General features: G+C 52.6%; 6 protein-coding genes and 1 pseudogene across 8 annotated transcripts in view; 2 read left to right on the forward strand and 5 right to left on the reverse strand.

Moving 5' to 3' along the window:
* Positions 1 to 5172: 5172 nt before the first annotated feature.
* NKX1-2 (NK1 homeobox 2) lies at positions 5173 to 7797 on the reverse strand. Its single transcript, XM_049764515.1, has 2 exons — positions 7584 to 7797; positions 5173 to 5888 (listed from the first exon to the last, which is right to left on the reverse strand). Exons 1-2 carry the CDS (start codon positions 7795 to 7797, stop codon positions 5173 to 5175), a joined length of 930 nt encoding a protein of 309 aa, XP_049620472.1.
* A 9882-nt stretch (positions 7798 to 17679) lies between these two features.
* Positions 17680 to 39295, forward strand: LHPP (phospholysine phosphohistidine inorganic pyrophosphate phosphatase). The gene is made up of 7 exons (XM_049764519.1): positions 17680 to 17841; positions 23968 to 24155; positions 24714 to 24867; positions 27776 to 27839; positions 28287 to 28379; positions 32874 to 32965; positions 38940 to 39295. The coding sequence occupies exons 1-7, from the start codon at positions 17717 to 17719 to the stop codon at positions 39034 to 39036; spliced, it is 813 nt and encodes a 270-aa protein (XP_049620476.1). The 5' UTR covers positions 17680 to 17716; the 3' UTR covers positions 39037 to 39295.
* Positions 39296 to 40125: 830 nt separating this feature from the next.
* On the reverse strand, positions 40126 to 85176 carry FAM53B (family with sequence similarity 53 member B). Of its 2 annotated transcripts, none has more exons than XM_049764484.1 (5): positions 85158 to 85176; positions 61057 to 61277; positions 58195 to 58249; positions 52319 to 53028; positions 40126 to 40978 (listed from the first exon to the last, which is right to left on the reverse strand). In XM_049764484.1, the coding sequence occupies exons 2-5, from the start codon at positions 61132 to 61134 to the stop codon at positions 40706 to 40708; spliced, it is 1116 nt and encodes a 371-aa protein (XP_049620441.1). In that variant the 5' UTR covers positions 61135 to 61277; positions 85158 to 85176; the 3' UTR covers positions 40126 to 40705. The 2 variants fall into 2 exon arrangements, with proteins under 2 accessions (XP_049620441.1, XP_049620440.1); XM_049764483.1 differs by lacking the exon at positions 85158 to 85176 and adding an exon at positions 84052 to 84176.
* LOC126033480 (translation initiation factor IF-2-like) lies at positions 84156 to 85955 on the reverse strand. The gene is made up of 3 exons (XM_049790452.1): positions 84588 to 85955; positions 84415 to 84465; positions 84156 to 84308 (listed from the first exon to the last, which is right to left on the reverse strand). The coding sequence occupies exons 1-3, from the start codon at positions 85953 to 85955 to the stop codon at positions 84156 to 84158; spliced, it is 1572 nt and encodes a 523-aa protein (XP_049646409.1).
* Positions 85956 to 93401: 7446 nt separating this feature from the next.
* LOC125995288 (uncharacterized) lies at positions 93402 to 93520 on the reverse strand (annotated as a pseudogene).
* A 7716-nt stretch (positions 93521 to 101236) lies between these two features.
* EEF1AKMT2 (EEF1A lysine methyltransferase 2) lies at positions 101237 to 122644 on the reverse strand. Of its 2 annotated transcripts, XM_049764528.1 has the most exons (6): positions 122535 to 122644; positions 120139 to 120204; positions 118993 to 119107; positions 114792 to 114899; positions 108685 to 108901; positions 101237 to 102008 (listed from the first exon to the last, which is right to left on the reverse strand). In XM_049764528.1, the coding sequence occupies exons 1-6, from the start codon at positions 122642 to 122644 to the stop codon at positions 101914 to 101916; spliced, it is 711 nt and encodes a 236-aa protein (XP_049620485.1). In that variant the 3' UTR covers positions 101237 to 101913. The 2 variants fall into 2 exon arrangements, with proteins under 2 accessions (XP_049620485.1, XP_049620486.1); XM_049764529.1 differs by lacking the exons at positions 120139 to 120204; positions 122535 to 122644 and having other exon boundaries at positions 101239 to 102008; positions 118989 to 119045.
* A 4719-nt stretch (positions 122645 to 127363) lies between these two features.
* Positions 127364 to 139671, forward strand: part of ABRAXAS2 (abraxas 2, BRISC complex subunit) — a 24357-nt gene continuing 12049 nt past the window's right edge. Inside the window, exons 1-3 of the mRNA XM_049764488.1 lie at positions 127364 to 127448; positions 131911 to 132001; positions 139191 to 139227. Coding sequence (XP_049620445.1) covers positions 127377 to 127448; positions 131911 to 132001; positions 139191 to 139227 — 200 coding nt within the window. The 5' untranslated portion in view covers positions 127364 to 127376. The remainder of the gene's footprint in view (positions 127449 to 131910; positions 132002 to 139190; positions 139228 to 139671) is intronic.

Here is a 139671-nt window from a genome sequence, read left to right on the forward strand (position 1 = left end):
TAACCCCGTGTTCAAGACACAGCCCTAACTACTGGGCTCACTCTACAAGGACCCGAGTTTATGAAAACACACCATCTCTGCTCTTGCCATTTCTAGCTCCAACCTATGTAAAGAGGCTGCATCAAGCAGCCAATCAGATCACAGATGCAGATGAGAATTTATAAAACAACCAATTAGAAGTCTTGATTACCGGTCCTTCTTTCTTCCTCTGTAGCCCATCCAAACACATTTCTAAAGTGATCATTTGGATGGATTTTGTCCATTTAGAACTGGAAGGAAAATGTATGGCTAGATATAGATGATCCTTATTGATGCTGTGATTTCTGCTTGAATCATTTCAAAGTCAGTAATCTGTTGCCCAGACTTCTTTATTTTTGGCACGTGACCATACCTGGTGGCCCTCAGGAGCTATTCTAGCTCAGTGCTTAGGGTCACTTCAGGCAGAGCTCTATGCAATGCTGGGGATTAAAACCTTCGTCTCCTCAGTACAAAGCATGTGCTCAGCCCTTTAACTGCCTCTCGAGGCTCTTTCACCCAAACTTCTGGGTGGGGGGAATGTTGTAGAGAAAAAAGAGGATATAGACAGTTGGGAAGGGAAAGAGGAGAGGGTAGGAGGAAGGCAAAGGTCCTCTCTCGGGAGAAATAAGTGAGCAGGGTTAGGGTTGCCAACACTGAGTTGGTTCAAAGAGCTGGCGCTCATGCTTTGCTTGGCTCTGCATGCAAAGTTCCAGCCTTGGCCTCAAGATCAAGAGTTACCCTTGAGCACCACCAGGTGTGGCCAAATACAGAACAAAGTGGATAGTGACTTGGAGGAAAGCAGTTGATGCTGGGTGATGAATCTAGTGAAGCCTCACCTATAGACTTAGTCATCCCATACCAAAAAACCATGTGCTGGTAACTAGAGTGCCCACCAGGACCTACCAGCTAGAGAGTTTACTGGGGCACCAAGGTGGACAAGGATGTAAGAGAAGAAAATAAGAGAAATTCCACTTGTATCTTATCATCTTGGTCTTTTTTGGAAGGGTGAAGGAGGATTGGGGCTACCAGGCAATGCTCAGGGATCACTCATGGTGCCGGAAGGACCACATATGATGCCAGGGATCCAAAGTGGGCTCACCGACTTGCAAGGAAAGCACTGACCTCCCTTGAAGATCTCCACTGTGCTATCGCTCTGGCCGTAGAATTCTATTTTAAATATCTGACAGTATTTCTTGAATTTGTGTTAGCTACCTTGACATTTCCAAAGCTAGTTAAAAAGGTGTTTTTGCTTGTTTGTTTAGGGGAACCACACTCAGTGGTCTCTGGGGCTACACCTGGTGTGGGGCTTTGAGAACCATGCAGTGTTGGGGATCAAAACCTGACCTTGGGGCCGGAGAGATAGCAAGGCGTTTGCCTTGCAAGCAGCCGATCTAGGACCTAAAGTGGTTGATTCGAATTCCGGCATCCCATATGATCCCCTGTGCCTGCCAGGAGCTATTTCTGAGCAGACAGCCAGGAGTAACCCCTGAGCACCGCCAGGTGTGGCCCAAAAACCAAAAAAAAAAAAAAAAAAAAAAAAAAAAAAAAAAAAAACCTGACCTCCTGGGGCCAGAGTGATGGTGCAGAGGTAGGGTGTTTGCCTTGTACGCAGCTGACCCAAGACGGACTGCAATTCGATTCCCTGGCATCCTATATGGTCCCCCAAGCCAGGAGCGATCTCTGAGCACAGAGCCAGGAGTAACCCCAGGTGTGGCCCAAAGCTGGGTGGGCATGGGCTTTGCACCCAGTGCACCTGGGTTCAATCCTGGCTTTCCTTATGGTCCCCAGAGCCCACCAGGAGTGATTCCTGTTTGCAAAACAAGGAGTTATCCCTGTGCACAGCTGTGTGGCCCCAAATAGATATTGAGGGCCAGAGCGATAGTACAGTGGGAGGATGTTTGCCTTATACACAGACAGCCCAGGTTCAATCTCTGACATCCCATACAGTTCCCTGATCCCATCAGGCCTGGCCCCTAAGTATAGAGCCAAGAATAAGCCCTGGGGGCAGGAGCAATAGCACAGTGGTTGGATGTTTGCCTTGCACGTGGCCAATTCGGGGTAGATCTGGGTTTGATTTCCGGCATCCCATATGGTCCCCCAAGCCTGCCAGGAGTGATTTCTGAACTCAGAGCCAGGAGTAGCCCCTTAGCGCCACCAAGTGTACCCCCCCCCAAAAAAAAAGAATAAGCCAAGGCCGGAGAGATAGCATGGAGGTAAGGCATTTGCTTTTCATGCAGAAGGTCATTGGTTCGAATCCCGGCATCCCATATGGTCGCCCCGAGCCTGCCAGGAGCGATTTCTGAGCATAGAGCCAGGAGTAACCCCTGAGAGCTGCCGGGTGTGACCCCCCCTAAAATAAAAAAGAATAAGCCCTGAGTATCACCCAGGATGGCCCAAAGACAACAAAGTGGTAGTAGGGGAGCTGTTTCCTCCTTTCAGGAATGCCAGCTGGAGGGAGGAGGGAGAGACAAGTCTACCACTTCTGATTACTGGAAAATCCCATCAACGCCTCCCTAATCAAAAACAGAAATAGTTCACTAATAAACATTACAAAAAGCATTTATTAGACAACACAGCAATAAACAGTGTGGTAGGATTCAGTTGAAAAGTCCCAGAACCTCTGAAAGCCAATTTTCTGTTCCACTCTGCAGAAACCGCACTTCCTGCATGGGCTGCCCACAGCTGTTCACCAGTCCTGTCCTCCATCCCACTATTGCTGCTTGTGGGGTTCTGGTCCCTGAGATTCCAAATCCAGAAACAACTGTTCTTGGCTACCTCTAGGAGTTGGCACCTAATGTGCAATGTGGCTTTTTGGAAAATGCACCAACTATTATAAAGCTATCAACATGTGAAGTGAATACAATTCTGGTCTAACCTTCCATGTCTGCACTTTTTTGTTTTTGTTTCTTGTTTTGGGGCCATATTTGGCAGCACTCAGGGGTTACTCCTGGCTCTGTTTTCAGAAGTTACTCCTGGCAGGTTTGGCAAATCATATGAGATGCTGGGAATCAAACTCAGGTAAACACCCTCCCAGCTGTGCTATTGCTCTGGCCCCAATATCTGCACCTCTGAATCTCATCTAGTATCTATTGTTTTTTCCGAAAGTCCCAAGTGTGGTTGGGGAACATTTCTTTAGACCAGAAAGAAAACAGTTAAATGTTATTCATCATGAAGTAGTGCATGTTGTTAAATCTTGTGAGTCCAAGGAAGGCTTAATGAATTTGGGGAAAAGGTGATTTTTCTATCACCCCTAACCAAAGAACCAAGAGCTTTCAAGGTTAAAAAAAGTATCATTTGCTCCTAGTACACAGATGTTTTGACTTTAATGATAAATAATAGCAAGGTCTATAGTATCCCAAGTAATCAGGTGAGAGGGTTACACTTAAGCTAGGTCTGGGGTTTCAAGATACCTGCCACCAATCGTATTCCATAGAAAAGGAGTTTTCCGGGCCCGGAGAGATAGCACAGCGGCGTTTGCCTTGCAAGCAGCCGATCCAGGACCAAAGGTGGTTGGTTCAAATCCTGGTGTCCCATATGGTTCCCCGTGCCTGCCAGGAACTATTTCTGAGCAGACAGCCAGGAGTAACGCCTGAGCACCGCCGGGTGTGGCCCAAAAACCAAAAACCAAAAAAAAAAAAAAAAAAAAAAGAAAGAAAAGAAAAGGAGTTTTCCAAACAAGGCTGCCCAGACAATTATACAGGAGAACCTTTTTTTTTTTTTTTTTCCTCCTCAAGGAATAAAGCAAAAGCAAAGGCATCTGTAAGAAAGCCAAGGGCCTGGAAAACATGTTCTTTGCACTGTTGACTGTCTTTCTCCTCCCCCTTTCCATTCCTGTTAAGATTTAGCACTTCCCATCTAAGAGTTAGCATGTTATGACAACCTTTGGCCTGGCCTCTGGACCCCAGGAGAGAAACGGGAACCAGAGTTCTTTCCAGATCTTCTTAGCTAATGTTCTAACAATTCGGGTCTTGAGGCTGGTTAAAACAGCTCAGTTCATGGGGACAGAGATATAACACAGCTGTAGGCATTTGCCTTGCACCTGGACGATCAGGAATGAACCTGGGTTCGATCCCCGATATCCCATATGGTACCCCGAGCCTACCAGGAGCCATTTCTGAGCACAGAGCCAGGAGTAAACCCTGAGTGCCGCCATGTACGCCCCCTCCCAAATAAAGCCCAGTTCAAATTAGGCTTTGCTCCAGGGATGTTTACTCACCCTGGAGTAATGTTCAGAATGGCTGGGGGCAGAGTTATGAGCCGAGATTAAGTTTCTATTGGACTTTTTTTTTTTTTTTTTTTTGGTAGTTTTTGGGTCACACCCGGCAGTGCTCAGGGGTTACTCCTGGCTTCATGCTCAGAAATTGCTCCTGGCAGGCACGGGGGACCATATGGGACGCTGGGATTCGAACCGATGACCTCCTGCATGAAAGGCAAACGCCTTACCTCCATGCTATCTCTCCAGCCCCTCTATTGGACTTCTAATAGACTCGCAAGGCTCCAGTTGGGTCAGGACTACTGTCGCGCATTTGGGGGCTTTCGGGGCGGGGGCAGTGACGGCTGCTCTAAGTCTCAGGGTTACAATTCCTAGCAGGAATTTCGGGCAGGAAACTCGGGACCCGTCTCTGGGGAATATTCCTGTGCAGCAGAACAAGGATGGCGCATCTAGACAGATTCCAAACACGCTTTAAGCACTGAACAAACGGGTCTGTGTCTCAGGGACAGCGTGTGCAGACAGACAGAACCAGGTCTCCTCCCCACTCCAAAATTTGCTCGCTCATTTGAGGAGAAATCGCGGGGTTTGGAATGCAAAGAGAGACCAGCTGGGGAAAGGGCAGGTTCCTTTGGATGAATACAAGGAAGATCTTGGAAGGTTTCATCATCCCGGGACTGAGCAGCGGGCCTCTCTCACCTGCCAGCACCCCGCAGAGAGTCCGGAACCCCATGTAGTCGCCAGGGGTTTACTCAGCCGTGTCGGGAACGGCCAGGCCTCGACCCCCCTAAGTGGGCCTGCAGCCAGCGGCTTCCCCCTGCCCTCTGGCGGCGCCGCGAGCCAAGGGGCCGGACAGGACCTTGCAGACACGCGCGCACCAGGAGGGTGAGCGGAATGGAGACTCCGGGAACGCGACCAAGTGGGGGGCCGAGGAGGCTTCGGCTTCATAGATGTGGGGCGTAAAAGGGAGTGAGGTATGAAGGCCCGAGGAAGGGCGCAAAGGGACCCCCGGCCGCCGCCGCCAGCGGGAAGGAGGTGGCGGCCGGAAAGAAAACGTTGGTGGCCGAGAAGGAGGGAAAAGTCTGGAAAGGAATCGAGCCGGCTCCCGGGGGGCCGGGGCTGCCCCCCGCGCCGCCGCCGCCGTTGCTGGGCCCCGCCGCTCCGGTCGCTCCGGCTCCAGATGTGCCGGGCTGGGCAGCGCCGCTCCCCGCCTGCGCTGCGCCCTCGGCGCCCGGGTTCTGCTTCTTCCACTTGGTCCTGCGGTTCTGGAACCAGATTTTGACCTGCGTCTCGGTGAGGCTGAGCGACAGCGCCAGGTTCAGCCGCTCGCACACCGACAGGTAGCGCGTGGCCCGGAATTTGTTCTCCAAGGCCACCAGCTGCTCGTAGGTGAAGGCGGTGCGCGCGCGCCGGGGCTTGGCGCAGCTGGGCTCGGGGCGCCGGCGCCGAGGACGCGGGGAGCCGGGCGAGACCGGGGAGCCCGCGCCGCCCCCGCCGCGGGCCTCCAGGGGCCGCGCCGAGTCCCCCTGAAGGGGCGAGGCCCGGTCCAGCCGCGGCGGCGGTTGCCCCGCGTCCACCGGCTCCTCCAGCTCCTCGTCCGCCTCTTCGGCCTCCGAACCCTCCTGGGGGATGCCCGCGCCCGCGCCTCGCTCCGCAGCATCTGCGGAAGAAGGGGGTGATGATGACCAGTGGCCGAGACCTGCCCGGGTCTGCATCCCCAGCTAGATCTCCCCAGAGGGCGCCGGGGGTCCCCAAACCCGGACCCCGGTGCTGCTTTTCTCCTCCAGCCACGCGCCCGGACAACCTCCGAGCTGGGGCTTCAGCTTCCCCCCTTGCTCTTTGCACATCTGCCTGCGACTAAGCTTCCACGATGTGGAATTTAAACCAAAGGACGAGCCGTACCTGCAGCCAAAACACAAATTACCTTATTGGGCAACGTGTTGTGGGGAGAGGGGAGCCCCCCAGGCAGGAGGCCCGGACCCCTGGATATGACGACATGGAGATGTCAAAACCATTTAGGGCTGCCCAGTCCTTGGCAACCTATTCTGATCTGGGGTGTCCAGCAATTTAAAAGAAAAAATAAGTTCTTCAACATGCCCTCCCCCCTATTTTAAAGTGAACCCCCCCACGTCTCCCCCATCTCTTTTCTCCTGCCGTGTTAATAGAGTTTCAGATTTGTGCGGGGCCGGATCGATAGATGTCATCTATTAAAGGTAAGTTTTAATCGAACAATATTAGGATCAGACGGGGGAAAGGGGGTTTGAAGTCGGTACCTGCAAAGCTGCGGGCTGGAGATATGCAGGCGCCGGTAATAGAATATCGATCAGGGGCCGGGAGAGGGAGCCGGGCCCCTCCGAGGACCCATCCGGACAATTACCAGGCGGACCTCCCGGGCCCAAGCGCAGCCACCAGAGGCGCCCGGAGCCCCCAGACAATCAACAGCCAAGTCGGGGCAGGGGTGGAAGGTGGAGGGGCGGGGGAGGAGGGAATGCAGCTTCTCCCTGACCTGAGTGCGCCCCATCTCCGCTGGCAGTACCTGGGCTGGGATCCAGTTGCCTCCACCCCATACACACACCCCTACCCGCTGCCCTCCCCAGACAGGTGTCTTGCTGAGGTTAGGAGAAAAGACTCTCAAGGGCCTGAGAGATAGCATGGAGGTAAGGCGTTTGCCTTGCATGCAGAAGGACGGTGGTTCGAATCCTGGCATCCCATATGGTCCCCCGAGCCTGCCAGGGGCGATTTCTGAGCCAGGAGGAACCCCTGAGCGCTGCCGGGTGGGGCCCAAAATAAATAATAATAATAATAATAATAATAATAATAATAATAATAATAATAATAATAATAATAATAATAATAAAGAAAAGACTCTCAAACACACCACCGCATCCCACTTCAGACTGTGAGTAGAACCCGGCACATTCCCCTGAACCCCTCTCTGAGACTGTCCAAGACCCTCGAATTCCCCCATAGAGTCAGTCCAGAAAGTGAGGGCGCGATGCTGGGGAAGGGTGCTGTGTACTTGGGGTTCTGAAGTTTCCCACGCAATCCCCCCCAGCCGGTTTCCAGCCCCGGACTTGTGTATAGGGGGCCGTGGATGAATGAATGAATGAATGGATGTATGGGTGAAAAAAAATGAATGAATGAATGAATGGGGAAGGTGGTCGTGCCCGCGAGTCCCCAAAGCAGGGCTCGCGGGCTAAACCCCGGGACGCAGGCCACCCCGCACTTGTGTCCCCGCTCCATCCCCAGGTCCCCGGTCGACCCAGCGCTTTGGCCACGGAGCCTTTTTCCTGGGGGGGCCTCCCTGCACCACCACCGCCACCCCTGGGCGGGGAAGGCTCCCGCAGTTCCTTACCAGAGGCCTCCCGTGGCTGCCCCAAGTCCCCCGAGCTGAGGTCCTGCCCCAATTCCACCTCTGCCGAACTTTTCTTGGCTTCCCGGGGCGCGGGGCGCGCGTCCTGGAGGGCGGCGCGGGTGAATTTCTGCGGGTCCAGGATGTCCAGCACCGAGAAGGAGATCCTATGAGGGGCAGGGGCCGCCTTGGCCCCGCCGCCCTGCCAGGCCAGCATGCCCGCGCCCCAGTCCCGCCGGCCTGCGCTGGGGGCTCCGCGCGCAGCTGGCCAAGCTCGGGGGAGGGTCGCGGCGCCCAAGTGGAGCCCGGGCTGGGGGGCGGGGAGCGAGCCGCGGGGGGCTGCGCGCCGATTGGCACTGGCTGGGCCCTCCCGGCCGCCTACACGTGCGGGGCACGCTTGTAGCCACCCCGAGTGCCCAGCGCTGCCCCCTGGGCCGAGTGTCCCGGGCTGGGGGGCGTCCGGGCGCTCCCCCGGACAGATCTGCCTGCTCTGGGCTCTTCTGCCTACCCAGCCACAGAAACCCGGGTTTGCGGAGGGAAGGAGGGAGGGCAAGCATCTTTCATCCAAGGGGACTCTCTCTCTCTCTCTCTCTCTCTCTCTCTCTCTCTCTCTCTCTCTCTCTCTCTCTCTCTCTCTCACTCACTCACTCTCTCTCTCTCTCTCTCTCTCTCTCTCTCTCTCTCTCCCTCCCTCCCTCTCCCTCCTTTCCTCCCCTTTCTCTATTCCCCCTCCCTTTCTTTCTTCCCTTTCCCCTTCCTTTCCCCGGGGGACACATCCCCTGTCCTCTCGTGGCCCCCTCTTACACCTGGCCAGTGGGTACCCAACTCTGAATTGGAGGACCTGCAGAGGTCAGACCTGCTTCCTTCAAGGCAGTATTCCGAATCCATTAGCAGCCAGTGGAGCCTGGGGCTGCGTTGGAAATCCTGCCACCTCTCCTCACTGTTCTGGGCTTCCATGTGCCCTTAACACTGTTACCTTTATCCTTCATTTGTTTTCTGTTTGGTTTGGGTGGGGGGTAGCACATTCCTCAGTGCTCAGGGCTTATGCATGGATATGCACGCAGAGATCACTTCTGGTGGTGCTCAGGAGGACCCTATCAGATGCTGGAGATCAAACCGGGTCAGCTGCTTGCAAGAGACAAGTGCCCGCCCAGGTGTACTATGGCTCCAACTCCTTTTACCCTCATTTCTTTTTTTTTTGTTTTTGGGGTCACACTGGTGGCACTCACACTCCTGGCTCTGTGCTCAGAAATCGCTCCTAGCAGGCTCGAGGGACTACATGGGATGCCAGGGATTGAACCCCGGTCCATTTGGAGTCATCTGCATGCAAGGCAAATGTCCTACTGCTATGCTAATCGCTCTGGCCCCATGTTACCCTCATTTTTAAAGAGGAGAAAAATGAGTCTCAGGTGGAGAAGTGGAGTCAGAGGATTGTACAGGGTGGGTGAGAGAATACTTGCCTCTTGCATGTGGCCTACCCAGCTGGACCCCCAATTCCCTGCCACCTCACAGACCCCTAAACACTGCTAGGAGTGACCCATTAGAGCAAAGTGTCTGGTGTGGTCCAAACCAACCCCCCACCCAAAATAAACTTAGAATCATTGTTGGTAGGTGAGGGGTTAGATTAGATGCTGGAGCATCTGAGTTTGCAATCCTATTCTTGGGGTGCTGATTCTCAGAATGGAGGGGGAAAGACTTGCTGGCAGCCAGAGCACCAGGGCAGACTGGCTCATGGGACAGGCTGGGCCCTGAAGACCTGAGTCAGAGAGGGGGCTGGAAAGGGGAATGCTGGGGGGAGGTGAATGAAGACCTGGGGGCCCTCAGGGATTCTCCATTTATAAGCCCCAACCCTGACCTCTGAAAGAGCTTCTCAGCACCAAGTAGCATCTTTTTTAAATTTTTGTTTTGCTTTGGTGCCACACTGGCAGTGCTCAGGACTGATTCCTGTCTCTGTACTCCAGAATCACTGTGGACACTCTAAAGTGGATCCTTTTGGGGTCCAGGGACCAAACCCAGGTAGGCTGCGTTCAAGACAAGCAAAATTACCTTCTCTCTCTCTCTCTCTCTCTCTCTCTCTCTCTCTCTCTCTCTCTCTCTCTCTCTCTCTCTCTCTCTCTCTCTCTCTCATCTCTGTCTCTTCTGTCTCCCTCTCTCTCTGTCTCTGTCTCTCTTGCCATCAGGTCATGCCTTTGATCCCCTAGTCCCTCCCCAGCCCCCAGAAGAAAAAACCTGCCTGGCTTTGTGTGAATTCGGGTCAGAGCGCAGGGACCCAGGAGCCAGCCCCCGCCCCCAGCCCCCCCTAAGACTGCCATCCCCCACCACGCCCTCTGCCCTCCGAGCATTCCTGTGCCTTTGTGGCTTGGGAGGCAGAGGCAGAATGAAGCTTTTCACTGGGCGGCCAATTCTGAGGCTTCATCCCAGGACAGAACCACCCCGGACCCGGCGGTTCCTTTTTTCCCCTGCCCCATGGGGTTTCCAAACAACGGCTTGGCAATTAATATTGTCTGAGCAGGTACCAAGAGGAAGGGGAGGAGGAAGGGGAGGAAAAGGGGGAGGAGGAAGGGGAGGAGCACCTTCCATTAAAGGGGGCAGCTAATCCCATCTGCTATTGACCAAAGACTGGGGGGGACCCCCAGTTCCTTGTAGCTTTTCTCATTCAAACCTCCCAGAGGTGCCACTCGGCTTCCCCCACGGACTTTAAAGCCCAACTAGAGTCCTAAAGGGAGATGGATCAGCTCTGAAAGGAAATAGGGGAAGGAAGTCAAGTCTCTGGCAACCTTTGGGACCTCCCACCAAAGGAAACCCCCACCCGATCCCCGACTCATGTGGCCAGGTGGGGTGGCCCAGGTCCCGACTGCTGCCCAGGAAGTGCCCAGAAAGCTCATAGAGTTCTTGATTTTCTTTTTTTTTTTTTGTTTTTTTTTTTGGTTGTTTTTGTTTTTTGTTTTGTTTTGTTTTTTTTTTTTTTGGCCACACCCTGTGACGCTCAAGGGTTACTCCTGGCTATGCGCTCAGAAGTTGCTCCTGGCTTCTTGGGGGACCATATGGGACGCCGGGGGATCGAACCGCGGTCCGTCCTAGGCTAGCGCAGGCAAGGCAGGCACCTTACCTCCAGCGCCACCGCCCGGCCCCGAGTTCTTGATTTTCTGTTTTGTGTTTTTATCTCACTGTGAGCTACAGAGTTTAAAAGTGGTTGTAGTGTTGAGCTAAAGAGTTAAAAGTGGGGGCCGGAGCTGTGGTGCAGCGGTAGGGCATTTGCATTGCACGCGCTAACCTAGGATGGACCTGGCTCTACCCTCCAGTGTCCCATATAGTCCCCCAAGCCAGGAGCGATTTCTGAGTGCATAGCCAGGTGTAACCCTTGGGCGTCACTGGGTATGGTCAAAAAAACAAAAACAAACAAACAAAAATGTTGTTGATGGTTGAGTTAGAGTCATGCCATGAACAACACTCAGACCTTCCCCAGGGCACATTTCTGCCACCAGTGACCCCAATATCCCTCCTACCCAGTGCCCCAAGCTTGCCTTGATGGCAGACACTGTTCTCTCTTCTCTGACTCTGTCTCTGTGTGTGTGTGTGTGTGTGTGTGTGTGTGTGTGTGTGTGTGTGTGTCTCTCTGTCTCTCTCCTGTCTTTTCTCTGCCTTCTATTTTGAGGACATTTTCTTGTTCAGTTTTGATTTTTTTCAGCTTCTTTCTCCTTCACTCTCTCTCTCCTATTGATGTTTCTCCTTTGGGCCTTCTCCCACCCTCCCATGCTTGTTCCTTCATATTTTCAGGCTCCCCAAGATGCTACATTTGTTCTCCTTCAGAAAAATTCTGCCTTGAGGCAGAGTTGATCGGATCCTGACCTGGGACCTGTAAGGACACTTACTTCCCTTATGCTTGGATTATCGTTTTTATTTTTCCTTCTTGTATTCCAATTGTATGGTTCAATAATGCAGAAAGCTGGGTGTGCCTGGCTCTTGGAAGCAGTGTATGTCTCCCCTCACCCCTGAAAAAATGGACTCCCTACCCTCGAGGACACCAGCAGTGAGGTGGGTGGGGGGACTTGGGGAATTACTTTTCTGCCTCCAGCTTTTCGATGATCCGGAGGCATTGGGACCTTTTTCACCTTCTCTTTGGACTCATTCCAGCTTCCCCATCCTGCTCAAGCACCCCAGGTATTCCCGCAGAATAAACACATCCATGCGTCCTGCAAAGCCCCTTCCCTTTCTGGGCACTCTTGATTTGTTTTTCCAGCCCGGGCATTGAAATTCCATCCGAGCGCTGTCTTTAAATTGCTTTGATGCTTGGTGGGTGCCAACCCTGACCTGTCCTGATGGCGAGTGATGTCGGTAACTAGCTCAGGATCAATATTCATCGCGGGTGTCCAGAGCTGATAACACTCTCCAAGACAATGTTCACCCTCACCACAGACAGCTGAGCTATGGAGCCATCAGGGGACACTGTGTTAACTAAGCGGGTCCATTGCTGGGCTATTTTGTGGATTCCCATTTCCAGGGTCTCTGTAAAAAGAAGGCAAAGGCTGTTCCGGGGGTGCTGATGTGAATCAATGATGTTAAGTTTCTCTAGTCCCCCCCTCACCCCCAATGACCTGTAATTTTGCTCCCCTCGACACCTGGGCCATCTGCTACTGACCTCTGAACAGTGCTCTCAAGGGAAGGAATTCATGGTTTGTTTGCTTTTGTTTGGGGACCACACGTGGAGGTGCCAAGTTCTGTGCTTGGGAGATGCTCCAGGTGGTGCTCACAGAATCATCTGGGGAGCAAGGGATGGAACACTGGTGTCTGTTTTCTCTTCTCTTCTCCCTCTCCTCCTCTCCTCTCCCCTCCCCTCCCCTCCCCTCCCCTCTTTGCTCCTCTCCTCCTCTTCTCTTCTCTTCTCCACTCCACTCCCCTCCCTCTCCCTCCCTCTCCCTCCCTCTCCCTTCCTCTCTCTCTCTCCCTTCCTCTCTCTCTCTCCCTCTCTCTCTCTCTCTCTCTCTCTCTCTCTCTCTCTCTCTCTCTCTCCTCTCTCTCTCTCTCTCTCTCTCTCTCCCCTAAAATGTGCTTTTTTTTTCTGCAGAGGAAAGAAACAGCAACATCTTAGATAAAAATCTAAGACTCCTGGAATAAAATGCAACTGCAATTCTGAAATTCCTGACATCTGGGCCAGAGAGATAGTCCAGAGGCTAAGATACCTTGACCTTGATTCAATCTCTGGCATCACAAATGGTCCCTGAACACTGCCTGAGCAGAGCCAGGAGTAAGCCCAGAACACAGCCAGGTATGGTTCAAAGAGCTCTTCCTTCAAAAAAAGGTTTGGGCTAGCCCATGGGGCAGAAACAAGTTCCTGAGGCAGAGCTGGGGACAAAAGGGGGTGAAATCCATTGGGTCATTCGCTGTATGGGCAGCTCCTTTTTTTGGGGTCTCAGCTGGCTTCCTCCATCTCCTTCATCAGATCATAGGAAGCCAGAAGGAGCCACTTTTGGATTTAAACAGGCAATTACCTAAGAGGAAAGGACTCTCCCGGCAAATGTTTTCTTGATCCCCACCTCTTCTTCGACCCCTGAGTTCATTTACAATTAAAGGCCAGCGGTTCCCATTTCCCACAGGGCTTTGAACTCTGGCCTCCAACTACAGCCAGACCTTTATCAAGGCACTTTGGCTGCGATTCGTAAAAGTACCCACAGCAGCTTTCCTAGGCCCTGTCTGCAGAATGTCCATGAGCATCACCGAGTATGGCCTCAAAATCTGAAAAAAAGAAAAACCACATAGATGTTTATAAAGAAATGCAAGTTTATAGAAAAAATCGACATCTGTATCTTAGAATTTGTAGGAAGCATCAGAGATGAACAGGCTAGGAGGGAACTCGGGAACTAGTTGACACTGCAGATGAGAAAATTTTTGTTTGTTTTGGGGAATTTTTTTGTTTTGGGGGATCACACCTGGCATCGCTCAGGGGTTACTTCTGGCTCTACGCTCAGAAATCGCTCCTGGCAGGCTCGGGGGACCATATGGGATGCTGAATTCAAACCACTGTCCTTCTGCATGCAAAGCAAACACCCTACCTCCATGCTATCTCTCTGGCCCCCCAGATGAGAAATTTTGAGAGGTTACAATTGGTGATGCTCAGGACTTATACCTGGCTCTGCACTCAGGAATTACACCTACTCCTGGCAGTGCTTGGAGGATCCTATGGGATGCCAAGAATCAAACCTGGGTCGGTTGCATGCAAGGCAAGTGCCCTACCTGCTATTGCTCCAGCCCCAGATCAGACATTTTTTAGTATTAACTACAACACAGGAATAAATTACTTATGTAAACTACTTATTGTTTAGTAGACACTTGGCTAAAAGTTTTTGCTTATTTTATTATTCTATTGACTTTAACCTCCTACAGGCTCACAAAGCAGGCACTGCAGACATCACTATTATCTGAAACTTAAAAAATAATCCAGTTTTGATCCTGAGAGTGAGTACAGGGCTAAAGTACTTTCATGCAGCCCACTCTGGGTCAATCTCCATCACCTCATAAGAACTTCCCTGTCCCTTGGGCCAGAGTAATAGCACAGCAGTTTTCCTTACATATGACTGACCCAGGTTTGATCCCTGGCATCCCATATGATCCCCTGAGCTTGCCAAAATCCAAAAAACCCACCTCCACCTTAACCAACCTCCTTCCCTGAGAATAATCACCTCCTAGTTACGCTGTACTCTCTCTCCTCTTGGCACCCTTTTTTTTATTTGATTTTATTATTTATTCATTGGCTTCTGGATCATACCTGGCAACACTCAGGCCTTACTCCTGGCTCTGCACTCAGGAATTCCCCCTGGCAGTACTCAGGAATCATAAGGAAGCTAGAGATCAAACCCTGGTCGGGCCATGTGCAAGGCAAATGCCCAGGCCTGACTCCTTTTATAAAATGGAGAACTACCACCCACTTAGTATAAACAGAGCCTGGGAGACCCGGCCAGACCAAGGCCCCAATTCCAGGAAAGTGTCCTAGCTGGGTCCCTCCCACAAACCTTTGCCCAGGTTGCTCAAAAAGTACTTGCGCAGGCTGTTTGGGCCTCACCTCTTGGCCAGGCCACTGGGGGACTCTGTCCACTCAGAGGGAAGCACCTGGTGCACCCCCTTTCCCCCTGCACAACCACAGTGAGCAAACATCCAGGTATATGCATGATTAGGAACACACTGTCCCTCCATGAGTGGGTCCATTTTATGGGGGGACAAGAAAAACATCACAGGATCACAGATTATTGGGTTATTTTATTTTATGCTTTGGGCTGCAGTCAGTGGTACACAGGGCTTACTTCTGGCTCTGCGCTCAGGGATCACTCTGGTGGACTTGAGAAAACTGTATGGGGTGCTGGGGATTGGACCTGAATTGGGTTCTCAGTGTGCCAGGCAAGTGCCCTACCCACTTAGCTAGCTCTTCAGTCCCCTGAATATGTGTTTTACCAGTATCATTCACATACGTCTTAAAATCTGACAATCAGGGCCGGAGAGATAGTATGGAGGTAAGGCATTTGCCTTTCATGCAGAAGGTCATTGGTTCAAATCCCGACATCCCATATGGTCCCCCAAGCCTACCAGGAGGGATTTCTGAGTGTAGAGCAGAAGTAATCCCTGAGCACTTCCGGGTGTGACCGCAAAACAAAAACAAAAGAAAAAAAAATCTGACAATCATCTGGGATCCACTTATTGAGTATGTAGGAGATTCTGGGTTACAGCTCCAAAAAAGAGAGAAACAGAGGCAGAGAGGAAAGTGGAGAAAGTCTGACCTTGATGGAGACTCAGTCTTTTGCTGTCTTCTGGTTTTGTGTTTGGGCCACGAAGGAAGGTGCTCAGGGCCTTCTGGTTCCAGCCCAGGCTTTCGAAACAAAGTGCCAAGGACAAGCCAGATCCAACTTCAACAACCTTCTTTCCTAAGATTCTTGAGGGAGCCAGAGCCATAGTACAGCAGGTAGGGCATCTGCCTTGCAATGGCTGATCGGGGTTCAATCCTAGGCATCCCATACTGTCCCCCAGGGCTGCCAGGAGTGATTTTTGTTTGTTTGTTTGTTTGTTTGTTTTTGGTTTTTGGTCACACCTGCCGATGTTCAGGGTTACTCCTGGCTCTGCGCTCAGAAATCACTCCTGGCAATCTTGGGGGATCATTTGGGATGCCTAGGATTGAACTCGGGTCAGTACCAGGTCAGCTGCAAGCAAGGCAAACACCCTTTTCCTTACCACTGTACTATCGATCCGACCCCAGAAGTGACTTCTGAGCACAGAAGCAGAAGTAATCCTTAAGTGCTGCCATGTGTGGCCCAAGAAAAACAACAACTACAAATCAAATGCTCTTGAAATGCCTTTTCCTTTTTCTGCAGTGTCAGGGATTGAACCCAGAACCTCATATATGCAATGCAAGTGAGCCACTGCTGAACTATCACTCCCACCCCTCTGAGCCCTTGTCTGAGCATTGAGAGGTGCTTCAGCTGTGTCTTTGCTCATGATGGCACCCTAGTAAGACAGAAGTATCCATCACCATGCCCCCCCCAAGACCCCACTAGGTCTGCTCTTGCTTTTCAGGGGTGTCAGATGTGGCCAAACAAAGGGCTCCTGTGGGGACGAGCCTCCTCCTTCTGTCTCTCCATTCTCATCTGCTAGGTCTGTGGCCCAGGAGCTCAGGACAGAAAGCAGAGACATGGCTGCTTGTGCAAAGGTTCAGTCAGGGGTGAGGCAGCTGGGGTCCACAGGAGCAACTCTGAGCACAAAGCCTGGGGTACTTCCTGAGCACTGCAGGGTATGGCCCAAAACCAAACACATCAAATAGCTCAAAGGGTCAGTGCCCATGTTTGCCCTGGCACTACATGGCGCTGTGGCGATCACTACACACACACACACACACACACACACACACACACACACACACACCAGCAACAGCAGGAAGGAGCCCCTGTGAGGAACAATCTAAGCAGGGAGCAGCTGCCAAGCATGGGTTTTGGGAGACGTGAGGGTTGGCCTCCCCAAAACGTAAACCAAACCAGAGAGGTTTAAAATCAAGCCATCAGCAGGGCTGTGTTCCATCTCCAGCTCCTGGGGAACTTGTTTCTCTGTCCTTTCCAGTACCTGGAGGTGCCCCACATTTCTCACTTCGTGGCCCCTTCCAAGTCAGCAGCAGTTTCCTCCTCACACCTCTGCTGGTCTCTGACCCAACCTCTGTCTCTCTATGCTCCCTCCTTCTTTCAAGTTAACACCTGCCCAGCCTGATTGGTACTGCCAGTTCTCATTTTTTTTTTTTTTGCCATTTTTTTTTTGTTTTGTTTTTTTTTTTGGTTTTTTGGGCCACGCCTGGCGGTGCTCAGGGATTACTCCTGGCTGTCTGCTCAGAAATAGCTCCTGGCAGGCACGGGGGACCATATGGGACACCGGGATTCGAACCAACCACCTTTGGTCCTGAATCGGCTGCTTGCAAGGCAAACACCGCTGTGCTATCTCTCCGGGCCCTTTTTTGCCATTTTTACCGATACTTCTAGTTATCTCCATTTGCCCTCTGAAGGTTTCTTTCTTTCTTTCTTTCTTTCTTTCTTTTTTTTTTTTTTTTTTTTTTTTTTTGTGGTTTTTGGGTCACACCCGGCAGTGCTCAGGGGTTATTTCTGGCTCCACGCTCAGAAATTGCTCCTGGCAGGCACAGAGGACCATATGGGGCGCCGGGATTCGAACTGATGACCTCCTGCATGAAAGGCAAACGCCTTACCTCCATGCTATCTCTCCGGCCCCTCTTTTTTTTTTTTTTTTTAAGTTTTGGGGCTACACCCAGAGATGTCCAGGAGTTACTCCTGGCTCTGTGTTCAGAAGTCCATTTAGGGTGATGCTATGGGAAACCAGGGTTTGAAAAGAGCTGGCTATGTACAAATTATGTGCTGCCCTCCCCACTGTACTATCACCCCGACCTCATCGATTATTTCTCAGAGGCTTGTTTTCTGCTTCTGCTGCCATGCGCCCATTGCTTTCCCGGAGGCAGCCAGGGCAGAACCTCCCAGGCCCCAACCAGCCCAGAGGGCCGCCTCTGGGAAAAACTACATTTCCCAGCAGTCCCCGCGTGTCGGCACAACCGCACTTCGCACTAGCGGCTGGGACGCGCGCGCCGGGACGCACTTTAGGGCGCAATGGCCGCGTGGGCAGAGAAGCTAGCTGGGCTGCGCGGGGTGCTGCTGGACATCTCGGGAGTGCTGTACGACGGCGGCGAAGGAGGCGGCACGGCCATCCCCGGCTCGGTCGACGCGGTGGCGAGGTGAGAGGGCCGCGATGGCCGCGAGAGCGCCGGGTGGGGGCGGGACTAGCTGGAGTGCGCCGCCCATGTGTGGCCACGCCTGCCTGACACGCCACACATCCAATGGCACCGCCAGTCTGGGGCTTCCTTCCACTCCAGGCCATGCCCCAGAGATCTGCACCCCTGCACCCGGAGATCAGGACCTCCGCGGGTGGGAACTGCTCTATCAAGCTCTCAAGCCGTTGGTCACTCACCACATGTAGCTGCCCAGCACATGGAAGTGCTCCCAGACGTGCCCCAATGGGAAACCAGTAGCATGCAGGGTCCTTACTGTGTTTTCTTGGGCAGATATAGTGACATGAAGTACAGGCAGTGAATGCCACCTGTTTTGACCACCCAGCATCTGCATATGTATTTTTTTTTTCAGTTCAGGGGATAGAATCCAGACCTCCAGCTTGCAAACCCATAGCACTGCGCCCCTGCAGCCCCCAAACTTGACAACATGGGCCCAGTGAGATGTACAATGGGTAAGGCAGTGTTAAAGGCGCCTGTCTTAAGTTCTGTCCGGGTATCACCTAAGATCTCTCGAGCCCCACCAGGAGGGTCGTTGAGCATAAATCCAGGAGTCAGCCCTTAGGGGGCTTGGTCTCTTTTGGAGGGGTACTGGGGCTGCTCAGGGCTTATTCCTGACTCTGCCCAGATATTCCTCCAGCTAGGACTTAGACTCATACAGGGTGCTGGGGATCAAAACTGGGTCAGCTATGTACAAGGCAAGTGCTCCCCCCCCCCTGCCCCACGAACACACTGTACTATTGTTCTAGTCCCTTATTGCTTTGATTATGTTTTCTAGTCACTCTGGGGCCATGCCCCAGACTTGAAATGAGGACAAGCAGACGGTGATCCCTTATGGCAGTGCTCATGGTGTCAGCACTTGGCCTTATGAGCTGTCTTAAGAAATTGTGATGCCGGGGCCCGGAGAGATAGCACAGTGGCGTTTGCCTTGCAAGTACCCGATCTAGGACCAAAGGTGATTGGTTCAAAACCCGGTGTCCCATATGGTCTCCCATGCCTGCCAGGAGCTTTATTTATTTTATTTATTTTTTTTTTTTTTTTTTGGTTTTTGGGCCACACCCGGCGTTGCTCAGGAGTTACTCCTGACTGGCCAGGAGCTATTTCTGAGCAGACAGCCAGGAGTAACCCCTGAGCACCGCCGGGTGTGACCCAAAAACAAAAAAAAAACAAACAAAAAAAATTGTGATGCCAAAGAGGAACCAATGAAAACAAATAGGCAGGGGCGTGTTCTGGACCAAACGCCTGGCTCTGATGGTGTCATGACTGTGATTGTCATGAGGAGCTCTCATGTCCTGGCCTGAGGACTCAGAGCTCCCATGAGCAGCCTTGTGAGCACAGGGCCCTGGGCTCCCACCCTGTGTCCCCCACCCAGTGAGTGCTGTCCCAGCCACACTCTGAACCTGGTGGGAAAGGAGGGAAGTGAGCTGGTGGAACCAACCTCACATCAGTCTTATCAGTGATAAGCCAGGACCCAAAGGACTGGCCAGTGGCAAGTGGAGGCCCTTAGAAGCTGACCCGTGAGCTGAGGTGGGGGACAAGGGATCCCAAGAGTGGCTCCTCTGCTTTCCAAGCTGTTCAGAAGCTGCTGGGAATCTGCGCCTCTTTTGGACAGTGAAGGGAAAAGGGGGAGGCCAGGTCCCTCCAGGGGCCCTTGATTGGAGCCATCCCAGGCAGTTCAGAGGGAGAGTGCAGTGTTTGGACAGCACAGAGGGCAGCCCAAACATCAGCATATGAAAGGCCACTTTACTACATCCTGTGGGCCACTAAAGGGCGTCAGGAAGGACGGAAGGAGCCTGCAGCTGGCCGGCCCATAAAGCAATTCACCATCCCAGAAGGCTGTGACACCCCCATGCCTTCCCCGCACCACCCCTCCCCCCTCAGAACTCTCCACCCTGACACCCCCAGACCAGCCCTGGTCAGCACCTGCCCTCCTGGGACCCTGGTGACCTGCTTGGTCAGAGCCTGCCTGCCCCAGCACCCTGTGGTCCAGCCCCTACTGTGGAGATTTCAAGAAGATCCCTGTGGCCCAGGGCATGGAGGATTTTCGGCACCTCCTTTCCTGGCTCCCGCTGCTCCCTGGAGCCACTCACCTGCCACCCAGGAGAGGCTGGTTCCACAGTTGGGCCTGGGAGTGGAGCTTAAGGGGAGCAGTAGAGAGGGTCAGCACCTCACCCTCTGGACTGGAAGCTCTGGAGGGCAGCAGGCAGCAGCGGGACTGGCCAAGGTCACCCAGGATGTCCAGCTTCCATCCCGCCCCCTGCTGCCTAGCGTGAGGAGAGGGTGTCCATTATTTTCAGGTGAGCGCCCCGGCAGCTGCCGACAGCCAGCAGATGTGCAAGGTCCAGGGTGATTTGCAAGTGGCAGGTTCATGTGCTGCTCCTGTGATTGCATGGGCCATGGCGACCCACTGTCACCCAGAACATGGTGACTGAAGAGGGGCAGGTCTGAAGAGGGGCAGAGACCTGGTGGGGCAAAGAAAGTGGGGGCCCCAGGAAGGGGTCCAGGAATTGGGAGTCCCTGGGAGAGAGCTATAGGAAGTGGAGGCTTAGAGAGGGGGTTACAAGAAGTGGGGACCCTTGGGAGGGGATTATGGGAAGTAGGGGCCCAGGGAGGAAGCTTCAGGAATTGGGAGCCCCTAGGAAGAGGTTACAGTAAGTGGGGGTCCCAGGGAGGGGCAGCTGTGGGAGTTGTCTGGTCAGAGCACTGCTCTGGTTTTTCAGTGTTGGGGAGACAGGGCAGCAATCCAGATTTAGGGTTCATCTGGACAGGGAATCCCCTTTGTGTCCTCTGGCAGTCACCTGCGCCTTATACCTCTCAGCTTTTTGAGCTCTACCTCGGGTCTCCCCGAGGTAGAAACACGCCTCCTGGTCAGTGCTAAAGCCCAAAGCCGAGCATCCCTGTCCTCTTGCCCTGACCTCGCCTCTGTACCTTCGAGTGCTGCCCGTCCCCCTCCCCACATGGCAAGATCTTAACCCTCAGAGCTAGGGCACTAACTGAACATCGGACCCTACCCCATGTCCTATCAACCAGTCAGCACAGTTCCACAAGGGCCTCAAGGGATAGCACATAGCAAAGCTCTCGCCTTGCACGGGGCTGACCCTGGTTTGATCCCCAGCACTCCCTTGGTCCTCAGAACCCACCATGAGCCAATCCTAAGTCCAGGGTCAGGAGGAAGCCCTCCGGCACTTCTGGGTATTCCTCCAGCCTCACTGAGAAATCAACCCCAACCACCTAACATCCATCTCCAGATGCTGCCTTAAGGTGAGGCCCTCGACATCAGAATTTGGAGGATGGGTCAGGACAATGGCTCTGAGAGCAGAGGTCTCTGTTTTGCATGTGGGAGCCCTGACTCCGTCCCCATGATTGCATGGTCACCCATCCACTACTGGTGTGTCCCCCAAAAAGCCTATTTGGGGGACATAGTCCATAGTATCATTCAGGATCCATCTGTGATGCCCGATTCTCTCACTGTGGTTTGGCGGCCCAGGCCAGGCTCATGGAAATGTGTTGGCATCTCTGCTTGCTGGCATGAAGGCACGGCCATGGCTACTGGGCTGCTTCCGAGCTGTGTGACCTTGTGGGGGTAGTTGGTGGTCTGTATCCCCCTCCCTAAACCCTCACTTTCTTCTGTCTAGAAAAGGCACACTGGTTCTTGCCTCTCCTCACACCTGTGTAGAATAACAGCCCTGGACGGGGCTGGATGATGGTGGGATGGAGGATGAGGTCTTTCTCAACTAGCTCAGACCACTTGTCTGCCACCCTGTTCAGCCGGCGGGTCTGAGTGTTCAGGATAGTGGCGGGTAGAAAACTCACAGGCAGTCAGATTTCAGGAGATATCAGCTTTATTCAGTGGATAAGGCTGAAGAAATCAGTCCCAGAATGACACGCACCCTCCCACCCCCACCTTCCTCAGACCCTTGCTTTTATACACAAGAATCAGGTGAGAGAGCAGAATATCAAGTAAGGAATAATTCAAAATACTGTCACCAGGTCACACCCTAGGGTGGGGCACAAGTATTGATTAGGGTAGGATCAGTAACCCTTGTCACAATTCCTTCTGATTCCTTCCTGGGGCAGGAATCAGAGTCGACAAGGTGGAGTGTGTAGACAGAGGGAAGTGCTCAGGCTTTGTCCAGGACCTCATGGGTTTGATCCCAGGCACTGCCATGCCAACACAGAACAGTGTGCTCAGCCTGGACTTGTTTATGTACAGTGGCTGGTCTGTCAGTAGGAGCTGAGGAGGACGGACAGATGGCCCCACACTCTCAGATCCATCTGTCCTCGCAAAAGTGGGTTTGCTCTGTCAAGTGACTGTCCTATGGGAGCTTCTCCTGGGCTTTGTAAGAATCCCAGCCAAGGGCCCGGAGAGATAGCACAGCGGCGTTTGCCTTGCAAGCAACCAATCCAGGACCAAAGGTGGTTGGTTCGAATCCCGGTGTCCCATAGGGTCCCCCGTGCCTGCCAGGGCCTATTTCTGAGCAGCTAGCCAGGAGTAACCCCTGAGCATCGCCGGGTGTGGCCCAAAAACCAAAAAAAAAAAAAAAAAAAGAATCCCAGCCAAGTCAAGGAGAGGGGAACCCCCCACTGGGCTCCGAACTGGTCTGTTTGCAGGACATCACCCAAAGGCAGTTTTGCAAGAGCAGATGGGAGGCCTTGTTGTCCCTGTCACTCCCATGGCTCACTGTTCTGAGAAGGTCACATCATAATTCATTAGCAGTAATTAGTCCCCCAGCGCCCCTACACTTCTTCTCTCAACTGCCCCATTAACTTGGGTGTGAGCTGCACCTTCCCCGCACCAATCCCGGCGGGCGTCTCTGTCACACTCGGGCCAGGGGGGGGGAAGCTATTAGTTACAATATATTAACTGCCTAATTTCAGAATACAGAAGCTGTCTTTATGAAGGGCAATTAACCACTAAGCATAATTGATAATTCATGGGCCCCTGATTGGGAAAGACAAATAATAACAAAGGAAACGAAGGAAGGGCTGCTCACCTGGGCGGGCCGTGGGCTGTGCCCCAAATTCCACTTCTTGGGGTTCACCAGCCAGTGGAGAATCTGCTTTCACCTCTGCCCCGAGTCTTGGCTCTTTGTTGATCCATTGGGGCTTGGGTGAGGGTGTACCCAGGTGGCCCCTTAGGAAATCAAGGTGTTTAGGATTCCCTGGTCTGTCATCATTTGGGGGTTCAGCCCATTGGCAGGAAGGATCTGTGATGTGTGGAGCCCTCTGCAGAGTCTGGGAGTGCGGGGGGGGGGGGGGCCTGGAGACCCCCCTTGCTGACATCACAAAGGACCCCAGAGAAACACAGTCGAGGTATAAGTGGGTGTTGGGGGAAGTGTTAGTTGGTGTCCTACAGAGAGAGAAGAGAGGAACGGGGTTTGGAGGCCGTCAGAGAGGGAACTCCTGGCTTTCTAGGTGCTCTCAGGAGCAGCAGGGCTGCAAAGGAAGGTCACTGCATGGGGACGGTGATGGTCCCATGTCTGGCTCGTGTGGAGCCACCACTCTGGGGCCACTTTTCCTGGATTGGTTCTGGGCCTCTCTGTCTCTCTGGGGAACAGATCTGGTGTTGCTTTAGTCATCATGCAGGAGTCCTTCCAGACTACACTCTAATAATGACTAGGGTGAGGATAGTGCCTACCTTAGGCAGGTTGGGGGGCTGTCCCAGGAGCGGGGTGCCAGCAGATCAGGTTGGGGGCCCGGGTCCCCATGGAGTCTCAAGGAGAATGGAAGGAGGTGCGGACCCCAGACATGGGTCTCTGCCAGCTCAAAATCAGCAGGGTGGGTGGGGCCGGAGAGATAGCATGGAGGTAAGGCATTTGCCTTGCATGCAGAAGGACAGTGGTTCGAATCCCAACATCCCATATGGTCCCCCGAGCCTGCCAGGAGCTATTTCTGAACGTAGAGCCGGGAGTAACCCCTGAGTGCTGCCAGGTGTGACCCAAAAACCAAAAAAATAAAATAAAATCAGCAGGGTGGCCAGCCCAGCCTGGGACTGTGGCTCAGCTTGGAGCTAAGGGTCTCATCCCGGAATGAGAATCTCGGACCGAAGCTGAGGTTCCAGCCCATCTCCTGCAGGCTGAAGCGTTCGGGATTGAGGGTTCGGTTCTGCACAAATGAGTCCCAGAAGACACGGGGGGCCCAGGTCCAGCTGATGCGGCAACTTGGTTTCGATGTCTCTGAGGAAGAGGTGACAGCACCAGCCCCAGCTGCCTGCCAGCTTCTGCGGGAACAAGGCCTGCGGCCACACCTGCTTGTCCATGAAGGTCAGTTAGTTCTGGGAGCTACAGGTTGTCAGCTGGGCCAGGATCTGCACTTACCTGGACCCCACTTCTGCGGGATCACGTTATATGCTGACAGCTAACTTGCTGACCCTAAAGGGGATGTGGCCACCTCCAACCTTCAATGCTCTGAGGTCCCTAAATCAGGTTTTAGAAGACTCTTGGAGGAAAACTGTGGTGTGTTCCCCAAGTAAGTTTGACCCTTATCTCCTGTAACCCCCAGCACCTCTGATGGCTCTGGGTCTCCCCTGGATTTGAGTAACCTCAGGAATGCCTGAGCTCCCAGCACTGACCAGTATGGCCCCTATAAAAATGTTCTGAGCACCCTTTGTCCAGCTCTCTGGTGTGGGAGAGTCGGAGGCAGGTTGCCAAGGAAGGGGGCTCACAAGCTGGGGCTCTCTCTGCACCTCCTCTTTCTCTCTTCCCCTCCTCTTCCTCCTCCCTCCCTCCCTTCCTCTTCCCCCTCCTTTCTCTAGTTTCTCTCTCCCCCTTTTCCTCCCCCCTCTCCTCCCCACTGTTTCTTCTCTCTCCCCACCCCTCCAGGCATCCGTTCCGAGTTTGATGGCATCGACACATCCAGCCCCAATTGTGTAGTGCTCGGGGATGCGGCTGAGGCCTTCTCCTTCCACAACATGAACATGGCCTTCCGGGTGCTCATGGAGCTGCCCAAGCCCAAGCTCATCGCACTGGGCACAGGGTGAGCCATGGGGGGCCAGCAGAGTGGGCAGTTCTGGACACCCGAGGCCTAGTTGGGCACAGAGGCCAGGGCGTGGCACAGAAGCAGAGCCAGGCAGGCTTAGGAAAAAGGGGGCTTGGGGGCAGATTCAGGGCCTCCTGTCCATCCTGCCCCTTGTGGCTTCTTTGTGTTTCTTTGAAAATTCTCGCTGCGCTGTGCCAAGGAGCAGCCTAGGGCCTTACTACTGCCAGGCAGGCCTGAGCACCTCCCTGCCCAAAGTCCTGGCTGTGCCTTCCCTCCTGGGTAGCTCTAGGGACCAAATGCCCTGCAGGGAGTCAGATGTGTACAAGACAAGTGCCTTAGCCCTCCCTCTGCTCTCTCTGCAGTCCAAATCTTAGCTCTTTGAGGAGGCCAGTCTTAACTATTAAAAAAAATTTGGGGGGCAAGTTTTGGACCACACGCATAGTGCTCAGTGGTTACTCTTGGCTCTGCGCTCAGGAATCACTCCTGGTAGGCTCAGGGGACCCTATGGGATGTTGGGAATTGAACCTGGGTTTGCCGCTATAAAGTAAACACCCTTCCTGCTGTCTATCGCTTTGGACCCTGTCTTTTTTTTTTTTTTTTTTTTTTGGTTTTTGGTTTTTGGTTTTTGGCCCACACCCAGCGGTGCTCAGGGGTTACTCCTGGCTGTCTGCTCAGAAATAGCTCCTGGCAGGCACGGGGGACCATATGGGACACTGGGATTCGAACCAACCACCTTTGGTCCTGGATCGGCTGCTTGCAAGGCAAACGCTGCTGCGCTATCTCTCCGGGCCCTGGACCCTGTCTTAACCCATTTATAGTTACACTTTTTCTCTGTTTTGGGAGGCTCAGGATGTCATGCTCACCAGCACTCGGCTCATCATTGAGACCACACAGGGCTAGTGTGGGGCTCCACTCACCAGTCCTTTGATTCTCTTTTTTACTGGTGTTTTTTGGGGGGGGTTGGGTCACACCCGATGGTGCTCAAGGGTTATCCTGGTTCTGCACTCAGAAATTGCTCCTGGCAGGCTCAGGGGACCATATGGAATGCCAGGAATCAAACTGGGGTCCGTCCTGGGTTGGCCGTGTGCAAGGCAAACGCCCTACCAGCTGTGCTTTCGCTCCGGCCCCATAAACTTCTTTTCCCTTGAAAACTATCTTTAATATGATTCCTAGTGTTCCAGAAGCCTGGCAGTGCCTCAGGTAGATTTGTTAGGGGAGAGCAATATCATAGTGGAGAGGGTGTTTGCCTTGCACACTGCCAACCTGGTTTTAATCTCCAACATCTCATATGGCCCTGAGCCTGCCAGTAGTAACCCCTGAGCACTGACTGTGGACTGAAAATGTGGACTGAAAACCAACCAACCAACCAACCAAACAAAAAGATCTGTTGGTGGGAAATTGAAAGAAGAGACTGGCGGGGTGAGGGTCCCCTCAGTTTGGGGGTCTGACTTCTGCCAGACTGGGGTGCTCATAAACCAGACAAAGGCACTGGGTCCTATCTTCATTCAGGGGCAGTGGTGGTGGCAGGACTGGGGAGGGGGGGGGCGCCCCAGGAGCAGGACAAGGACCTGGATGCTCCATCCTGCCCACCCTGGATAGTAATTTACATTCTCATCTGTTTGGCCTGAGCCTGGGAATAGCCTTTTTCATTTCTCCTGTCAGGCCTCAGTGGGAAATTAAGCTGTTTATGAGGTGGTTCTGGAGGTTAATTGGGCTGCGGGAAAGGTCAAGTGGCCTTGGAAAGAGGTGGCCGGAAGCCTCTGGCTGGTCTCCTCATCTTCCTCTGAGTGGGGCGGCAACTGCTGGCTCCATTGGCCCGGAGAGATAGCACAGCGGCGTTTGCCTTGCAAGCAGCCGATCCAGGACCAAAGGTGGTTGGTTCAAATCCCGGTGTCCCAAATGGTCCCCCGTGCCTGCCAGGAGCTATTTCTGAGCAGACAGCCAGGAGTAACCCCTGAGCACCACTGGGTGTGACCCAAAAAACAAAAAAAAAAAAAAAAAAAAAATTTTAGGCCGGGAAGGTGGCGCTAGAGGTAAGGTGTCTGCCTTGCAAGTGCTAGCCAAGGAACGGACCGCGGTTCGATCCCCCGGCGTCCCATATGGTCCCCCCAAGCCAGGGGCGATTTCTGAGCACATAGCCAGGAGTAACCCCTGAGCGTCAAACGGGTGTGGCCCAAAAACCAAAAAAAAACAAAAAACAAACAAACAAAAAAAAACAACTGCTGGCTCCATCATGCCAGTCAGAAACAAGCGCACCCCCGCCTGTGTTGGGTTGATATGGCCTTGCATTAGCCGCCCCAATATTATCAGCAGACAGGTGACCTCCCTGAGACAGGCTTCTCTCTCCCCAGGCACAGATGGGAGTGACCCGGCTCTGTGCAGTTTCTGCAGCAGGGAGAGAGCACTGAGGCATGATTCTGCCCCTTCACCCCTGACTGAGGGAATGAGGTGCCCGGAGCCTCCCTCTGGGCATCCCTGGGAATCTTTGCCTGGCAGTGCTCTGGCATCAGCTGGTTTGTTTGTTAACCCCAGACTCAAACCAGTGTGGAGAGTCACATCTCAGCCTGTTTGGGAGGGGAAATGTCTTAAGAGGAGACACTTCAGACTCCAGTCTGGACAGTGAGGCCTGTCTTCCGGCTAGAATCGGAGGAGGAGGTGACGTGGGGTGAGCCCTGGGACTGGGGGATCTCATAATCTCCATAGCTTTGGTGGGTGAGTCCTGGCATGGCTTGGCAGGGTCGTGCCCTAGACCTGGTGGGCACAGGACAGGTCCCCCCAAGAACAAGGACCTTCCCCTGCAGCTGACAGTGGGGACCTCTCTAACCAGCTTGGGGCCCCATGCCCAGAGTCAATTCTCAGGGGCACTGAGCTCCATGTACAGCTCACTGTCTGGCCTCACCTGCAGGCGCTACTACAAGGAGACCTCGGGGCTGATGCTGGACGTGGGGGCCTACGTGAAGGCACTCGAGGTACCCACGGGGGTGAAGCGGGAGGATGCAGGGATGTGCCAGTTGGGGCAGAGGAGCCTGTCTGCCCTGCCTTGAACCCTGCACCTCAGGGGTGCTGTCTTTCGCCCTTCTCTTCCTTCTCCACCCCATCCCTGCTCTTCACCCTGCCCCCTTCTGTGGCCTTCTGGGCCCCTCTGGACTCTCCTCTGGCACCCCTGGGTTCTCACTTCAGCGGCTTTGTCTGCCTGAGTTGGGGACAGATGGCAGATGCCCACCTTGCCTCTGAGTACCCAGGAAGGGAAAGTTGGGGGGAACTGGGGTACTCTGGGCAGAGGGCCTGGAGCACCCTGTGAGACTGACCATTGTGCCATCAGGCCTTTGGGACCCCATACCACATGGGGGCTTTTCCCCTGGGCAGTCTACGAACTCCCTCCCTGCAGCCCATGTCACGTCTCCCTTCCTCCCCAGTATGCCTGCGGGATCCAGGCCCATGTGGTGGGGAAACCCTCCCCTGAGTTCTTCAAATTGGCCTTGAGAGAACTGGGGGTCGAAGCCCACCAGGTAAGTGGTCCTGGAGCAGCTTTTCGGGGTTTTGGGGTAGGGAACCCCGGAGTAGATTTGAGGGCTTAGGCAGAATGGAGAAAGGGGCCCGGAGGAGCCAGGGGACTGCGGAAGTGGGGCCCAGGTAGGACAGGGCTCAGGGAAGGGGGGCAGGGGCCAGTGGACTGGGACATAAGGGGCCGGGGTTCTAGTTTCCTGGGGCTCTGTAGGTGGGAGGGCACCATTAGTGTCTTAAATACCCTTTTTTCGGGGCCGGAGAGATAGCACAGTGGCATTTGCCTTGCAAGCAGCCGATCCAGGACCTAAGGTGGTTGGTTCGAATCCCAGCGTGCCATATGGGACGTGCCTGCCAGGGGCGATTTCTGAGCAGATAGCAAGGAGTAACCCCTGAGCACCGCCGAGTGTGGCCCAAAAACAAAACAAACAAACAAAAAAAACCTCTTTTCCACCTTCCCAGAGCAGCTGCCTCGAAGTCAGCCTTAGCATCTGGCCTCCCCCTGGGGCCATCTCCAGCCTTGGCTAATAACTCTCAGGCTGCTACATCTGAGAGTTTCAGTCCTGCCACTCCAGTGCTAGGCTGGGGCAACCTCAGGCTTTCTAAGCCACTTTAGTCAGTAAAGTGATCCCCGTCATTTCCCGGGTAGCTGGGTCACTGCCTCTCCCTGGCCTGCACTCCTGGTTGCCACTCCCCAGTTCTCAGCTTGTCCTGCTCTGCTGTATTCTGAGCCAGCTCTGCACCCATACCCTTGCATGGTCGCATGGCCCGAAATGCCAGCTTGTGGCTCATCCAGGCACACAAATGCCTGGGTCTGGGCAATTTTCTGTGCTGGACATTACACACTTTCAAGTGCTGGCTGCTCCAGCAGGAGGTTTAGGGAGCACTGCAGCTGATGAGCCATCCCCAATCCTAGGAGCCTGGTTCAGAGAGGAAAGCCCAGAGGGCAGACAGGAGGACCTTGAGCTCTCCTGGTACTATTTGAGTCTGTTTCTTTTTTGCTTATTTTGGGAGCCACACCCTGCAATGCTCTAGTCATTCCTGGGGACCAGAGTGATAGCACAGCAGGGAGAGCTTTTTGTCTTGCTTGCAGATGCTGATCCCCAGCATCCCATAGGGTCCCCTGAGCCCGCCAGAAGTGATTCCTGAGTGCAGAGCCGAAGTGAGCCCTCAGCATCTCTGGTCCAAACCAAACAACAACAAAAATAACTCCTGGCAGACTTGGGAGACCCTAAGGGATGCCAAGGATTGAACCCTGGTTGGCTGTGTGCAAGGAAAATGTCCTCCCTGCAGTACTATCACTCCACGAGGGCCTACCCTTGAGCTCACCGGGCCTATGAGGGACCTTCAGAATGATAGAAAATCTGAGACTGGGTGCTCTGGGGAAGCTCACCAACACCAGGCTGCAAGCACAAGAATGCTCCTGGCTGGCGGATTCTCAGAAAGGCCAAGCGTGCTGTGTTTCCCCCAGGAACTGGGTGTAACCCGTCCTCTCCTCTCCTCTCCGGAGGGCCAGGACAGGATGCCTGGCAGGTGGAGCTTCTCATCCGTTGACAGCCCTGTTGACCTCTATCTTCCTGCCAATGATTTTCTAAATCCTAAATGATTTGGCGGTGATTGCTCCTCCTCGCCTGGTTATTGCCCTTCAGCGGCAGCCACGCGGAGTTCCCCAGGGGCTGGTGCCATTTGCTGTGGAGAAACCTCAGCCCCTCCCAGGCTGAGTGGCCTCCGATCCGCCATCGCCCCTTCAGCAGCTGCTGCGCACAGGCCCGCCCTTCTCTCTGGGCCAACTTTCAGGGTTACTTTGTTCTTCCTGATGGGGGATGGGTCTGCACCCACTTACTTCACAGTACACGTGTGTGTATGCATATACAAGCACACCTGCACATGTGTGCAAGCATGTACAAGTATGCATGTGCAAACATACAGCTTTTTTTCCTGCAGCTGGAAGGCAGCCTAGGTCATGCATGGACCGCTCATCCTATGCCCAAAGAATCTTCTAGCACAATGCTCTCAGAGCTTTCAGTCGCCCTGAATAGATTTAGGGTTGTTCCCGAGCGAATGGGCGGAGGCAAAGGGGAAGCTTGTTTGGGCTTGTGCCTCCAGACACTGGCAGCTTCCTAGGGGCACACATTCACCCTTGGGGCTGGAGGGAGTGAGCACTGACTAGTGCCCTCTTTCCAGTGTGTCCTCACTTTTGGGGTGACCCTTGCCTTTCAGACCCAAGCTACAAACCTTACCTCTTCTTTTTTTTGGGGGGGGGACACACCCGGTAGTGCTCAGGGGTTACTCCTGGCCATGCGCTCAGAAATTGCTCCTGACAGGCTCAGGGGACCATATGGGATGCTGGGATTCAAACCACCGTCCTTCTGCATGCAAGGCAAATGTTCTACCTCCATGCCATCTCTCCAGCCCCAAACCTCACCTCTTCTGGAAAGCCTTCCCAGCCTCCCGCTGCCTGTACACATACGTACTCAGCCTTATGTCCCCCCCCCTCATGCTTCCCCGAAGTCCTCTGACTTCATGTTTGGGAGGGTTCCTGTCACGCCTCTGTGCTCTGCCCTGGACTGGGGTGTCTCTCACTGGGCCCAAAACACTGATGTGGAGGCACAGGTGAGCAGTTATCAAGTCTTGGACTCCCACTGCAGCATCACCTTCCTAGCTGGGCTGGACAGCTGGTCTGACACTCGCAGTGTCCAGAAATGGCTTTCCCACCCACTGACGCTGCTCCTGGAAGTATCCAGAGGGGCTGGCTTCATCTGCTGCTTGTGGTCACTCTTTGCTCTTCCAAAAGATCTCCTAGGGACCGTAGCAATAGCACAGGAAGGAGGTTGCTTGCCTTGTATGCAGATAACCCTTATGGATCCCTGAACCTGCCAGGAGTGAGTGCAGAGCCTCAGAGCCAGGAGTAACCCCTGAACCCTGCCAGGTGTGGCCCAAAACAAAAAGTGAACAAACCCAAAATATCTTCTGGGGTACCAGGACAGCTTGCAGCAGAGCTGGCTTCCTCAACCCCTACCCCCACCACTAGTATGAGCACCCCCAGGAGCCTGTTGAGTTGTCTTCCCCAAAAACCTAAGTGTGGGCACCAGTACTTGCTGCCCCAACACTCATCCAAGGAAAGAGGAAAAGCTCTTCTTTCCATTGGGAGCCGAGTTCAAGCCCCAACACCATTACTCTGGCTCACCAAGCCATCTCTCCAGGCCCTACATTTTGGATTTTTTAAAAAGAATTTTTTTTGGGTCACACCCAGCAGCACTCGTAGGTTACTCCTGGCTCTACACTCATAAATCACCCCCCGGCAGGCTCAGGAGACCATATAGGATGCCGGGATTTGAACCAACATCCTTCTGCATGCAAGGTAAACACCTTACAGCTATGCTATCTCTCTGGCCCATTTTTTTTTTCTTGTGGTTTTTGGGTCACACCCGGCAGTGCTCAGGGGTTATTCCTGGCTTCATGCTCAGAAATTGCTCCTGGCAGGCACGGGGGACCATATGGGACGCCAGGATTTGAACTGATGACCTTCTGCATGAAAGGCAAACACCTTACCTCCATGCTATCTCTCCGGCCGCTGGCCCATTTTTTTTTTAATTCTTTGTTTTGTTTTATTTTATTTTGGGCCACACCCAGCAACAGTCAGAGTAACAGTCAGTTGTACCTGGCTCTGTGTTCAGAAATCGCTTCTGGCAGGCTCAGGGGACAATATGGGATGTCAGGGATTGAACTTGGATCCATCCCAGGTCAGCCGCATGCAAGGCAAACTGCTGCTGTGGTATCACTCCAGCCTAATTGGGATTTTTTGAGCCTCCTGGCAGTGCGTCTGGGGCCTCTCCCAGCCAGTTGTACTTTATATCTTGGCTCAGCTCAGGTCTGTCATGCAGGGGGCTCCCAGGACCACCCTGGCAATGCCCAACTGGGCTTTGCAGTGGCCAAGTTTGACCTTGCATCCCTGCTGAATCCCAGCGCTGGGCTTTGATTGACTTCATTTTGGCTCCACACCCAGAAGTGCTTAGGACTGACTCCTGGCTTGGCGCTCAGAGGCTACTCCTGGTGGTGCTCGGGGGACCTTATAGAGTGCTGGTTTAGCTGCATGCAAGGCAGCCGCCCTCCCCGCTGTATGGTTGCTCCACTGCAGCCCTGCTGCAGTTTTGTTCAGATTAACATCTTCACCTCTGCGAGCAAAAATCCTCGAAATCATGGGCTGCAAAGTTTTTTCAGTGATTCGTTTGTTTCACATAACCTAAACATGGCCAAAGGGTGAAAGTCAGCTCAGGTCATAGGGAGGAAGCCCCCCTCCCCAGTGTCTATGCAACCGGTGGGGGGGGTTTCAAGACACCCAGGGCCAGTGTGCCCAGCTACCTGGCCTGGGGGAGCAGCAAGCATCAGGTGGTGCCAGTCTGACTTTTCACTTCAAATCAAGCAACTGGTTGTACCAGGGGTTGGCAGAGCCCAGGTGACTCTCCTACCGTCACTAAGCACCTCTCACCCTGTCCCAGGCCATCATGATTGGAGATGACATCGTGGGTGACGTGGGCGGTGCCCAGCGCTGTGGCATGCGGGCCCTGCAGGTGCGCACGGGCAAGTTCAGGTGAGCCCCAGGCGGGGGCAGGGTGGGGACCCCCGTGGGTTTGTGAGCAGGTGGCTTGGAGACAGTCTGGGGAGACTCTAGGGTCCCTTGGCCATGCCCCCTTTCTACCCACCGTCCTTCAAGAGACAACCCAGAGAACACAGATCTGGGTACTGGAGAAGTGCCAGGCCCTGGCTACGGGTCCTTCTCATTGACACTGACACCATTCATGGACTGAACTCAGTTTTGTGTGGTTTTAGATTGTTTTGGAGGCCACACCCAGCAATACTCAGGAGTTACATCTGGCTCTGCACTCAGGAATCACTCCTAGCAGGCTTTGGGTGACCCTATGGGATGCTGGGAATCGAACCCAGGTTAGCCTCATGCAAGCCCTCCCCGATGTGCTATCACTTCAGCCCCAATACTGTTGTTGGTTTTTTTGTTTCTTTGTTTTGTTTTGTTGGGGGGGGGGGTTTGGGTCACACCCGGCAGCGCTCAGAGGTTACTTCTGGCTCTATGCTCCGAAATCACTCCTGGCAGGCTTGGGGGACCATATGGGATGCCAGGATTCGAACCACTGTCCTGCTTCTAAGGCAATTGCCTTACCACTGTGCTATCTCTCCGGCCCCAATTCTTTAACAGAGACGGGTCCTGTTATCTGTCACCCATTTTGCTCCCAAGCTTTGGTGGTCTTGTCCCTCTTTCCTCCTTTCCTCCTTCCTGTCACAGGGGCTCAAGCAGAGTCCATATCGACACCCAAGTCCTTCCAGCCTGGCACCCTGGCTCCCAGTTTGTCTTTCTTTGTGTTTACCTTTCTAGGTGTGTGTGAGGAGAAAGTCCACCTTGGGGGTGAAGGGAGGGCGGTTCCCTCCTGTGGCCTCTCCCAGAATGCACTGTCCTGATGTTGGTTTTGGTGGGCCTCGTAGCAGGTTTCAGACGGGGAGAGAAAGGGGAATAGTCACCATGTTCTCTGAGCTACCCCTAGAAAGTTCTAGCAGGTTCCTGGCCAGCCTCTCCTGGGTAGTGGGGCCTGAACTGCCTTTTTGTACCTGTAGGTGGCACTCTTGTCGTGTGCAGGTGAGGGCCGCAGGGGTCATCCCAGGGGTCACTGGCCCGCCCTCCAGGCTTTGCTGGGTTTTGTGGAGGCTGGAGGCAGGAGGTATGGGGACTGCTTTGGAGAGGGGGATGGCCCGAGTCCCTGTGGCAGGGAGCACCCGAGCAGACACAGACAGGATCATTTCTGCGGTGAAGGGGTAGAACCAGCAGCTTGGCCTGGTCCCCCAGCACTGCAGGTTGTGGGCCAGGAGACCCCAGAGCCTCGCTGGGTGGCCCAGCACAGTCGCTGTCACCCACATCTGGAGCCCTTGGCTGAGAATCAGCTCGTAGGCCGTCTGAGCACCATTTGGGGAGCTCAAAAAAAAAAAAAAAAAACCAGTTTCTGAGGTTCTGGTGTTGTCCACTGCTCCCCCTTTTCTTTCCTCTGGTACTGTGGGCAGAACCCCGGATCTCACACCTGTAGGTCACATGCTCGAACCCTGATCCACAGAGTCCCATGCTTTCCCTCCTGAGGACAAAATGGGTCAGTCTGTGGTGAAACCTGAGCTTCTGGAACTGGGAGGGGGCAGAGCAACAGCTGAGGAGGAGGCTCTGCGGTGGTGGGGAGGGACCGGATCTCTTAGAAGCCTGGCACCTCCTCCTGGGTGGGAGGAGCTGGATAGCAAACCCTCCTGCCCAGCCAGAAAAAAGCCCACAGACTGATGCACTTTTTATTGGGGGGGGGCACATCTGGTAGTGCTCAAGGCTGACTCCTGACTCTTGTGTTCAGGGATCATCCCTGGCAGTGCTCAGGGGACCCTTGGGATCAAACCTGGGTCAGCCACATGCAGGGTCAACACCCCGCAGTGCTGTCTCTGACCTGCCCAATGCGTCCTTGTAGTGTGAGTGTCCCGTCCCTTCCTCACTCCTGCCAGGACCAGGTTGTGAGGATGTGGAGGGACTTCTTTTGGGGAGGAAGTGGAAGACACACCCTGCAGTGCTCAGGGTCTATTTCAGGCTCTGTGTTCAGGAGTCACCCCTGGAGGTGCCCAAGTCTGAATTGGGGGTCAGCTACATGCCAGGCAAGTGCCTTCCCTGTGGCACCATCTCGCCAGCCCCAGAACCAGTTTTCAAATCCTTGGCTGCTTTTTTTCTGGGGTGTCCACTGGCTCGAATTTTCTCTCAGCCCATACATCCTGGAGAATGGTCTCATATTGGCACTCAGCTCCTTAAAATCACCTTACAGAGAACTTGGGAGTTTGTTCTGGGTTCATTTTGGGGGTGCAGCTCCCAAGCAGTGCTCAGACTTGTGGGGGGTCACTGTCTTGCTGGGGTCGTTCTGGGGATCAAACCTGAGGCACCACCCTGCAAGACCCCTCACCTAGCTTTTTGCTGTTCCCCCAGCCTGCACCCCAGCTGGTGAGTCCTGTGTGTTGGCCTGTGTCTTGCAATTGTCTCACACTGGGGTGTGAGCACATCCTGTTGCTGTGAGCTTGTCCTGTGTTATGAGCCTCCTGGTGCTGTGAGCATCTTTGTAGTGTGATCCTTGGGCTTGTGCTCTGGACTTACTCCTGGCTCTGTGCTCAGAAATTACTCCTGGCAGACTAGTCACAGAGGACCATCAGCAGCATCCAAGAAAAATGCCCTCCCCACTGTGCTGTCACACGACAAGCTTTCTGGAGACCTGGATTGCCTGTGTTGATGAAGTTGCTTTGCAGGTCTGGGGGGTGAAGTTGGGGTTTGGGGGGCCCAGGAGGCCCCCAAGTGGTCATTTCTCCATAGGGCTGCTACGTCTACAGAGAGCTGGTGGCACCACCAGTCCAGTCCAGTGGCGTCCCTGCTGGGGGAATGGGCCCTCTTCCTCGCTGATTTTTAAGTTGGTGTGCAGTATCTACAGTATCAGTCTGATCTCTGAGCAAGGTCAAGTGAAGGTTCTGGCAAACCTGGTGTTAGTCTTTTTGCCCATCTTCATCTACCTTAGTGCCTTGAATGGCCAGATGCCCAGGGTCTAGCCTGAAGAGGGCCCAAGCTTGAACTCACGAACCCCCTCAGGTTAACCTCGGAAAACAGAGTTCTGTGACTCATCCCAGCCCTGACCCACTGTGGGGCTAGTGTGTATTGTTTGACAGCCCCCCACTCATGGCAGGAGCAGCAGCGCTCACCTGTGGGCCTCTGGTTGCTTCCAAGGAGAAATAGTGCAGGTGGTCAAACTTGTCTGGGGCTGAGTCCAATAGGGAGCATGTTGGCCTTTCTTAAGGCTGACTCGGGCTCGATCCCTAGCACCCCATGGGTCCCCTAAGCCCCTACAGGAGTGATCTCTGAGCTCAAAACCAGGAGTCAGTCCTGAGCACTGAGTGTGGCCCAAAAACCAAAAATAAATGCTTGGTGTCTGGGCTGGGCCACAGTGTTGCCCAGATGTGGAGGTTAATCTTTGATGTGGACATTCAGGCAGGGCAGAGGTCACTGGCCCTATGTGGAGAGTGCTCAGGGCTCAGCCCCCCTTTGCTGTAGCTCAGGAATTCCCAATGTTCCCTCTACCCCACTTCCTGTCCAGAGCGGTCTTTCCTGTCTACACAGGCTGGCCCTCCTACGTGGATCCCCACTAGACTGAGCTGAGGTTGAACACCCTGCAGACTCAGGGGTCCCTGGGTACCCCCATGCCTGCTGTGGGCCTGGACTGGCTCCTTTTCTCAGTCGCCAGCAGCAGGCAAGGCCAGCAGCAGGCAAGGCCAGGCCGAGAGCTGCGTGGCTGCCAAACCCGGTTGTTTGACTTGGTGTTCTAGGGCCAAGGCCTTTCAGGAAAGTTCTGTGCTGTTCCTTCAGGGTGGCCAGCTGTGGGTCTCAGGCCTGTTCTCTGTCCGCTGGGATGCAGCTTCTTCCAGAGGTGCTGGGGAACCCTGAGAGGGCCTGAGCTGGCACACAGCTGGGAGGGGCTAGCACCAGTCTCCCGCCAGCAATTCCCCTGTTCATGTGACCACAGCCTTTGACAATGCAGTGGTGCCACAGACACTAGGTTAGGCAGAGCAGGCAGCTTGGCCCAGGGTTCAAGGAATGCTCCCTGCATTTGCTGGTAGGGGTGAGGGGACTCCCAAGGGGATACAGACATGCTCACTGCACCACACACGGGCACACACACACACACATGGGCTCACACATACATGTAAAGACATACACAGACATACATGTAAAGACATAGACACACCTATGTTCACTTCTACCCCTTGTCCCTAGTCTACAAGTCAGCAGCCCCTGTTAGTTTCCTCCTGTGGGGAGCCCAAATTCTGGGGTGACCTGAGGAGAGAAAAAAATCTCTTGGGGGCTGGCAGGGGGGTTGATGTGGCTCCAAGGGGTCCCAACAGAACTCAGGCACTCCAGGACCCTTCAGGAAACAGACTCCTCAGGGTCTGTGGTAGCAGAACAGAGAGCTGGGCAAACCACTCTGCTGTGCCCCTTTCCCCTACCTCCCCCCTTTTCCTATCAGGACTTGGGGGCACCCTGGGAGCAATGAGCCATGTATTGGAGAACATTGGATCGATTATTGGGGTAGAAGCCTCAGGTGCAGCTGGGGGACACTTCCTGTCTGATGCTTAAAGAAAGTGTATTTCTGGGGCCAGAGCAGTGGCGCAAGCAGTCAGGCGTCTACCTTGCCTGTGCTAGCCTACAACAGACTGCAGTTCAATCCCCCCAGTGATCCATATGGTCCCCCAAGCCAGGAGCGATTTCTGAGTGCATAGCCAGGTGTATGAGCGTCACCAGGTATGGCCCAAACCCTTCCAAAAACTGTATTTCTCGGGGCACAGAGGGAGTTTTGGGGCCACAGGTCAGGTCAGTCTCTGGGGTCCTGAGCAGTTTGACAGGGAAGGCCAAGAGGGCTTCTTGGTGGAGGCGCCAAGTCTCCTGCTAAAGGGTCAGTGGGAGAGAGGCTGCAGGGACCCGCCCGGATCCATCCAGGTCACTCTGGACAGACCCACCGCACCTCATTCAGGGCCACTGCATGGGCATTCCGGGCAGGTGCTGGGCTGTTCCCAGATGCCAGCACAGGGTGGGGTGTCTGCACTGCCCACCTTGCCCAGATTCCTCCCAGCCCCATCCTACCCACCAGCAGCCCTGACCTGTCCAGGTCCTACCCATGGCCCCCTGGCAGCCTCAGAAATAGCTGGTGGGAGGTAGGGGACCATTTTTGCTGACAAGGTCATGCCTCCAACAGCCTTGTGTCCTGCTGTGGTGGCTGGGCTGGCTCAGGGGACGCTGTGACACTGCCACAGACCAGATGGCTGTGTTTGTACATGTTTGAGTCTGTATGTGTATTTGTCTGTCTGTATCTGTGCATGTGTCTGTGTGTGCCTGTATGTCTGAGCCTGTATGCTACGCTGGGCCAATTCTGGCGATTCTGCTTTTCCTCCCATTTCCCACAAGCCATGTCCCCCCCATACCTGGAGGCCAGAGGCAGGTGGCATTCCCTGTGCTGATAGAACACACATCATAAGACACAGGCTGCCAACCGCTCACCACAGGGGCCACCCGCTTCACACGCACCAGTGGGCACACGGACACAGCGTATAGGCACTGACAGGCCTGGGTCAGCCTGTGGGTAGGCAAATCCCCAGTGCCTGCCTGATCCTGTGGGGCAGGTAGAACCAGCCAAGGTCTGTTCTTCAGAGGACAGGATGGCAGCCAGAACCCAGGCCAGGAGCTGCCTGTGGCCTGGTCATCCCTATAGAAGACAAGGAGGCCCCAGGGTGCAACCACAGCTCCTCAGTGCAGTGGGGTCGGGCAGAGGCTCGAGTCCAGACCAGGCCCTGGGCTGTCTGCTCGGAAGGGCCAAATAGGCCCTTGCTGGGCACCAGTGTGGCTTCATGGGCCCGAGCCCCAGCTTCCTACAGGGATCTGAGTGGCCTGCGATGATAGAGGGGGCCCAGTTGGCTTCAGCAAGGTTGACTACCCTCTGGGCCCCCTACAGGCCCAGTGATGAGCAGCACCCCGAGGTGACGGCCGACGGTCATGTGGACAACTTGGCAGAGGCCGTGGACCTGCTACTGAAGCACGCAACTTTGTGAGGGGGTTTGGGGCCCCTGTGAGGGTGTTGGGGTCCTGTGTGTGGGTTGGGCAGACCCCTCTGCCCCGATGTGGGGGGCCAGCACCCCTGTCTCCAGACTGCCCCCACTCATCATCTAGACAGGACTCCCCTATCCCCCAGCTGAGGACATCTCCTGGGGAAATCCCCAAGCCAGCGGGGCTGCGCCCCAACACTGACACATGTCTCCCATTTTCCCATGACTGTGAGGCTTCTGCCTAATAAAATGCTCAAGCTCCTGACTTGGACTGGGGGTGTGGACACCTTGGAGATGGGGGACAGCTGCCCAGAGGGTCACCACTTGGCCTCACCCAGAGCCAGGACACCCCAGCCTAGATCTTCCCTCAGGACATATCCTGTGTCTTACTCCTCCACCACATGGCCTGGCACAGAGGGTTGCAGGGCACAGGCCTGGCAGGGCTCCTCATGACCAGCTAGGCTGTAGGACCAATATGTCAGATTCCTGAGACCAGTGACATCGCCCCACAGTGCTCTGCCCAGAGGCTGAGCTGAAAGGGCTAACTTGCATCTGTTGGGTACCATCCTCCCCGACTGTGAACCCGAGTCAGTGGGTGTGAGCTGAAAAACGAGGGTCGAGGTCTGTGCAGCCCCTACACCCTGCGCAGGAGACCATGTCTCGTTGACATTTCCTTTATTTACGTTTTCTGTGTAAAAATTCACAAAAACTCCCCTGCTACAAACATGTGAGAAATAAGGCTTGCTGAGGCCAGCGCCACGCGGAGAGTAAGGCAAAGGGTTTGCAGGAATGTAAATGGGGTCGACTGGCCTGGGGCCCCCACTCCCCGCACCCCTACAGCCATGGCCCTGGGGCCCCGACAAAAGTGAGGCTCCTGCAATGAGGGGGACTGCTGGGGGGAGGCTGGCAAGACTACAATGACCCCTATGCTGGTGTCTACAGGCCACCTCCCTCACTGGTGGTGGTAAAACCTTCGAGAAGGCTTCCAAATGCAGGGAGAGGCAGCCTGTGACCAGCTGCCACCAACTAGGACTTGTCCCTTCTCCGGTCCATATCTGGGGTCTGGGAGCAGCATTTTTGGGCTGCCTTGAGGTGCAAAGAACCCCAGCTTGTGCCACAGAATTTGATGGGGGAACCCCCGAGAAGCTTTGGGGGGGAGGGCACAGGGCTGGGCCCCTGCATATGGCCCTAGAAGGGTGAGAGGCCCAGTACTCAGACCACAGTGCCCTCTGCCCCCATGCAGGGCCAGCCTGGTTCAAGCAAGGCAAACCCAGTTGACCCCTGAGGGCAGGTGAGTGGAACCGCCACCCTTGCTCACCCTGGCACAGGGACCCCCAGAGGGACAGGGGTTAGGGGGTGGTTTTGTGGCCAGCAGATGACTTCCCAGCCCCCATAGGTATGACGGCTTTGGCCGGGCGAGGGCCTTGCGTGTGCCCTTAAGGCCAGTGGTTCTGGGGTGACTAGAAGCGGGAGGGGTGAAGGCACAGTGAGTGACCTGAGCTCGGGGGCCTGACATCCCCCGAGAAGAGGGACTCCAGGGAGCGCCACTCAGGGCTCCCGCCGTGCTGGTGCTGGTAAGACGGGGTGCCCCGCGACGTGGCATAGTGAGGCGGAACCCCCTCCTTCCAAGAAGCTGCCAGGTCTGCGTGGGGTTCGCCTGCAGCCAGCGGGCCCCTCAGTTCTGCTCAATCTGCTCAATGTCCAGCTCCCCATCCAGGGAGCAGGGGCTGCCCCGGACTGCGCTGCCCCGCCAGGCTGGACCCTCCTCCAGAGCAGTGCCATCGGGCTCCTCCCAGCCCAGCTCTTCCCTGCAGACCGGTGGCTCAGGAACGGGGGTCCCGGCTGGTGTCCTGCCCCCAGGGGCCGAGAGGAAGGTGGTCCAGGCACGGGGCCCGCCAATGTCCACGCCCACTCCCAGGCTGCTAAGGCTGCTGAAGGTCTGGCAGTTCTGTAAGGAGAGACATTGGGGGGTGTCAATCAATGCTAGAGCCCCCATCCCTGAGACCCGAGCACTGAGGGTTGGCCAAGGTTAACAGGCCCTACTCCCAGCAACGCCAGATAAGAATTGCAGGGTCCCAGCATTCCCCACAAGCCTCCTGCGGGGCTAGAGAGCCCCTCACTTGAGATCCACAGAGTCAGCTCCAAACCTGTGCTGCCCTCAACTAGGAGCAGCTGAGTCAGAGGCCAGAAGCCCGCTTACCCACATACAGCCACCAGGGGGCTCCACATTGTAGTTAGACCCATTGGACATGGACTTGGGGGGGGGGCGGTCTGTGTCCCTCAGGTATGAAATACTGCTGCCAGGACTCAAGCCTGGGCTCAATAGGGCTGCCACTGGGGACGACCACCTAGGCCTCTGGGGGCCTGAGGTAGCGTCTGGTGGACCCTAAGAGGAGTCCAGAGAGCCCTGCATCAGCCTCAGGCACTAGTCAGCTTCACATTTCCAGAGAAAGAAAATCCTCTTGGGCAGATAAGCAAATAAATCGCTGACCAGCTGAATCATCTCACTCTGCACGAGGCCCAGCTGAAGCACAGACGGGGTGAGCCAAGCCCACTGGCCACCTATGCCCAAACAGCTACCGCATGAGATCCCTCAATTCCAGCCCCAGACAACCTGAGGCTGACTCTGACAAATCCCCAACTTCTTCAGAGACTCAGTTTCCTGGCTACAGAGTTCACAGACATGGGGCTGGAGTTATAGCACAGTGGGTAGGGTGTTTGCCTTGGATGTGACTGACCCAGGTTTGATCCCTGGCATCCCATTTGGTCCCTGAGCCTGCCAGGAGTGATTCCTGAGTGTAGAGCCAGGAATAACCCAAATATCGCCAGGTGTGTCCCAAAAACAAAAAACAATTCACAGACATACTGGGGATAGGGACAGAACAGGAATGGCCGGTGTGTGTGAGGGGCACACTGTGGAGAAAAAACTGTAAGTAGGGATGGGGGTGGGGGGTCAACCTTGGAAAGGCACCAGAGGCACCACATGGTTGCCCTATCCCACAGCTCTAGAAACTACTTGGCAGAACTCAAGTCAAGAATGTCCTCCAGTGGCCAGCGAGGTGGCGCTAGAGATAATGTGTCTGCCTTGCAAGCGCTAGCCAAGGAAGGACCTTGGTTCGATCCCCCAACATCCCATATGATCCCCCCAAGCCAGGGGCAATTTCTGAGCACTTAGCCAGGAGTAACCCCTGAGTATCAAACGGGTGTGGCCCGAAAAACCAAAAAAAATAATAATAATAATGTCCTCCACATGTTATCTGATGCCATAGCAGTGTTCCCCCAGAGGGTAGCCCACTCTGCAAGGACACACAAGCACCATGCCTGGTACAAACCAGGGCCTCTTTGGGGCTCTGTGCCCCACATAGCTGTAGTGGGTTCTGTAGCACTGAGCTGCAAATTCATCACTCATCCAGACTGGCAGGCCCAGAGGAAGACTGGCCCACTCTTGTGGGGCACAGATGGTCTTGGACAACAGCTGGGAGATGGAGGAAAGCCAAGGGCAGCAGGACTGGGCCAGGGCATTATCGGGTTTGGACCTTCAGGGTATGAGCACACAATATAGAGTGAAGGGTGTGTGTGCTCAGAGGGAGGCAGAAGGGGAAAGAAAGGCCAAGGGCCAGAACTTTCCACAGACCCACATCTCCAAGTGAGACGTCCCAGCCCACGCACCCATCCAGTGTGTCTCCACTGAATACACTGTCTCTGGATCCACAGAATAGGGCTCATGCTATGCAGTTTGTCTACAGATTATGCAAAAGTGTGGCTGAAAAGGTCCTTCAGCTCAGGATGTAGGGACAGCAGGACCCCAGGGTGTGGGTGCCACTGACCCACTGAAGGTGTCCAGGGCACAGGGCACGTCCTTTGGGCACAGGTATGCAAACTTAGGATGCATTTCAGCTGGCCCCAGCCCAGGACTATCTGAAGGTCCCATTCATGATTTCCTGTCTTGGGAGAGAACTTTCCTTCTCCCAATAATCCACTATAAATCAAGGTGGGCAAGTGTGGTGGAAACAGGACTGAAGGATTCATCCGTCCCATAGGTCCCAGCTCAGAAAATTCCAGAAACCAGCAGTCTCCAAGCAGTGACCAAGTGTCCCCCAGAGCTTGGACCACAGCGAATCCTGGTCTCTCTCTTCTGGATCCAGGCAGAGACTCTGTCCCCCCAAGAAGTTAATGCCAAATGCTGGCTATGTCCAGAACCCCCTGTGGGTCACTGGCCAGGGACTCCAGCTCCAGGCAAAGCTGAGACCAGACCACACAAATGGGCACATAATACATACATGTACATGGACACACACACACACACCTCCCAGATGGTGCTGGGGTGAACCAGGGACCCCTTCCCACCAGCCCAGTGGCGTGGCCTGTCTGCCGTCTCACTCAGAAGCTGATCTGCTCATGACCAATCTAATCACCCCAAAAGACATGCAGGGCCCCAGAAATAGTCTGAGAGGGTTTCCTGGTTCTTGGTTCTGAGAATAGGATCCCTGAGGCCTTAGCGACTCAGGGCCTGCCCCCGTCATGCACACCGGGTCCATTCCTAAAGAACGCTGTCCCGAGTGTACCCTCCCCAGCAACCTCTCCAAGAAACAGCCTTGGGGACTCCAAGGTGTAGCTTCCCTGACGGTGGCAGGCCGAGCTGGGGGGAGGGGGTTCAGGCGCTGCAGGCCGGACCCTTCCTCCATTGGTGCAGGATCCCCAATCCTGGACGTGCATCGTGGGGACCAGGTTGAGCAGCAGGGTGAAGGGCCGGCCTCAGCGGCCCAGAATCCTGCGGCTGAGAAGGCGGCGGCCAGTGGCCTCGGCCAGCACGTCCCCACATGCCCGGGCAGGACCAGTGGCCACGGTGCCTGCTGGCGGCGGGCGTGGGACATTCCTGGGCCTGATGGTCCCACCCGGAGCGCAGGGCAAGGGATGTGAACTAGCATTTCTGGGCCGGGTGGGCAGAGTCAGGCCTGCGTGGTGGGCGTGGCCAGAGCAGGCCGAGTCTTAGTGACAATCAGTGGGATGGTCCTTCTGGGGCGTGGCCTGAGCAAAGAGCAGGGCCCTTGGTGGGCGGAGTCAAAGTGAGGTGGGCGTGTCAAGGACGTGACTAAACCTGAAAGGGGCAAATAGCGTGGCCTATACCATAGGGGTACCATGGACTGCGGGTGTACCCTGCGTTGTGGACGTGGCCATAGCCTGGGTAGGGCCTCATCAAGGGACAGGTAGGAGCCCGCAGTGGCCCCAGATCCTAAAAAGCCCAGGCAAGGCCTCCCAGGGTCCAAGCCCAGGGCAGGTGCTGGGAGACGGGTCTGAAGGGGCAGCGCAGTGACAGGAGGCCCCACAGACTGCTGGGGCACAGTGATGTCTGCAGATGGAGCAGGTAGGCAGACACACACACACACACACACACACACACACCATCTCAGGTCCCAGGAACCCCAAGTGGAAACCAGTCCAGGGCCCTGTGCAGTCCTTGGTACACACACACACACACACACACCGTCTCAGGTCTCAGGAACCCCAAGCATACACACCATCTCAGGTTCCAGGAACACACACACACACACACACACACACACACACACACACACACACACACACACACACCCCGTCTCAGGTCCCAGGGTGGAAACCAGTCCAGGGCCCTGTGTGGTCCTTGAAACACACACACACAACATTATGCAGCTTATAATGCTACCCAGCACACACACACACACACACACACACACACCCCGTCTCAGGTCCCAGGAACCCCAAGCAGGGCCCAAGGTAGAGAGACCAGTCCAAGGCCCTGTGTGGTCCTTGCTCCCGGTTCCCTCACAAACACGGGCACACATGCACCCATGTCACTCGCAGACATGTGCACACCCATGCTCATACTTCATCCTCGCACCCGCTCATCACACGGGCACACCCATGCTCACACCTCACACGTGCCACACTTCACTTGTACACCTTTACACATGAAATACATGCTCACACATGCAGTACACACCACTCAGGCACACACACAGGTACCCACATCTGACAGACATGCCGCTGCCACCATCATGAGGGCCAAGCTGAAGGCCCAGAGCTGCCAACCTCCAGGGTATGAGGAAGCTGCACTCTTCCGGGGTCACTTCAGCCCGGCCTAATAGCACTGAGGTGGGGAAGGGGAGGTCTCCCAGACACGAAATAGAGGCTCTTGGCAAGGGAGGGATGTGGGGCCTGTAAGTATAGACCAAGGGGCCAGGCCCAGCACCTGAGGGGACAGTGGGAAAGGAAGTGGGTGTGGGCACAAGTACCAACGGAAATGCCTAGAGAGAGCCCGTGAGATAGGCCCCACAGCTCCCCACATTATCTTGCCCCAGCCCCACAGCTCTGGGACACCAGAGCTTCTGAAAAGAAGGGAAGAGGAAGAGGCTCTGTGCTTGGGGACAGCAGTGGCGAAGGCACTGGGCTGGAGGGCAGGGGTCAGGGGAGAGGAAGGCACTGCTGCTAAACAGGGTGCCAGGGCCCCTCAGCTGAGGAGGGAGCTGCTGGGCTGCGGCTTCACAGCTCTGTCTGGGCCGGGCCAGTCCCATGAGAATATCCTGAAATCCAGGTGTCAATCACACCAGTCACTTCTGCCTCCAGGACAAACCCTGACCGATGCTATTTGGACAGGTAAAAATGCAGCCCAGGCTTCCTGGCTCACTCCCCCTACTGCCTGGGGCGCAAAGGGCCAAGCTCTGGGGAGCCCTTGTGGGGAACCACCTCAGGAGGGTAAAGATCCTACCAGGCCTGGGGGGGCTGAAGCCACATCCTGGATTAGTGGAGGATGGCCAGTACAGGGAGCTGAAGGGCCAGGGAGGCAGTGGAGGACCGTCAGGATGAACTGGCTAAGGGTCCCCAGCTACACCTCAGCCCCACAGACACAGGTACCAGGTCCTGAGATATGGGCTTCAGCTAAGGCTGTTGTGCCTGGGGTGAAACCCCTCTCCACGGCAACTTGCATATGTCCACATAGTTGCCAGACACCACCAGCAACCTGACCCCTACGCTGGTACCCTGTGACCAGACACCGCAGGAGGGCAGGAAGCCCAGTTCAGTTTATCCTCCGGCCCCCTGCAGGACACTGCCAGCTGGAACAGCTGCATAAAGCAGCCCCAGGCTGGCTACACCACCTCTGGTGAAAAGGGGTGTGTTCGGGAGCCCCCCACCTTCGTCTCTCCCCCATCCTGTGCCCAAGGCTCCTAAAGCCACCAGCACAACGCAGGACATGTGCATCTTTAGAATCACATATGCACCCTGAGTCCTCAGGCCCAGCCCCTTTTCAGAACCAAGAAGAAGCCCTGAGAAGACAAGTGCTTAGAACCAAGTGCTCCCTGAGAGCGGTGGACGACGCCTGCCCACTGCACACCCATCTGCAGCCCGGCCAAGATCAGGCGGGAAGAAGGCTTGTCACTGACAGATACAGGACACCACAGACGACATTCTCAACCAGGCCACTCTCGACGGGGCCAGGAAAGTCTGTTCTTAGTGACTGAATCATGTCCCAGACAAGTCTAGCTCTACGAGTGAAAGCCAAGGAGACGCAGCAACTTGTATGGGGCCAGACTCGGCACGAAGCTGTGGCCAAGAGTCTCCAACAGGCACAAGCCTGGACACCACCCGGGCACCGGAGGGATGGGAGGCTCCAGCCCTGACGTAGCACCGGGCCTGCCACAGTTTTGAGTACTTTCAGGTCTGGCTTTCCAGGCCAGATGAAAACAAAGGTGATCATGGTGGTGATGGTGGTTGTGATGGTGACGATGATAACAATGATGGTATTATGATGGCTGTGGTGATGGCAATCATGAAGGCAGAGGGGGTGAGGGGGACAGTGAGTGAAATTAAAGGCCTTGGGACCAGAGAGATATCACAGAGGCATGCAGAAGGTCGGTGGTTCAAATCCCAGCATCCCATATGGTCCCCTGAGCCTGCCAGGAGCGATTTCTGAGCATAGAGCCAGGAGTAACCCCTGAGCAATGCCACGTGTGACCCAAAAACCAAAAAAAAAAAAAAAAAAAATTAAAGGCCTTGGGATGATGGAGGTAGAGATGGATGATGGGGTGACAGCAGTCATACTGGCCATGAGGTGTTCTGGGATTCTGCGCCGTGCTTTATGGGGAGTTTTACATCAACCCTAAGTTATTACCTTCCCTATTTCCTGGGAAAATGAGATTCAGAGTTGATGCAGACATGAATTTCAGGGCTCTGGTGTGAGAGGAAAATTGGCCAGACAACCCCACCCCAATGATCAAACTAGTTTTCAAAGAGAGGTGGGTGGGGTGCAGAGTCATGGCCCATAGACTACAGCCCAGAGGAAGGAAGGATCCAGGATCATTTCCATCACTCCTGTTCTGGTCCATCTGGTCCCAGAGACCCATAGGCAGGAGCTGGACATGGCCCCACCAGGCTGAGAAGCCGAAAGATCAATTGGACCCTGGTGTTGAGGAGTCAGGCCAAGTCTGGGGCAGACTACCCCCCTTACAGAGTCTTTACTCCCAACCAGGCAGGGTAGGGTGGGACCTCAGCTGCTTCAGAAGGGTGAGTCCTGGGTGGGCCCGGGCTGCCAGCTGGGGGTCACAGCCAGAGAGGGGGGACATGGGCATTCCCAGCACTAATCCCCGAAAGGAAACGGTGTGCTGGGTGGACACCGGTCACATCAGCTCCCAGGACAGGCTTCACACTGTTCCCAAGTAAAATGAATCAGCAGCTGCCCATGACAGAGTCCACCAGAGCCCAGGACAGGAAAATTCGCGCCTTGGTGTCTCCATGGGTCCCAACCTACTGGCAGTTTCTTGGCAATTCCATGGCTGTCCTGCTTTCTTCTTTCTTTGCCTCCTGTCCTGACTCACCCTACTTGGCAGTTCAGAGCTGACAGTTCAACAACTATCTCAGGAAGTGGGTGAAACATCTCCCCCAGCACCCATGGTACCCACGGGGCACCATGATGAACCTGACAGAGAGGTTTACTCTTCCCTACCTCGCCTTCCTGGTTCAGCCTTTTACCCTCTAAATGTGGAGTCTTCGCCTTCGCAGTGCCTCCTTGTTGTCTGCGGACCCCAACAGCCACTTCTGAGATTTTTGGGGCGCACTGACAGTGAGTGGCTGTGTTCAGAGAATCGTCCCTCACCAACCTGACAGGCTGATCCTACTGAGAGGCCCAGAGCCCGCACTCCAGTCCCAGCTGGCCTATGCATAGGAACCTGACCTATGCCTAGGAATTCACTTGGTTTGTGTATTGAGAAACATCGGTACCTGCACCCTTTCCTCATCCTGCCTGTCTAGGGTCCTTCTGGGAGTAGCCAGGCCCTGGCTCAGCCCCATTCCAGCAATGGCCTCACAAAACCTGCTTTGTTTTTCGGGCCACACCCATCGAACTCTGTGCTCAGAAATCACTCGGGGGAAGAGGGCGCTCAGGGGTCCTATGGAATGCTAAGGATTGAACCCAGGTCAGCCAGAAGTAAGGCAAATGCCCTTCCCACTGTGCTATCACTCCAGTCTATCCATCTGTTTCTTGCTTTTTTTGGTTCTTTTTTTGTTTGTTTGGTTTTTTTTTTTTTTTTTTTTTTTTTTAGTTTTTGGGCCACACCAGCGTTGCTCAGGGGTTACTCCTGAGTGTCTGCTCAGAAATAGCTCCTGGCAGGCACGGGGGACCATATGGGACACCGGGATTCGAACCAACCACCTTTGGTCCTGGATCGGCTGCTTGCAAGGCAAACGCCGCTGTGCTATCTCTCCAGGCCCTGGTTTGTTTTTTTTTTTAGTTTTTGGGTCACACCCGGCGGTGCTCAGGGGTTACTCCTGGCTGTCTGCTCAGAAATAGCTCCTGGCAGGCATGGGGGACCATATGGGACACCGGGATTCGAACCAACCACCTTTGGTCCTGGATCGGCTGCTTGCAAGGCAAACGCCGCTGTGCTATCTCTCCGGGCCCAGTTTGTTTGTTTTTTTTTTTTGTTTTTTTGTTTTTGTTTTTGTTTTTGGGTCACACCCAGCATCGTTCAGGAGTTAATCCTAGCTCTACGCTCAGAAATCTCTCCTGGCAAGCTAGGGGGAACATATAGGATGCCGGGATTCGAACCATTGTCCTTCTGCAAGCAAGGCATGCTATCTCCATGCTTTCTCTCCAGCTCCTATCCACCTGTTTCTTTTTTTTTTTTTTTTTTTTTTTTTTTTTTTTTTTGGTTTTTGGGCCACACCCGGTAACGCTCAGGGGTTACTCCTGGCTATGCGCTCAGAAGTCGCTCCTGGCTTGGGGGACCATATGGGACGCCGGGGGATCGAACCGCGGTCCGTCTCCTAGGCTAGCGCAGGTAAGGCAGGCACCTTACCTCCAGCGCCACCGCCCGGCCCCTATCCACCTGTTTCTTACTGGGCAGAAGAAATTTTGCAAAATTTTTATGTGGTTCTAGGACTTTCTCTCCTGCCTTCTTTGAAAACATCAAACCATCTTTCCTCAAGTCAGTGTCTACCACATCTGCCAGCACCTGGGCTCTGCAGCTCCAACCCAGCTCTAGGGTTCCCCAAAGGGCTGCAGGGGTGTCGCCTCATCGTGGGTGTCTGTGTGGGATGCAAGTCAGAGGAATGTCCCCGTCCCGGTGTGGTGCCTCCAGCCTGGGACATCCTGCCACCCTCTGAATCTGGAGCAGTACACTGGCACCAAGGATCTTGTGAGCAGAGAAAATACCAGTGGGGGCCCCGGAGAGATAGCACAGCGGTGTTTGCCTTGCAAGCAGCCAATCCAGGACCAAAGGTGGTTGGTTCAAATCCCGGTGTCCCATAGGGTCCCCTGTGCCTGCCAGACAACCAGGAGTAACCCCTGAGCACCACCGGGTGTGGCCAAAAAAACAAAAAAAGAAAAAAAAGAAAATACCAGTGGGCAGTGGATATGAACCCGCACATGTGGCTGGATGGGGTCACCCCACTTCCAGCGTGGGACAGAATGAAGAGCTCCGATCCAAGCAGGAAGCTCTCACTCTACGCCTCTCACACCTCTGTGAAGGGGGCGGTGGGCATGGGGGATTCTGAGGTTCAGCAGCACAGGCCCTTGGGGTACCTGGGGCAGGGGGCTTCCCATCACCTTCTTTCTGCTCACAAATGCCCTTGAATCCAGGCTAGAAAATCATCCATTGGCTGCCTCCCGAGTGTCCCTGCTGCGTCCCTCTCCCAGGAGATCACACTGTTGTGGCAACACCGGCTGGGTCTGGGCCCCATGACCTTCCTGGCTGCTTAGGCAACATGGTAGTGGCAACACCTCAGGAGGTTCAAGGGGGAGCCTGTGCTGGAATAGGGGGTTCCTGCCAGGGGTATAAGTCCAGGGGACAGGACAAAGAATGAGGAAGAGAACCAGGCTCTGTCCCTGATCTCTCTGAATGATTCCCTGGTAGACTGCCCAGCCTCACTCCACACATAAGACAGGGGAACCTAAAAGGCATGCCCAAGGGGTGCACAGCTCCCAGACACACCCCCATACCTCGAATCCTGCACTAGGGCACCACTCAGAGATGCCTGGATAGGGCCACTTGGCTCTGAGATACCCACAACCTGGGACCCCAGAAGCTAGCTGCACACATGAGCGGGAGCTGCATGAGTGGAGAAGCCTGACCACTGCAGGCATCCCAAGGAGGAGTAAGAAGAGGAGGAGGAGGAGGAGGAGGAAAGGAGGAAGAGGAAAGGGAGAAGAGGAGGAGGAAGAGGCGGCTTATAGGCATCTTGGAGATAGGCTTGCAGGGCACAGGATAGTGGCTGATCCACCTGGGCCAGCCTCCTAATACTGGCTCTGCCATCTGAGCCACCATGTTCCCTCCCCCTTTTCCTGTGCCCCTCCAGACAAGCTACTGTGCATGGCCACCTCCGCTTCCCTAGCTGCTTCCACAGTGGGCAGATGAGGAGGTGACTGTATTTGAGGCTGAAGCCAGTCGGGCCTAAGCCCAGAGACTTCCAGGCAAAACACAGCTGCCCTGTACAAGACCAGGAGCCTGTGGCGTGAAGAGGCTCCCAACCCCAGCACACAGTGGGGAGAACAGAAGGCTGAACCAAAGAGACTACCATTCAAGGACAGCCCTGCCCAGAGTTATATACTGGGGTATCTCTCAGGACACCTCATACTTCAAAAATCCCAGACCCTGCTCTCCCGGTCTTGCCCGGGACCACAACTCTATGCCCCGGAATCAGGGCCCGCTGGCTCTCATGCTGCCCCCCCCCCCCAGGACCATGTTGAGCTGTGGCCATCCATGAACCCTCCCTCTGTGCTCCCAAAACAGACACATTCCCTGCCCAGCCTCACTGCAGGGAGACAGGATAGGGGGAAGGGGCTTGTCTTATACACAGCTGATTTCCAGTACTGGGCAGGGTCCCTGAGTCCTGCCAGAAATGAGCCCTGAGCACCACTGGGTGTACTCCCAAAATAAGACAAAAATAACTACAGATAAGGAAACCTCCCCCACTGCCCCATGAAAGCAGCCATTCTCCACTGGGAGAAAGGGATGGAGCTAGTCTCTACAGTGATGGGGGAGGCACTGCCCCTTTAGATGGTGCCATGCAGCCCTGGGAGTGGAGGGACGTACCTATGGACAGCACCGGCTCTTGAGCAAACTTGGCAGAAAGTCTGAGCTCGAGCCAGGCGTGTGCCTGCAACAGGAGATACTGACCTAGTTCTGGGACTCACGAGATGAAGGGGAAGTGAGAGGAAAGAGAAGAGGAGGGAACCCCAGTAGAGTCAGGAAAGGGGTTGTGCAGGCAGCACCAAGTATACCCCACCTGCCCAGAATGCCAACATGGGGACCCCATGACTACATGGCCCGAGTGCATGGACCCAAGGAATCACATGACCCCGTATGTGCCAGGCCATGGTCCGCCGACCCACCTGCCCAACCAAGGACAAGTGGCTTAAGTGTCCATGATCTGTGGCCTGAGGACACTCAGTGAAACAGTGACCAGACAGACCCTATTTCCAGACAACTTCTAAGGACATCAGAAAAGATGCCCAACCCCCACACCTTCCAACCGCATCCTATAGACCGGCTGTGGAATCAGTGTGAGTCAAGCAACATCACGCCTGGCTGTGGGCAGCTCGTGACCATCAGGGGATGGGGACGGGTCTGTGGGCAGCTCACAGCCGTTGGGGAGCTGGGCCAGGTCTGGACACTCTTGCAGTCAGCTCTGGCTCCGTACTGGCTCTGGGTCTCAGTGGACAGCGGACAGTGGCCCTTGATGCCAGCCAGGCTGCCTCTTTTTCTCAGGAGAGGAGCCCGAGAAGGCAGAGCATCCCTGGCCCATCCCAAGCTCTTACCTGGGCCATCTTGGCCAGGTCCAGTGACGGCCGCGGCTCCAGCACCTCCTCTGGCCGCCTTCGCTTCACACCCACCTTCCGGTCGTTGAGGACGCAGGGCTGGGAGCGGCTCCGGGCGAGCCCACTGGGACGACGGGCCAGCTCGGGCGTGGATGCGGGAGTACTGCTGGCTGAGGGGGGCCCATCCCCGGAGAAGGAGAAGCGCTCATGGGAGCAGGACAGGGAGCGCTGCAGGTCCAGCCGGGCCCCTCCAGTGAGGCTACAGGGCTGGGGCCGGGATGGTGCTAGGGGGCCAGGGCAGGGTGAGCGGGCATCAGGGCGAGACGGCAGGCTGAAGCTGGAGCTGCGCTGCATGGGAGCCCCTGAGAAGCGCTGCACGCTGCCCCCGCTGTAGCAGCGCCGCTTCTCCACTGGCGTCCACACCCGTGAGCCCAGTGGCCGCCAAGAGCTCCGGCAGCTGGACAGTTCATCTGAGAAGGACAGGGAACGGCATGGACGCTTGCTGGGGGGCGCCACCGGGCCCCCACTAGCGTCACTGAGACTCAGGTCCTGGATGAGATTGGTGACGGCGCAGGCGGCGGCTGCGGCGGCCTCCTGCGTCCACAGGGCCCCAGTCGGGCACCTCTCGGGGAAGCCCTCCCAGAGGCTAGCACCCCGAGGCTCTGTCTGCAGGGGGCACTTCCCGTCCAGGTCTCGCCATCTGCCGTTTTCTGGAGGCAAATGACAAGAGAGAAATCACAGGGCTGGTAGGAGGTGAGCGTATCAGTACCTGAAACCATCCCCGGCCAAGGGTCAAGCCCACTTGGCTAGACACGACCTGTAGGAGACCGGCCAGACAGAGGACCCAGCCCTAAAAAATTCCAGAATGGCTAGAAGGGATACCACGAGACCTGAACATTCAAGACAGGCTGGAAGTGGGGGGGGACCTTCAGCCCTGAATGTTCCAGACCTCCTGGTCTATTCAGGCCCATTCATTGAACAGGATGAGCTGGTACCAAAGATAGTTTCCCACAGACAGCATTTCTGCTGCTCAGAATCCGACCTTGTTCCCTTCCACAAGTCCCTATGTTCTTTTCTAGAAGTTTCCCTGTGAACTGTGTCATGTTGAAGGTTTTTGGGGGCCACACACAGCAGCACTCCAGGCTTACTCCTGACTGTGCTCAAAAATTGCTCCTGGCAGGCTCAGGGAACATATGGGATTTCAGGAACCGAAACTGATTGGCTGTAAGGCAATTGCTCTCCTTGCTGTGCTATTGCTCTGGCCCCAGGATGAGGATCGAATCAAGGATAACAGGCCAGGCCGTTGGCCAATCCCCACTGTCCCCTAGGCTGATCTCAGGAGAGGAAGAAGTTTGGAGGGGCCCAAAGTCATCTTACGGCCCTTTCTGGGGAAGAGTCATGTGGGGCCATGAAGCCAGGGAACACTTGTGCTGGACACAGCAGGACCCCCACTGTGTAGGACCCCACTCTGCAGGTCCCCCACTGTGAACAACCCCACCCTACTCTCCAGAGATACATATGTGGCAGCTCCTGGGCCACTGAGACCCATAACCAGGAACCAGGGCTCCACCAATAGCTGTGGGTCTGTGAGGGACCCAGGACAAAGCTGACTGTTCCTGGGTCCCACTGTCTCTGGCCATCAGAAAGGGCCACGCCCCTCCCCCCAACACACTCAAATGGTTCCTGGGGCAGTCAGGCCCCTGTGGCTGGAGTATAGGGATAAGGGCCCACTTGAGCCATAGCTGCCACCCTGTGTCCAGGACAGCCAGGTGGCCATGGGCCATCCAGGGGGCAGCCTGCCTGCTCTCAACTCATTGTTTTCTATCTTTATCGCTTCCAGGAGTCCCAGAGAAGAAAAGGACAAACAACTGGGCTATGTTTAGGCCCATGTTTTCCTGGGGCCTCAGGGAACAGAGAGAAATGTGCTGGGTCGGGTCATGAACAAAAGAAACAGGAACAGCAGCTCATTTTCAATGGCAAGTTGCCCCAGCGTCCGGCCTCGCAGCAGGCTGCACAAAGGCCTTGGGGGGCTCTAAGGGTGCCGGATACCCCCACGCCTCTGGCAGACTTGCTCCTGCACAAACAGCCATAACTCTCGGAGAGGACAATGGCCATGGTGTGGAGCGTCCTCTGGCCGGGGGTCACTGGAGGGGAGTAAAGGACGTGGGCCAGGCACCGCAGCAGGCACAGACACAGGATCACAATCTCACAGGGAAATGAAGGGACAAGCAAACTGCCTGGTCCAACACTACCAGCAGGCCCCTCGAGTCTGAGTCCATCCTAGACAAGAGACCCTGGCCCCTCATAGACCCACACGGGCTACCCCAGGGGTTCCCAAAGCCTGCAATTGGAACCAGATGCACAGTCCATCTGGTGACATTTAAAATGCAGATTTGCGGGGCCAGAGAGATAGCATAGCAGCATTTGCCTTGCAAGCAGCCGACCCAGGACCTAAGGTGGTTGGTTCGAATCCCGGCGTCCCATATGGTCCCCCGTGCCTGACAGGAGCTATTTCTGAGCAGATAGCCATGAGTAACCCCTGAGCACTGGCGGGGTGGCCCAAAAACCAACTAAATAAATAAATAAATAAATAAATAAATAAATAAATAAATAAATAAATAAAATGCAGAATTGTGGGGCCAGAGAGATAGCATGGAGGTAGGGTATTTGCCTTGCATGCAGAAGGACGGTGGTTCGAATCCGGCATCCCATATGGTCCCCTGAGCCTGCCAGGAGAGGTTTCTGAGCGTAGAGCCAGGAGTAACCCCTGAATGCTGCCGGATGTGACGCAAAAAAACCCCCAAAAAATAAATAAATAAAATGCAGATTTGCAAGACCAATGGGCATGGGGTATGCACAACACTGACGTGCCAGATCGCAGGTGCTGACTCACTGCTTGAGCTCACTGCCTTCCCCACCCTTCGAGCCCAGCATCCCCAGCCCTACCCCTCTCAGTCCTTACGGGGACCAGTGGGAACTTTCTCTGCAGGCTAAGCAGCCTGACCGACTCCAGAGAGAGCAGCCAGGCAGGACAGGGACCAGACTCAAGCAAGGCAGGGGCGGCTCATTCACAGGGGTCTCCAGAAGGCCTGGCAGTGCCTCCTCACTGAAAGACACAACCACATTCCAGCTCCATTTCTAGTGGGGAGCATCCAAGGCTCCACCCCCACAGGCACCAGGATAATGGCCCCCAGGCAGGGAGTGACACTCCCGGCGCCACAGAGGGCAGGCCAGGATGCCATGGGGTCAGCCTGGCATCTTGCAGCACACTCCACACCTCTTCCCACTCATTGTGATTTATTTCAGACACAATTTTGTTTACCACCCAGATATAAGCCAAACAAGAGAAAGGGGCAGGGAACAATAGTGGGTAGAGCATTTGCTTTGCATGCGGCTGACCTGGGTTTGATCCCCTTTATCCTATAGGGTCCCTCGAGCCTACCAGGAGTGATTTCTGAGTGCAGAGCCAGGAGAAACCCTTAAGCACTGCCGGTGTGGCCCCAAAACAAACCAATACAAAATATATACATATATATTTTATTAAATGAGGGAAATGAGGGGCCGGAGTGATAGCATAGCAGTAGGGCATTGACTTGCACACAGATGACCCAGGACAGACTGGGTTCAATTCTCGGCATCCCATATGGTCCCCAAGCCTGCCGGGTGCGATTTCTGAGTGCAAAGCCAGGAGTATCTTATGTGTGCCTCCAGGTATGGCCCTCCCCCCAAAAAAATGAAAAAAGAGGGAAATGAATGTCTTTCCTGCACACTTTAAGGACTGAAGCTGGGTGATCCCCCTTTTCACAAAAATCTCTGGTCAGAGAGAAATGGTTTTAGTGACCCACAAATAGGTGAAGAGCCTAGACCAATGTCTGGTCCATTACTGTCCAGTTTTTGTCCATCTCTGTCCTAAGGCACCTAAAACACTTTCATGCCTGGAGATCACATGCCGCTTTCCAGGCTAACTGTAGTCAAGTCGAAATCTCAGAGCCACCAAATTTTGGGGCTGATCATCAAAATCCAGACAAACCTGGAAGTTTGATCCAGCTCAGGCCACCAAAATATTTTACAAGTAATTTTTTATCTATTGGGGCCGGAGTGATAGCACAGCGGCAGGGCTATCTAGGAAGAATCATGGTTCGATCCCCTGGTATCTCATATGGTCCCCCAAGCCAGGAGCGATTTCTGAGCACATAGCCAGGAGTAACCCCTGAGCATCAAGGGTGTAGCCCCAAAAGCAAAATAAATGAATAAATAAATAATGGATATTGCTTCTGTTCACAGCAGCCTCTGTGATCCCTGCCTAAGAAATAATTTGCATTAATAACAATATAGTGGGGCTGCGGAGACAAGACAGCAGGGAGAGTGATAGTTCAATCTCTGGCATCCCAGTCGGTGTCCACAGCACAGAGCCAGGAGAAAGCCCTCGGCATCATTGTGTGGCCCCAAAAGCAAAATAAAAGCAGAACTAATTTAATTCCGTAACTCCTAGGCTATCTTCGCTTTATGGACTTTTTGGCTTTGGCTTTGGCTTTGAGGCCACATACCAACACTCAAGAATCACTCCTGGTAGTGTTTGGGGGATCCCAAAATTGAACCCAGGTTGGCCTCATGCAAAGCAAACACCCTCCGCCCAGTGTTCTCACTCCAAACCTGAAGGGAGGGTCTCAGAGAAGTAATTAACTCCCAGGACTTGGAGAAAACACCCCTAAGGACAGCACTAGAGGGGCAAGCCCCAAGGGGGGTACTGATGCCTGGGCCTCCCCCCAGGGCAGCTATACCCTAGGCCTTCCTCTCCCCCTAGCATAGAGAAAGAGGGGCAAGGCAGCACTCTGGGCTGAGCTCTTGCACAATGCATAGGGCAGATGCCATACCTGGCCCAGGCAGAATATATGACCCCTTCCGACCCTGAGGGCCAGGTCCCCAACTGGCAGGTGTGGGCAGGGGACAGAGCAGGGTGTTGTTTAAAGCAGGGTCTGGGGGGATTTGAAGGCAGAACTGGGGAGCAGGGCCCAAGGGTCACCACCTGTCCCTCAGGCCTATTCCTCAGGACAGCCACCAAAGAGTCGTTAGATGGAACTGGAGGTCCTGTCACACTGCTCCCACTTTCTCGGAAGAATCAACAATGCCCCTCAAAGCTAGTGACTGACAGAGGCTGTTGGCCTGTCCCTGCACCCCATTGTCTTAGTGTCCCTGTGCAGGTGGACCCCAAGCCTTCCCACGTGCACAAAGTCCAGGGCACCACATGGTGGGTGGGGAGCCACAGTGATCCTGCAATTAGGGAGACTAAGGCAGAACACAGAGTGGGCACCTGGGAGTACCTGTCTGGCACAGGGCAGGTCTGGGGTGGTTTATATCTCAATGCTCAGTACCCAAAAACTGTCTTGGCCCATGTGTCCCCACAGGGGTAGGAGTGACTGGGCAAGGAGAGGGGCCAAGACCCCAGACAGGAATCGAATGAGCTGCTTCCTGCCAGGCCCTGAGCCTGCACCAACATCTCATGCAGATGACCCCATGGAAGGCTCTAGAATGCACGTATCAGCACCCAGAATAGCCCCTTCCCCAGCCTTAAAGTGCTTGCGGAAGAACCAGTACCGAGGGCCCAGCCCAAGAAAAGGGTTTGTGGGGCCTCCAGCCCCACCCCACATGTCCAGGTGGACTTGGCCACTAAGACAAAGGAGAGACACGTGCACCAGGTATGAACTGCAGGTACCCCAGGGCGGGGTTGTGGCAGCGCCCAGACTTATCTCGGACTCTGTCCCAGAGCATCTTCTGCAGAAAAACAAGCCTTGAGTCATTCTACTCCCTGCAGAAAGCTAGTGTGTTCACCCCTTTCCCCCCCACCCTGGGGGGAGGCTGCACCCCGAGGCACTCACCCGCCACTGCACAGGAGAACAGGGTCGGCCCGTGACTCATCTTCTTTGGCGTGTGCTGGAAACAACCAGAAAAGTGATTCGTTCAGGGGCCACCCATCGGGGCTGAGCCACAGTGCTCAGGGAGGGTGCCCACTGCCACCATCTGCTCTGAGGGGCACTGAGAGGGGCAGGGCAGCCTCTAAAGTCATGGGGGTTGTTAGGAGCCCAGGAGCCCAGCAGGTTAACAGGCATGAGAGATATGGGGACGGGGGCAGGTGCTCTCCACAGGGGAGAGGCCCTGGGGGCTGAGTGGGCCCCTGCCTCAGAGCAGCTGAGCAGTGGGATGACCTCCACCCTGGCCCCGGCCCCCCAGGCAGTCTCAGAACCGAAAGAGAAACCCCAGAGGCTGAGCAGGCTCTCTGCACGCTCTGGCTGCTGAACTCAGGCACACTGTTTCCACAACAGCTTCCTGCCACTCTGCATGCCCCACCCTTCACAGGCAAACCCCCCCCAAGCATGCACGCGTGCGCGCACACGCACACACACACACACACGCACACACACACACACACACACACACACACACACACACACACAGCTGCAGGCTTTGGGTGAGAAACAGCCAGAAGCCCCAGCAGAACCTCCAGGCCAGCCACTCGCTCCATAACTGCAGTGCCTAGAGGGGCCCAGGCCCCACTGCGTGATCTAAGAATGGATGAGGAGATGTAGCCAGGCGAGCACAGAGAAAATACTCACACTCATGTATCTACATACATGCCCACATAGAACAAATTCATGCACACACAGATACACAGAACACACTCATTCACACAAACACTCAGATATATTAACTCAAAGAACACACACTTATCACTCATGCATACACAAAGAACACACAGAACATACATACACCCAGACTCATTCACACACACAAAGAACACACACTCATGTACACACAGAATATACTCATTCACACTCACATACACTCACACGCACAACTCTCACACACTCTTTTTCACTCCCGTCAAGGCTGATCTCACAGGGCGAGAGACACTCTCACCCCGGCAACAGGCTCTGGCTTCTGAGGAGCCCAAACACCAACACCAGGGCACAAAGTGGGCAGGAACGTGGCTCTGGCGCCTGGCGGGGAGGGTGGGGCCTCCTGGAGCACCTGGCCCCCCAGATAAGAGGGTGGGAGCACCTGCAACCAACTCCTGGCCCGGCCCCCAGCTGCCTGATTCGGGGACCTTTGCGCCAGACCAGAGCCCGGTGTGCTCGTTCACCTTCTGCTTACAGTGCCCCAGCACCCCACTGCCAAGCTCCCCAAAAGGGCCCCCCTTGGGGATGGAGTAATCGCACTATGGAGAGAGTGCTTGCCTTGCATATGGCTGACCCAGATACAATCCCCAGAATCCCAGAGGGTTCCCAAGCCTGCCAGGAGTAATTTCTGAGCACAGAGCTGAGAGGAACCTCTAAGCACTGCTGGGTATGGCCCAAAATAAATAACAACAAAGCAAAAATATAATAAACAATAAAACACAAAAGTTCCTCCAAAGCCAGGCAGGACCATAGCTTGAGGCTAGCTGCCTCTTTGGGCCTGCCTATCCAGGGCCACTTGGGGACCATCTCGGGGACATCACAGCCACTACCCAGAGAAGCTAACTTTGACAAACAGCCCTGCTCACTTCTCTCCAACCTGATTCTCTGCTGGTGACCAGCTGCAGCCTTGTTCCTTCTCCTGAGCCCAGGTCAGCCGGGAGCTTCTTCGCTTGCATGGCTGCCCCCAGCCCCCACAATGCCAGGGCAGTGAGAACAGCAGGAAGGATTTCCTGGGAGAAGAGGCTGGCAGCAGGGGATCAGCCATGGCAGGGACCAAGGAGGTCCCAGAGAGCCCCAAGTTCCGAGCTCTAACCAGCAGGTCCCACACTGACTTTTTTGGGGTGCGGGGGCCAGTGTGTGGGCCCAAAAGAAAAAGAGCCTCAAGCATGTGCTGGAGGAAACAAGGATTCTTGTGGGCACCAGCCTGGGAGAGCCACACCCTGGGTGCACAGAAAAGGGCAAAGCTGTTTCCGGTCCAGCTGGAGGCCTTGGGGAGCAAAGGCTCCCCCAGCTCTCACTAGGGTCCAGCCTGTGGCGATGAGGCCAGGCCAGACCGTGTCCATGTCCTGCGTGCAGCTGCGGGAGGGGCTGGAAGTGCCGAGGTCAGCGTCTGGGCCGGCGGCCAGGGCAGGGCTCATGTTAGAGCCGGAAAGAAAGAGCGACTGCGAGGGAAGTGGGGTAAAGGGAACTACAGTGCTCGGCCTGAGGCCTGCTCCAGTGGGGCAGTGGGGCTCATCCCAGGTTGGCCATAGGAGGGCAAGAGGCATGGGAGAGGCCCCCAGGCCCTGAGGACCTCCCCTGGCTGCCAACAGGGGCAGGTGGGGCACCAGGCAGGACTCAGCAGGAATGGGGCGATGTCCCCTTTATCTCCAGCCCCCCAACTGAGACTTCTGAGTCAGGAGATAGTGCATGAGCCCTTGCCACACCCGGGCAACTCCAGTCCCGATACAGTGTCCTTCCCCCCTGGGGCAGGGCTGGGCACTGCACTGTTGACCCTGCCACAATGTTCCGGCCTGCACAGGGGTACCAGCCGGGGAGATGCCCTCAAAGACCTATTCTTTCCCTCCTCACATCTAATCAGGCCAATCAAGCTCACCTCCTCCTGCTCTCAGCAGCCCCAGGCTGGTCCTACCCCCCCTCCCAACCCCCAGCACTTGTTCCAAGCCAAGTAGCCCATTCCTGCTAAGTCCTGCCCAGCACTTCACCTGCCTCTCTTGGCAGCCAGAAGCCCACAGGGCCTTGGGGGCTCTCACACGCCAAGAGGGAGTGAAGCCATTTCCGTACCAGCTCAGGGGGAAGGGTCCCGCGTGCCGTGGACCCCGATGCTTGGCTGTCGAGGCTTTTCCTCAGGATCATCACCATGGTCAGGACCTCAGGCGTTGGGCTCCACCCTGGGGTGGCCACAAGCCATCTCAGGGGCACAAAGGCAGAGCCAGCCCCAGGCTCCTCGTGGTTGTCACCCCGGACAGGGCCTCCTGGGACAGGACACGGCACTGGACGGCTCCCTGGAGAGGCGAAGAAAGACAGTAAGGAGCATGGGTGGGGCGCAGGGCACCATGGGACATGCCAAAAAGGTGCATTCTGGGTAGCACCGAGGTCCCCACTGAGGGCTGTAGGATGTCCCCAGAGCCAAGGTAAGTCCATGTCATCTCCATGGGTCACAGTTATGGCAACCTCAATGGCCACCACTATCATCACCTAGCTGGAACCCCAGAAGATCCAAGGCACCCACTATCCTCCCAGAAAGGCGCTCAAATATGCCTGCAGGAAGGAGCCTTTCTGCTGTGTCCCCCAGAATGAACCCAGCACCAGGACACTGGCCAGCCTCCTCATGCTGACAGTAGTGAGGCCCCTTGCAGCTTCTGGCAGGGATGGGATATGTCCCCTCCTTCCCTGGACTCATCTTGCCCAGAGCCAGTTTGAAAAAGTTGACTCTTGCCCTCACACCCCTTTTTTCTGTGGATGCTCCTTCAGAGACAGTAGGGTGTACAGGGAGCTCAAGAGAAGATGGACTAAAGGTGTGACCTGAGAAATGAGGCACCAGAAACAAGCCCTTTGCTTTGGGCTGGGAGACAGCCCTAAATCTGTGACCCTTGTAGAAGGGAACAGCGAGGAATGTGCCAGCGACCATCAGGTTGTAAACCTTATTTTCCTGTTTACTCTGATCGGCTGCAGTGCCCATTATGGGCCAGCTAGCACAAGAGACAGGTGCCCTCTACCAGTCCTTGAAAATAAGCCCCCCCCCAGTACAGAAGCAGGAGCCACCACCTGCTCTGACTCAGCCTCCAAGTGCTCTTTGCTCAGACTTGGCCACAGCATGTCGGCCAGCCTCATGGATACTAGGCACAGCCTCATGAGCCGAGGGGTGCTGGTCACATGGCCCTTGGCTTAAAGCAAGGCTCTATACTTGGGGTGGCCGGGCTGAGCCCCAGATACCGTGGATCTGCACTCTGGCTTCGTCAATCCCTCCTGGGCAGTGACGGGTCTGGTATCTCACTGCAAAGCCTGGCACCACCCCATCCATGAGGGACATTAGGCCCTGTTGAAGGACGATGCACTGCTGTTACTCCGCCTGGAGGATGCTGCAAGTCACTCCTGGTCCTGGGTCCCAGATTCTGAGCAGCTAACATTTGCCCCTAACAACACCCAGCAGGAGTGCCTTGTGGCCCGGGGGAACCCAGGATAGCCATCAGGCTGAGCCTGTTGCCAAAGAAACACAGGGTCCACATGGCAGCTGCCCAAGAGCTCCATCCCTGTTGGAAACCCCTTAGGTGCCCAGGGCTTATGAGGGAGGCAGTAGGCCATGGGGGCCAGAAATATAGCATGGCAGGAACTGGCACATGGCTGACCCAGGTTTGAGCCATGCCAGGTGTAAAGAGAAGAGTTAAGAGAAAGCAATGCCAGTTGTGGTTTCAAATAAATGAAACAAGACTAGGTGCCTAAGTGATAGAATAATGGAGAGGGCATTTGCCTTGCACACGGTTGACCCAAGTTTGATCCCCAATCCAATAGGGTCCCCCAGGCCTTCTAGCAGTGAGCGTAGAGCCAGAAGTAACCCTTGAGCATCACCAGATGTGGCCCAAAAAACAAAGGAAAAAAATCAAGACAGGAATCCTGGGAGGTGGTCAGCAAACAAGGGTGCTGTGAGAGGCAGAGGGGACCCTTGCCCATGGGGTCCCCGAGTCCTCTGCAAAGGGACCCCCAGGGGCCTTCCACAGCTCTGTACAGGACCATGGCAACTGTTTTTACCTGACCATGGGAGGGGACAGGCTAAAACCTGTGTAACAGCCCAAAGAAGGGTGTTCACCACTCAACGGGGGGGGGGGGGGGGCCCTATGCCACAAAGGGACTGGGGACTAATGTTTGGGGTAGAATGAACTTGGCCAGGCACTGGTCTATGAAGAACAGTAAGAGAAGAGGCAGCTGGAGAGAGCAGGGTGGGCTAAGGGCGAGTGGGTAGACGGCTTGGGCACAAGGACCCACTAGGAAGGCTCTGGATAGAGCCCCCTATGCTGCACTGGCTTTTAGGAAAATCTCCACTCAGTGTCCCCCAGAAACCATCACCCTTGTGTACCAGCACAAACAGGAAGTGGCCCTCAACTGCACTTTAAACTCCTGGCACCCCCACCTTGGCAAAGGCTGCTCTCAGCTGAGGGAGACGGACAGGTGCAGCGTGGGGGACCCTGGGGTGGAGTTGTGAGTGTGAGACGGTTTTAAACACTCTCAAAAACCCGTTCAAGCTCGTTAGCTCCAGAAGTGGGGTGAAGCGTGTCCCCCAGGTGGTGACAGCTGCAGGGGCTGGAGTGATCTGGGGCAGGAGGAGGGGAGCACAGTAGGTGATTCCCAGGAGGGTGCTAAGTTTCTTTCCTAAAAGGGGGTTGGGAGGGCCCGGAGAGATAGCACAGCGGCGTTTGCCTTGCAAGCAGCCAATCCAGGACCAAAGGTGGTTGGTTCGAATCCCGGTGTCCCATATGGTCCCCCGTGCCTGCCAGGAGCTATTTCTGAGCAGACAGCCAGGAGTAACCCCTGAGCAATGCCGGGTGTGGCCCAAAAACAAACAAACAAAAAAAAAAAAGGGGGGGGGGTTGGGAGGCCAGAGCAGTTTGGGGCACTCTGGGCAATAGTACAGTCCATCCCAGTGGCGCATTCTGGGGCTCAGTGAGGCAGATCGAGACCAGCAGGGCCTGACCCAATCTGGAGAGCCCTGGGCATGCTTTGATATGTGGCGTGGGCTCAGCCATATTCACCAGGGAATGCCAGACTCTCGCCACTGGTACCAGGTGCAGAGCCCAGCCTGGGGAGGAGCAGAGGCAAGTTCTGGAAGGAAACCAAGGCCCTGCCGTGGCGCAAGGTGACTCAATCCCACAGGGGGACAAGGAGAGTGGTGGGGAAGGTGGCAGCCTTGCCTCGAGCCCAGACCCTGCTCAGACCAGACCACCTGCCACCACACAACACACATTGTTCCTCCCAACCCCAAACCCTGCACCAGAAACACTTGTCATTTTGGTGAATGGGGCAAATTGAGGGGGTGGGTAACACCACGTGGTGCTCAGGGGCTGAACATGGCCCATTAGGGATACAACCCCTGAGCCATCTAGATGGCCCTGACCCAGGTACTTTACACAGAGCAGCTTGTGCCCTATCCAATACCCTCCTCAGCAGACAGAGGAAGGTCCTCTAAAGACACTGCCCCCATATGCCCCTCTCCGTAGGCTCACCTCTTCTCAAACACTCACTCCAAAGACTAAGCCACTCTAAGTTCCTACAGCCTAACAGGGAGGGGCCAGTGTAGACAGGAAAGATGAGCCAGGAAGGAGGGGCCTTGGGCCTGCCTTCACCAAATCTCCAGAGAAGGGCGCAAACACGTCAAGGACACTTAATGACTCCATTTACACAGCACCCTAGAAAGAGCAGACAGACGGGGAGCTACCGGGGACTCGGGGGTGCAGGGGAGGGGCAGAGAGGGGCCGTGCCGTGGGTGGTTCTGAAAGGCTGTGGGAGGTCAGGGGATGGAAATGCCCGTATCTTGCCGGAATCTGTGCCAATTTCCTGCTGGTGAACCCACAGTTTTGCAACTGGCTGCCAGGGGGCAGCCAAGGAAGGCAAGGCAGAGCGGGGTGGGCACAATGGGCAGGTGAGAGACTGGCGGTGGTGTCTGTCAAAGGGCAGTGAGGAAGCTCTGCTCAAGGGAACTTCTCTAGGATCCTTTATCACTTTTTGAGGGCCACACTCGGGGTGTTCAGCTCCTACTCCCAAATCTGTGCTGCCATGGGGGCAAGGAGAACAATGCTCCTGGCAAGTGCTGAGAACTTTGTGCTGCTGGGATGGACCCAGGGCCACCGGCATGGAAGAGCACAAACTCCTGCCCCAAGAGCACTCTCTCCTGAGCTCCTTCATACGCATTTTACTTCCGTTTTGTTTTGTTTTTGTTTCTTTTTGTTTTTTGGGTCAGGGGTTACTCCTGGCTCTACACTCAGAAATCACTCGGGGGGGGGGGGGCAGGCTCGGGGGATCATATGGGCTGCTGGGAATTGAACCGCCCTCTTTCTGCATGCAAGGCAAACGCTCTACCGCCATGCTATCTCTCCGGCCCTACTTCTGTTTTTGTTGGTGGGGACACACCCGGCAGTGCTCAGGGTTTATTTCTAGCAATGATCAGTGGATAAATCATATGTGGCACCTGGAGATGAAAACTGGACCAGGACAAGCCTCGCCTGATGACGCTCCCTCCAGCCCAGACACAGCACAAGCCCACCGGCCCATAATTAGGGGTTGATCTCTGCAGGAGATCAATCAATTACCACATTCAATCAATTTTATTTTGTTTTGTTTGAGCCCCACCCAGAGCTCAGAGCTTACTCCTGACTCTGTACTCAGGAATCACTCCTGGTGGTGCTCAGGGGACCACCTGGGATGCCGGGAATTGAACCTGGGCCAGCTGCATACAAGGCAAATATTCCCCCTGTACTCTCTCTGGCCCCGGTCACTCAGCTTAGTCGGGAAATAAAAGACACAGGCCCAAGCCCGACGCTGTAATGTGGGGGGTGACCCAGTTGCCCCAAGCTTCTTCATGCTCCCAGGGACCCCCTGGCCACCTCATTCTCCCCCACAATACTCTGGGCAAGGCTGGGGCAGAGAGATGCTTGGGGGCACCCAGGGGCAGTCCCAGCCTGAGACCTGGATTCAGTGACAGCCAGACTGAGTCACCAGTGCGCGCACACACACTTCCTGCTCCCAACTCCCACCCTGCAGAGCACCTGCCCACAGCCCCCTCAGGCCAGTGTCTCGCCCTGGTGGTATGCCCTGTTCCCAGGGAGGAGGAAGGATCTAGCCGCCCTTCCCCACATGCCTGAGTGAGGAGAGGCTGGCCTGAGCCAGGCTGCTACTTCCAGCCTCTCTCTCCCTTTCTCTCCTTCCCCCTCCTTCTTCCTCCTTCCCTCCTCCCTCCCTCCCTCCCTCCCTCCCTCCCTCCCTCCCACGCACACTGCCATGCCACCACACATGTGCCATCTCGGACCCACAGTGCACCACAGGGTTCTGGACTTGGCTGTGGGATCTCACACGGGCGCTGCACCCAACTATGCACACAATCAACATGCTAGCCCTGAAGGTGAGGCTGTCCAAAGGGCAGTTTCGGCTTCACAGGGCCTTTCGAGGGAAAAGGCGGAGAGAGGGAGACAGGCCACTTTCCCTTCTGCAGACTTTGAGCCTGTGTTTGCTTCATTCTTGCTCAAGTGACTTTTATAGCCGGCACTCCACCTTCCTCCCCGCACCCAGCAAAGCCTCACAGCGAAGCCCAAACATGCCTGGAAACACTGGCCAAGACTTCTTCTGGGAGTGTAGCAAATCACGCACAGTCACACACAGACATCCAGTCAGTCACACACACTAGCTCAGCCGCACACAGTCGCTCTGTCTCATGGTCATTTAGTCACACAGTCGGTCAGTCACACATTCACACGCATTCACTCGGTTACACAGTCAGTCATACACTCATTCAGTCATGCACTGAATCACACATACTCAGTTACACACATTTATTCAGTCACATAGATATACTCAGTCATACAGTCACACCTCGCACATACCAGTACATTGAGTCACAAGCTCACAGACTCACCTATACCTATACAGTCACACAAATACACATACAGTTAGTCACACATATTGTTACAACCAGTTAGACACTCACAGTATCAACCCTTAATCACACACTCACAGTCCACAGCCAACCATATGGTCACTCACTCACACACACACACACACACACATACACACACACTTATATATACTTGTCACATACACTCACATATTTAACTCACATGGTCACTCATACTCATTTACACACATATACATGTACTGTCAGGCATACTTGGTCAGCTAATGTCACATGGTCCGTCACAGTCCCACACATGAAAAGGAAACAACAGGAAGACAGGCCCCCCACCAACCCAAACTCTGTCTCTCCAGAGACACCCAAACTCATCCCCCAAACATTGCTGGGTTTGGCCAGAAATATTCTCACAGTGCCTGCCATTCAATCAGAGACCTGGTGCAGAAGTTAAGGTACCAAGCTGAGATACACCAATCACACCACGTAATCCCCCGAGCACCATCAGGAGTGATCTACGAGCACAGAGAGAGGACCAAGCCCAGAATACCACTGGGTAAAAGACCAAAAATCAAAATAACAACAACAAAGTGTCTAGATCTCAAGGCTCTGGGATTCTTATGGGAGACACTGGAGGAGCAGCATAAGTGTGGGGCGTTGGCAGAAGAATAGAAGCAGTCAGCTGGGTCAGCTGGGTGTCTCTTCGGGCAAAGGTAGTTCAAGCCCCAAAGTGCCCACTGCTCACATCTCCTAAGACCTGGCCCCCCACATTTGTCCTGAGCTTTCTTTTGGGGCACCACCACAAAGCCACAAGCTTGCTTGGCCTTGCTCCACAAGGCAAGAGACAAGGAGTGTAGACAGAGCACCCTAAAAGGCCTGTTCAGGCAAGATTCCTGCATCCTAGGCACCCGCAGCCCTGGCTCTGACCCATGCAGCTCGCCCAATGCCCAGGATAATGGACCAACTGTCCCCTAGAACCCCCTTGTCCCAGCGCCCCAGCAGTGGCCCCATGCAGCCACGTGCCCAGCATGCGCTCACCTTGTGCTCATGCAGCAATGAAAGCACAAGGGCCACATGCTCCGCTGGCCAGGGCTGGCTCAGGGACAACTGGGGACCAGGCAGCGGAAGGTGTCAGGGCGATGCCACGGGCCCTCATTCAGCCCATGACTGCCGCATTGTCTCGGGCTGAGCAGGGGATGCTGTAAACAAGATGGGTAGGAGCAGCCAGAGCAGGCAGTGCTGGGGGTCTCCAGCCCCTCCAGGAGTCCCACCCCAGCTAAGGGGAAGAGACAGGTTGGGCCCACATGGACACTGCACCTCCCCCATCCGGCGCCAGGCTTGCTTCCCTCTCCAACAAAAAAACACCTCCCCCAAGTACAGATTGAGAACTTGGTGGGAAGGTCTGTGCTGATGAAGTAGCTGAACAGTGGTCCAAGCACTCTTGCAGCAGAGGCTCAGAGGTTCAGGGTTCCTCAGCCCAGGAAGGCCCGGGCACTTCTGGAGTCTTTGAGCATCAGGGTGCAACTGAGTGTGGACTCGCAGGCACATCCTGCCTCCCCTCAAGAGCCTCTTTTTGGGGAGCAGTTTCCTCTTATGGAAACCAATATAAATTCACTGATGCTTTGACTGTGAGGTCCAAACATGAGTTGAGGTACAGGGGAGAATCACAGAAGGCGGATAAGACACCCCGATGCCCACACACTTCTGCCAAACCAGCCGCCAACTTAGTGCCAGCTGCTGGGGTTGAACATCACCAAAGCAAACCAACAGCTGTTCCTGGAAAATTCTGCTGGTCCCACATCAGTAACAACAGGGCTGGGCAGGCAAGCGTCCTCAGAGAGAGGGACAAGGGCACCCCCACCCTAAGAACCGGTGTAGAGAATGGAATTGGTCCATCAGACACATTTGGCCACTAGCCAGTGGGAAATATATACTGAGAACAGCAGTGGACACAGGGAGGTCCTGGCCAGCCGCAGGGACCCCATCACTGACCACAGGTACACAGCTCAGCACCACTGAGAACAAGTTAAAGGTTCTCACAGTGGGGTTCACACAGCGGAGAACCTCAGAGGCAAAGCAAGACTGGGGTGTAGGGAGTGGGGTTTGGGAGTTGAGCCTGGGCAAAGCTGGCTCTGCAAGCAGGAGGTGGTCCACTTCCAGCCTCGGCACCTCACAGTCCCCCTGTCACCCCACTGGGAGTGGGCCCTGAGCACTGCTGGGACGTGCTCCCCAAAGAGATAGAACCAGCAAGAAAAGAAAGAAACCTCAGGCCAACCAAGTGAGAAACTCAGGAAGGAAGTTCAGGTGTCCCAAAAGTCTAAATACCAAGGGGCAGAGAGTATGGTAGGATGCTTGCCTGGAACACGGTTGATCTGAGTTCAATCCAGGCAACCCAGAGCACAGAACCAATTGTAATGCCTAAACACCACTGGAGTGACCCCCAAAAATAATAAAATAAAAATAAAAAGATGCTTGGAGTGTGAGATGAAAAATTTCTTTGCTAAAGGGGTTGAGTGACAGCTGAAAGGGGAGGGTATTTCCTTGCACATGGCTGACCTGGGTTTGATCCTTAACATCCCATAGGGTGCCCCCAAGCACCTCCAGGAGTAATTTCTGAGTGCCGCCGGGTGCTACCCCAAAATAAACCAAAAAGTAAGCTCAAGATTAAGGCACTTGCCTTGCATGCCAAGGTCCAGGAGATGGCTCACAGCTGCTGTACCAGCCTGGCCATTATGGGGCCTTCAGCTCGATCCCTCAGGGCCCTTCATGCAGGGGACCAGCCCAGGCTCTTTGCTGAGTGATTTGGAACTGCAATCGTAGCCCCATGAGGCTGGCCACAGCAAAGGGTGAGAGTCACAGCTGGCAAGAGCCACCTTTTGATAGTGTGTTTGGGCACCCTGAGCTGAGGGGGGCCCACTCAGGCCCACACAGGAAGGTGCAAGCAGACCTGGCCATGGGTGTGTCAGCCAAAATCACAGCAAGGGTGAGAGGGAGGGAGGAGGCATGCACATGGAAGAATGTCCAAAAAACATGCTGCCACCAAGGAAAATGTTTCCTCCCCTTGGCCCATCGAGTCTCATAAACTTAGAAGGCTTGGAAAGCAGCTGAGAATTTTCTCCTACTACCAGCACAAGTTATTTACTGACTACATAGCAGCGAGGCTGGCTGTCAAGAGAATTTAAAGATTAGATCTGTATTAAAGAAAAAAAACTAAGAACCCCAGCATCTGCTAAAATCAGGGCAGCCTTGTGGGATTCAAAACATTATGGGGCCAGTGAGGTGGTGCTAGAGGTAAGGTGTCTGCCTTGCAAGCACTAGCCAAGGAAAGTGACCCCGGTTTGATCCCAGGGCATCCCATATGGTTCTGAGCGCTTAGCCAGGAGTAACCCCTGAGCATCAAACGGGTGTAGCCCGAATAAAAACAAAAAAACAAAAACAAAAGATTAAACTGGGGGAAGTGCTGAGTGACCCTAACGGCAGGTGGAAGTGGGAGGATTGAGCACCAGAATAACCTGGACTGGTGTGAGGGCCCAGAGCAGAAATATCTCCCAGACAGTGTCCTCACAAGTCACAAAGCAGCTCAGGTGGGCACAGAGGCCTATCTCCAAGAAATAGGGGACCAGAGTGATAACTCAGCAGAGAGGGCATTTGCCTTGCATGCGGATGACCCAGATTCGATCCCCAGCATCCCATATGGTTCCCCCCCAGCACTGCCAGGAGTGATTCCTGAGCACAGGACCAGCATTAAAGCCTGAGCACTGCCAGGTATGGCCCCAAAGTAAACAAAAAACTTCCTGAGAGGGGCCAGATAGCCGAAGAGATGGAGGTAAGGTATTTGCCTTGCATTCATCCCCGCATCCCATATGGTCCCCCAGGCCTGCCAGGAGAGATGTCTGAGCATAGAGCCAGGAGGAACCCCTGAGTGCTACCGGGTGTGACTCAATAACACACACACACACACACACACACACACACACACACACACACACACAAATAACAAACTTCCTGAGAAAAGCAACCATCTAACAAATCCAGAAAGACTTTGTGAATAATCCCTTGGTTTTTCAGATGGTAAGAAAAACAAACCTTCACAAAGTTCCATGAGAGTCAAAGAAATCCTAGGGATAGGCCTCTCACACCAATGCCACCAGCTGGACCCGTCTCCGTGCTGGTCTGAAGGACCATGTGGCTGAGCCCAGCCCCCAGTCCCCTGATGTTAGGCAGTGGCACTGGATCACCAGGGCTTGTCCTGAGTCATCTTGGGCCAAGAGAGTCCCAGACAGTGCAGCCTGAAACCCCAAACATACAAGACATGCCAGGAAGCTCCAAAGCCATGCCAATCCTTTCGGGGTGCATTTAACTGGCTCCTGGTTTTCCCATTCCACAGGGAGCTGCAGCAGGATCCTCCCCGGAAGGCCCTTCTTTGTCTCCTCTATGTGCAGGGCAGGGAAAGGAAGGAGAGGAGATTCTGCACTAGAATCTCAGAGCATACGCAAGCCCGGCTGCAGCTGGGCTGGCCGGTTTGGGATGCCTGTTGCCTGCAGCTGGCCGGCTTGACTGAGGTCAGGGCATGCACAGCAGCTGTTTCCTCCATCAATGTTCTGCCTAGAACACAGGATTCTGCTCTGAGGACTTTTAGGCAAGACAGAGAAATGATAGGGGGCTTCCTGTTTCTGGTCTGTAAACAGCCAGAGACAAATGAAGACACCTTGTACAACACACACAGAAGGACCACAAGGGACAAAGAGGCTACATAAACCTCAATCCACACAGCAACCTACTTTTCTGCCCACAGACCATGGTAAAGCTGTGCTCAGGCAGGGCCAGAGTTGGGGTGATAGCACAGTAGGGAGGACATTTGCCTTGCATGTGGCCAAACCGGGTTCAATCCCAACATCTCACCGGGTTCAGCCTGCCAGGAGTATCCATCCCTTAAGCACCATCAGGTGTGGCCCCCAAACCAAACCAAAAGTGTGACTGGGACCCAGTGGATGCAGGAGAGCGCAGTAACAGGATTAGGGAAACCACAAGGCTAGAGGGGAGACAGGCTGTTCCAGCAGATTCTCCTTGACAGAGGGGATTACTTCAACCATCAGCCTAGTATGTGGCCAGCAAAGGAGCAGGCACAGAGAGGTGCTCACTAGATGCCAGCTCCCTAACATGCCCGACGTCAATGGATTTGCCATGAGCTCCAGGAGGCACCTGTGATTCCACCTGATCTGATTACTGCTAGGCAGTCCACTTGCCAGGATGTCAGCCCTTCTCTGGCCACAGAGGTCGGGCAACAGAGCATTCTGGGAGGGTGGGTAGCAGGGCATTGTGGGAAAGCAGGCAGAACTTCTGGGAAGGCCAGCAGCAGAGCATATGGGAGTGGCCAGCAGGAACCAGGACTGTGCAGTCCAGCATGGCCATCCAGACCGTCTCCTCCACTGGTCTAGTGTAGGGTCACATGTGGCAAAGTTGGCAATGGGCGGGGGGAGCAATGTCCAGGAGAGGCCAGACTCAGAACCTGGGCCTCCCCTACAAAGAATATACCAGCCCTTCTTTCCCGTTTTTAAAGCAAGAGGGAGAAAAAAATGATGCATCCTCTTAACCCCAACTTCCTCCTTACCCAGCTACTTCTGGAAACTGTGAGGGCCATATTTCATATGCTTAGGGGTTCTGAGCTTCCAGGCCCTGAGAATTAATCCTTGCACTTTCATGTTGTTGTTGTTGTTGTTGTTTTTAATTTTATTTGGGCCAAAATGATAACACAACGGGGAGGGTATTTGCCTGGCGGATTTGATATCCGGCATCCCATAGGATCCCCTTAGCCTGCCAGGAATAATTTCTGAGGACAGAGCCAGGAGTAACCTCTGAGTGTCACCAGGTATGGCCCAAAACCAATAAATAAATAATTTTGGGGACCAAACCCAGCAGTGCTCAGGGCTTTTCTGTGTTCCAGGGCCATGCCAGGTGGAACATGGGGAACTGTCTGGGGTGTTGGGAACTGAACTTGGGTCAGTTGAGTGCAAGGTCTTCCTAGCTGCACTATGGCTCCAAACCCCAACAGCACCAGACCTACAGAATGGGACATCCATCTGATCACTCATGGGCTCTGGACCACAACAAGCTCACGTGTGGGCCCCTCAGGCTCGGACCTGTCAACTCACGCACACTCTCCCTGCTGGTTGTCCAGATACAGAAGCAGAAGGGCACTGGTGAGCTGGCCCGGATTTCTGAGCAGAACAGAGCACAGCTTGAGGTTGGCCCAGCTCGGAGCTGCATTTGGGGACTGACCGCCTGGGTGACACAGGGAGGAGCACGTGATGGGGAAGCTCTGGTCTTGGCTTCCTCTGACCGCATGGTGGCTGCCAGGCTGAAGGGGCAAAGCAGTTCCTTGTCTAGAACCCACGATGATGACTCTGTCCCTGAAACCAGAATCTCCTCACAGTGGTGGAAAGGAGGTTCTGCCACAGGGCCTAGCTCCTGACAAGCAGAAGGTCAGTCAGGGTGAGTTCCTGGGGGCCCAAGGGGCTGAGCTGATCCTCAGAAACTGGCCTGTGATCTGGAGGGGGGAGGGGTTAGGAGCTTGTCCATCTTTCATCACTACCTCTGAGAGAAAAAATGTTTCAAATACACATTTTTTGGATTCAGAAAGTTTGGTGTTCTTTTCTTTCCCACAGGACTATCAGAATATTACTTCAGGGTATCGTTGACATAGAGTTGCATCCACTGGCAGAACTTTCTGGAATGATGATGATCCTGCCTCAACCTGGGCAGTCCGAGGGCACCATGAAAGTCACATGTTAACCCTGAACACTGGACCCAAGATCAACACAAGAGAAGCGGGAATTCCTGATCTCTCTGGGCGAATCATGCCTCCTTAAATGAGCTGGCAAGAATTAAGAAGGGCTGTAGAGAGAGCACAGTGGGGAAGGTGCTTGCCTTGAACGCATGAGCTGGGTTCAATCCCCAGCATTCCAGAAGCCTGCCTGGGGTGATTCTTGAGTGCAGAGTCAGGAGGAACCCCTGAGTATTGCTGGGTGTGATCCCAAAACAGAACAAAAAGAAATGGAGAGAGCAATTGTCTGCCTCATCAGACAGTGTTGGTGTGGAGAAGCGGCTGCTCAAGGCCATGTCAAGTACATCTCTCCTAGGACTGGAAGGGCAACTAGCAGGGGAGACTTTGTGACCCATCTGGTGTCTGTCACTGCCATTCAGCTTTGCTGCAGCATGAAAACAGCCCCAGATGCCCAGGACAGGAATGGCTGTGGCAAGCTGCCAATAAAACTTTATTTGAGGGCCGGAGAGATAGCATGGAGGTAAGGCGTTTGCCTTTCATGCAGGAGGTCATTGGTTCGAATCCCGGCGCCCCATATGGTCCCCTGTGCCTGCCAGGAGCAATTTCTGAGCCTGGAGCCAGGAATAACCCCTGAGCACTGCCAGGTGTGACCCAAAAACCAAAAAAAAAAAAAAAAAAAAACTTTATTTGAATGAACAGGTGGAGGTCCAGACATGGCCTGGGGCATCCTTGCCACCCTAAGTTAAAGAGCTGTGAACTGGAATCTCAGGGTTCTGGCTGACTGTGGCACCCTGAGCCTCTCACTTAGGATGGGGCAACTACTTCTTCTGCTGGGAGAAATCCAGGGAAAGCAGACGGGGTGGGGCCTGTGGGTGAACAGAAACCCAGGGCAGCAGGGCCCAACATGGGGTGTCCCAGGGGACCCTCCAGAGCCTAGACACACACTGTCCCGATCCATAGGAGAGCAGGAGAGCCCTGGGGTTACTTCAAAGCAACCATGGTACAAAGAGAGGATGGTGAGATAGCACAGGCCAACCCAGATTCAATCCTTGGCATCCCATCTGGTCCTGTAAGCATCATGAAGAGTGAATCCTGAGCATAGAGCCAGGAGTAACCCCAGAGCATTGCCAGGTGTGACCCAGAAAGCCAAAACCAAACAGAAAAGCGGCAGCAGAGATGCAGACGGAACTGGAGTCAGCCCTCAATTACCTTCCTCTGAACACAGGGATGGGGTGGTTCTCACCCTTTGTTCTCTCCCTGTAAGGGATGCAAACTGCCCCCTGAGTTGCCCAGACGAGTGGCATCTCTAGGTAGAAGGGCCGAGGAGACCCACAGTACCCACTGTCTCCACCAGCACACTGCCTGGTTCTGGACCCCTGACTGGAGGGGGTGAAAAAAGCCAGATATCATTGAGCCTGTCAGTCTCATATCAGTGCAGAAAAGTGGCCCCAGGGACTGTTCCCGGGGGCTGTCCCCTGGGCCAAGGGGGGCAGGAACAGGGCTCAGGGTGCCCCCAGAGGTTCTCCCAGGCTGTCCCCAAGCTCTTCCTCCTAGGTGCAGGCATTTGCTTGCTGCCCTGGGAACCCATGAGCAGGGAGGCTGCCAGCCAACGCCAACGCGGGGCACCAGCCACCCTGCCCTGGCTCCTCTCCCGGAACTCCAGGCCAATCAGCCACACCCTGGGGTATTAGAGAACCACCCACGGGGCTCACAAAGCCCCTCACCCAGGCCCACGACTGCCTGCGGTGGCCAGAAATTCCAGGCCAGTGTTTGAGTGCCTGGAGATCTCCTCCATGTCGTGCCAGCACCCACAGGGCAAGCACTCAGGGCTTAGCCCACTGGTAGGTCTCTCCCAAAGCCAAAGGTCCCATTCCCGGGGCAGGAGCACAGCAGGGAGGACGCTACCACCCATGTGCAGGGCCAACCAGGGTTCGATCCCCAGGACCCCCTCTAGTCTCCCAGAGAAGAGCCAGGAGGGAGTCCTAAGAGAAGGTCCTTTCCTTGGGTCTGCCCCCCACCCCACTTAAGTGATGGTTCCCCGAGACCAGAAGGCAGGGGGTTGCAGCAGCTCAGAATGACCTCAGCAACTCAGAGGTTACCCCAAGGTCAAATGGTCCAGGCATAGCCAGACTTCAGGGAAGAGGCCCTTCCTGAGGACCACAGGGAGGCTGGGGAGATGCCCACATCAGGGATCCATCAGGCACCTTCCAGCTGTGCCCATCCTGGCCACTCAGCATGGCCATACCCGAGCACTGCACCCTGGGCCAATGCTCCCCCAACCCAGAGCCTGGCACCCTCCACTCCACTTGGCATTTCTCCCCCACAGTTGCCTCCAAAGGGCCTTAGCGGGATCCCCATGCACTCATGGCTCAGCACACATTCCCCTCCCAGCTTGACCCTGTTGTTCGCTCTTCTCTCATTTCCCCAACTCTTCAGGAACCTTCCCTGCAGCCCTTGCACATATCTGTGCACTCAGGAGATCCCCTCAGTCCCGTGGGGCCAAGTGCCCCAAGGGTTCCACAGCACCAGACAGGCCTGTCCTGGGGTCAGTAAGGCCCAGCGTGTAAGGGGTGGGAGACAAGCTCTGGGATGGGGTCCCCGAATCCAGGGCATGGCCTCAGTCTCCAAACCCATGAACTGAGGGGGAGTCCCAAAGTTGCACAAGGACGCTGCACTAAAGTGGCCCAGGTGGGACCCTGGGAAGACAGGGCTCGGGGGATAGCACACGCGTGCACACACATCCACAGCCTCGGTGTCCTCGGACACACACACACACACACACACACACACACGTCCTAGTGCCTCAAGACACCCTTATACACACAGTTGCACATGATAGTGGCCAAGCGACTCCCCAGGCCCAGGGAGGACTCACGGGGACAGAAGGCAGTGCCTGCCCAGCAGAGCCACAGGGAAGCCCTGGGGAGGCAGGACAGGGCGCGGCAGAGGCAGAGTCTGCAGCTGTGGACAGAGCAACAGGGTCATGGCAACAGGATCCCCTTCGGGCTCCCCAAAGCTCTGTCACCGTGGGTGCAAACTGTCCTAAAGAAGTACCTCAAGCACACGCCTCACCTGCTGACCCGGGTTTCATCCCTGGTGCCCCAAAATCAAAGATTTAACCAAAGATTTCAGCAGCTTCAGCTCAGGATGAGGCTAGAGGAGGGGCCAGAGTGAGAACACAGGGGGAGGACACTTGCCTTATACGTGGCTGACAGGGTTTGATCCCCGTTACCCTGTAGGGTCTCTGAGCCCACCAGGAGTGATCCCAGAGCACCAAGCCAGGAGTGAAGCTTGAGCACTGCTGGGTGTGGCCACCCCCAAAAATAGGCTCATTACAAAGAAAGAGCACACAGCCAGCCACCCGCCCTTCCTTCCCGCAAGTCACTGTAACAGGGCAGAGCTGGGTCCAGCAAGAACCCAGGCTCCGCCCCTTGGCCCCAGGCCCCTGAAACCTGCCCCTCCTCTTCCCCCTCCCCAATGTATGGATGTCTGGGGCTCCACAGTGCTCAGGGGCCTCAGCTGGCTCTAAGTCCCTTGCCCCAGGGCTGACCAGAGCCCAGAGACAAGCACCCCTCTGTGTCCCCCCAAAGAACCTCAGGGAAAACTGAACCCTCCCAAAGGGGGAAGGATTTGAGGAGTGGAGCTTCTCCCAAAGACTCTCACCTCTCACCTCCCCCAAAGCACTGTGGTAGGCACTGGCCACGGGAAGGTGGGGGAGATGCAGAATAAGCACCCTGGCGAGCCTGCGTGCCCCTCAGGATACAAGCTCTGGGGGGGTTGAGAGGCTCCCGGGCCTGGTCCCCAAATAACTCTCTACCCCGGGGCTCAGCAGGGTCTGGATATCTCTTAAACAGCACATGGAGGCTGTGCTCTTCATTCTCTATCTCTTTCCTCTTCTCTCTACAGTCTCTCTACCCCGCTTCTTTCCTCTCTCTTTCTCTCCGTCTCTCCCTCACCTCCCCAGAGCACAGAAGCTGCTGGGGCCAGATGGAACCTCCCGCAGCTCCAGGCCTCAGGCCAAGGCGAATGCCAGAGCCCGGGGAATTCCAGGCGCGGTCCCCTCCCGACTGGGCCTGGTCCCACAGGGCGGCGGGCGGGTGGAGGGGGTCACGCAGGAAAGGTACAGGTACCCTGACTCTAAGCGGCCCCAAAACAGCAACAGCAGTGGATGGCCCTCAGGCCTGGCCCACGGACCAGAGCAGGGGCTGGGACAGAGGATGTGGAGAAAGAATGGTCACCCCGAAGGCTGCACTCCAGCAGCGGGTTCTCAGGGAAAGGCTGAAGGAGCAAGAACACCCAGCCCTAAACACAGCCGGCGCCCACTGAGCCTGGAGGGTCCTCCAGCTGGTCCACTTGTCTCCAGGCCCCATCCTGGCCCTGCAGAGGACTTGGAAAAGCACTGGCCCAGAATGTCCAGGGATTCGGTGGGCAGGTGAGTCGAGGCCTCTGCATCAGCCCAGAGCACCTGCAGAGCTTACCTGGACCCCAGTCTGCAGACTCGGGGAGCTCTGCAGCATACACATGGGTACATGGGACACCCTGGTCAGCGTCACTGGGCTCACCCACTCGGCAAACTGGCCAAACTAAGGCCCGCCCACCCTTCTCCCACCACACAGACCATGCAGTGCCTCCACGGCTCCCAAGGACACGAGGATCAGTATGGGTGCGGGGCCTCAGGTCTGCAGCCTGGGGACAACCAGTTTCCCTGCTTGTCCTTCTTCCCGTCTGTCTGTCCCACATGGCCTTCTCCAGGCAGGGGGCTGTGGGCACACACATGACACTGTGACAGCCATCCGGTCTCTGACCCCAAAGGGCTCCAGAAGGACCCAGGGGGGAGTGAAGGGGAGTACCTGGCTCCCAGTGCCTGAGGCAGAGCCGCCGACCCTGATCCTGGCCAGGGCTGGGAGCCACAGCTGCTCATCAGCGAGACACTGAGTCCCAGGACCTTCCATCATGCAGAGGGTTCCAACACGGGAAATGCAGGGACTGTCCTGGATGTACCCCAGAGCGACCAACAAGTTGGGGAACACAGGAATGTAGCTGGGGTCCTGACCCCCATGGTTCTAATAGGTCACAGAGGTGAGAACCAACCTCAGGTTTCAGACACACAGGATCTCCCCCAAATATTTAGGTGCAAAGGGGCTATAGCTGAGGATCCTCACCCCACTTCCTGTCACCAGCCCAAGTGTGGAGCCCTACCTCTCCTATACAGGAAGATGCACCACTGCTTGAACATGTCTGAGCCTGGAGCAGAGCACCACAGCCCCCCCACCTGGAGTGGGGAGCACCACAGCCCACCCCCATGTGGAGCAGGAGCACTATGGTCGCATTCACCTGGAATGGGGAGCAGCACAGCCCACAACTATAGAGTGGGGAGCACCACGGCTCACCCCCCTGTGGAGTGGGAGCATTGTGGCCCACGCCCCTGATGGAAGAAGCACCACAGCCCAGCCCACCTAGAGTAAGGAGCACCACAGCTCACCCCTACCTGGAGTTGGAGCATCACAGCCCATCCCCCATGTGGAGCAAGGAGCACCAAGGCCCAACCCCTGAAGGGAGGAGTACCACACCCAACTCCCTTGGCATGGGAGTACCATAGCCACACCCCTCCCCACCCAGAGCTAACCAGCATCAATCAGACCCTCTCAGCCCACCTCCTTGACGAAAACCAGTGGCAGATGGGGGAGATGCTGGAGACAAGGTGGGTCCCATGTGCCCAGGACAGTGCTGGGGCCAATTTATTTCCCTGGGACTGCGGGACAGTGTGACATACACATATGGGTCTCCTCATGGCACAGTCCTGGGGCATACAGCAGGTGGAGCTGCCCTTCACTACTAGGAGAAGGATGGCAAAGGCTGGAGGGTATCCCAGCACCCTACCACAAGCAACCCTGAGCACTTCAGGGTGTGGCCCTCAAACCCCCAAACTAGTAAAATAATAGAAGAGAAGCAGGGAAGGAAGGGCCGGGGCAGGACAGCCAAGTGCCTGGGTCCCCATGGGGCTAACAAGGCTGAGCAAAGGGGGGGGGGCCAGAGCGAGAACACAGTGGTAGGGCATTTGCCTTGCACAGAGCCAACCTGGGCCAGACCGGATTCAATCCTTCTCATCCCATTTGGTCCCCTGAACCTGCATTAAAAAATTTCTAAGCACAGAGCCAGGATTAGCATAGAGCGAGCAGCCGAGTGTGGCCCAAACCTCCCCCCCACTAAAAAAAAAAAAAAAAAAAGACTGAGCAAAGCTTCCAGATGCTTCGAGATCCAGCAGGTCCCAGCGCCTCGATGGCACAAAGGCAGCCTGAATAGGGGCATGTGATGCTGTGTGGGGCTTGGGCCAGTTTTGGGGCCTCTCTGATCCTCGGTTCAGCATTGCTGGGGGAATTAGTGAGGCCAGCAAGTGTCCAATGCCATGGGCACTGGGCACCCCCATTCGACCAGCCCAAGAGGAGGGAGAATCCCCATGTCTGTTTGAGGGACAGAGCAGTCAGAATGAGCCTGAGGTCAAAAGGCTATTTACTAACACGCTCAGATCCCAGCTCCCACCACGACAGCTCTACTCTGGGGAGCCGGGGCTTGAGATACCCAGTTGTGTTGTCTGTCTTCTAGTCTGGTATCTTCCCGTGGCTTCCCCTGGAGGCCCCCACAGCAGGAGAGAAGGGGTACCCGCCCTCCTGCAGCCCCTGACGTGATGTGAAATTCTACAAGGTAGACCCTTTGAAATGCAAAATCTGCCCAGTCCTTCAAATGTGTTTTTATTTTCTGGGCTTCCTCGGGCAAGGCTTTCAGACTCACCCATCAGCACTTCCCCTCTCAATCAACCCACATTTAATACAGCAACAAAAAAAGGGGGGCAAAAAAGGAAGGGACATGCAGAAGTGGGGGTCCCGTCCTGAAGATTTTGGCCTCATCACAGGCGGTTGTTCCTAATGCTCCATCTCCCCGCACTTTCTAAAGACATGGGAAGGGGGACAGACCCACTGACCCCACTTCACAGAAGTTAACACAAGGCCTCACCAACACCCCCACGATCTGCCATTCCCAAAGGTCAAATCCTGCTCTGAAGTCCAGTGCACAGTGGGTTTGAATTGATTAAACGTCAAAGGAGGTGTCGGAAAACAAAGTTGTTTGGCTGAGAAAATTACTTGGTCAGAAGCAGGGCGAGGGGTAGGGGGGTGTTTGAATATAGACATTTCGGGGCCATTCATCCTGGGCTTGTAAACAGTGATAAAACACAAATTTTTCTAAACTGAGTCTCCAAGTCCTTTAGTCTTTCTACACCTGAGCTGGGCTCTTTTTTCCAAAGTTCAGATGCCGTGAAATGGTTCCTGGGGTCAGCTAGTACAGTGCAATGCCTGACCTTGGTCCATAATAAAGGTCACTCAGTCATGGGGTGAGAGAGACAGAGACAGACAGAGAGACAGAAAGAGTCACCTCTTCAAGCCCAGCAGGAAACAAACACAGAAATTAATCCCAGAGTCCAGGGTTTTGGAAAGTGTGTTCTCGGGGCAAGTTGAAACAGTGGCTCACCCAGGATGATCAGAGGTTTCCGCAGGGCCCTGTGAGGTGGTGGAGGATGGGGTGGTGACTGGATGAGGCCTGGAGAACAGAGCCCAGCAGAGCCCAGGGGAGCCCAACAGAACCCAGGGGAGCCCAGCAGAGGCCCGAAGAGCCCAGGGAGCCCAGCAGAGCCCAGGAGAGAGAAGCTAGAAGCTAGGTGGAGACCCCGCCGGTCTGGCCATGTGCTTCAAGCTGGCACCAAACCGGTTCTTTCAAGAGAGTCACATTGACAGACCAGACAGCTGCAACGAAGGGCGGGCCCAGGCCACAGGCCACTTGGGAAACACCCTCTTGGGGGGGGGAAAGTGGGGGGGGACTCCCCTGAAGGCCAACATGGGAAAACCGTTGCCCCCGAATTGGGATTGGCGCGTCCTGGCCAGATTCAGGAGCACGTACCCCTGCACATCTGGTCTCCATCTACAACTGAATCTTGTATTATCAGCACATTACATAACAAATTATGCCTGCAGGTTTCTTTTATTACACATCAGAGACGTGTGTGCTGGTGGGAGCAAACCCAGGGAGGCGCCGACCTGGGCAGGGGCAAATTATTTCACCTTTTTTCTTTGAATCATAGCAAGTTTCGCCCCGAAAAAGTTTCCCAACTAGGGAAACTGGGGCCAGAGTGATAGCATAGAAGGGAGGGCATTTGCCTTGCACACGGCTGACCCAGGTTTGAATCCTGGCATCCCATATGGTCCCCTGAGCATGCCAGGAGTGATTTCTGAATGCTGAGCTGGGAGTCACCCCTGAGCGCCACTGGGTATGGCTCCAAAACCAAAAAACCAAACAAACCAACCAGGGAAATTTGGAAAAATCCCACTGGCTGGCTAGCTGAAGGGTCCACTGGGGATGGAAACAGTGAGCTCTGTCTTCAGAGCTCCCCCCAATCCAAGGATATGAAGGCAGGGAACGTTCTCTGAAACTGCAAAGCAAGCCAGCCCACCTCCAAGTGCTCCCAGGAGCACCTGGCCAGGCCCTGCAGGGGAAACAGCTCCGGCCCAGCCTGGTTCTTTCCTCAGTTCCCACCATGGATCAAGGCTTGAGCCCCTGAGTTCACTAGTAAGCCACTGGACTAATTTCTACGGAATGGGGGTGCCCAGACATAAGGGGTCCATAATGAAGAGGGAAAGTCACTGCGGCAGAAATGGGGCATCCCCCAAAGTGTCACAGAATGTAGACAAGTTACCAAGTGACCCTAAGTCTCTTTCCAAGAGGATTTTAGGAGCTTTCCCAAAGCTGCTGATAGGTTCAGGTCAAAGCAGAAGAGAAGAGGTGACTGAAGAGGTGCTCAAAACAAGAGGGGGTGTGGGGGACCACTAGCCCTGCCAGTCTCAGGGAATCCTGCAGACTTGAATCCACTTTATTTAGAGCCTCTCAGGTAGGAATATAGTGGTTCATCTCCTTAGTTGCAGGGCCAGAGAGGGGACATCAGGAAAGGCACTTGTCCTGGTACATAGCTGACCCAGGTTCAATGACTGGCACCTCTAGGAGTGATCCCTGAGCACTGCTGGGTAGATTGCTGGGCAGCGAGCCAAGAGAAAGCCCTGAGCACCACCAAGTGTGGCCCAAACACAAAGCATCCTTTGCCCTAAAATGGCCTTGTTGGAGTGCAGAGACAGCACAGAGTTATAATTCAGGCATGCAGAGGACTCTGATTCGATCCCCCCCGCAGCATTCGATTCCCCCCCAGCATATGGTCCACTGAGAGCATGGACAGTCACATGTAGCCAAGTGTGGACTCCGAGTCCAAAAATTCAAAGTAAATAAAATCACCTTGTTCTGGAGCCAGAGTGATAGCACGGTGGGGAGGGTGTTTGCCTTGAACGCAGCTGACCCAGGTTAGATCCTGGGTATCCCACATGGTCCTCCCACAAACCTGCCAGGAGTGATTTCCGAGAGCAGAGCTAAGAGTGAACCCTGAGCGCTGTTGGGAGTGGCCCAAAATTAAAAAATAAATAAATAAAAATCTCATTTTTCTGGGACTAGTGTGAGAGAACTGTGGGGAGGGCACCCGCATTGCACACAGCAGACTGGGGCTGGATCCTCGGCATCATATATGGTCCTCAGAGCACCTCCAAAAGTGAGGCCTGAGCAACACTGGGTGTAGTCTCCAAACCAAAAACAAAACAAAAAATTCACCTTGTTCTCAGGACAGGGGATCTGGGAGAAGATGCCATCCTTTCTTCAGGCCTCTCCATTTTTGGGATGAGGACAAGGGGCACCCAGTGTCCCCCTAATTGGCATCAATAAGATGGGGACAGCACCCAGCCAGACCCTGGCCAAAGGCAGATGAGGGGTTAAAGGTCACCTATCCCGAGGCCAAAGACCAACTGGGCCCAGAGACAAAAGGCTGTTTGTTCTGTTTCACAGCTAATGGGGGGCCCAACCCAAACCTAGAATTCGGTACACTGGGAGGAATCTACAGTAAATCAAACTCTGGCCAAGTCAGGGGCCGGTGGAACCATCCTCTCTACTAACTCCATCCCTTCCCAAAGAGCAAAACCTGGGGGTGGGGGGGTGCGGCACTTTTTTAACCTAGGGCCCCAAAGCAGCATCATCACCCCCTCCCCTAACCCCTCTGCATTCGGTGGGAACAGCCAGGCGCCCGGGAACTCAGTGTCATTCGCAAGACAGAGCCATAAACAATGCATTCCAGCCTGGCAGCAGTCAATGGGGACCCACTTTCCCCATCCAACAATTCAGCCAACGTCGGTCCCTGTACAGACGCCGGCCAGGCAACCGGGTTCCTGAGAGGCGAGGCGAAGCGAGGCGAGGGGAGGCTCACTTGGAGGGCAGCTGCCCGGAGAGCGGGGCAGGGGGCACTTACCCACATCACCCAGCCCGGACACTGGAAGGTCGGCCAGACTCGGGAGTGTGGCCGGTAGGAGGCACAGTCCCATTCATCAGACGCTGCCAAGGGCAGTTCTTTGTTCACCGCGGGACCGAGAAGTGGTTCGTGACCCAGGCGTGCGGGTGCGGGGAGCCCGGCGGCAGGGACCCCACGGAGAGGGAGAGGACGGCGGCGGCGCGCGCCCCTGGTCCCGCGCCACGCGTATTGTTCCCCCAAGTGTGCGCACTACCGGACTGGGAAGAAACGGAGTGTCGGGGTGGCAGAGTGGGGGTCGTTGCGAGAAAGGGGGGCAGATGCCCGAGCAGCACACGCTGGGGACCTCCCTCGCGGGCGTCCCACCGAGGAAAAACCAAAAGCCAGGAAGCCGCCCCCCGGCTTCCCACGGGCTGGCTGCAAAGCCGAAGTGGCAAAAAAAAAAATGGGGCTCGCCCATGCCAGGGCGGCCCTTCTCGCCATGTGCAAACGCGACTCGGGTGTGGGGCGCCCGCCTCCTCCCTGCGTGCCCACACTACCGGTTCTGCAAGCCCGGGTCGGCTGGGGACCACCGGCCCGCTTCCCCCAGGCACCCCACCACGGTCCCCCCACAATGCAGACGCCCTGTCCGGCGCGGTGCTGCCGCCGCCTTCGCACGCCCCGCATCCCGCTGGACTGGACGCAAACTTCCGCGAACAAAAGAGTTGCCGGGCACCAGTGCGGGAAGTTGGGGAGCTTGGGGAGGGGTGGGGGAATGGGGGTGCGCCGGGGCTCTGGGGCGCACGGGCTTGGAAGAGACCCGAGGCCCTGCGGGAAGTGCAGACTTTTCCCGCAGGGGCCCCGCGTTGCGCGCTGACAAGTCTCCGTGGGGCGCCTGCACCAGGGGCGCCCCGAGAATCCAACCCAGACGAGCCCAGAACGGAAATGATGGAAACCGGCGAGCTAGAAAAATAAAAATAAACCAAGGCAGCCCCAGCCGGGCGGGCGGGCGGGCGCGCCGCACGGAGCGCCGAGGCCGGGGGTGGTGCTGCAGCCGGGAGCTGCGTAGGGGCGCCCCGACCCCCGCGCCCCGCTCCAGCCAGCCAGATCCCGGCCCCGGGGTCGCTTACTGTGGCGCGGCGGGGACGCTCCGGCGCGGGCCGCGCGCAGTCGCCAAGGGATCCCCGGTGGCGGCCGCGGCGCGCGCGTTCCCGGCCGGTGCCGAGCGCTTTGTAGCCGAGCTGCGGGGCCCGGGCGCCCGGCGGCTTCGCTCCCCGGCTCGGCCCTGCGGCCCCCGCGCCCCGGCCGCCCGGCCCGCCGCCGCTGCGTGTGGCCGCTCGGGGCTGTGCGGGCGGCGTCGCGGGCCCCGGAGCGCAGCGCGGCGCGGCGCGGCGCGGCGGCGGCGGCGGCCGAGGGCTCAGTGCGCGCAGCCGCCGGTGGGCGGGGAGTGCGGGGGGCGGCGCCGCCGGCGGGGCTCCCGGCGTCGGCCGAGGGGGGCCCCCGGGCCGGGGAAGCCAAGCGGCCCCCGCGCGCGCGCGCGGCGGCGCCTCGGCCGCGGCCGGCCCCGCTCCCGCAGCCGGAGCCGGAGCCCGAGCCACGCGCGCCCCTCGCCCCGGCCCAGCCGCGTGGCCCCGGGACGCCCCGCTTCCGGGTTGCGGTGTCCAAAGGCACCTCGTGCCGCGGAGGGGGCCGGGCGCCCGGGACGACGCGCCCGGGGTCCGCGCCAAGGTCCCCAACGCGAGCGAGGGCGCACGGAAAGCACTGGGGGTTCTCCGGGGCGCGCGTCTGCTGGAGACGTCTCCACGGGGAGGGTGCGTGCGGGGCCGCGTGTCTCCGCCTGTCACGGGGCGAGGACCGGCTGAGGAGGGTGAGAAGCGCCCCTGGGCGATGCTGGGCAGTGGAGCCAGCCCCCGTGGAAGCTGTGACATTTGCCTTTGTGCCCTGACACCAGGGGGAGGGAAGCCCAGTGCTCTCGTCCACCTTCCTTCCACCCAAGGATGTGCCTTTTTTTTTTTTAATTGGCCTTCTATCCTTCAAGATTTTCTTTAACACAAGTGGGTTTTTTTTCCCCTTTTTGTTTTTCGAGAACTCCCTCGGCCTGTTATTTTTTTTTTTTTCTTTTGGTTCTCCTTTGCCAAGAAACAAAATACCTCATTACCTTACACGATTGTAGTCTCGCCGTTTGAAGGGCTCTATTCATCAATCAGGAAACTTTCTGTCTTCTAAGAACATTTAATTGGTTCTAATCCAGTATTTCAGGCCTAGTATCAAACGTAATGAACAATTAACTTCTGGGAAGCTGGTTGTTGTGTCAAAGCGGGCTGACCTCAATGGTGTCTTCTCAGCACCCTGCACCGTTTTTTGTTTTGTTTTATGCTTTTTTTTTGGGGGGGGGGTTGACCCGTTTGACACTCAGGGGTTACTACTCCTGGCTATGCGCTCAGAAATCGCCCCTGGCTTGGGGGGACCATATGGGATGTCAGGGGATCCAACCGCGGCCCATCCTACTCTAGCACTTGCAAGGCAGACACCTTATCTCTAGCGCCACCTTCCCGGCCCGTTTTATGCTTTTTTTAAGTGGTTTTTTTTGTGTGTGTGTGTGTGTGTTTTTTAAGTGTTTGAGCCATACCTGAGCTTATTCCCGATTCTGCACTCAGGAATCATTCTTTGGTGGTGCTCAGAGATGGCAAGAATCGAACCTAGATCAGCTGTGTGCACAAGACAAGCACCCTACCTGTTGAACTATTGCTTAAGTCCCAATATTACACTCTTCTTTTTCTAAAAAAAAAATCCTGGTGACATCTTGAGCCACACCAAGTCCTGCTGGTATCAGCAGGGGACTGCTAAGGCAGGGGAAGGATGAGTCTGTTCTCTGGAAAAGATGTGGATTTGGCTCATCTAAAGTCATAAGTACTGGGACCTGGATTCGATCCCCCGCATTCCACATGGTCCCCCAAGCATGGCCAGGAATTCCTGAGCATTGAGGATGTGGCCCAAAACAAAAACAAAACAAAAAGTATGACACTTGCATACAGAAAGCAGTGAGGGCACTTGCCACGCATGGGGCGGACCTTGGGTTCAATCTCTGGCATCCCATGTGTTCCCCTGAACATTACCAGGAGTGATCCCTGAGCATCACTGGGTTTGACTCAAAAATAAACACAAAGGCGGGGGGCCCAGAGAGATAGCATGGAGGTAGGGTGTTTGCCTTGCATGTAGAAGGACGGTGGTTTGAATCCCGGCACCCCATATGGTCCCCCGAGCCTGCCAGGAGTGGTTTCTGAGCGTAGAGCCAGGAGTAACCCCTGAGCACTGCTGGGTGTGACCCCCCAAAAAAAACACAAAGGGGCTAGAGAGAGAAGTCAGTGTATAAGAAGCTTGTGTTGAAGTCATGAGTGGTGTAGAGCTCACCCCTAGACTGTGAGTGCACTAAATAAAGCTTGGAAGGGTGAACCAGGGACCCAGGCTCCAAAGTGAACCCAACTGGTGCTCCGCTGAGAAAAATCCAGAGGCCTGAAGCATCTCCTGTCTCCCTCTACAGAGTGTGAACTTGTCTGGGGAGCCCCCAGAGCCTCATGCTGGGAGACAGTCCAGGCTCTTCCTGCAATTACTAGTCCTGCAGGTCAATTCAACTTGCAAACAAGACACAAGGTCCGAGGCCTGGAAACAATTACTGCAACCGACCGTTATTCCTGTTGCTTCCAGGAAGATTTTGGTCTCACAGATTCCAAAGACAGACCATGATTCTCGCAGATCCCATGCTGTAGCCCCTCTGTTCCGACCTACAGTGACCTGCTGGTTCCAAGGCTTGAGGTGGATAGAACGAAAATACCTATGGAGTTGTGCTCACAAAAGTGAACTCGGATTCCCTGGATTGAGGATTCATTGCCATCTCCCCATAAGAACATGTGAAACCCAGGGCAGGACATGTGGGGGTTCTGTGCCATCTCCCCATAAGAACATGTGAAACCCAGGGCAGGACATGGCGGGAGTTCCCTGCCATCTCCCTCTAAGAACATACATGAGCGGCCGGAGCCATAGCACAGCAGTAGGGAGTTTGCCTTGCATGTGGCCAATTCAGAATGAATCTGGTTCAATCCCTGGTGTCCCATATGGTCCCCCAAGCCAGGAGCAATTACTGAGGGCATAGCCAGGAGTAACCCCTGAGCGTCACAGGGTGTGGCCCAAAAACAAACAAAAAAAAACATACATGAAACCCAGGACAATATGAGGATTCCATGCCATTTTCCACCAAAAAGAAAACATGGGTCCAGCCATGGCTACCCTAGCACAGAACTACTGATGGCAGAACACTCCCAGTTCACCAGAAAATGCTGAATTTCAGAGCTAACCTGTCGTCCAGACTCCAGGGTGCAGCATTCCAGGGTGAAGGCTCTTGAGCAACGGGATAATAAGGTACATTTTATTAAGAAAGGGTGGAACCCACGTTAACTTGTACCAACAAGCTGCTAAAGTCTGCACTGAAGCCCAGTGATGCAGGGGAAGAAAGGGCCGGGGCTGACAGGCACCTCGGAGCCTTCTAGTCTGTAGGTGTTTGATTTATTTTTTTGTGTTTGATTTCTGGGCCACACCCGGCGGTGCTCAGGACTAACTCCAGGTTTGTGCTCAGGGATTCTTCCTGGCGGTACTCATGCTGAATAGCGGACATGAAACCTGGGTGTGTAAGGCTAGTGTCCTACTTGCTGTCCTGGCATGTCAGGCCTGGCCAGGCATTTTTGTTTTCTGCCTGGAGAATCTGAGAAATGAGATGGAGCTAAATCAGCTTTGTAGTTAGAGCTAATATTAGTCAGTGCTCCTCTAGATCCCCACCACACTGATGTAAGGGGACGGCAGCCGTGGAGCACTGCTCTGAGAGTGATGTGTTCCTAGGTGGATGACAGTCTGAGGTTCATAAAGAGCAGTGGCATGTGCAGACACCCCGTTGTCATTCACATTTCTCTGTCTGAAAAGACCTTTTCGTAAAAAAGCAGAACCTTTGCCAACGACTAATAATTCAAGATGGGAAGACCAACCCCATCTGAAACCTTTGTAGAAAGAGCTGGTGATGGGGCCAGTGAGGTGGCACTAGAGGTAAGGTGTGTCTGCCTTGCAAGTGCTACCCAAGAAAGGACCGTGGATCCATCCCCTGGCGTCCCATATGGTCCCCCCAAGCCAGGGGCAATTTCTGAGTGCTTAGCCAGGAGTAACCCCTGAGCATCAAAGGGTGTGGCCCAAAAACCAAAAAAAAAGAAAAAAAAAAAAGAAAGAAAGAGTTGGTGACTGCAAACAAGTCTGCAAAACATTTTTTTTTGGCTAAGATGGGTAAGTTGGGGTTGAACATGGTGGGAGTCAAACGTCTGAACTGGACGATTTCTCTTTTTTTGGTTTTTGGGTCACACCCAGCAGTGCTCAGGGGTTACTCCTGGCTCTACGCTCAGAAATCATCACCCCTGGCAGGCATGGGGGACCATATGGGATGCCGGGATTCGAACCAATGACCTTCTGCATGAAAGGCAAACGCTATCTCTCCGGCCCCTGAACTGGCCAATTTCTAAGTTCCGCAATTAACGCATCATTCCTATAGTGAGGGTCCAGCTCCCTCACAATAGCTATACTTCCAAAGCAAGTTTCACCCCGACATTTCTTCTTAAGTTTTATGGCTCCCCATTCTATTTTTCTTATCATTCTTACAGCTATATCCTTTTTTTTTTTTTTTTTTTTTTTTTTAATTCTTGGGCCAAACCCAGCAGCGCCCAAGAGTTACTCTTAGCGCTATACTCAAAAATTATTCCTGGGGATGGACGGAGCCTGGTTCAGTTCCTGGCATCTCATCTCACATGATCCCCGAGCCTTCCCAGAGTGATTTCTGAACACAGAGCTAGTAGTAATCCCTGAGCACTGTCAAATGTGTCAAAAAAAATCCAAAAAATTATTCCTGGAAGTCTCAGGGTACCATATGGGATGCTGGTGATCAAACCCGAGGTGGCTGCATGCAAGTCAAATGCCCACCCTCCCCCCATGCTTCTGCCCCAGATATCTCCTATCTATGTGATAATACACACACACACACACACACACACACACACACACACACACACACACACACACACACGCACACGCACCTTTTATAAACAGTACTTTTTTTTGGGGGGGTGTAGCATGAAATAATTAACGATGGGGCTGGATGGCGATGGATGGAGGCCTTTGTGCTTAGGCCCCAGCCACGTGGCTTCATTTCCCATTCAGCCGGCGGGTTTCAGGCCCAGGTGATCGGCGTAATCAAAACTCACTCACAGGCAGGCATCAGGAACCATTAGCTTTATTCATGCCCTATACACCACATGTGTGTGGCCTATCTCATAACCTTTTAAGCACTAGTTATTGTTGGCCCTGCATCTAAACCTCTTTTAGCCATCTTTCCTTTGGGCTCCATGCTGGTTCAAGACCAGAAACAGAAACCCCAAAGCCAGCGAGCTCAGCAGGGCCGAAAGGGCAAAAAGCCAAAAGGGTTGAATCCCCTTCGTTCCAGGCTCTAACTTTTCCAAGACCCCCAGGAATGGGCCGGGTCTTGCAGGTAAGGTCACACCTAATATCTGGTTCCCAAGACCCCTCCCAGAAATGGGTGGGTCTCAGGTACACTACAGGGGGGGTCACACCCAGTAGCGCTCAGGGGTTACTCATGTCTCTGTGCTCAGAAATTGCTCCTGTCAGGCTCGGGGGACCACATGGGATTCCAAGATTCGAACTACCATCCTTCTGCATGCAAGGCAAACAACCTACCCCTATGCTATCTCTCTGGTCCCTTTAAGGAGTACTTTGATGCTTGAAGATCAAGTTACATTTCTGGATTCAGGAATTAAATAAAATACATTTATTTCACTGAAAAATTCCCCACTCAGTGAATCTAATGATGCTGATATGTAATGAGACGTTCTTTGGGAGTTGGGTTGAGATTTGGTTATCCCAAAGTTCCCAAAAGGGAAAGGGATATTCTATACCCCTATTCAGGGAGTACAGGAGAATATGGTTCATTAACAATTCTCTGCAATAAGTAATCCACACAGATTATTGAGGAAATAGCAGGCAAGAAAATTTACACTGCAAACTGTTCACCCACAAGCCAGTTACTCCAACAAATGGAACCACAAGCCTAGAGAGCAAAGCTCTCCTGTCTTCTATTTATTGAAATCCAAATTCAAACCCTCCCTGAGGGGAGGGGAAAATACCAACAGAAAATGATAGATACAAATGAGAAACAAATGGGAACTATTTCAAAGGCCTCAATTTACTTAATATTTCCCCTTATTAATTATTATTATTATTATTATTATTGTTTTTGGTTTTTGGATCACACCCGTCAGCGCTCAAGGGTTACTCCTTGGCTCTACACTCAAAAATCACTCTTGGCAGGCTCAGGAGACCATATGGGATGTCGGGATTCGAACAACCGTCCTTCTGCATGCAAGGTAAACGCCCTACCTTCATGCTATCTCTCCGGCCCCAATATTTCCCCCTTTTTAATTCTCTAAATAATAATAATAATAATAATAATAATACGGGCCAGAGAGGTGGTGCTAGAGGTAAGGTGTCTACCTTGCAAGCACTAGCCAAGGAAGGACTGCGGTTCAATCCCCCGGCATCCCATATGGTCCCCGCAAGCCAGGGGCAATTTCTGAGCGCTTAGCCAGGAGTAACCCCTGAGCATCAAACAGGTGTGGCCCAAAAAACAAAAACAAAAAAAAAAATAATAATAGAAAGTAAGCAATAGGCACTGAAAAGACAAGGGGAAAAGTACCAAACAAATAGCAATAAATTGCATAAATATATCAAAAAGAAAAATGTAAAGAAAAAAGCTTTAGGCATAATAATAACAGGGTATTTTACCCTAAAACATGAGTCAAGGAACCAACTTCAAGCTCCAGACTAATCACAATCCCCAAAGCACATTATGTAAAGTTCTCATAAGGTCTTCCTTTGTAGACCAGACAAAGTCAGAGTTTATGGATCTGGAAGAATATGAAGATCCATGAAGCAATTGGAAAATCGCACGGAAATTCACAATTAGTTAACTAAGGGAGAAAGGAAGTCTTTTATTTATTTATTTTGGTTTTTGGCCCACACCCGGCTGTGCTCAGGGGTTACTCCTGGCTATCTGCTCAGAAATAGCTCCTGGCAGGCACGGGGGACCATATGGGACACCGGGTTCGAACCAACCACCTTTGGTCCTGGATCGGCTGCTTGGAAGGCAAACGCAGCTGTGCTATCTCTCCGAGAGAAAAGAAGTCTTTACATCCTTAGATGTAAGGAAGTTCACCCAGAAACAAGATGAAGTTTATCATTAGGTCATATTCAGGGCGTCATGTCAAAAGTAAGGGCACAGATTTGAGCCCGATCCTGGAAGATGGTAGATGTAGCCTGAATGTCACCATAGAAAAAAACTGCAGAATCCACCAATGGACCACTGAGCTTCTTGGCACTGAAGAGAAAAGATTTCTCAAGCTCTTCATTCTTATCCAGAATCCATGCAGAATTTCATGATAAATCAGAAAATGAGGTACAAGGTATAGGGGAGTTCGGCCGATTAATTGATTGATGGGAGCTAAATCAAATAACCAAGACTAAATGTTTCAGGTGAAGAACTTTCCTGTTATAAGAAAATATGTGAGGTTCCATCCTTAACAGATAGAAACTCCTATTCTGGACCTAATATTTTTCCGATTTTATGTGCCCATGCAAAAAATATTACCAAAAATATAAAGAAACTAAATAAGTCAAAGAAAGTTTTGAAGGCTGGAGAGAGAACATAGCAGTAAGGTATTTGCCTTGCATACAGAAGGACGGTGGTTTGAATCGTGGCATCTCATATGGTATTCGAAGCCTGCCTGGAGTGATTCCTGAGCATAGAGCCCTGAGTAGCCCCTGAGCACTGCCAGGGGCAAAAACCAAAAAAAAAAAAAAAAAATTACTCAATTTACACAAAACTCTTTTTTTTTTTTTTTTTTTTTTTGTGGTTTTTGGGTCACACCCGGCAGTGCTCAGGGGTTATTCCTGGCTCCAGGCTCAGAAATTGCTCCTGGCAGGCACGGGAGGACCATATATGGGACGCCGGGATTCGAACCGATGACCTCCTGCATGAGAGGCAAACACCTTACCTCCATGCTATCTTCCGGCCCACAAAACTCATTTTTGAAGTGGATTTAGTGAATACTGATTGAAATTTAAGTGCTTCAGATCTAAAAGCATCAACAACAATAAAACAAGCCTTGAAGAAGTCTATGTAACTAGAGTTGGTTACTGTTTTAAGGAAAACTGAAGAATTCAAGAATTAGAACTTATTTATTTACCCCAGCTTTTTTGTTTGTTTGTTTAATTTTATTTTATAGCACCTGGTATTCTGAGGCGTTCTCCCATCCAAGTACAAACCAGGCCCGACCCTGCTTAGCTTTGGATATCAGACGAGATCTGGTGCGTTCAGAATGGTATGGCTGTAGACGACCCCAGCTTTTAAGAAATTCCTTTATAAATCCATTAAGTCTAAAATATTTTACTACAGCTGTGTAAAATATTAGTTAAGAACTGCATTTCTGGGCCCGGAGAGATAGCACAGCGGCGTTTGCCTTGCAAGCAGCCAATCCAGGACCAAAGGTGATTGGTTCGAATCCCGGTGTCCCATATGGTCCCCCGTGCCTGCCAGGAGCTATTTCTGAGCAGACAGCCAGGAGTAACCCCTGAGCACCGCTGGGTGTGACCCAAAAAACAAAAACAAAAACAAAACAAAAAAAAAACCAAAAAAAACACTGCATTTCTGGGGCCGGAGAGATAGCATGGAGGTAGGGCTTTTGCCTTGCGTGCAGAAAGACGGTGGTTCGAATCCCAGCATCCCATAGGTCCCCCGAGCTTGCCAGGAGCAATTTCTGAGTGTAGAGCCAGGAGTAAACCCCTGAGCGCTGCCGGGTGTGACCCCCCCATAAAAAAACAAAACAAAACAAAACAAAACAAAAGAACTGCATTTCTTTTACCTCATGCTCAATAAAAACGTATATATGGGGCCCGGAGAGATAGCACAGCGGCGTTTGCCTTGCAAGCAGCTGATCCAGGACCAAAGGTGGTTGGTTCGAATCCCGGTGTCCCATATGGTCCCCCGTGCCTGCCAGGAGCTATTTCTGAGCAGACAGAAATAGCCCATGGCAGGCAAGGGGAAACATATGGGATGCTGGGAATGAATCAGGGTTCATTCTGGTCAGCTGCCTGCAAGACAAGCGCCCTACAGCTGTGTTATCTCTCTGGCCCTGGGCGTTATTTTTAAATACTTGAGACTTCCTCTTAGTTTTTATGAGGGATACCCCCCAAAAAACACCTGACCGAAACCAGGTTAGTTAACCAGTGTTCACTTCCACTTTCTCATTTAAAGTAGCAAATCCAGCCCACAAGGCTTATGTGCCTAAGGTGCTCACCTTGCCTGTGGCCAACCCTGGTATGATGCCTGAAATGACACATGATCTCAACGGTACTGCCAAAAGTGACTCCTGAGCAGAGAACCAGGAAGGAGAAAGGTTGTGACACCGAAACCCAAATAAAATAAAGAAGGAAAGTTTTGTCTTGACAGCTTATCTAACTTTATCTCTAAAATTTCTTAAAATGATTCAGATTTAAATTCTTTGTGAGACTCTTAAAAAAAAAAGTGACATTTTCTGGTCGACTTTTTATGTGTTTGCTTTTTTTTTTTTGGGGGGGCCACACCCGGTGATACTCAGGGGTTACTCCTGGCTATGTGCTCAGAAATCACTCCTGACTTGGGGGACCATATGGGATGCCAGAGATCGAACCGAGGTCCATCCTAGGCTAGCACGGGCAAGGCAGACGCCTTATTGCTTGCACCAACACTCTAGCCCCTGGTTGGCATTTTTAGAATCATACATTGAGCTATGAAGGCATTGAGATTATCTTCCACCAAGGAGAAAAACATGAAATATAATATTCTGGAATAGGGGCTAGAGCAATAGCACAGTAAGCTTGCTCGTGGCTGACCCAGGTTCGATCTCCAGCATCTCATAGGGTCTCCTGAGTTCACCAGGAGTGATCCTTGAGCAGAGCCTAGGGTAAGCCCTGAGCACTGCTCAGTGTATCCCCAAAACAAAACAAATAAATAAGTATTCTGGAATAGAATCCAGTGTGGAAAACCATAAGCAACTGATTCACTGCCTTTTTATCTACTATCCCACCAGTTCCAGTATAAAAGTCACATGGGGAAGTTGGAAACACCCTTCTTCAGCCCTGTCTGTCCTGTAAAACCACGGAGGGTTTTCCCTGTTGAGACTCTGATGGGGAAGGAGAACCAATGAGTTTCATTCCCCAAGTCAACCAAGGGAGACCTGGATGCTGCCAGACCTCAAGTGTGAAAAGAGCTCTTCTGGGAGGACCAGAGCAATAAGACAGCGGGTCCGGCTTTTGCCTTGCATTCAGCCAACCCAGGTTTGATCCCTGGTATCCCATAGTGAGCCAGCCAGGAATGATTCCCAAACACAGAGCCAGGAGTAGCCCCTGAGCACTGCCAATGCAGCCAAAATAAAAATATATACAAAATTATCTTCTCTTTACAGCCCCACAAGTTCCCTAGTTGGAAATCACTAATTTGTCTTTTACATCCTTACAGTTTTTGGAGCCAGGATGTCCTAAAATCAGCTGGGTACAAAGGATTGACATCTCAGCAGAGCTGTGAGCAGATGGGGGCAGGCCCTACTCAGCTCTACTGAACCCCTTTCAACAGACTTCCCAGCAAATTGGGGGGAAGGGCTAATGCAGGGCTGACCCACTCCCACAGCTGATAATAAAATAATAAAATAATAATAATAATAATAATAATAAACCCTTCCTCAGTTAGGATGCTAATGAAAAATAATAAATCCAGTCAGGGCCCTCTAATTCTTTTTTTTTTTTTTTTTTTTTTTTTGTGGTTTTTGGGTCACACCCGGCAGTGCTCAGGGGTTACTCCTGGCTCCATGCTCAGAAATTGCTCCTGGCAGGCACAGGGGACCATATGGGATGCCGGGATTCGAACCGATGACCTTCTGCATGAAAGGCAAACACCTTACCTCCATGCTATCTCTCCGGCCCCAGGGCCCTCTAATTCAACTCTACTATTTTCCTACCTCCTTCAAAGTGTCTGATTCGCTTTTCTGAAAGTGTCTAGAAGCATGCAAAATAAAGACCGCTCACTAAGGGATTTGTCATTTCCCCAACAAACACAATCTATTTTTAAAAAAACAAGTGGTTAACATTTTCTCTGAGGAAGGGCTACTCTGTGTGTGTGTGTGTGTGTGTGTGTGTTTCCATATCTTCCTTTTAATAAACTAAGAAAGTAATTTGCAAATACTTGAAGGTACCATTGATGTCTCTTTTGTGCTGCCGTATCAGCATGACAAAGGTACATTCTTCCAGCGTCGACACCCCTGTTTTTTTTTGAAGTCCTACTCCATAAAAGCAGAATATCGATACATTCATGTCTGGGAAATTATTCCTATCTTTTTTTCATTCGGTTTGCCGCCCTCTACACTATGGGTTCACATCGTGACAGCTCCGAATTCTCTCCCAGAAGCCCTTTTCATAATGCTTCATCTAAAGCACTGGGTTTTGAAAAGATTTTTCAAAACTCCGTAAGTAGCGACTCAAAACGCTCTTTTTTTTCTGATTACTGGAGCCCATCTTGACATCTAAGCTGGAAATGAATGATCTTTCAACAACACGGCAGGGATTTTGCTAAGGTCATATTCAATCATTCATTAGGCTTCTTACCCTTGCTTTTCAGAGTCCCATTGTCGGGCTCCCTTTATTCAGCATTTATGTCGCCTGTGGGCCGGACTATTTGTCTGCTTAATGTTGAGTTTCATTTCTATGCCCCTAACATAGGAATCCATCAATTGGCCAAAGAATTTCAAACTATTCTTTTACTTTTCTAACAAATTGCATGGTATGGATGAGGAATAAATTAGCATTAATTTTCCTCCATCAACTGTTACGAAAACATGCTTGTGTGCACCCACTTTGAAGGACGTATCTCCGGTGTTGTAGGAAAGAAAGGTTCTTTTGCACTTTTTCCACTCTGTTCCTCGACCTACTGTTGTCCCAGACTCATACTAGGTTCTAGGTCCTTCTTCAGGAGTCCTGCCCCAGATAGGACTCCTACGAGTGTCTGGCACACCACACACAGCCCTCACAAATGGCTGAGTGGTCATTTCTGGAAATGAAAGACACTTTGTCTCGGCTCACTGGAGCACTGCACACAGAGCATTCAAAGCCAGGAGCTTAGAGCCAGAGTCCTGGCAGGAGGAGAGCTGCCCACTGGGAAACAGTTTCTCCTCTCTGAAAATGTTTGTTGCAAGATAATCACACGCAGACACACATAAATATCTACTTTTTGTTTGTTTGTTATGGGGCCACACCTGGCAGTGCTCAAAGGTTACTCCTGGCTCTGTGCTCAGGGACCATTCCTGGTGGTGCTTGGGGGACCCCATGGGATGCTAGAGATCAAACCCAGGTCTGCCACATGCAAAGTAAGTGCCCTCCCCATTGTGCTATCACTTCTACACTTAAATATCTATTTTTGGTTTTGTTTTAATTTTTGTTTTGGAACCACTTCTGGCACTGTACTCAGAAATTACTCCTGGCAAGCTTGTGGGACCATATGGGAAGCCTTGGATTGACCCTGGGTCAGCCATGTCTAAGGCAAATGTATTCCCTGCTATGCTATCACCCCAGCTACTAAATACGTTTTTATTTTTTAATTAAGAAAACATGTAGTAGGGCTAGGTCTGACTTACATCTGTGGAAGTGCCAGTCCCCAAAAACAACTGGAACAGGTGCACATGGCTGGAGAGATAGCATGGAGGTAAGGCGTTTGCCTTTTATGCAGAAGGTCATTGGTTCAAATCCCGGTGTCCCATATGGTCCCCCGAGCCTGCCAGGAGCAATTTCTGAACATAGAGACAGAAGTAACCCCTGAGCACTGCCGAGTGTGACCCAAAAACCAAAAACAAATAAACAAACAAACAAAAAAAAAAACAAGGGACCAGAGTGATAACATAGTGGTAGGGCATTTGCCTTGCACTCAGATGACCTGTGATGGACCAGGGTTTGATCCCCAACATCCCATACAGTTCCTCAAGACTTCCAGGAGTGATTTCTTTTTTTTTTTTTTTTTTTTGTTTTTGGGTCACACCCGGCAGTGCTCAGGGGTTATTCCTGGCTCCAGGCTCAGAAATTGCTCCTGGCAGGCACAGGGGACCATATGGGACGCCGGGATTCGAACCGATGACCTCCTGCATGAAAGGCAAACGCTTTACCTCCATGCTATCTCTCCGGCCCCTCCAGGAGTGATTTCTGAGTGCAGAGCCAAGAGTAACATGAGTGCCACTGAGTGTGGCCCCAAAACCAAAACCAGAACCAAACCAAAACAAATTAAACCAATCAAGTTATAACATACAGGGGCCAGAGCAGTGGCGCAGCAGCAGGGTGTTTGTCTTGCACGCGGCTGACCTAAAACGAACTGTGGCCACATCCCCTGGCGTCCCATATGGTCCCCCAAGCCAGGAGTGATTTCTGAGCGCATAACCAGGAGTAACCCCTGAGCATCACTGGGTGGGGCCCAAAAACAAAATAAATAAAGTTATAACATACAGATATTCTACTTCTTTGCATATGCACTTAAGGAACATTATTTCGGGACCCGGAGATATAGCACAGCGCTTTTGCCTTGCAAGCAGCTGATCCAGGACCAAAGGTGGTTGGTTTGAATCCTGGTGTCCCATATGATCCCCTGTGCCTGCCAGGAGCTATTTCTGAGCAGACAGCCAGGAGTAACCCCTGAGCACCGCCGGGTGTGGCCCAAAAAACAAAAAACAAAACAAAAAAAAAAAGGAACATTATTTCAAAGTCATAAAAGACTTAATTACTAGGACCTAAAGCTGAGGTGACTATTATAACCTATCTGCATGAGTGAGGATCAATAGAGGGAGCCATATGACCCCTGAAATTCCAGGGACCCCTGAAATGCTGAACTCAGTGCCCTGAGATACTCCCCCAAGGCTGTGTGAAAGCAATGGAAAATTGCGTGCATGTCTCGGATGAAGAAAGGCGAGTGGCTGAGAAACCATGTGGAACCTTTGAGGCTGGCAAGGACTTCTGTAAAGGGCTTTTAGTCGAGTTGCCAAGAGTAGGGCTAGGTCTGACTTACATCTGTGGAAGTGCCAGTCCCCAAAAACAACTGGAACAGGTGCACATGGCTGACAACAAAATGTCCCCCCAACTCTGGGATGTGTTCATGGGTCTGACCCACTCAGCAGGCCCCAAAACTCCAATGGCTCAGGCATTGCCTATGCTCAGAAGTGGCCTATTAGGCAGTGGAACTTCAGTAATGGAAGCAACAATGAGGAGCTGGCTTCAGAGAGAGCTCTCGTTTGCATTTCAAACAAGTCTCTGAAGAAGCAGAAACCAAGTGTCCTTTCAAGAAAATAACAACCCCAACTTGTGCAGAGAACAAAAACAGCACTCACTGCCTAGGGCTCCCTGCAAGAGCCATCATCCTTGCAGTTTCTTTCAGATTACAGTCACAGGCCTTAACAAAACTGCTTTATCCATAACCATCTCACTTCGGCAGTTACTGGCCCTGTTTAACGATTTCCACCTTCAGAAGTTGGATCCCCAGAGATGGGCAGGAAGCGATGGGAACCCCCTTTGGCAACCCCCCAGCAATCTCCAGGACTCCTGACCCCCACCCCACCCTGAGTCCTTCATGTCTGAGAAGAATGAGTCCAGGATAATGATGGCACTTTCCAGCAAAGACTCGGCCCATGCTCACCATAAACCCAACTCACTCAAGAGCCGTCTATTTTGTTAGAACTTTCAAACAGTATTCTCACCAAAGTGCCCTAAAAGTACATATGTACGGGCCGGAGCAATAGCACAGCAGTATAGCGTTTGCCTTGCACACTGCTGACCCAGAACAGACCTGGGTTTGATCCCCTGGCGTCCTATATGGTCACCTGAGCCAGGAGCAATTCTTGAGCGCATAGCTAGGAGTAACCCCTGAGCGTCACTCGGTGTGGCCCAAAAACCAAAAAAAAAAAAAAGTTTATATGTACATCATATTGGAAATCAAATAATAGTGATGTGATCAAGTGAAAACCTGGCTCAATAAATTATGAAACAATCTGTGAATATCTTTTTTTATCAGGGAATGATCAGGGACTACTCCTGGCAGGCTCAGGGAACCAAAAGAGAATGCTGGTGATTAAACCCAGGTCGGTCGGCTACGTGCACGGCAAATACCCTCCCCGCTGTGCTATTGCTCCAGCTCCTCCATTAAGTTTTTTTTTTTTTTTTTTGGTTTTTGGGTCACACCCAGCGGTGCTCAGGGGTTACTCCTGGCTGTCTGCTCAGAAATAGCTCCTGGCAGGCACGGGGGACCATATGGGACACTGGGATTCGAACCAATCACCTTTGGTCCTGGATCGGCTGCTTGCAAGGCAAACGCAGCTGTGCTATCTCTCCGGGCCCCCATTAAGTATTTCTTGATTAGCTGATATATTTATCTGATTTCATTACACACAAGAAGACGAGGGAGTTCTCAGGTATAAAAATAAGTTTTTAATAGTCACCGTTCAATCCCAGATAATATTCTTTTTATGTTCCAGATATAATCCAATAAAATGCTAAGAAAATTGATTTTGCTGATCATTCTAGACTTGAAAGAATCTAACCAAGTCTTCACAAGCAGCTGAGTCCGATTCCCCTTCTCCAGGCTCAAGAATAAGGAACGTGGGGCCGGGAAGGTGGCGCTAGAGGTAAGGTGTCTGCCTTACAAGCACTAGCGTAGGATGGACCGCGGTTCAATCCCCTGGCGTCCCATATGGTCCCCCCAAGCCAGGAGCGATTTCTGAGCGCATAGCCAGGAAGAACCCCTGAGCATCAAATGGGTGTGGCCCAAAAACAAACAAAAACGAAACAAAACAAAAAAGAATAAGGAACGTGGGGCCGGAGAGATAGCATGGAGGTAAGGAATTTGCCTTTCATGAAGAAGGACGGTGGTTCGAATCCCAGCATCCCCGTATGGTCCCCCAGCCTGCCAGGAGTGATTTCTGAGTGTGGAGCCAGGAGTGACCCTTGAGCACTGCCGGGTGTGATCCAAAAACAAACAAACAAAAAAAAGAATAAGGAATTTGCTCACTCGCTGTCAATTCATGAGTGGCTCTAACTCTCCAACAGTTACAGGATGTTTTTGTATTTTTTTTTTTTGGTGGGGGAGCAGGATTGGGCCACACCCAGTGACTCTTTGGGGTTACTTCTGACTATATGCCCAGAAATCACTCCTGGCTTAGGGGACCATATGGGACGTTGGAGATCAAACAGATCCGTCCTGGACAGCTGCATGCAAGGCAAATGCCCTACCACTGGGCTATCACTCCAGCCCCTACAGGATGTTGTTTTAAAAAGAAAATGAAAAACACATTTTTCAGTACAAAAGAAAATTTAAATTATTCAGGTTGATTCTAAAACCTGATCAATTAAATGCATATTATTGTTGTTGTTGTTGTTTTTTGGGTCACACGTGGCAGTGCTCAGGGATTAATTCGGGCTCTGTGCTCAGAGGTCATTCCTGGCGGTGTTTGGGTGACCATATGGGAAGCCGAGGATTGAATCCAGATTAGGCCACATGCAAGGCAAGCACCCTCCCCAGTGTGCTATAGCTTCGGTCCCAATTACTATCATAAGACACATCATCTGGTTCAGATGCTGCCTTCTGAGTACTCACTGGGCAGGTGGCACCTGCCACTAGCTGTAGTAGGTCCCTCGTGATAGAGAATGAAACAGGATGAAGTAGCCCAGTGGGTCTCACACTTTCCGGAAAACCAAGGCTGTGACGCTGTTCCCAGATCTGCCCCCAAAACTGAACCTGGGCGTTGGCAGCTCTTCGAAAAGCTCAAATCCTGCCAGACAAAATGAAAATACTTTCATGAGCTCTGCGGTGAGAGAAATTCGATTAATAATGTACATAGAAAACAAACAAACAAACAGAAAAGGGGCCAGAGACATAGCACAGCAATAGGGCATTTGCCTTGCACTAGGGTGTTTGCCTTGCACGTGGCCAACCGTGGATGGACCCAGGTTCAATTCCCGGCATGGTCCCCCAAGTCTGCCAGGAGCGATTTCTGAGCACAGAGCCAGGAGTAACCTAAAAGCCAAAAGCAAAAAAACTAAACAAAAACAAAAACAAATAATGTACATAGAAACCTTTTGAACCAGAATGATTATAGAGCCTGAGATAGTTCAAAGGGTTTTTGTTTGTTTGTTCATTTGTTTGTTTGGGGGCCACACCCAGTGATGCTCAGGCCGACTCTGGGCTCTGTGCTTAGGAATCACTCCTGGAAGTGCATGGGAACCACATGGGATGCTGGGGACTGAACCTGGGTCAACCTGAGTCGGCTGCATGCATGGCAAGTGCTTTCGTCCCTGTGCTCTCTCTGCAGCCCTGGTATGAAGGCTTAAGTTTGTCTTGCAGGGCCAGAGAGATAGCATGGAGGTAGGGCGTTTGACTCGCATGCAGAAGGTCAGTGGTTTGAATCCCGGCATCCCATTATGTCCCCTGAGCCTGCCAGGAGCGATATCTGAGCATGGAGCGATATCTGAGCATAGAGCCAGGAGTAACCCAAGCACTGCCGGGTGTGACCCAAAAACAAAAAAATTTTTTTTGTCTTGCATGAAGCCATCCCTTGCTAGAATCTAGCACCAAGTGGTCCCCCAAGTACTACGGGGTGTGGCGAAAGCCAAAAGCAAAACACAGATTCATTCAAAACTCTCAATTTCTGAGTCAGAGTTATAGTACAGCAGTAGAGTATTTGCCTTGCAATCGGCCAACCCAGGGCAGACCTGGGTTCGATCTCCAGTATTTCATATGGTCCCCTGTGCCTGCCAGAAGCGATTTCTGAGTGCAGTTAGGAGTAACCCCTGAGCACTGCTTGGTGTGGCCCCAAAACAAACAAACAAACAAACAAAAAACAAAAAAACATACTCGAGATTTCTTTTTTTTGGGGGGGGCCACACCCAGCAGTGCTCAGGGGTTACTCCTGGCTGTCTGCTCAGAAATAACTCCTGGCAGGCATGGGGGACCATATGGGACACTGGGATTCAAACCAACCACCTTTGGTCCTGGATAGGCTGCTTGCAAGGCAAACGCCGCTGTGCTATCTCTCCGGGCCCCATACTCGAGATTTCATGTGATGGTTTTTCAATTCCATCACATTTTTATTTTTATTTATTTTATTTTTTTTTATTTTGGGGGTGGTCTTGAGTCACACATGGCGTTGTTCAGGGGTTAATGCTGGCCCGGTGTTCAGAAATCACTCCTGGCAGGCTCGGGAGACCATATGTGATGCCAGAGATAGATAGAACCTGGGTATGTCCCTGGTCAGCAGTGTGCAAGGCAAACTCCCTGCCACTGTGCTATGGCTCTGGCTCCTCCATCAAGTTTTTTAATGCACACCCCACCCCTGGCCCCTTAGGGCTGGACAAGAAACAGACAAGAAATAAGCTGCAGACTCGCTATCTGGTCAGGCTTGCATTCAAATGCCTAGGAACAAATCTCCCTTATCTCTGGGCTTGTTTTTCTCCTATTTTGGGGAAGCCTATGTTCTTTCCTTAGCTCGTAACTTTTCTTTCTCTCCTCTCACATCTTTCTAACAAAATTCAGCTCAATAAAAATTATCTTAAGGGGGCCGGAGAGATAGCATGGAGGTAAGGCGTTTGCCTCTCATGCAGGAGGTCATCGGTTCGAATCCCAGCGTCCCATATATGGTCCTCCCGTGCCTGCCAGGAGCAATTTCTGAGCCTGGAGCCAGGAATAACCCCTGAGCACTGCCGGGTGTGACCCAAAAACCACAAAAAAAAAAAAAAAAAAAATTATCTTAAGAGGGGCACAGCGGTAGGGCATTTGCCTTGCACGCAACCGATTCAGGATGGACAATGGTTTGAATCTCAGCATCCCCATATGGTCCCCTATGCCTGCCAGGAGCGATTTCTGAGCGCAGAGCCAGGAATAGCTCCTGAATGCTGTCGGGTATCACCCAAAAACAATCTTAAGGGACCAGAGTGATAGTCTTGTGGCTGGCCCACGTTTGATACTCAGCATCCCCCACAAAGTCCCCAAAGGAATGATCCCTGAGTGCAGATCAGGAATAATAAACCCTGCGCATTGCCAGGAATGGTCCCCCAAGCCAACCAAACAAAAATCCATAAAACAGTGCATGTCTGAGTCAGAGTTTAGGGACTACTAAGTGCTAGGTATGTGCTCTATCTAATACTTGAACAGGGTCTTCCTGGGCCCCTCTTTCTATCTTTATCGCAAGATAAAGGAGCCTTTGTTATTTTGAATTCAGTAGTTTAAGTGGGCAAGTCTTTTGGATAATAATTTATTAGCCAATGTGGCAAATGATCCTCATTAAAACAAAGAAAGCAAAAATGTGGATAAGTGGGGCCGGAGAGATAGCACAGCAGTGTTTGCCTTGCAAGCAGCCAATCCAGGACCGAAGGTGGCTGGTTCGAATCCCGTCATCCCATATGGTTGGTCCCCCCTGCCTGCCAGGAGCTTTTTCTGAGCAGATAGCCAGGAGGAACCTCTGAGCACCAACAGGTGTGGCCCAAAACAAAACAAACAAACAAAAAAAACCCCAAAAACGTGGAGAAGTAAGGTTACAAGGGTGAACTATGTGGGGTTTGTTTCAGGGCAGATGAATACTTGTTTCAAGTTAGGAAAGAGAAAAGAAACCTTTAAGAAAAACCCAGTTAGGGGCTGGAGAGATAGCATGGAGGTAAGGCATTTGCCTTTCATGCAGAAGGTCATTGGTTCGAATCCCGGTGTCCTACATAGTCCCCTGAGCCTGCCAGGAGTGATTTCTGAGCGTGGAGCCAGGAGTAGCCCCTGAGTACTGCCAGGTGTGACCCAAAAACCCAAAAAAAAAAAAAAAAAAAAAAAAAAAGACCCAGTTAAAAAAAGAAAAAAGAAAAAAAGAAAGACCCAGGGTTTGTGTCTACAAGCCCTGCAGCAGAGAGGCAGCAGGATATATAATGGTCTGCCAGTCTCAGGCTCCAAAAGCACTTCGGAAAGATGCCAGCGGGAAGGCCTTTCCATGCTACCAGAAGAGTCCGAGACCCGGTTTTAAATTCAAAATTTAAATGTAAATAAATTTAAATTCGGGGCCAGAACAATAGCATTGCGGGTAGGGCATTTACCTTGTACACAGCCAACCAGGTTTCAATACCCAACATTCCATATGGTCCCGCAAGCCTGCCAGGAGTAATTTCTGAGCGCAGAGCCAGGAGAAACCTGAGTGCCACTGGGTGTGGCCCAAAAACCAAAACCAAACCAAACCAAACTGAAACAAAACAAAACAAAACTTTAAATTCATTTAGATTCTGTCCTGGTTTCTGAAGTGGTGCCCATGTTCAAGAATCGCCAGGGTCATTCTCGGCCACGAGGCCTCCCAAGCACAAGCTGCACCAGCCAGAGTGAGACTGTTTCTCGTTACCAAAGACAGATGAGTGGGGTTCCAGGCATGAGTAAACCCCTGAAGTTTCAAAGCAGGAGAGGAACTCGCCCTCCATGGTGGAACCTAGAGTGTTTATTAAAACCATTGAGTTCAGGGGCTAGAGCGATAACACAGTGGGGAGGGCGTTTGCCTTACACTCAGACAACCCAGGTTCAATCCCCAGCATCCCATGTGGTCCCCTGAACCTACCAGGAGTGATTTCTGATCACAGAGGCAGGAGTAACCCCTGGCGTCACTGGGTGTGGTTCTAAACCAACCAAACAAAAGAATCTGTCAGTTCTGAAAGAGAGAAGATGATTGATCCCAGATGCCACATAAAGGAGACACATTTAAGATGGATGAGAATAAAAGTAACAGCATGAAATAAAATCAGAAAATACTAGGGGAATTTGAGAATAAAAGTAATGGCATAGGGGCCGGAGAGATAGCATGGAGGTGAGGTGTTTGCCTTTCATGCAGGAGGTCATCGGTTCGAATCCCGGCGTCCCATATGGTACCCCATGCCTGCCAGGAGCAATTTCTGAGCCTGGAGCCAGGAATGGCCCCTGAGCACCGCCGGGTATGACCCAAAACCCACAAAAAAAAAAAAAAAAAAAAAAAAGTAATGGCATAAAATAAAAGACAGTAAATGCTGCGGAATTCCTGCTTCTGGAGGCGGTGGTGAGGAAACCCCAGAGCAATTTCAGCCTGAACCATCTCACTTGTCCATTCTATGACTTGGACATGATCATGCATAAAAGTATCTCCCCTGCAGCCCACTCCAACCCGGATCCCACCACAAAGCAAACAAACCCTCTCCCGTGATGGCTGTGGGATCTAAATTCATTTCAGGAACTCCTAACAACTGAGGTTCAAGCCTCAGTCATAAATGTCATCTTTTATTTGTTTCTTCATATTCCAGCCTAAAACTGTCTCCCACTCCTCTGAAAATCTCAAACTTGGGGCCAAAGGGGATCTTAATATGTTTTTACAAACAGGAGGCCTGGAAATCCCCTGCAGTTCTTGGAGTGATCAGGAACAGGGACTTGGGAACAGGGCACTGGGAGCAACCCCTAAGCACTCGGGGGGGCGGGGGAGGGGGAGAATATATGGGGTGAGGGGAAAGAAGGGTTAAAAAATATTAAAAGGGGCCGGGCGGTGGCGCTGGAGGTAAGGTGCCTGCCTTGCCTGCGCTAGCCTAGGACGGACCGCAGTTCGATCCCCCGGCGTCCCATATGGTCCCCCAAGAAGCCAGGAGCAACTTCTGAGCGCATAGCCAGGAGTAACCCCTGAGCGTCACAGGGTGTGACCCAAAAACCAAAAAAAAAAAAAAAAAAAAATTAAAAACTAAAACTGAGGGGCCAGAGCCATAGCACTGCGGAAGGGCATTTGCCTTGCATGTGGCTGACCCAAGACAGGCCTGGGTTCTATCCCCGGCTTCCCATATAGTCCCCTAAGCCAGGAACGATTTCTGAACGCATAGCCAGGAGTAACCCCTGAGCATCACTGGGTGTGGCCCAAAATCCAAAAACAAAACAAAACAAAGAAAAAAACTAAATCTGAGGGGCTGGAGTGATAGCTCATGCATAGGGCATCTGACTTGCAAGTGGCCAAACCAGCCTGGGTTTGATCCCCAGTATCTCATCTAGTCTCCCAGCACTGCCAGAAGTGATTCCTGAGCAAAGAGCCCAGGAGTAAGTTCTGAATATTACCAGGTGTGATCCCAAAACAAAACCAAAACAATAAATCTGTAAATGAGTCTAAGTAGGTAAAAAAAAATTTTCAGTATAAGTTCTCAGGATATTTCTCCCCATATGTCTTTCTACTGCATATATTAGCAGGTAAAATATCCCTTAAAGCAGCCAGAGAGACAGTAATAGGGTAAAGCACTTGCACTACACACTGCCAACCTGGTTCAGTCCCCAGTAATGCAGATGGCTCCCCACAAGCCATACCAGGACTGATCCCTGACCACAGAGCCAGGAGTAATATCTGGGTAGGACACCACTACCACAACAACAAAGAAGAGGAAGCCAGAACACTTTGAATTCAGAAGCATGTGTGATTTGATTTTTTTTAAATAGCAGATTATTTATCTGATATAGAAAATTTAATTTGTGAATGTTTGTTTGGGCCACACCTGGAGATGCTCAGGGTTACTCCTGCCTCTGCACTCAAGAATCACTCCAGGCAAACATATGTGATGCTATGGATCGAACCTGGGTCATCTGAATGCAAGGCAAACACCCTATCTGCTGTGCTACTGCTCTAGCCCCAAGAATCCAAGAATTAAATTTTTATAGGCTCATAACTTTTCATACTTCCCTGCCAGAATCTCTGAATTTTTGTTTGTTTTGTTTTGTTTTTTGGGTCACACCCGGCGGTGCTCAGGGGTTTCTCCTGGCTGTCTGCTCAGAAATAGCTCCTGGCAGGCACGGGGGACCATATGGGACACTGGGATTCGAACCAACCACCTTTGGTCCTGGATCGGCTGCTTGCGAGGCAAATGCCGCTGTGCTATCTCTGCGGGTCCCAGAATCTCTGAATTTTTTTTTTTTTTTGAATCTCTGAATTTTTAAAAGGACTCTGAGTCTCTGGGGTTGGAGAGATAGAACAGGAAGGATGTTTGCTTGTACGTGACCAACCCAGTTTCAATACCTGGCATCCCATACGGTCCCTGAGTTCAGCCAGGAATGACCTCTGAGTGCCACCACCACCTGGTGTGGACCTAAAACAAAAGTACTACCAAGGTTATTAACAAAGAAGGCATTTTCTTTTTTTTTTTTTTTTTTTTTTTTTTTGTTTTTGGGCCACACCCGGTGACGCTCAGGGGTTACTCCTGGCTATGCGCTCAGAAGTCGCTCCTGGCTTGGGGGACCATATGGGACGCCGGGGGATCGAACCGCGGTCCGTCTCCTAGGCTAGCGCAGGTAAGGCAGGCACCTTACCTCGAGCGCCACCGCCCGGCCCCAAAGAAGGCATTTTCTACAAATAGGAAAGAAAAACACTAATACTAAAGGGAGTAAATCAACACCTCTAACTGCAGACAAGGATACACTGAAACATCCTGTCTTATATTCACCATTGCTGAATTCAGTCAGCAGCTCTTCCTTGGTCCAATTGCACGAGGTTATCAGGAAAAAACCTCCTGTCTGCAGGGCGCAAGCCAGTGAGCTCAGGTACTGCTTCCGCTTCTCCGAAGCATCATCAGGGCTCAGGCTGACAGCATCAAATGTACCTTTGTCGATGCAAATCTGGAAGCCACGCAGACTTGTAGAGAGATTCAAAAAGTCTTCTACCTATTCAAAAAATTCCAATTCCCAAGGAGAAAGGGCAATTAACAAGCAATCTTGACTGGACTAAGTGATAACATACAAAATGCTAAGAATGAAAAGTGCCTATTCATATTCTTCTTCTTGTTCTTCTTCATTTATTTATTTATTTATTTATTTAGGTTTTTGGGCCACACCCAATAACATTCAGGAGTAACTCTTGGCTAAGCACTCAGAAATCACTCCTGGCTCGAGGGATCATAAGGGACACCAAGGATCGAATCCAGGTCTGTCCTGGGTCCAGGTCTGTCCTGGGTCAGCAGTGTGCAAGGCAAACATCCTACCATTGTGCTATCACTCCAGCCCTGACATTCATATTCTTAATACATGTATTTTGAATTTCTTTCTTTCTTTCTTTCTTTCTTTCTTTCTTTCTTTCTTTCTTTCTTTCTTTCTTTCTTTCTTTCTTTCTTTCTTTCTTTCTTTCTCTCTCTCTCTCTTTCTCTCTTTCTTTCTTTCTTTCTCTTTCTTTCTTTCTTTCTTTCTTTCTTTCTTCCTTCCTTTCTTTCTTCTTTCTTTCTTTCTTTCTTCCTTTCTTCCTTTCTTCCTTTCTTCCTTTCTTCCTTCCTTCCTTCCTTCCTTCCTTCCTTCCTTCCTTCCTTCCTTCCTTCCTTCCTTCCTTCCTTCCTTCCTTTCTTCTTTCTTTCTTTCTTTCTTTCTTTCTTTCTTTCTTTCTTTCTTTCTTTCTTTCTCTTTCTTCCTTTCTTCCTTCCTTTCTTTCTCCTTCCTTCCTTCCTTCCTTCCTTCCTTCCTTCCTTCCTTCCTTCCTTCCTTCCTTCCTTCCTTCCTTCCTTCCTTCCTTCCTTCCTTCCTTCCTTCCTTCCTTCCTTTGTCTTGCATGCAAAAGGATGGTAGTTCGAATCCCAGCATCCTATATGGTCCCCCGAGCCTGCCAGGAGCGATTTCTGAGCCTAGAACCAGGGGTGGCCTCTGAGTGCTGCCGGGTGTGACCCAAAACCAAAAAAAAAAAAAAAGTAATTCCTGAGTGCAGAGCCAGGAGTAAGCCCTGAGCATCACCGAGTATGATCCAAAAACCCAAAAGCAAAACCAGAAAAAGAAAAGGGATTTCTATATGAACTCAGTACTTCACAGGGCAAGTAATGGATATAATGAATTGTATAAAACTTAAGAAATTAGGGGCAAAAATTAAAAAAAAAGAAAGAAAGAAATTAGGGGCGTGTGATAGCGCAGTGGTAGGGCGTTTGTCTTGTATGTGGATGACCCAGGACAGACCTGGGTTCGATCCCCAGCATCCCATATGATCCCTCAAGCCAGGAGCAATTTCTGAGCGCCCCACCCCTAAAAAAGCAAAATAAAACAAACAAAAAAAAATGTCTCAAGCCACAATGTTTCAACTAGTAACATAATACACTTTATATTCTGAAAGTGATTCATCAATATGTTTGACAATCTGGTACATTACAAGCTTTTGAAAGAGTGGCCTACATGACCTACATCCACTTCCAAAACATGTATAATGATTTGGGCCCCAAATATAGCTCCTTTGGACATGTGTGGCACTACAGGCTTAGTCCCCATCACAAAAAGGGAAAAGAAATAAGTAAAAACAATGGCGGAAAGAGAAGCCAGAGCAATAGCACAGTGCACTGTAGGGCATTTCTCTCGCATATAGCCATGCTGGGACAAACCTAGGTTCAATCTCTGGTATCCCATGTGGTCCCCTGAGCCTGCCAGGAGTGATTTCTTGTTTTTTTTTTGTTTTTTTTTTTTTTTGGTTTTTGGGCCACACCCGGTAATGCTCAGGGGTTACTCCTGGCTTGGGGGACCATATGGGACACCGGGGGATCGAACCTCGGTCCGTCCAAGGCTAGCGCAGGCAAGGCAGGCACCTTACCTTTAGCGCCACCACCCGGCCCCAATTTCTTTTTTTTTTAAACTTTATTTTTTTAACTTTATTCATTCATTTATTATTTATATTTATTTTTGGGCTACACCCAGCAGTGCACAGGGGTTACTCCTGGTTCTGCACTCAAAAATCACTCTTGGCAGGCTGGAGGACCATATAGAATGCAGGGAATCAAACTAGGTCCCTCCCAGGTAGGCCGCATGCAAGGCAAATGCCCTACCACTGTGCTATCACTCTGGCCCCACAGAAGTGATTTCTGAGTATAGAGCCAAGAGTAACCCCTGAGCACCACTAGGTGTGGCCCAAAACCCAATAAATAAACAAATAAATGAATAATAAAAAAGAATGGTAAGGGGCCCGGATGGATAGCACAGCGGTGTTTGCCTTGCAAGCAGCCGATCCAGGACCAAAGGTGTTTGGTTCAAATCCCGGTGTCCCATATGGTCCCCCGTGCCTGCCAGGAGCTATTTCTGAGCAGACAGCCAGGAGTAACCCCTGAGCACCGCTGGGTGTGGTCCAAAAAAACCAAAACAAACAAAAAAAAAGAATGGTGAGGAGCTGGAGAGATACCACATGGCTGACCCAGGTTCAACCCTAGCACTCCATAGGGTCCTAAAGTCTACCAGGAGGGATTTTTTTGTTTTATTTTTTGTTTGTTTGTTTTTGTTTTGGGGACATACCTGGTGGTGCTTAGGGGTTACCCCTTGCTCTGTGCTCAGAAATCACTTCTGGCAGGCTCAAGAGACCATATGGGATGCTGGATATCAAACCCAGGTCAGCCGAATGCAAAGCAAAATACCCTACCCACTGTGCTATCTCTCTGGCCTCCAGAAGTGATTTCAACTACACAGCCAGGAGTAACCCCTGGGGGCCAACAAATGTGGTGCCAAAATCAAACCAAAAAAAAAAATTTGGCCTCTGGAACACGAATACAGCAGGTAGAGAGTTTGCCTTGTTTGTAGCCAAGTCCTGGCCTCCCACATTGTCTCCCTGAGCCCAACAGAAGTGATCTCTGAGCTCAGAGCCAAAACTAAGAAACAGGGCCAGAGCAGTGGCACAAGGGGTAAAGCGTCTGCCTTGCCTGCGCCAGCCTAGGACGGACCACGGTTCGATCCCCCAGTGTCCCATATGGTCCCCCAAGCCAGGAGCGATTTCTGAGTTCATAGCCAGGAGTAACCCCTAAGCGTCACTGGGTGTGGCCCAAAAACCAAAAAAAAAAAAAAAAAAAACCCAAATAATTTTATTTTACTTTTATTTTTGGGCCACACTCAGTGGCACTCAGGGGTTACTCCTGCTCTGACTTAGAAATCACTACTAGGGCCTGGAGAGATAGCACAGCGGCGTTTGCCTTGCAAGCAGCCGATCCAGGACCAAAGGTGGTTGGTTCGAATCCCGGTGTCCCATAGGGTCCCCCGTGCCTGCCAGGAGCTATTTCTGAGCAGACAGCCAGGAGTAACCCCTGAGCACCGCCGGGTGTGGCCCAAAAACCAAAAGAAAAAAAAAAAGAAATCACTACTAGCAGGTTTATGGGACATAAGGGATATCAAGGACCAAACCCAGGTGGGCTGCATGCAAGACAAATGCCCTACCTGCTGTGCTATCGCTCTGGATCAGAAACAAATAGCTTTTTTTTTAATCTTTATTTATTTAATTTTGGTTTTTGGGCCACACCCGCTGACGCTCAGGGGTTGATCCTGGCTATGTGCTCAGAAATCGCTCTTGGCTTGGGGGACCATATGGGACACAGGGGATCGAACCAAGGTCATCCTGGGTCAGCCATGTGCAAGGCAAATGTACTACCACTGTGCTATCGCTCTGGCCACCCCCAAAATAATATTTTTTGGTTTTTTTTTCTTTTGGTTTTTGGTTTTTGGGCCACACCCAGTGATGCTCAGGGGTTACTCCTGGCTATGCACTCAGAAGTCGCTCCTGGCTTGGGGGACCATATGGGACGCCGGGGAATCGAACATCGGTCCGTCCTAGGCTAGAGCTGGCAAGGCAGACACCTTACCTCTAGCGCCACCATGCCAACCCCAAAAATAATTTTAATAGTAATAATACTTGGGCAATGAGCTTAATTCCATAAAGAAGGCCAGAGTGGCCGTGTTTCAAGGGCCAAGTGACTGCTTTGCTGCTGAAAGAGGCAGAAGAGGCAGGAAATAAAGAGCTTCGTTAGGTGGAAGTCAGGGTCACATCCAGGGCCTCTCCCTTTCCAGGCAGGTGTGCTGGCCTGGTACAGGGTCAAGAATGAGAATGAGGCTAGCATAGTCCTGCAGGCTGTATAAGACAAGGGGCTTGATCTAGACAGGAAGGAAGAACCAGAAACACTGAGAACCCTTCTGATTTCTAACCCTCTCTGAACCAGATATGAGGTTTCAAAGGAGAGAGGCCTAGGCTGGATGAAGTGGGGGCCCTGGGGCCCCAGCAGAGAAGCTGGAAATAATCTGTGAGTTTTGTGTGAGATGATGGAGCAAGCTGCTGGCCCAATGGAAGTTCTTTTTTTTTTAAACAAAATTTTTTGTTGTTCGTTTGTTTTTGTTTTTCGGGCTACACCCGTTTGATGCTCAGAAATTGCCCCTGGCTTGGGGGGACCATATAGAATGCCAGGGGGATAGAACCGTCATCCTTCCTTGGCTAGCGCTTGCAAGGCAGACACCTGACCTCTAGCACCACCTCGCTGGCCCCCCCCCTTTTTTTGTGGGGGGCACACCCGTTGATGCTCAGAGGTTACTCCTGGCTATGTGCTCAGAAATTGCTCCTGGCTTGGGGGGACCATATAGAATGCCAGGGGATCAAACCGTGGTACGTTCTAGGCTAGGGCGCACAAGGCAGATGTTTTACCCCTTGTGTCAACTTCTCTGGCCCCCCAATGGAAGTTCTAGAGCAGAGAGGCCTCAGTTTGACACAGGACCCAGGAGGCCTGGATCCACTTACAGGAGATGAAATAAAGCAGCTTCCGGACATGAAACTAATTTAAACACTAGGACAGGGACCAGAGCCATGCTACAATGGCAGGGTGAACTCAAATCTACTTAACTTAAATCTAGCTAAGCTCCAAGAGACTGGAGCAACAGCACAGTGGTAGGGCGTTTGCCTTACATGCAGCCAACCTGGGACAGACCAGAGTTCGTTCCCGGCATCCCATATGGTCCCCCGAGCCTGCCAGGAGCAATTTCTGAACACAGAGAGAGAAATGACTCCTGAGTGCTGACAGGTGTGGCCCAAAAACCAAACCAAACCAAGACAAACAAAAATACGCACTTCCAAATAAAAAACTCAGAAGTCACCATCTGAAATTTATAGTTCAAAAGATGTCAGAGCAAATCAGCATTTTGTTTGTTTGTTTTTTGGGCCACACCCAGTGATGCTCAGAGGTTACTCTTGGCTATGCACTCAGAAATCGCTCCTGGCTAGGGGGACCATCTGGAACATGGGTGGGGGGGATCAAACCACAGTCCATCCTAGGTCAGTGGCATGCAAGACAAACGCTTCTCGCTGCAACACCACTCCAGCCCCAAAATCAATATATTTTATTTTTTGTTTGTTTGTTTTTGTTGTTATTTTTGGGCAACACCCGGTACTCAGGGATCACTCCTGGCTAAGCGCTCAGAAATTGGTCCTGAGTTGGAGGACCATATGGAATGCCCGGGAGGTCCATCCTGGGTTAGCCATGTACAAGGCAAATGCTCTACCACTATGCTATCACTCCGGCCCCCATATCAATATAATTTAATTTGGGGGGGGTTTGGGTTACACCCTACAGTGCTCAGGGGTTACTCCTGGCTCTATGCTCAGAAATCACTCCTGGCAGGCTTGGGGGGGGGGGCCATATGGGATGCCAGGATTTGAACCACTATCCTTCTGCATGCAAAGCAAATGCCTTACCTCCATGCTATCTCTTTGGCCCCAAATCAACATATTTTAAAGACATATTTAAACATTACAATTTTTTGTTATAAATAAAAACAAGTGATTGGAATAGTTACTTACCTTCAACATAATGTTAGATAAGCCTGCTTTCTCTATGATACTTCCAGAAAGCTGTATGGCTGCAGATGAGTAATCGATTCCAGTAATGTTTGAAAAACCCAATTTTGCCTAGAGACAAAAAAAATAAATTTATGATTCAGTTTTTTAAAATGTTTTAATATAGTCTTTTGCCTATGTAATAAAAGACTGGGATCATTTTATTTATTTATTTATTTGAATGGATCAGTGACATAGACCATTCAATAATCAGTGATATTTTAGTTTTATTGTAGAATATAAGTGGAAACTTAAGGTTGAAATGTATGTAATTTACGACGACGATTCATTTGCTTTTATAATATTTTATTTCTCCTTCAAGAAGAAAATTGATTTTCTTGTGGCAGATGAGAATATACGCCGACTATTTCTGCCCCAAAGCAGAAAAATGTATTAACATTTGATTTAGATGTGCTCTAATTCACACATAAACGGAATGAATTTTACTTAACACTATTAGGTTGCATATTTGAGAAATAATAAACCAGAACTCACAGTCATATTATGCCATGTTATGCAACCATCCCTAAAATTTCCTAACAGTACCTAAGTATGAAAGGAAAAGTAATAAAGCCTCGAGACATAGACAATCCGGAGGAAAAGTTATCTTTATCGACTGTCGGTAGATTTCCTACCCACAATATTTAAAAGCACAAACCCCAAGTCAGAAAGATAGTCCGGGGGCCCGGAGAGATAGCACAGCGGCGTTTGCCTTGCAAGCAGCCGATCCAGGACCAAAGGTGGTTGGTTTGAATCCCAGTGTCCCATATGGTCCCCCAGGCCTGTCAGGAGCTATTTCTGAGCAGACAGCCAGGAGTAACCCCTGAGCAATGCCGGGTGTGGCCCAAAATCTAAAAAAAAAAAAAAAAAAAAAAGAAAGAAAGAAAGATAGTCCAGGACTTGAGGCATTTGCCTTGCCCGCAACTGACTCCAGTTCGATATCTGGCACCATGTAGAATCCAGTGAGTATAGCCAAGAGTGAAACCCCCCCCCCCCCAGTTAGTCCTGAGCAGAGCTGGGTATTTCCAAAAATAAGAAGGAAAAAAATCAGTCATAGAGTTGAAAAAGCATATGAAAACTTTTATACACATGCTCAGCATCTTTAGCACAGGAAAATGAGAATCAAACTATGTATAAGATAACACTGCATTCCAAGGAGATCGGCCAAAATGATCAATTGACAAGGCCAGGTGATAAGGATGTGAAGCAACTGACGTTCTCAGGCTGCCAAGACAAGTATGAGCTAGCAGAAAAAACAGCTGGGCACCACTGTACAGAGAGCCCAAAGGTCCTTTCAAAGCAGAAAGAATCAATCAACTGCAGTATTTCCAAAATGTAAACAAAACGAAATGCCCAGAGAACCAAGATGTCTAATCCAGAACGAATATCTAATCCAGGCTAACAGAGAAACCTGATCCCAAAGAATAAAGTGCAGACGAATAATGACCACATCAGCTGTATGTCAGTCAAAAACAGATAAAGCCCACTGTGAGGAACATAGGGTCAATATTCACATATAAAACTCATGAGGCTCAACTGATGTCTCAAACCTTATGAAAATTAGCCCCAAATATAAAGATATCAAACCTTTTCATAAAATTATAAAATCTTGGCCGGAGAGATAGCATGAAGGTAAGGTGTTTGCCTCTCATGCAGAAGGTTGGTGGTTCAAATCCCAGCATCCCACATGGTCCCCTGAGCCTTCCAGGAGCGATTTCTGAGCATAGAGCCAGGAGTAAACCCTGAGTGTTGCTGGGTGTGACTCAAAAACAAACAAAAAAAAAAAAACAAAAAAAAAAAAGGATAAAATCTTTAGGCTGAGAGGTTCTTGCCACGCACATGCCCTACCTGGGTTCTGCCAGGAAATCCCTGAGCACAGAGCCAGGAGTGAGCCCAGGGCACAGCCAGGTGTGACCCCAAAAACCAAATATATGAATATATAAAACCTTTAGAGAAAAGCTTTATAAGAAACAGGTCTGAGAGAAATTACTTAATTCTGGGCATCCCATATGATCCCCTGGTCCCTTCCAGGAGTGATTTGAGTGCAAAGCCAGGAGCAACAACCTCAGAGTATTGGTGTGGCCCAAAAAGCAAAAAAAAAAAAAAGTAACAAAATAGGGACACCAGAGGGGGGTTAAAAAAAAAGTAACAAAATAGGGGCCGGAGAGATAGCACAGAGGTAGGGCATTTGCCTTGAAAATGGTGGTTCGAATCCCTACATCCCATATGGTCCCCTTGCCAGCCAGAAGCGATTTCTGAGCAGAGAGTAAAGAGTAACCCGAGTGCTGCTGGGTGTGACCCAAAAACAAAACAAAACCAAAAAAAAGGGGCCGGGCAGTGGCGCTGGAGGTAAGGTGCCTGCCTTGCCTGCGCTAGCCTAGGACGGACCGAGGTTAGATCCCCCGGCGTCCCATATGGTCCCCCAAGAAGCCAGGAGCAACTTCTGAGCGCATAGCCAGAAGTAACCCCTGAGCGTCACAGGGTGTGGCCCAAAAACAAAAAACAAAAACAAAACAAACAAAAAAAAATCACTCCTGGCTTGAGGGATGATATGGGACACGGGGGATCAAACCGAGGTCTGTCCTAAGTCAGCCTCATTCAAGGGAAACGCCTAGCACTGCACTATCACTCCGACCCCAATAAAACAAAATTCTAAACAGAACATCTGCAGAGTCAGAAGGATAGCACAGTGCATAGGGGCTTGTCTTGCACACAGCCAACCTGGGTTCAATCCCCAGCATCCCCTATGGTTCCGAGTCTAAAAGGAGGGCTCCCATGAGACAGAGTCAGTCAGCTCTGAGCATCATCAGATATATTTACTCCCCCTCAAATTTCTTTTGTTTGGTTTTGAGCCACACCAGGCAGTGCTCAGTGATTACTCCTGGGTCTGTGCTTAGAAATCACTCCTGGCAATGCTCACGGTACCGTATGGGATGTTGGAGAGTGAACCTGGGTCGACCACTTGGAAGGCAAATGCTTTACCCACTGTGCTGTAGCTCTGGCCCCTCAATTTTATTTAAACATAAAATCACAATGAAGGGAGCCAGAGCAATAGCACAGCAGTAGGGAGTTTGCCTTGGATGTGGCTGATCTGAAATGGACCAGGGTTCGATTCCTGGCATCCCATATGGTCCCGTGAACCTGCCAGGAGCGATTTCTGAGTAGATAGCTATGAGTAACCCCTGAGCGCTGCTGGGTGTGGACCCCCTCCCCCCCAAAAAAAAACAAAAACCCAAAACACTGTGAATTTAAAATTTGTTTGTTGCACCAGAGAAATAGCATGGAGATAGGGCATTTGCCTTGCATGCAGAAGGATGGTGGTTCAAATCCCGGCATCCCATATGGTCCCCTGAGCCTGCCAGGAGCCATTTCTTTTCTTTTTTATTTTTTTTTTTTTTTTGGTTTTTGGGCCACACCCGTTTGATGCTCAGGGGTTACTCCTGGCTATGCGCTCAGAAGTCGCTCCTGGCTTGGGGGGACCATATGGGATGCTGGGGGATCGAACCGAGGTCCGTCCTAGGCTAGTGCTTGCAAGGCAGACTCTACCTTACCTCTAGCGCCACCTTCCCGGCCCCCAGGAGCCATTTCTTAGCATAGAGCCAGGAGTGGATCCTGAGCGCTGAAGGGTGTGACTCCCCAAAAAATAAACAAACAAACAAATAAATAAATAAAACAAAAATTTGTTTGTTTGGGAGCCATACCTAGCAGTATTCAGGGGTTATTTCTGTTTCTGTGCTCAGATTTACTCCTGGCAGGCTTGGGTGACCATATGGGACGCCAGGGATCAAACCAGGGTTGATCCTGGGCATCCCATATGATGTCAGACAAGTGCCCTCCCCACTGTGCCCACTCTGGCCCACTAGAATATTCTAGATTTAAATTGTTGGTGTCGTCAATGGCAAGACTATTTTTTTTTTTTTTTTTTTTTTTTGGTTTTTGGGTCACACCCGGCGGTGCTCAGGGGTTACTCCTGGCTGTCTGCTCAGAAATAGCTCCTGGCAGGCACGGGGGACCATATGGGACACCGGGATTCGAACCAACAACCTTTGGTCCTGGATCGGCTGCTTGCAAGGCAAACACCGCTGTGCTATCTCTCCGGGCCCGGCAAGACTATTTTTAAACATTTGCAATTTGGGTCTAACACTAGAATCCTAAAAGTACTAACCAGTTCAACCAGAAGAGCACCATTTCCGGTTCCAATATCAAGTACAGCAGCATCCAATGGAATCTTGTTCCTCTGCAACCACCGTATTAGTCGAGTCATACTCTCCTCTCCGAACCTATCAGAGTGAAATCAGCTTATCAAACAACATAGAACCACAGAGCCAAGGTACAACCATATTCCATACAAGCAGCTTTTGTTTTGTTTTGTTTTGTTTTTGGGTCATACCCAGCAACACTCAGGGGTTACTCCTGGTTCTATGCTCACAAATCGCCCCTGGCAGGCCCAGGGGACCATATGGGATGCTGGGATTCAAATCACTGTCCTTCTGCATGAAAGGCAAACGCCTTACCTCCATGCTATCTCTCCAGCCCCACAAGCAGCTTTTCAAGATTCTTGATTATCTTTCATGAAAGAAGATTCAGAAGGAGAGTCCAGCTCATAAGACACTTGCCTTACACACAGCCAACCCAAGATCAACAAGTTCATTCCCCAGCATCCTAAATACAGAGCCAGAAATAAACTCTGAGCACTCCTAGATGTCGTGTGCGCGCGCGCGCGTGTGTGTGTGTGTGTGTGTGTGTGTGTGTGTGTGTGTGTGTGTTAACTCTTAGCACTCCTAGATGTTGTGTGTGTGTGTCAGGATGGAGCAGACCCAGTTATATATATATGATTTATATGATTCCACAGAAATAAGCTCAAGACATTCCTACATAGAGAGAGAGAGAGAGAGAGAGAGAGAGAGAGAGAGAGAGAGAGAGAGAGAGAGAGAGAGAGAGAGAGAGAGAGAGAGAGAGAGAGAGAGAAGAAAGAGGAGAGGAGAGGAGAGGAGAGAGAATATAGTGTTCAGGATGCAGATGCAGCAGACCCAGTTATATCCAACACCCTATATGATTTATATTATTCCCCTAACTGACCTGTGAGTTCCACAAGGTGTGGACTCAAAACCAAAACATAAAATAAAATAGGGACCACATATAAAATAAAATAAGGCTACATATGGCCTCCTGAGCCATGAACACTGAGCCAGAAGCAAGCCTTGGGCACAGTTGCACTTAGTCTCCACCTCTCCATATAAAGTTAAATCAAAGAGAAAAAAAGCCCACATGCACTCTTGGTGTGTGGCTCCGAGGTTCTTGTCTGACTCACCAGATTTCTCCGCTGTCTCCATATTCTCGGAAAGTCTGAAGCTCTCTCTCGTACACAACATCCCAGCTATGGAAACGTTCCAAAGTAAAGCACAGTTTGGGATTAGACTGCACCAGGAATGACATGTGACCTTGCTAATGCAGCAGAGATCCTCAAGAAGGATGGGGGTTGGGGTTGGATTTTGTGTATGCATGTGTGTGTGGGGGGGGGGGTAAAACCATACCAGGAGGTGCTCAGAGCTTACACCTGGCTCTGAGCTCAGGTATCACTCCTGGCAGTCTCAGAGAACCATATAGGGAATTGAACCTCCATGGGGTAAGTGCCAGGCAAACACACTACCAACTGTATGATAGCTCCAGTGCCATAAAAGATGTTTAAAATATACAGGGGCCAGAGCAATAGTATGTACGGTGGGGAGGGTGCTTGCTCTACACTTAGCCAATGTGGGTTTGATCTTCAGCATCCCTTTAGGGTTCCCTGACCAGGAGGGATTCCTTAGTGCAGAGTAACATCTGAGCATCAACAGGGTGTGACTCAAAAAGAAAAGTAAGGGGCCGGAGAGATAGCATAGAGGTAAGGCGTTTGCCTTGCATGCAGAAGGTCGGTGGTTCGAATCCCAGCATCCCACATGGTCCCCCAAGCCTGCCAGGAGGGATTTCTGAGCATAGAGCCAGGAGTGACCGTGAGCGCTGGCAGGGTTGACCCAAAAACCAAAAAAAGAAAACCAGATGTTTGAAACTTTGAGCATTGGAGCTGAAGTAAATAGTATAGGAGGTACCATGTTTGCCTTGGAACCCCCCTATTCTCCCCAAAGATATACAGGAGTAAGCTTTGAGCACTGTAGGCTGTGGCAAAACAAAACAAAACAAAAAACTGACAAAATGAGAGTTCTAGAGTTCTAGAAAGTGCAGTGAGCTTTCTCTCTGTGGTCCAAAAATGAACTTCAGGGGCTGGAGCGATAGCACAGAGACAGGGCATTCGACCTGCACTCATCCAACCCCAAAGGACCTCGGTTTGATTCCAAGCATCCCATATGGAGCCGTGAGGCTGCCAAGAGCGATTTCTGAGCACAGAGCCAGGAGTCTAGGGACGCCGGATGTGGCCCAAAAAGTTCAAACAAAATAAAAAACCAACAACAACAATAATAATAAAAAACCAAACACCAAAAATGAACTTCACAGGTAAGCAGAGCGGAGCTTATCCAGGTTATATATGGGAACATGCTGGGAACAGCGGTGGAGGGAAAACAGCACTGGGAGAGAGTGGGAATGCCCCTCATTCACTGTCACTATGTGCCTTAAACATTTCTGTGAAACAATTGTAATTCACTTTGATCACAATAAAAATTAGAGAAAAAAAAAGAATACTGTTCTAGATATGCATGATTTCTGTAGTTGATTCACTGAGTCCAACATATTTTACTATTTCTTTTCTAGTTTTCTATGTGCATTATATCAGAAAAAATAAATACTGTGGAGAAAAAGAAAAAACAACGCTCGAGCTCAAAATAGCCAAAGCTGAGCACTTGCCCAGGATACCCTCAACTCCCAAACGCAGCCCCAAATCCAACCTCGGTGTGTCGCTGTCACAGCAGCAGCAGCAGCAGCACTCTCCAGGAGCAAAACCCAGAGCCACGTTTCCCAGCTGCGGGGAGTGGCGATGCTGGAAGTCCACCGTGGGGCTGTACCTTGGGGTGCAAACGACTGACCCCCGACTGACCCCTCCAGCACCTCCAAGTCACAGCTGGACCCCCACACCCCCGACCACCCCTCCTTCTCTAGACTTCAGTTTGGGGACACACCTCCAAGTGACAGCTGGACCCACGCATCTCTGACCACCCCTCCTTCTCTAGACTTCACTGTTTGGACACACCCCCCGAAATGAGACCCCCGTGTCACCCATACTCCTACTCCAGGCACCCTCTTATCCACCCGCGCCCCCTCCGCCTCTTGCGATTCCAATACCCACGACCCTGCCCCTAGAGGAGGGACCCCCGGGATGCACCCCTAAAATGATTTTTACCCCTAAGATTGTTTTGTTTTTGTTTTTGGGGTCACACCTGGCAGCGCTCAGTTAGGGGCTCCTCCTGGCTCTACACTCAGACGTCGCTCCTGGCAGGCTCACTGGGGGGCCATATGGGATGCTGGGGTTCGAACCACTGATCTGCATGCGAGGCAAACGCCCCACCTCCGTGCTCTCTGTCCGGTCCCACCTAAGATTGGTCGGATCATCCGGCTCCGGGTCCCCCAGACGCGTCTCTAACCCCCTGGGACGAAGCTTAAGACCCCTTAGGTCGGATGGCCCAGGCCAGGCCGACCCTACCCCAGGCCCGGGCCCGCCGCTCCGGCCCAGCACAGCCGGCGCCGCCCGCGTGACCCTGGCCCAGCCGGACTCACTGCTCGCGGGTGCCCAGCGCCGACGGAGCAAAGCCGTCCGCCCCGGGGCTGCCGCGTCCGGGCCGCGCCGCGCCCCCCGAGTCCCGGCGGCCGTCGGGCAGGGCAGCCATGCCGCTCCGAGCCGCTCCGGGCCGCCGAGGAACAGCCGAGTCGAAGGCGACAGAGCGGCCTCGCGGCGGGCGCGTCTAGGCAGCGGGAGGCCTCCTTCTCGACTGTCCCCAGCCCTGGCCCGGCTCGGGCCTCCGGGCCGCCGAGGAACGGCCGAGTCGAGCGCGAGAGAGCGGCCTCGCGGCGGGCGCGTCTAGGCAGCGGGAGGCCTCCTTCTCGACTGTCCCCAGCCCTGCACCGGCCGGGGCCTCCGTCCGTTCTTGCCCGCACAGCTCAGCCTCCTTCCTGGGCTGGGATCGCGGGTCCCTTAGCTCCTCTGCCCTGATCCGTCGAAGCCAGCGGTACTCGGCTGTCACCCCTCTATCTGGGTACCTTTCCAGGCATGGCATTTCTGGAAAGAGGCTGGCGATGGGGAGGCCACGCTAAATTCTCCTTGGGAATGAATGCGTCTCTGCTCAGAGACTCAAAGCATGCCTCTCTGCATGTCATGGCAGAGGGGAGTGAAGGTGGACAGTCAGTTGTGTGCTTTGGCTTACATATGGCGCTGGGATTGTGCCTTTGAAATCACTGGAGGTGGCTCCGTAGCGCGTTGCACTTCTAAAATCACCATATGGGACCGGAGAGATAGCACAGAGGGTAGGGAGGGCATTTTTGCCTGGCTTGCTTCAGACCGTGGTTCCATCTCTGGTACCCCAGATGGTCCCCTGAGCACAGAGTTCTGAGCACCACCTATGTGAGGGCTGATCTTGGGGGATCCACACCCGACGGCGCTCAGGAGTTGCTCAAGGGACCATATGGGATGCCAGGAATCGAACCCGGACCCATCCCAAGTCAGCCTCCTGCAAGGCAAACGCTGTGCTATCGCTCCAGCCCCGGAAAATTATTTATAAGGGGCAAAGGGGATGAGTCAAGAGGCAGTACATAGGGGCTGGAGAGATAGCACGGAGTAAGGCTATTGCCTTACATGCAGAAGGACATTGCTTCGAATCCCTGCATCCCATATCGTCCCCCGAGCCTGCCAGGAGCGATTTCTGAGTGTAGAGCCAGGAGGAACCCCTGAGTGCTGCTGGGTGTGACCCAAGGGAAAAAAAAAAAAAGAGGCAGTACATAAACTTTCCGTGCAATAACACTGACTTTGATCCCAAGAGCTTCGGGGTCCCCAAAGCACACTGGGTGTGGCCCCATAATTAGTCTTTATTTATGGATAGTGCAGGTGCGAAGACATTTACTTGAATCCTTTGCTGCCAAGCCCAACTGGGAGTGACCCTAAACACCCAGCCAAGAGCATTGTTGCTTATATAACAGTAAGGAAAGAAATGAGGATTGTAGGTCTGCCCCTCAAGTCCCTCTGGATTTGAGGGTTGTGAGGAAAGAGATTGCAGAGAGACTAAATGCCTGGAAGCTCTTTCCTGAGCACCTGAGCAAGAGCCTGGCCTCATCCAAGATTCCTACCTGCAGTTGGCAATCCCCCAAATACCTGCTGTGTTGTTCTAGAAAACTGCTCCCCATCAGTGGACCCGAGAGCCAGCGATCTTCTGACCTGACTTCTGAAGTGGATGTGCCTATACCATCAGAGAATATATGGGCTAAGGTCTCTAGTACACACCGCAGTGTCTCTAGAGAAGCTGCCTGCTGCAGGGAAGAAATGTTCCCTAGGTCACGGCTCTGTTGACTGAAGCCCAGTAACGAAGTCCCCTGCCAGCTCGCATTTGAAATCCGGGACAGGATTGGGAGCACCGCCGCTCCTCTCTCGGTGAGGTGTCCAATGTCTTGTCGGGGTTCGGAGGGGAGACAGCTGGAGCCCAAGTGCACAGGGATGAAAGAACTGGAGAAGGAGCATAAGTAACCTCATTACAGAGCAGTAAAGCCACTGGATGCTGCAGCCAATTAGGGCTGCCCTGAGTAAATGGGTGTTTTGATCTTTCCTAGGCTGGAGCTGAAAGGTGCCTAGAGTGGACCTTAAAAGAGATATAGGTTCTAATTAAGAAGCACTCGGAGGGCCGTGAGAGATAGCACAGCAGCGTTTGCCTTGCAAGCAGCCAATCCAGGACAAAGGTGGTTGGTTGGAATCCCGGTGTCCCATATGGTCCCCCGTGCCTGCCAGGAGCTATTTCTGAGCAGACAGCCAGGAGTAACCCCTGAGTCTCTCTCTCTCTCTCTCTCTCTCTCTCTCTCTCTCTCTCTCTCTCTCTCTCTCTCTCTCTCTCTCTCTCTCTCTCTCTATTCTTCTCTCCCTCTCTCCTTTCCTCTCTATTCTCCCTTCCTACCTCCCTGTCTCCCTCCCTCTCTCTCATTCCCCATAAATACTTGTTAGAGGGGCCGGTGAGATAGCATGGAGGTAGTGCGTTTGCCTTTCATGCAGAAGGTCATAGGTTCAAATCCTGGCATCCCATAGGGTCCCCCGTGCCCGCCAGGAGCGATTTCTGAGCGTGGAGCCAGGAGGAACCCCTGAGCACTGCCGAGTGTGACCCAAAAAACAAAACAAAAACAAAAAACACTTGTTAGAAAGGAGGCTGGGGTGCATGCGGCTGGGGGTGGGGACAGGTGTATTCCAAGGACCCTCTGCAGCTCCCGGGTGACTCCAGGCTGTTTGTCCAGAAGGCTGGCGCGGGGGCCTCTGATCAGGCCCGGTAACTGGCGCCTGAGGCCGGTGTTGGGTGCATCCTGGACCGGGATAACTGAGGGCAGAAGCGGGGACTCCGCCTACAAGGGGGTGGCCCAGGAGGCGGAGGAGACGGGGAGCGTCCTGATTGGTGTCTGTTCCTCTCCACTTCACCAATCCCCGCAGCCGGCCTCTGGCGCGCCCACTGCTCTGAAGCCGAGCGCTGGAGCTTGGCTCCTAGTGTCCCTGCGGCCTAGCCTGGAATCTGATTCCAGGTTTCATTCACCTTTGCTACCCGATGTTGCGGTCACTGCTCCACAGCACACCCGTCTTGAACCCCTTTCTCTTGTTCCCAACACAGTTCAGTCTTGTGTGTGTGTGTGTGTGTGTGTGTGTGTGTGTGTGTGTGTGTGTGTGTGTGTGTGTGTGTGAGAGAGAGAGAGAGAGTGAGGGCCTTAAAGCAGATGGAGGGGGGGGGGCAGGAGTCTGGAAAATTCTTGGCCGTAGGCTGAGGATGCAAGGCTACTTAGATCCTGTGGAGATGACCCTGTGCCTTTGCAGTGCTCAGTTGGAAAGTACCGGAGACCCTGCCCTGCATTGATGCTCAAGGGACCTGACGGTGCTGGGGTTCAAACCAGTGTTTGAACCTACAAACCTACAAAGCTTAACCCTGTACTAGCTCTCTGGCCTCAACACCCAAGGGCTATTCCTAATTCTAAACTTCACATTTCCTTCCCTACATCCCTTAGTGCCCTCGTGTGTGTTTGTGTGTTTGGGTCCACACCCAACTGTGCTCAGGCTTCACTCCTAGCATTAGGTTCAGAGATCACTCTTGATCTAGGGTTCTAGGGACATATGTGGTGCTAAGGATCAAATACTGGCCAGTCAACATACAAGGCAAGTGCCTTCCCTGCTGTATTATCTCTCTGTATTCCACCCTTGCTGTTTATTATTTATTTATTTATTTATTTAATATATTGTAGGCTTCTGGGGCCGGCGAGGTGGCGCTAGAAGTAAGGTGTCTGCCTTGCAAACGCTAGCCAAGGAAGGACCGTGGCTCGATCCCCCCGCTTCCCATATGGTCCCCCCCAAGCCAGGGTCAATTTCTGAGCGCTTAGCCATGAGTAACCCCTGAGCCTCAAACGGGTATGGCCGAAAAAACAAAATAAAAATATATATAGTAGGCTTTTTGGGAGACGCACACCTGGTTGTGCTCAGGGGTTACCTCCTGACTCTGCTCAAGAGGGCTCAAGGGTCATATGAGATGCTGGAGATCAAAATCGGGTCGGCTGCATGCAAGGCAAAGCCCCTACCTGATGTACTATTACTTTGGCTTCTCCCATATTATCAGTTGTATTTGCACATAGTAAAAAACAACAACAACAACAACGAACACAAAGAACTGGATCAGTTAGGAAATCTGCAGATATCTGGAGCTATTCGATCTTCAGTATCCCCTATGTATGGTCCCTTGAGCATAGCCAGGAGTAATTCCTGAGTGCAGAGCCAGAAGTAAACCCTAAGTATCATTAGATGTTTCCCCAAATAAAAAACTAAAAAATAAAGAAAAGGGGCCCGGAGAGTTAGCACAGCGGCGTTTGCCTTGCAAGCAGCCGATCCAGAACCAAAGGTGGTTGGTTCGAATCCCGGTGTCCCATAGGGTCCCCTGTGCCTGCCAAGAGCTATTTCTGAGCAGACAGCCAGGAATAACCCCTGAGCACCGCCGGGTGTGGCCCCAAAACAAAACAAACAAACAAACAAAAAAGAAATAACAGTATGGGGCTGGAGAGATAGCATGGAGGTAAGGCATTTGTCTTGCATGCACAAGGACAGTGGTTCGAATCCCAGCATCCCATATGGTACCTCGAGCCTGCCAGGAGCGATTTTTGAGCGCAGAGCCAGGACTGAACCCTAAGCGCAGCTTGGTGTGACCCAACGCCCGCCCCAAAAAGCCTGCGTGTTCACAGCGCTCAGAGGTCCACGGCGGAGCCCTCGTTCCCTGACCCACTACGGGGCCCCAGCCTCGCCCCGCAAAGACTACATTTCCCAGCATGCCGCGGGCGCGCCCTGCCGGAAGCCGTCCCCGGGGCTGGCCTTCCGCGGGGCATGATGGGGCAGCTGGAGCGTTCATCATGGCGGCTTCCATTTCGGGCTACACCTTCAGCGCCGTGTGTTTCCACAGCGCCAACAGCAACGCCGACCACGTAGGTGCCGAGCGCCGGGCCGCGGCCGCCGGGGTCCCGGCCTCACTCTCGGGGCCGGCGTCTGCGGCCAGGTCGGGGCCACTGTCGCCTCGGATCCTCTGGCTCGGGCTCCCGGGCCGGCCGAGTCGCTAGCGGACCGGGCGGGCCGTGTGGGCTCAGTTGCGCCGGGTTTTCCGAGCGCGATCCCCACGTCCCGCGCCGCCGGAGTGTCGGGAGCAGACCCGCAAGTCAGCCCGGCAGCCGGGCGTGGGTGCGGCCGGCCGAGTGTCCCGGGGTGCGGAGCCGGCCTCTGACCTCGGGAGTCGCTTGAGGGTCCAGCCCCTCGGCGTGGGGGCGCCCCCGACCCGAATCTGCGGCTTGACAGTGCCCGCAGCCGTCCGCCTCTTGTTGCCCCACCCTTCGCTGGGGACTACGGGCCACTGATCTCTGTGCAACGAGCTTCCTTGTCCCCCCCCCCATTTTGGTTTTGGGGTCACACCCAGCAGCGCTCCGTTAGGGGTTCCTCTTGGCTCTACGCTCAGAAATCGCTCCTGGCAGGCTCGGGAGACTATATGGGGTGCCGGGATTAGAAAAACAGCCCTGGACCCGGAGAGATAGCACAGCGGCGTTTGCCTTGCAAGCAGCCGATCCAGGACCTAAGGTGGTTGGTTCGAATCCCGGTGTCCCATATGGTTCCCCGTGCCTGCCAGGAGCTATTTCTGAGCACACCCCTGAGTAACCCCTGAGCACCGCCGGGTGTGGCCCAAAAACCAAAGAAAAGAAAAACAGTCCTGCTGTATGCAAGGCAAACGCCCTGCCTCCATGCTATCTCTCTGGCCTCTTGTTCCCCTTTTTAATAAAAGTCCATGTTTAGTTTGGCCGTTGAGTCGACGCCCTTTGCAGTGGATTAATCTGCCTCCAGAGGCCAGTGAGGAGGATTTTGGTCTGGTGCCGCTGTTAGCTTCCGGAAGAAGAGCTGATCTCACCGGGCGCTGCATCCTGAGATCCGTAGCCCTTAAGCCCCGTGGCCTTTAAACTCGCCAGTGTTGATGGACTATGAAGGCGAGGGACGACCCCCCACCTTTTGGACCTTCCCCCCACCCTTGTATTCTTTGCCCTAGAAGCCATTCGAGTCCAGCATTCCAAGGTCGGTGCAGCCGGCCCCTTGGTGGTGGCTTGCAGTTTCCTATTGTAGTAGGTGACTGACGACAGTCCTAGTGGAGTGTAAGTTAGAGTAACGCTTCTTCACCTTTGCTTCTGAGAGTGTTGGATAGGGCGAGGTGTTTGTAAAAGGAAGCAGCTACCTGTTGGAAAAGGTGTGTGTGTGTGTGTGTGTGTGTGTGTGTGTGTGTGTTGGATCGGGCAAGGTGTTTGTAAAAGGAAGCACCTACCTGTTGGAAAAGGGGTGTGTGTGTGTGTGTGTGTGTGTGTGTGTGTGTGTGTGTTGGATCGGGCAAGGTGTTTGTAAAAGGAAGCACCTACCTGTTGGAAAAGGGGTGTGTGTGTGTGTGTGTGTGTGTGTGTGTTGGATCGGGCAAGGTGTTTGTAAAAGGAAGCAGCTACCTGTTGGAAAAGGGGTGTGTGCGTGTGTGTGTGTGTGTGTGTGTGTGCCTGCGATGATTGATTCGTGTAATTCAGGGGCAAGTTTGTTAATGTCTTTCTCTACTAGGCAAGGTACTAGGCTTGAGGCAAATGTTGTTTTGTTCAGTCAAGAAGGACAAGAAGTGAGTGCGCCAGGACCAAAGGTGGTTGGTTTGAATCCCGGTGTCCCATATGGTCCCCTGTGCCTGCCAGGAGCTATTTCTGAGCAGACAGCCAGGATTAACCCCTGAGCACCGCTGGGTGTGGCCCAAAAACCAAAAGCGGAAAAAAAAAAAAAAGAAAAAATGAAGTGAGTGCGTGGTTATTTCTGCTTTGTGGTTTTGGAGCTGGAGAGAGCAGTTGGTTGTGAGCAAGCTTTGCATGCAGGACCTCAAGTTCTAGCTCTGGCCACCACATGGTTCCCCCATGCAGCACCAGGGAGTCAACAGTTAACACCAAGGTGGGCACAGTCCTGAAGAGCCGGCTTGTGTGGCCAGCAACCTAGTAAAGTGAAAGGACTGCTGATTTTGTGGAGTTGGAATAGCACTCCCTTTTCTGGAAAAAGGGCCTGTTATGGACTGTTTTAGGGACCCACTGCTCACTTGCAAATATTCAGCTTTGTCAGGAGGAATTAGTCACAGGCCAATACATGAAGGAGGTGACGATTTCCAACAAAAGTATTTGTGGATGCTAATATTTGAACTCCACATTAGTTTCATGCTGTCAGGCTTTATTCTTCTACTTTGCAGTCTTGCTGAACAGTGAACAGTAACTGTAGGCCGGAATTAGTCCCACACGATTATTGCTGGCTCTTGCCACAAAGTGGCAGCTCATCTCTGGCATTTCATTTGTTCCTACTTGCCTGTACACTGTCTTGATATCATGTTTGACTTTTTTTTTTGTTGTTTCTTTGGTTTTGGGGCAGACCTGGCAGCGCTCAGGAGTTAACTTCTGGCTCTGCAAGGAACCATATGGAATGCCAGGATTCGAACTGGGATTCATCCTGTGTGGGCCAGATTCAAGGCGGTGCTCAGGGGTTACTCCTGATTCTGTGCTCAGAAATCGCCCCTGGCAGGCTCGGAGGACCATATGGGATGCCAGGAATTGAACATGTGTCCATTCTGTGTTGTCTGTGTCCAAGGCAAACACCCTGCCGCTGTGCTATCATTCCAGCTCCTTTTTAAAAAATTTTTTTAATTATTTTTTTGTTGGTTTGTTTTCAAGTCACACCCATTGTGCTGAGGATGTGTTCCAGCTCTGCGCTCAGGGATCACTCCTAGCAGAACTTTGGGGATTGAACAGAGTGTTCGGGCTTGAATCTGAATTCTCCATGAGCAAGACAGCCCTTCACCTGTTGTGCTATATGGTTCTATGCCCAACACTCTTGACTTTGGTTGCCAGGTCAAATACCAGGCCCCAGGAGATCCCAGATCTCAGAGCCAATCAGTTTTTAGAATAAGTAAATCCCAAATATTACATAAAAGCAATTGTTATTTATCTGCAATTCCAAGGAAACTGTTTATTTTGCTGTTTTTTTTGTTTTTGTTTTTGTTTTTGTTTTTTTGTGGGTAGGTTGGGCCACCGGTGGTGCTCAGAGGTTACTCTTGTCTCTGCAGTCAGGAATCACTCCTGGTAGGCTCCGGGGACTCTATAGGATGCCTGGGATTGAACCCAGATCAGTCACATGCAAGTCAAATGTCCTCTCTGCTGTGCTATCACTTTGGCCCCAAGGAGCTGGTATCTTACATTTGTATTGATGAAATCTGGTGGTTCAAGATTGTAGAACTAGAAAAATCTCTTTTCTTAAATCACTCATTCCCTCCCTCTTTTTGTTGTGCCAATCTTGGGTCACCCATGCTTGTTTGGTGCTTGCCTAGGGTCAGACACTAACTGCGAGACTTACACATTGGGGGGGTCACACCCCTTTGGTTGTACTAGTTGCTCATGTGCAACCATGTAAGTCTTACTCAGTCTTACTCAGACCTGTACACAGGTCTTTTTTTTGGGGGGTTATATCTCCCAAGCAGTGCTAAGGGGACCATTCCTGCTGATACTGGGCCATTGGACCAGATAGTTCAGTGCTGGTCCTAGGGTTGCTTAGAGGTCAGCAGGGCCTGGCCCTGCATTGCTCAAGGGCCACAATGTGGCAGCAGTCGAACTCCAGTCCTTGCATGCACAAGGTCCGTCTCCTCGACCCCTGGGTTCTATTTGCATCCCCAAAGTTCTATGTTTCCTCCATTTGGTTTAGCTTTAGTCTAAGCCTCTATAACAGGGGTCTCAAACTCACAGCCCGCAGGCCATTTGCGGCCCTCCGTACAACATTTTGTGGCCCTGCCCTAGAGGAATCATTTTTTGTTTTGGTTTGTTTTAGTTGTTTGGGTCACACCCCCCAATGTTCAAGGCTTACTACTGACTTTACACTCAAGGATCACCCCGACTTTGCCTCCTGTGGCCCCCAGGTAAATTGAGTTTGAGACCCCTGCTCTATAAAGACAAAGCTAGGGGCTGGAGCCATAGGATAGCAGGGAAAATGCTAACCTTGCACACAGACAACTTGGGTACAACCTCCAGCATCCCATAGCATCCCTTGAATCCGCCAGAATAATTCTGAACCAGGTGTAAGCCCTGAGCACTGCTAGGTGTGCCAGCCCCCAAAATTAAAAACAAAGCAAAACAAGACAGGAAATACTTGAAGGGATTAAGATAATTGTTTATTTCATTCTGGATTCTCTCTTCCAGTCTGTCAGCTCCCCTCTGGTAGGTGCTTCCATCTGACTTGCTAGTTTAAGTGGCTCTAAGGGATGATTGATTATGAAAAAGGTGTCAATTCTATACAGAAAATTGCATCTCTCTCTCCTCTCTCTCTGTGTCTATCTCCTGATGCCTGTTGCTTTGCTTTTAGGAAGGTTTCCTGCTGGGAGAGGTGAGACAGGAGGAGACCTTCAGCATCAGTGACTCCCAGATCAGCAACACAGAATTTCTGCAAGTGATCGGTGAGTCTAGTCTCTGCTGTGTCTCATGATTCTGTTTGTATTGACGGTGTCCTGAGGCACCTACTGCCTTGTCCCTGAGTCTTAACCACTTTGTTGTGTGAACATGTGTCGAGGTCTCAGTGCTCTCAGAGCTGAGCCCACCGCTCCTGGTGATTATTTGCAACACCACGTGCCCTGGAACTTGGTATTCCTGAAAGCAGGAACTCATGTCTGCAGATGAATCTCACTTTTTGGGCAGGGGAGTTGGGTCACACCTGGCAGCGCTCAGGGGTTACTCCTGGCTCTATGCTCAGAAATCGCTCCTGGCAGGCTCAAACCACCATCCTTCTACATGCAAGGCAAATGGCCTACCTTCATGCTATCTCTCCGGCCCCTGAATTTTTGGCATGAGCTTATACCCACCTGGCCTTCTAAGGAGTACCTCAAACCATTGATGGAAAGAAGGTTGGGAAAGGTGAGCAGGGTTTGTTTTTGTTTTGGGGCCGTTGCTCCTGATTCTGGAATCACTCCAGGCAGGCTTGGGGGACCATATGGGATACTGGGAATTAAAGGCAAGTGCATTCCCTGCTATGCTATCATTCTTCTGTGCCTCTCAGACCCCTCTTAATAAAGGTGGGGATGAGAGCTCTTCTTGCTGCACCCCCAGCCTCTCTCCAGAGTAGGGACACTCATTTTGTTTGTTTGTTTGTTTTGTTTTGGGGTCACACCCGACAGTGCTCAGGGGTTACTCCTGGCTCTACGCTCAGAAATCGCTCCTGGCAGGCTCGGGGGACCATATGGGATGCTGGGATTCGAACCACTAACCTTCTGCATGCAAGGCAAATGCCTTACCTCCATGCTATCTCTCCTGCCCCTAGGGGACACTCATTCTTTGAAGTGTGAATGAGGCCTGGATAGCCTCCTTCCCCAGCCTAGGGCAAAAGGGAGAGTTGATTTTTTTTTTTTTTTTTTTTTTTTTTGGTTTTTGAGCCACACCCATTGATGATCAAGAGTTACTCCTGGCTATGAGCTCAGAAATTGCTCCTGGCTTGGGGGAACATATGGGACGCTGGGGATGAACTGCAGGTTCACCCTAGTTCACCCTAGGCAAGCTCTTGCAAGGCAGACACCTTACCTCTAGCGTCACCCTCTGGCCCAGGGAGGGTGAATCTTTAGAAATCCTGGACCCTGGGACCATAGAGGTCTGCGTCCCATATGGTCCCCCAAGCTAGGAGCGATTTCTGAGGGCATAGCCAGGAGTGGCCCAAAAAAGCAAAAAAAAGAAGAAAGAAAGGAAGGAAGGAAGGGAGGGAGGGAGGAAGGAAGGGAGGGAAGAAGGAAGGAAGGAAGGAAGGGAGGGAGGAAGGAAGGGAGGGAGGGAGGAAGGGAGGGAGGGAGGAGGGAGGGAGGGAGGGGGGGGAGGGAGGGAGGGAGGGAGGGAGGGAGGAGGAAGGGAGGGAGGGAGGGAGGAAGGGAGGGTGGAAGGAAGGGAGGGAGGGAGGAAGGAGGGAGGGAGGGAAGAAGGGAGGGAGGGAAGAAGGAAGGAAGGAAGGAGGGAGGAAGGAAGGAAGGAAGGAAGGAAGGAAGGAGGAAGGAGAAGGAAGGAAGGAAGGAGGAAGGAAGGAAGGAAGGAAGGAAAAGAAAGAAAGAAAGAATCCTGGATCCTGCAGATGTGAATGCCCTAGGTAGGGAATAGGAGTTCCTACAGGTGGAAAGGAAATGCTGGTGGGTGAAAGCTGAGCAGGCTTCGTGGAGGAGGCCAGGGTAGCAGCAGTTCAGAGGGGCACAGCCTTGTGCAAGAAGCTGCTGGAATTGTGACCCAGTCCTCAAGGGAGGGGCCAGCATGTGTTTTGTAGCTTTCTAGAACTTTGTAGCTTGTGGACTGAGAGGCCATGGGGAGGATTGGAAGGTGGTGGGGAAGGGAAAGGTGCTGCCGCTGAAGGAGCAAAACTGAAAAACCCCTTCACCATAGGATCGGCTCCTGATAGACCAAGAAACGTCGAGTAACTGAAGAGCCTCTAGTAACTGTTCCCTGCAATTGGCTCTTGCTTTTATGTTTGCTTAACTCTTTGGATTTTCTGTTTGTTTTTTCATTTTTGTCTTTGTTTTGTTTTGTTTTGTTTTGGGGCCATACCAGCAGCACTTGGGTTTCTCCTGACTCTGCTGCTCAGAAATCGCTCCTGGCAGGCTCCAGGGACCACATAGGATGCCCGGTATCAAACCTGGGTCCATTCTGGGTGTCCACATGCAAGGCAAACGCCCTACCACTGTTCTGTCTCTCTGGCAAGTCTTTAACTCTTTAAAATCCTCTAATAGAGAGGTCGGAGCAATAGAGCAGCAGGGAAGGCTTTTGCTTTGATGTAGCTGACCAGCCTTTGGTCCCCAATACTTAATAGGGTCCTCCAAGTCAGCCAGGAGTGATCTCTGGGAGCAGAGCCATGAGGAGGGAAGCCTTAACCACTGCTGGTTGTCACCAAAATAAAAATAAAAAATTGGGGGGGGGGGTTGAGCCATATCTTTTGGCATTCAGGGGTAACTCCTGCCTCTGTGCTTAGAAATTGCTCCTGGCAGGCTCGGGACCATATGAGATGATGGGGTTTGAACTTGGGTGGTCCCATGTTGGCAGTGTGTAAGGCAAATGTCTGGTGCCCAATTGCTATACACCCTTCCCAATTATGTTTTAATTTAGGGCCTGGAGCAGTAGTAAAGTAGGGAAGGTGTTTGCCTTGCACACAGCCAACCTAGGTTTGATACCTGGCACCCTTTAGAGTCTCCAAGACTCACCAGCTATTTTGTTTTGTTTTTGGACCACACCTGGTTATTCTTAGCAGTTAATCCTGACTATGTACTCAAAAATTGCTCCTGGCTTGGGGAACTATATGGGACGCCAGGCGATTGAACTGTGGTTCATTATAGATTAGTCATGCAAGGCAAATGCCCTACTGCTTGTGCCACCGCTCTGGCCCCATCAGCAGTGATTCTTTTTTTGTTTTTGTTTTTGTTTTTTTGGGCCACACTGGTTGATGCTCAGATGTTACTCCTGGCTATGTGCTCAGAAATCGCTCCTGGCTTGGGGGACCGACCATATGGGATGCCAGGGGATCGAACTGCGGTCCAGCCTAGGTTAGCCACATGCAAGGCAAATGCTTACCGCTGCACCACCTCCAGCAGTGATTCTTTTTTTTTTTTTTTTTTTTTGTGGTTTTTGGGTCACACCCGGCAGTGCTCAGGGGTTTTTCCTGGCTCTGTGCTCAGAAACTGCTCCTGGCAGGCACGGGGGACCATATGGGACGCCGGGATTCGAACCGATGACCTTCTGCATGAAAGGTAAACGCCTTACCTCCATGCCACCTCTCTGGCCCCCAGCAGTGATTCTTAAGTGAAGAGCCAGAAGTAACCACTGAGTACTGCTGGGTATAGCTGAAAAAGGGAGGAAACTCTACTTCTTGGTTCCCCTCTTCCTGACCTCCATGGTACTCTCGAGGTGAAGAAGCACCAATAGAATGAGCCTGTGACCCAGTGTTGTGACAACCTTCAAAAGCTCCACAAAAACAAAAGCTTCAGGCCAGATTGATAGCACAGTGGCAGGGCATTTGCCTGCACATGGCCAACACAGAGTGGACACTGGTTCTATTTCTGGTATCCCGTATGGTCCCCCGAGCCAGCCAGGAGTGATTTCTGAGCACAGAGCCAGGAGTAACCCCTGAGCACTGCCAGGTGTGACTCAAAAACAAACAAATGGCAAAAGCTTTACAGCCTTTAATTTCTTAGCTACTTTCTATTGTATTTGGAAATGATTGTGTCTCTCAGGACAGAGTACTAATCCTTATTATCCTAACTATTATCATTGTCATTGTTTTCTGAAAAAATAAGCACAAGATGGTGGCCGTGCGCCCTATGGGCCTCCTAAGCCTCTGGAGAAGAGCCGAACTGTGGGTTCATGTTGGGGACACCGCATTTGGTGTTTCTTGCTTCGCTTCTGATGGCACCATCTTGAATGACTCAACTGGGCAGGTTCACCTGGAGGAGCTCAGGATTTATTCCAGGCTCTGTGCTCAGCGATTGTTCCTGGCAGGGCTCAGGGACTATATGTGGTGCCGGGGATTGAATTGGGTTGATTTCGTGCAGGGCCAGCTCCCTGTCTATTGTCCTTGCTCTGGCCCCCCAGTGTCTGTCGGACCCCTAGGTACCTAGGCAGAGCAGTATTTCCATGCTTTCTCCCTCAGAGCTTTTAGCTGAAGCCCAGACCTTGCCCTCTCAGCGTTGGCATCTTTGGACACATACTGACCGTTTGGGAAGCTGGAGGTGCCCAGGGCAAGGTAGCCCCAACCAATGAAGGCACTGCAGAGGGAAGAGAAGCAGCATCCCTGGGTGAAGAAGTTTAAAGGAAGGGGTCCGAGACACACTGTGGGCCCAGGAGGAGCCTGCATGGGGATGAAGCGAGCATGTTAGAGGAGCTGGCCACTTGAACAGGCAGCTTAAATGGCCCCACATGTTTGTAGTGGTGCCCCTGATAGGCACCTGTGCCCCAATGTCATGCACCTCCATCTGCTGTGTTTGCCATTGTAGTCCAGGTGCTAGTTGTCCGGGGGTGTGACTTTGGGCTCCCTGAGAAAGTAGCCTTGGTGGCAGGGACCCCTGGCCTGTGCTCACAGAAACCCCTGAGGGCCTACTTGTGTTCAGATCCTGTGTCCAGAGTTTAGGACTGACTCAGACGTCCTTTGTAATGTGATTTTCACTGGGAGTTGGGTTGAGATTTGATTATCCGACAATTCCCAGAAGGGAAAGGGAATTCCCATTCCCTAACTAGCAAGGACCGGGGAAGCAGTTCCGGTCATATAGATATGCAACAAATACAGACAAGAGTGTAAAAAGAGGCAAGAAGGGGCCCGGAGAGATAGCACTAGCACAGCAGCGTTTGCCTTGCAAGCAGCCAATCCAGGACCAAAGGTGGTTGGTTCGAATCCCGGTGTCCCATATGGTCCCCCATGCCTGCCAGGAGCTGTTTCTGAGCAGACAACCAGGAGTAACCCCTGAGCACCACTGGGTGTGGCCCAAAAACCAAAAAAAAAAAAAAAGAGGCAAGAAGGTCAGACCCAAAACCCTTTAGCCACTAGTCAGCTGCTCCAAAAAAATAGAGAGCTAGCTTGCCAGCAGCAAAAGGCCCTTCCTTCTCAGCCTTGCCTCCCATTTATTCAGATCCAAACAGCAACCCCATTCCTAAAAGGGGGGAGGTGGAAAGGCAGGCAGAGAGAACAGATACAAAAGAGAAATGTAAAAGCCTCTAAACACCTCACAATCCTTGATCAAATATTTTTTCTTTATTTTTTTTTAAATTTGGGGCCACACCCAGAGGTGCTTAGGGTTTACATCTGGTCTGTGCTTAGAAATCGCTCCTAAGGGGCCCGGAGAGATAGCACAGCGGCGTTTTTCTTGCAAGCAGCCGATCCAGGACCAAAGGTGGTTGGTTCGAATCCTGGTGTCCCATATGGTCCCCCGTGCCTGCCAGGAGCTATTTCTGAGCAGACAGCCAGGAGTAACCCCTGAGCACTGCCGGGTGTGGCCCAAAAACCAAAAAAATAAAAAATTAAAAAAAAGAAATCGCTCCTAGGTCTGGCGAGATAGCATGAAGGTAGGGTGTTTGCCTTGCATGCAGGACAGTGGTTCGAATCCCAGAATCCCATATGGTCCCCTGAGCGCTTCCGGGTGTGACCGAAAAAAAAAAAAAAAAAAAAAAAGAAATCGCTCCTGCCAGGGTCAAGAGACCATATGGGATGCCTGGAATATAACCCAGGTCCGTCCTGGGTTGGCCACATGCAAGGCGCTGTGCTATCATCACTCTGGCCCCTTGAACAAATTCTTTTTTTGTTTGTTTGTTTTTTCTTGCGGGGGGGGGGGGGGGTCACACCTGGCAGCACTTAGGGGTTAATCCTGGCTCTATGCTCAGTAATCGCCCCTGGCAGCCTGGGGGACCATATGGGATGCCATCATCCTTCTGCGTTTAAGGCAAACGCCTTACGCTGTGCTATCTCTCTGGACCCTTGAACAAATTCTAATGAGTCCTGCAAATTGTTTTTGCCATCACCACCCCTTGTCCCTAGCCTCCTGGACTCTTGTTAAAAATGTTCCCTCTCCTGGGCCTGGAGAGATAGCACAGCGGCGTTTGCCTTGCAAGCAGCCGAGCCAGGGCCAAAGGTGGTTGGTTCGAATCCCGCTGACCCATATGGTCCCCCGTGCCTGCCAGGAGCTATTTCTGAGCAGACAGCCAGGAGAAACCCCTGAGTACCACCGAGTACCACCGGGTGTGGCCCAAAAACTGAAAAAGAAAAAAAATGTTCCCTCTCCTGAGTTAGTGCAGACTTACCCTCTAGGTGATTGTTGCCCTAGACACTGACATGACTTTGAAAAGGTTAATACTCCAGAGCTCTCCCCTTGCCCACTGGAGCACCTGGCCCAAGTGGCAGTTGTAGTGTGGAAATGTTGGCTTCTCGACAAGGCTGTCTGCTCAGCTCTTATCCAGTTCTATAGACCTGGGGCACTTTTGCTCACATGCTTTGTTGGAGTGGTCGGATCAGGGGCCTTCCGGGCTGTGTACCCCTCTAAAAAACTTTCAGACTTGCGTGGATGGGCAGGAGCAGAGCTTGTGCTCGACCATGGATTTGTCTCTGAGAACATGCAGCACTTTGGCTGGGTCCACAGGACGATCTGTGTCTGAGGTTGTTAAAAAATTTTTGTTTTTTGGGGCAGGCGTGGTGGTGCTAGAGGTAAGGTATGTGCCTTGCCAGCGCTAGCCTAGGTCGGACCTCGGTTCGATCCCCCGGTGTCCCATATGGTCCCCCAAGCCAGGAGCGACTTCTGAGCACATAGCCAGGAGTAATCCCTGAGCGTTACCGGTGTGGCCCAAAAAACCAAAAAAAAATTTTTTTTTGTCTTTTTGTTTTGTTTTGTTTTTGGGTTACACCTGGCTGCGCTCAGGGCTCACTCTATGCTCAGAAATAGCTCCTGGCAGGCTCGGGGGACCATATGGGATGCCGGGATTTGAACCACTGTCCTGCATACAAGGCAAATGCCCTACCTCCATGCTATCTCTCCGGTCCCAATATTGTTAAGAATTTTAAGGAAAGCCAAGAGAAAGAAAATTGGTTCTAGGCTGTCTTCTAGTTGCCTTTCTCTTCTGTGATTCATGCTGTGCTTCTCTCCTCAATTGCAGAAATTCATAACCACCAGCCTTGTTCCAGACTTTTCAGGTAAGCTATGTCCTTGGGCAGAGCTTTTCTGTTTTCATCAAAGGAGATATTTGCTGCTTAAAAAGGAATGTAATTTAGACCCTTGATTGGTCATAGCTAGAACACCAGGAACAGCTGAGGGCACGCACACTGGCTTACTTGTTGAGTGCCACTGGTGTGGGTGACACTGGTTTGGGTAGGAAGAGACCTTGGCCTTGAGTGGTTCAGGGTAGGAACCTTCTCAGCACACTATATCTGTATTTTGGTTTTGGGGCCACACACACACATGCACACACATGCTATATCTGTAATTTGGTTTATGGGCTAAACCCACCTGTTTTCAGGTTTAGTCCTGACTGTATGGTGCTTGGGAGCTGTCTGTGTTCCCAGGGATCAACTCAGTCTTGCGAGCTTACCTATTCCTCTGTACTAGCTCTCCAGCCTGGGATAAATTAATTCATACTT

Source organism: Suncus etruscus, chromosome 17 (assembly GCF_024139225.1).
Source record: "Suncus etruscus isolate mSunEtr1 chromosome 17, mSunEtr1.pri.cur, whole genome shotgun sequence".
Taxonomy (NCBI): Eukaryota; Metazoa; Chordata; class Mammalia; order Eulipotyphla; family Soricidae; genus Suncus; species Suncus etruscus.

Coding starts and splice junctions, on each gene's coding strand:
- NKX1-2 (XM_049764515.1), bottom strand. CDS start 7,797: ATGCTGGCCTGGCAGGGCGGCGGGGCCAAGGCGGCCCCTGCCCCTCAT. Junction 5,889..7,583: donor GCAGCCACGGGAGGCCTCTG/GTAAGGAACTGC, acceptor CTTCTTCCGCAG/ATGCTGCGGAGCGAGGCGCG.
- LHPP (XM_049764519.1), top strand. CDS start 17,717: ATGGCCGCGTGGGCAGAGAAGCTAGCTGGGCTGCGCGGGGTGCTGCTG. Junction 24,156..24,713: donor ACACCTGCTTGTCCATGAAG/GTCAGTTAGTTC, acceptor CCACCCCTCCAG/GCATCCGTTCCGAGTTTGAT. Junction 27,840..28,286: donor CCTACGTGAAGGCACTCGAG/GTACCCACGGGG, acceptor CTTCCTCCCCAG/TATGCCTGCGGGATCCAGGC.
- FAM53B (XM_049764483.1), bottom strand. CDS start 84,124: ATGGGACTGTGCCTCCTACCGGCCACACTCCCGAGTCTGGCCGACCTT. Junction 58,250..61,056: donor GGACCCTTCCCCCTGAGCTG/GTACGGAAATGG, acceptor GGTTGTTTCCAG/CACACGCCAAAGAAGATGAG. Junction 53,029..58,194: donor GTTCTCCTGTGCAGTGGCGG/GTGAGTGCCTCG, acceptor ATTTGCCTCCAG/AAAACGGCAGATGGCGAGAC.
- LOC126033480 (XM_049790452.1), bottom strand. CDS start 85,955: ATGTCACAGCTTCCACGGGGGCTGGCTCCACTGCCCAGCATCGCCCAG. Junction 84,466..84,587: donor GACCCGGGCTTGCAGAACCG/GTAGTGTGGGCA, acceptor TCGGCTTTGCAG/CCAGCCCGTGGGAAGCCGGG. Junction 84,309..84,414: donor TGGCTTTTGGTTTTTCCTCG/GTGGGACGCCCG, acceptor GTTTCTTCCCAG/TCCGGTAGTGCGCACACTTG.
- EEF1AKMT2 (XM_049764528.1), bottom strand. CDS start 122,644: ATGGCTGCCCTGCCCGACGGCCGCCGGGACTCGGGGGGCGCGGCGCGG. Junction 119,108..120,138: donor GGAGACAGCGGAGAAATCTG/GTGAGTCAGACA, acceptor TCACTCTGATAG/GTTCGGAGAGGAGAGTATGA. Junction 108,902..114,791: donor TATCTAACATTATGTTGAAG/GTAAGTAACTAT, acceptor TTTTTTGAATAG/GTAGAAGACTTTTTGAATCT.